Here is a 139,389-nt window from a genome sequence, read left to right on the forward strand (position 1 = left end):
CGCACTTGGGGCTCACAGTCTTCATCCCCATTTGACAGATGAGGGGACTGAGGGGCAGACAAGTGAAGCGACTTGCCCGAAGTCACACGGATGACCAGATGACGGCATTGGAACCCGCGGCCTCTGACTCCCAAGCCCGGGCTCTTTCCACTGAGCCACGCTGCTCTTCTAGACCACAACCTTCCGACTCCCGGGACCCGGGGGCGGGCAGAGACCCCCGGTTGCAGAGATAACGGAGGGGCTGCACCCCCCCAATACACGTACACACAACACACACGACACACACCCGCACCCACCACTCATTCCACTCATTCAATCGTATCTATTGAGCGCTTACTGTGGCGTGACTTAGTGGAAAGAGCCCGGGTTTGGGAGTCAGAGGTCGTGGGTTCTCATCCCGGCTCCGCCACTCGTCTGCCGTGTGACCTCGGACAAGCCACTTCTCTTCTTTGGGCCTCAGTCCCCTCCTCTGTAAAACGGGGATGAAGACTGGGAGCCTCATGTGGGACAACCTGATGACCTTGTGTCTACCCCAGCGCTTAGAACAGGGCTTGGCACATTGTAAGCACTTAAACACCATCATTATTTATTTACTCTCTGGACCTCATTTAACTCCTCTGTAAAATGGGGATGAAGACTGGGAGCCCCACGTGGGACAACCTGGTGACCTTGTATCTCCCCCAGCGCTTGGTACATAGTAAGCACTTAACAAATACCGTTACAGAGAAGCAGCGAGGCTCAGTGGAAAGAGCCCGGTCTTGGGAGTCAGAGGTCGCGGGTGCTAATCACGGCTCGGCCGCTTGTCAGCCTGGTGACTTCGGGCAAGTCACTTGGCTTCTCTGGGCCTCAGTTCCCTCATTTGTCAAATGGGGATGAAGACTGGGGGCCCCACATGGGAGAACCCGATGGCCTTGTATCTCCCCCAGCGCTTAGAACAGGGCTTGGCACGTAGTAAGCGCTTAACCAACACCATCACTACTAAGCGCTCGGGAACAGGGCTTAGCACATAGTAAGCACTTAACTAACGCCATTACTACTAAGCCCTTGGGAACAGAGCTTGGCACATAGTAAATACTTAACCAACACCATTACTAGTAAGCGCTTGGAAACAGGGCTTGGTACATAGTGAGAACTTAACCGATACCATCACTACTAAGAGCTTGGAAACGGGGCTTGGCACACAGTAAGCGCTTAACCAATACCATCGCTACTAAGCACATGGAAACAAGGCTTGTCACACAGTAAGCGCTTAACTAATACCATCTCTACTAAGCCCTTGGGAACAGGGCTTGGCACAGAGTAAGCGCTTAACCACTACCATCGTTACTAAGCGCTTGGGAACAGGAACAGGACTTGGCACATAGTAAGCGCTTAACCAATACCATCGCTACTAAGCTCTTGGGAACAGGAACAGGGCTTGGCATATAATAAGCACTTAACTAACACCATCACTACTAAGCGCTTGGGAACAGGGTTTGGCACACAGTAGGCGCTTAACCAATACCATCACTAGTAAGCGCCTGGAAACAGGATTTGGCACACAGTAAGCGCTTAACCAATACCATCACTACTAAGTGCTTGGGAACAGGGCTTGGCACATAGTAAGCGCTTAACCAATACCATCACTACTAGGTGCTTGGGAACAGGGCTTAGCACATAGTAAGCGCTTAACCAATACCATCACTACTAGGTCCTTAGGAACAGGGCTTGGCACATAGAAAGCACTTAACCAACACCATCACTATTAAATGCTTGGGAACAGGGCTTGGCACACAGTAAGTGCTTAACTAATACCAATGCTACTAAGCACTTGCAAACGAGGCTTGGCACAAAGTTAAGCGCTTAACGAATACCATCGTTACTAAGCACTTGGTAACAAGGCTTGGCACAAAGTAAGCGCTTAACCACTACCACTGCTACTAAGCTGTTGGGAACAGGAACGGGGCTTGGCACATAGTAAGCACTAAACCAACACCATCACTGCTAAGTGATGCTAAGTGAGAAGCAGCGTGGCGCAGTGGAAAGAGCACGGGCTTTGGAGTCAGGGCTCATGAGTTCGAATCCCAGCTCTGCCACTTGTCAGCTGTGTGACTGTGGGCAAGTCACTTAACTTCTCTGTGCCTCAGTTCCCTCATCTGTAAAATGGGGATTAAGACTGTGAGCCCCACGTGGGACAACCTGATTCCCCTGTGTTTACCCCAGCGCTTAGAACAGTGCTCTGCACATAGTAAGCGCTTAACAAATACCAACATTATTATTATTATTATTAAGTGCTTGGAAACAGGGTTTGGTACACAGTAAGCGCTTAACCAACACCATCACTACTAACCGCTCGGAAACTGGGTTTGGCACACAGTAAGCGCTTAACCAACACCATCACTACTAAGCCCTTGGGAACAGGGCTTGGCACACAGTAAGCGCTTAACCAACACCATCACTAGTAAGCGCTTGGAAACAGGGTTTGGCCCAGAGTAAGCGCTTAACCAACACCATCACTACTAAGCGCTTGGGAACAAGGCTCGGCACAAAGTAAGCGCTTAACCAATACCATCGCTACTAAGCCCTTGGGAACAGGGCTCGACACAAAGTAAGCGCTTAACGAATACCATCGCTACTAAGCCCTTGGGAACAGGGCTCGGCACCTAGTAAGCGCTTAACCGACACCATCACTACTAAGCGCTTGGAAACAGGGCTCGGCACCTAGTAAGCGCTTAACCAATATCATCACTACTGAGCGCTTGGAAACAGGGCTCGGCACAAAGTTAAGCGCTTAACCAATATCATCACTACTGAGCGCTTGGAAACAGGGCTCGGCACAAAGTTAAGCGCTTAACCAATATCGTCACTACTGAGCGCTTGGAAACAGGGCTCGGCACAAAGTAAGCGCTTAACGAATACCATCGCCACTAAGCCCTTGGGAACAGGACTCGGCACATAGTAAGCGCTTAACCAATAACCACCGTCACTAAGCGCTTGAGAACAGGAACAGGGCTCGGCACATAGTAAGCGCTTTACCGACACCATCACTGCTAAGCGCTTGGAAACAGGGTTCGGTACCCAGTAAGCGCTTAACCGACACCATCACTATCAAGTTCATGGAAACAGGGCTTGGCACACGGTAAGCGCTTAACCACCACCACCACCAGCAAGTGCGTGGGAACAGGGCCGGGCACCTAGTAAGCGCTCAACCAGCTCCATCACTCCTGAGCGCTTGGGAACGGGGCCCGGCACCTAGTCAGCGACATGGGTCAGCCGCGGGACTTTGGGGCGAGTCACTTCACCTCTCGGTGACCTCGTCTGTGCAATGGGGATGAAGACCGTGAGCCCCCCGGGGTGGAGCCGACGACCTGGCGTCTCTCCCGGCGCTTAGCACGGCGCTCGGCACCTAGTAAGCGCCGGAGAGCGAGCACCGTTAGGATCGCGGTGGGCGCCCCCCGGTCCCCCCTCCCCGGCCCCGCGCGCTGAGACCCACCGAGGCCCTGGATGCTGAAGCCGTGGGGCGGGCGGAGGGCCCTGGCGGCCCAGCCCCTGCGCACCGCCTCCAGGTGGTCCTCCCGGCCGCGCAGCAGCAGGACGCGCTCGTCCAGCCAGCCCAGGAAGAAGGTGTGGGCCAGCCCGCCCGACACCGCGGGGTTCCACAAGTGCTGCGCGTTGAGCGCCTTGAAGTCGGCGAACACCTCGTAGCCCGAGCGCGGGGGTCCCCGGCCCGACCCCCCGGCCCCCCCGGGCCCCCCGGCCCGGCCCAGCACCAGGGCCAGGGAGTGCGGCGCCAGCTGCAGGGACCGCTCCATGCTCCGCCACCCTGGGCCAAGCGCTCCGGCCGCGGGGGGCCTCGGCCTCCTCGTCCGCGGCCCGAGGGGCGCACGACCCCCCGCCCCCTCCCCGCCCCCTCGGCCCGGCGGGAGGACCGCCCCCCCTCCCCATCGGCTCCTCGAGACCCTCCCTCCTTTTCCCCGGGGGGCGGGGCCTCGTGGGAACCTCCCCCCCATCAGGTCCTGGAGACCCTCCCTCCTTTCCCCCGGGGGGAGGGGCCCGGTGGGACCCCCCCCCCCCGCCCCCATCAGGTCCTGGAGACCCTCCCCTTTCTCTCCCGGGGGAGGGTCCCGGTGGGAACCCCCTCCATCGGGTCCTGGAGACCCTCCCCTTTCTCCCCCCGGGGGAGGGGCCCGGCGGGAACCACCCCCATCGGGTCCTGGAGACCCTCCCCTTCCTCCTTTTGGGGAGGGGCCTCGTGGGAACCCTCCCCCTCCCTTCAGGTCCTGGAGACCCTCCCTCCTTTTCCCCGGGGGGAGGGGCCCGGTGGGACCCCCCCCATCAGGTCCTGGAGATCCTCCCCTTCCTCCTTTTGGGGAGGGGCCTCTTGGGACCTCCCCCCATCAGGTCCTGGAGACCCTCCCCTTTCTCCCCCGGGGGAGGGGCCTGGCGGGAGATCCTCCTCCCCATCAGATCCTGGAGACTCTCCACTCTTTTCCCGGGGGGAGGGGCCTGTTGGGAGACCACCTCCCCCATCTCTGCCCGGGAGGAGGGCCCTGGTGGGAAACCTCCCCACTCTCCTCCATCAGGCCCTGGCGACCCCCCTACTTTTTCCCGGGGGGGGGGGCCTCGTGGGAACACCCCCATCGGGTCCTGTAGACCCCCCCCCCCTCCCCTGGGGGAGGGGACTGGTGGGAAACTATCATATCTGTTTCCATCTGTTGCCGAATTGCACACTCCAAGCGCTTAGCACAGTGCTCTGCGCATAGTAAGCGCTCAATAAATACTATTGAATGAATGAATGAATGAATGAATGGAGACCCCCCCTTTTCCCGATGGGAGGGGCGAGATAGGGGGAAGGGCCTCGTGGGCGACCCTTCCCCTCCCTCCCCGGGGCGGAGGGACCTCTTGGGCGACCCCCCAACTTTTTCCCCAGGGGGAGGGGCGAGGTAGGGGGTGGGACCTCCTGGGTGACCCCCCCCATCAAGTCCTGGCGACCCTTCCCTTTCTCCCCGGGGGGAGGGGTCTCGTGGGAGACCCCCCCCCCCCTTTTTCCCCAGGGGGAGGGGACGGGGGCTTTTCGCTTTCGTGGCTAGCGGCTCCCTTGGGTGGGTGGCCATCCCAGCTCCCTTCCCGGCCGGGACCTCGTCTCCCCCCAGGTCGAGCGCCCCGGGGGTAGCCACCACTCATGTCCGTTTCTGGAACTTATTTTATTTATATTAATAATAATAATGGCGGTATTCGTTCGGTACTTACTATGTGCCAGGCACTGTACTAAGCGCTGGGGTAGAAGCAAGCCATTCAGGTTGGACACAGTCCGCGTCCCACGTGGGGCTCACATTCTTAATCCCCGTTTGAAAGATGAGGGAACCGAGGCCCAGAGAATAATTATAATAATAATAACAACGTCGGGATTTGTTAAGTGCTTTCTATGTGTCGAGCACTGTTCTAAGCGCTGGGGTAGATAATAATAATAATAATGTTGGTATCTGTTAAGCGCTTACTATGTGCAGAGCACTGTTCTAAGCGCTGGGGGAGATACAGGGTGATCGGGTCGCCCCACGTGAGGCTCACAGTCTCAATCCCCATTTTACAGATGAGGTCACTGAGGCCCAGAGAAGTGAAGTGACTTGCCCACAGTCACTCAGCTGACGAGTGGCGGAGCTGGGATTCGAACCCACGACCCCTGGCTCCTAAGCCCGGGCTCTGTCCACTGAGCCACGCTGCTAGTTGATCAGGTTGTCCCGTGTGGGGCTCGCAGTCTTCATCCCCATTTGACAGATGAGGTCACTGAAAAATGAAGTGACTTGCCCAAGGTCACACAGCTGACAAGCGGAGGAGCTGGGATCAGAACCCGGGCTCTTTCCACTGAGTCACGCCGCTTATCTAGGTGGCGGAGCGGGGATCAGGACCCCCCTTCAGGTGATGCTGACTCCTCCTCTCTCATTCAGTCGCCAGATCCCGTCGGTTCGGCCTTCATAACATTCCTAAAATCCATCCCAACTGTTACCGCGTTAAGGCAATCACTTCTCCTCTCCCGCCTCGATGACCGTATGGGCCTCCTCGCTGACCTCCCCGCCTCCCGTCTCTCCCCGCTCCAGTCCACGCTTCTCTCGGCCGCCCAGATCATTCTACGGAAATGTTCGGGTCATTCATTCAGTCCTATTTATTGGGCGCTTACTGTGTGCAGGGCACTGTACTAAGCGCTTGGAAAATCCATGTTTCCCCACTCCTCAAGGAACTCCAGTGGTTGCCCATCCGCCTCCACATCAAACAGAAACTCCTCACAATCGACTCGCCCCCTCTTACCCTACCTCCTACCTTAGAGAAGCAGCGTGTCTCACTGGAAAGAGCCCGGGCTTGGGAGTCACGGGTCATGGGTTCGAATCCCGGTTCCGCCACTCGTCGGCTCTGTGATTCTGGGCAAGTCACTTCGCTGGGCCTCAGTTCCCTCATCTGGAAAATGGGCATTAAGATTGTGAGCCCCACTTGGGACAACGTGATCACCTTGTACCACCCCTGAGAAGCACGCCGAGAAGCAGCGTGGCTCAGTGGAAAGAGCCCGGGCTTTGGAGTCCGAGGTCATGGGGTTCGAATCCCGGCTCCGCCACTCGTCAGCTGTGTGACTTTGGGCAAGTCACTTCACTTCTCGGTGCCTCAGTGACCTCATCTGTAAAATAGGGATCGAGACTGTGAGCCCCACGTGGGACGACCTGATTCCCCCGTGTCTACCCCAGCGCTTAGAACAGTGCTCGGCACATAGGAAGTGCTTAACAAATACCAACCCCTCCAGTGCTTAGAACAGTGCTTTGCACATAGTAAGCGCTTAACAAATACCATCGTTATTATTATTACCCCATTATTACCTTATTATTACCATGGAAAGATCAAGGGCCTGGGTATCAGAGGTCCTGGGTTCTAATTCCGGCCGCACCACTTACCTGCTGCATGACTCTGGACGAGTCCTTTAATTTCTCTAAGCCTCGGTTTCTTTAACTGAAAAATGAGGATTTAATACCCGTTCTCCTTTCTACTTAGAATCTGAGCCCCATCTGGAACGGGGACCGTGTCCGACCGGATTAACTTGTTTCTACCCCAGCGCTCGGAACGGGGGTCGACAACACCGTAAGCGCTCGACAAACAGCATTGAGAAAAAAAGTGCCAGGGCAACACAGAAGAGTGGGAGACGAGGAAATGAGGGCTTAGTCGGGGAAGATCTCATGGAGGAGATGTGCTTTTATAAGGCTTTGGAGGTGGGGAAAGTGATCGCACGTCGGACGTGAGGGGGGAGGGAGCCCCAGGCCGGAGGCGGGACACGGGCGAGGGGTCGGTGGCGGGTGGGCATTAGAGGAGCAAAGAGTGCGGGCGGGGTTGAGGTGGGAAATGCCTCCCCTCCGCCAGGGTGAGGACGGGGAATCCCTTCCCACAAGAAGCTGTGCCAGGTGGGAACGCGGAGAGGGTCCGGAGGGGTCCGGACGGATCCGCGGACAGATCCGGCTCTACAGATGCCCGCTACTGCTGTCTGTGCCCGGCGGGCACCCCGCAACAGGCCTCTCTGCTCCGCCGCCCCCCAGTAAACACTCAGGAATATGACAAAGTCGAGCGGAGAGGTGCGCTAACCGCGGTGTTGACCTCTGTGGCCGAACGTTAACCGCGCCCCTGGCAAGTCGGCGGTTACGTAACCCGACTCCGGCTCTAACCGCCAACTCCACGGCCCAGGAAACACGTCGTCGAGGGCAAGAACGCGAGGGTAGCCCTCGGCTACCCCACACGGCGACGGGGACCGGGGTCGGGTCGCGCGGGACCGGGAGAGGAGCGGGAAGGGGGAGGCGGGGAACGCCCGCCCCGGCTGTTTCCGCAGTTGGGAGGCGGCGAGGCGGCCGACACAGAGGGTCCGTTGTCTGGAGTCGCCCGGCCAGTCCGGCCGCTCCGCGAGTCGCCACGCGGCGTCCCGCCGTCGCCCAACGCGGGCCGGCCCACACCGCCACGTCGCCCGGCGAGCCCTGGATCGCCAGGACGGACGGACCGGGGGCCGCTGGCCCCCAGGGGCCTGGGTTGACCTCGCTTTCTGCGTCCCATGAATTCAAATAGGATTTTGGTTCCTCCAGGGCGCTTTCATATCTGCGATCAATCAACCAACCCTCTTTCTTTTAATGGTTTCCGTGAAGCGCTTACTATGTGCCAGGCACTGTTCTAAGTGCTGCGGCGGAGGCAAGCCGATCGGGTCGGACACAATCCCTGTGGTACGTGGGGCTCGTCACCTCGACCCCCGTTTTACCGATGAGGTCCCCGAGGCGTGAGGTGACTCGCCCGAGGTCACGCGGCGGATGAGTAGCGGAGCTGGGATTCGAACCCAGGTCCTTCTGGCTCTCGGGCCCAACTTCTACCCGCCAGGCCACGCTGCTTAGTACAGTCCTCTGCACACAGTAAGCGCTCAATAAATACGATTGAATGAATCTGAGTGCCGTGTGCAGAACACTGTACTAAGCGCTTGGGAGAGTACGATGTAACAGAGTTGATAGACACACTCCCATCCCACGCCGAGCTTACAGTCTAGAGGGGGATCCCATTTGATCCTCACCACACAAGCCCTGGGTCGGCAAGTGGGCGGGAGGGAGGGAGAGCAGCCCCTTGGTCCCATTTTACAGATGAGGAAGCTGAGGCCCAAGCTCATGCCACTCATTCATTCAATAGCATCTATCGAGGGCTTACTATGTGCAGAGCACCGTACTAAGCACTTGGAATATACAATTCGACAACAGATAGGGACAATCCCGGCCTAATGACGGGCTCACGGTCTAATCGGGGGAGACGGACGGACAAAAACAAGACAACATAATCACGATAAATAGAATCAAGGGGACGGACACCTCACTGACAAAATAAATAGGGGAATAAAGAGGGCAGAGCTGGGACTTGAACCCCAGTTTTCTGAGCCCACCCTGTGCTCTTTCTGAAGCAGCACGGTCTAATGGATAGAGTGCGGGCCTGCTGATCGGGAGGAGGGACCCGAGTTCTAATCCCACCTCTGCCGCTTTTCGGCTGTGTGACCTTCGGCAAGTTGCTTTGCTTCTCTGGGCCTCAGTTCCCTCATCTGTAAAATGGGAATTGAGCGCGTGCCTCACGTGGAGCGGGGATGGTGTCCGTCCCGAAGACTCCCTGTGTCTACCCCGGCACTTGGGACAGTGCCTGCCCCCTGGTCTCTGTGCCCAGCCCCTGCAGGGCCATGAAGAGCGGGGCGGAGGTTAAATCGTGCCAACAAGCACAGGCCGCTTTATTCATTCACGGCAACGCAGCGGGGCTTCCGTCCCGAGCCCTCCGGAACGCAGTTTCTCATCCTTTCTCTGGGGAGCAAAGTGTAGTCCTGCCTCTCCCCTCCCCCTGACCGCTAAATAACCCCAACTCTGGCACACAGACACGGAAGGGCCAGCCTCATCCCACGCCCCACAGTGCCCCTTCCCCCCTCCCGCACCGCCACCAGTCCCACGCCGGCCTCCCGCCCCCATCCCCCCGGAGAGCCCGGCGTCGGCGGGCGCTGCCTAGAGAGCTGCCGGGGGGAGGCCAGACTGGCTCACGGAAGGCCACGGGATCCAAAAAACCGGGCCCCGCAAGCGGACCGCTGCGTTTGAAATAAAATCAACTGTCCAGGAAACCCACGTGCAGCATTTTAATTTACTGTTAAGTGAAGGAAACTGGGAGGGTTTTCAGGGCACAGTTCTCACTGACATGATTTAGAAGGGATTTTCCAACTGCTGAAACCGCGTCCCGACGCGGACGGGCTGGGGACCCAGGCTTCCGAGGCCGCGGAGCCCCCCGGGGTCGCGGCGGAACCCGCCCCGGACCCGACGTCCGCTGCCGCGGCTTGGACGGCCGCTCGCTGAAATCGCATTTCGCCCCGACGTCTGGTCAGGCGGCCTCCTCCGGTGGACGCCGGGCAGAGGCGGGGCCTTCCCGGGGCCGCTGGCCGTCCTCTAGAGAGCCCGCGGGGCGGCGGACGGGAAGACGGGCCCCGGGCCGGCCGGCGGCGGGGAGCGGGCCGCGGGAGGCCCGGTCCCTAACGGTCCCCGCCCCACCGGCCTCAGGAAACGGGGACCAGCCGGGCCATTGGCGGATTTCTAATTTTATTAGAGAAAAATCTACGTGGGGTGAGATTTTCTAGTCTTTTAAACCCGAGCTCCCTCCCTTTCCCCCTTGCCGGTCGAAAACAGAAGGCTTCTCCTGTGGCAGGCCGGGCCTCAAGGGGATGAGCAGCCCGGCCCCGGTCCGGGCCCGGGCGGCGACGACTCCGGAACGGACCTGGACGGCCCGAGGTCACGCGGCCGCGATCGAGGCGTCGTCCCCCCGTCGGCCCTGCGGCTTTGGGAGGAGCGGGGAGCGGGGGTCAGATGGCGACGGCCGAGCGCCAGCCAAGCCTAGAGATCCACCTTTCCGTTCCCTCCCTCCTCCTCCTCCTCGCCCCCGAGACCGTCAGCGCCTCCAAGGCAGGGATCGCGTCTTCTGTTTCCGTGGCACCGCCCGATGCCCCGCACCCAGACGGAGCCCGCGACAGCGCCCAAGCCCCGGAGGGTGCCCAGCACACACCGCTGTCTCACTGACCGATGGACGGATTTAATAAGCAGCGCGGCCTGGTGGAAAGAGCACGGGCCTGGGAGACAGAGGACCTACGTCCTAACCCCGGCTCCGCCACTTCCACAGATGCTGGGTGCCCTCGGGCAAGTCGCTGCGCTTCTCTGGGCCTCAGTTCCCTCGTCTGTCAAACGGGGATTAAGATCGTGAGCCCCACGCGGGACGCGGACTCCGCCCTACCTGATTATTTTGTATCTACCCCAGCGCTCAGTACGGTGCCTGGCCGGGGTTTACTGGAAGCCTGGAGTGCTAGGCGCGGGCCCGAGCCCTTGGGAGTGTGCTTCGGAAGCAAGACGCACACGCTCCGTCTGTGGAGGGAGGGCCTGCCACTCCAACGGGGATGTTCCTCCTAATATTCGGGAAGGTTCCACGGCCTCGCTGCCTCCCTGCTTAAGGGCACCGGCAACCCCGGGAGCCCCGGCCAGGAGTTTGGGGACGGGGGAGGGGATGGGGGGCAGAAGGGAAAGGGGGAAAAGGGGAAGGGAAAGGGGAAAGGGAGAAGAAGGGAAAGGGAGGAGGGGAAGGGAGAAGGGGAAGGGCAGAAGGGAAAGGGGAAGGAGAAAAGGGAAGGGGAGAAGGGAAAAGGGGAGGGGAGAAGGGAAAGGGGCAGGGAAGAAGGGGGAAAGGGGCAGGGGAGAAGGGAATGGGGCAGGGGAGAAGGGAATGGGGAAGGGCAGAAGGGAAAGGGGGGGAGGGGAGAAGGGGAAGGGGTGAAGAGAAAGGGGGAGGGGAGAAGGGAAAGAGTAAGGGGAGAAGGAAAAGGAGGAGGGCAGACGGGAAAGGGGAAGGGCGGAAGGGAAGGGGAAGGGAAGTAGGGAAAGGGGAAGGCGGGAAGGAGAGAAGGGAAAGGGGCAGGGGAGAAGGGAAAGGGGGAGGGCAGAAGGGAAAGGGGGAGGGCAGAAGGGAAAGGGGGAGGGCAGAAGAAGCTAGGAGGGGAGGAGAGGAGAGGGCAGAGGCGGAGAGGAGGCCGGGTTCGGGGCAGCACCGACCTTGATGAAGACGAAAGTGGGGATGAGGCGCCTGAGCAGCTGTTGGGGGAAGGCGGCGGGGCAGCGGGGCAGGCTGACGCGCAGGGCCGGCAGCTGCTGGTAGCCCGCCATGAGCGGGTAGAAGTTGTAGAGCATTTCCTGCGCCGTGCCGGGGAGGATACGCAACCGGATCTGTGGCACGGAAGGAGGCAGGGCACCGTGAGCGCCCACCGTGAGAGACACGCCCCACGTCCCACCTCCCACCCCAGAGACGCATAACCCCCTACTCCTGCTCCGATCCCCGCCCCGGCCCTGGATCCGTGGACAGCCGCTCGACGGCCCGAGGAACCGGACCAACGCTTCCCCTATCCCCATCTGGGGGTGCCCCCAGAGCGACAGCCGTGGGGCCGGCAGCACCCCGGATACAAGGGAAGCAGCACGGCCTGGCGGCTCACACCCGTCTGCCGTGTGTGACCTTGGTCAAGTCACTTCACTTCTCTGGACCTCAGTTCCCTCATCTGTAAAAGAGGGACGAAAACTGCCAGTCCCATGTGGGACAGGGACCGTGTCCAACCCCAGGGCTTAGGACAGTGCCTGACACATAGGAAGGGCTTCACAGATACCATCATCATCATCATCATCATCATCATCATCAGGGGCCCTACTCTGTGAGGAGGGGGCCGTACCCTTCAGGGGCTGGGAGTCTGTTTCCAAACTGTACATTCCAAATGCTTAGTACAGTGCTCTGCACATAGTAAGTGCTCAATAAATACTATTAAATGAATGAGAATAATAATAATAATAATGTTGGTATTTGTTAAGCGCTTACTATGTGCAGAGCACCGTTCTAAGCGCTGGGGGAGATACAGGGTCAACAGGTTGCCCCACGTGAGGCTCACACAATCCCCATTTTACAGATGAGGTAACCGAGGCACAGAGAAGTGAAGTGACTCGCCCGCAGTCACCCAGCTGACAAGTGGCAGAGCCGGGAGTCGAACTCATGACCTCTGACTCCGAAGCCCAGGCTCTTTCCACTGAGCCACGCCGCTTCCCATGAGGGAGGGCAGGGCCGCGCTGCAGACGCGTACTCCACGGATCGGCCGCGCCCGCTTCGGTCCAGAACCGGTTGGCTCCGGCCCACCACGGCGAGCTCCGGGCCGCCGCCGCCATCGCTGCAGGGAGCGAGGTCCCCCGCGAGCCTGGTCTTCGTCACCCACCCGAGCACACGCCGACCCCATCTGTCCCGCCCCCGCCCTCGCCCTCGCCCCCGGGGCCGCGTCGTCTCTGCCTTCCCCATCGAGGCCTGTAGCACGGGGAAGGGCCGGGGCAGCCCCAACGAGGAGGTCGGGAGGTCCCCTGACCCCCAGTCGCCAGCGGAACGGCACCGGCAAGACAGAGGGGCAACCCCGGAGTAACTCCAGAGAAGCAGCGGGGCACGGTGGAGACAGCCCGGGCCCGGGAGGCAGGAGGTCGTGGGTGCTAATCCCGGCTCCACCCCTTGTCCGTGGTGTGACCTCGGGCAAGTCACTTCACTTCTCTGGGCCTCAGTTCCCTCATCTGGAAAATGGGGATCGAGACTGTGAGTCCCACGCGGGACGGGGACGGTGTCCCAACCCATTTGCCTGCACCCACCCCGGTGCTCAATACAGTGCTTCTTTCAGTCATATTTTTCGAGCGCTTAACTACGTGCACGGCACTGTACTAAGCGCTTAACTCCGTGCTTGACAACTTAACTATGTGCTTGGGCACCTAGTAAGCGCTTAACGAATACCACAATTATCATCATCATTATCACCACCAGCGTGAACAAGGAGAGAGGACTATCCCTGGCGGGGAGGCTCTGAACCCCGGCCGCCAGCAGACCAGTGGGTGCCCGACCGGGGCTTCCCGGGGGCCTAGCAGCCGGAACCGAGCACTTACGATGGGGAAAGGAGGAAAGGGGAGGGGAGGGGCCACGGTACCTGCTTAAGGCCCGAGAACATGAAGGCATCGCTCGGCTCCACGGAGATTTCCACGTCCTGCACCAGGCTGGTCTGGTTCTGCAGGTGATACTTCACCGGCAACGACTCCCGCACCCGCCCGAAAGGAGGCAGATCTTGATGGAGGGGGAGAGGAGGAAGGATCACGGTGTTTTGCTGGTAACGGGGCAGGATGAGTCTGCATCCCACATCTCTGCTCCCCCCGGCCCACGACTCCCCCACCTCACGCTCTCTGTTCCTCCCCGGGGATGTAACGGTATTAATACCCGGCCGGCTCTCGGCCTTCCACCCGCTTCCTGGCTCACGCTGTTCCCGTCCCGGGACCGGCCCCTCCGCCCCCCTCCAACAGATTTCCCCCCGCCCTCCCCGGCACTCCCACGCTCTCCACATTCAAGACTTCCTCAAATTCCTCCTCCTCCAAGGACCCTTCCCCAGCGGATCGAGAGGCAGCGTGGCCCGGTGGCGAGGGCACGTGCCTGGGAGCCCAGAGGACCTGGGTTCTTCTCCCGACTCTGCCGGGTGACCTTGCACGAGTCACTCTGCTCTCCCGGGTCTCGGTTTCCTCCCTCCCCTCAGACCCCCATTCCCCAAACGCGACAACGGTGAAGAGACGTACGATCAAGCGTACAATCAACTGGCTCTTCTATCCGGGAGCATTTCCAAGCCCTCCTCCTCCCTCGGAGAGTAAGCTCACTGCGGGGAGGGAATGTGGCTTGTGCCTCCGCTCTCCTTTCCCAGTCACTGGCTCCGGTATTTACTGAGCGCTTACTGTGTGCGGAGCACTGTACCAAGCGCTTGGACGAGTACAACAGAGCGGGAAGACACGTTCCCTGCCCACGCGCGGCCTTGCCCGCCCGCAGCCCTGCCCGCCGGTTACCTGCGTTCACGTGGAGGGGGATGTTCTCCACAACCACGTGGGGCAGGGTGATGGCGGTGCTGACCACGGGGACCCTCTCCAAGGCCGAGCTCCTGGCGGAGACAGGAGGCGGTTAGTGAAGCGGCGAGGCTCGGTGGAAAGAGCTCGGGCTTGGGAGTCAGAGGTCCCGGGTTCTAATCCCGGCTCCGCCACTTGCCAGCCGGGTGACTCTGGGCAAGTCGCTTCACTTCGCTGGGCCTCAGTGACCTCATCTGTCAAGTGGGGATTAAGACGGTGAGCTCCACGGGGGACAACCTGATTAGCCTGTACCTACCCCAGTGCTTAGAATAGGGCTTGGCACAGAGTAAGCGGTTAACAAATACCATCGTTATTGTGAGGCAGCGTGGCTCAGTGGAAAAGAGCCCGGGCTGGGAAGTCAGAGGACGTGTTTTCTAATCCCAGCTCCGCCACTTGTCAGGTGTGGGACCTTGAGCAAGTCACTTCTCTTCTCTGGGCCTCGGTTCCCTCATCTCTAAAATGGGGATGAAGACTGTGAGCCCCACGGGGGACAACCTGATTAGCCTGTATCTACCCCAGCGCTTAGAACAGTACTTGGCATATCGTAAGTGCTTAACAAAGATGGCAATTACTATTAGTATTAGTATTACTCTGTGCCAATCACCGTACCAAGCGCTGGGGTGGATAGAGAAGCAGTGTGGCGCAGTGGAAAGAGCACGGGCTTTGGAGTCAGGGCTCATGAGTTCGAATCCCAGCTCTGCCACTTGTCAGCTGTGTGACTGTGGGCAAGTCACTTAACTTCTCTGTGCCTCAGTTCCCTCATCTGTAAAATGGGGATTAAGACTGTGAGCCCCACGTGGGACAACCTGATTCCCCTGTGTTTACCCCAGTGCTTAGAACAGTGCTCTGCACATAGTAAGCGCTTAACAAATACCAACATTATTATTATTATTATATAAGCAGATCAGGTTGGACACACACGGTTCCTGTCCCACGTGGGGCTAACAGTCTCAATCTCCATTTTACAGATGAGGGAACTGAGGCCCAGAGAAGTGAAGTGACTTGTCCAAGGTCACAGGGCAGACAAGTGGCGGAGGCGGGATTAGAACCCACGACCTCCTGACTCCCAGACCCGGGCTCCATCCGCTATGCCACGCTGCTTTCCTCTAGGGCAGACCGCCTGCTAGGACAGACCGGCGACAGCCATTTCCTCTGACACGGTGAGCGCACTTCGCTCCCCTGGCTCACGAGCGAGTCGCTCTGAGAGACGTGGCCGGCGGCTGATCTTTCGTTCCCTTGAGCTCGGGGTCGAGTCCTGGCCCCGCTGAGCGGCTCGGGCCGCGGGACCCCGCTCAGCTCTCCGGCTCCCCTCGGGGCGCCCTCGTGACCCCATCAGTTGGGTCAACTAAGCCCTCGTCCTGCCGGAAGGTCGGCAAATCCGAGGACTCCCGCTGGACGGGAAGCTCCTCGAGGGCCTCTAACTCTGTTGGGAGTCGCCCAAGCGCTCTGCACATACCGACGGATCGAGTGGCCGTCCGAGACACGGGCCGAGTCAGGTCTCCCAGACAACGGACACGGGTTCTGCCCAAGAGCCGGCTCCCCCGGGAGCGAGGGGGCCGACGCGCCTCGCTGGGCTCCGAATTCCAGCCAGGAATTTTTCGCTTCCCCTAGAGGAAGCTAGAGTCTCCAGGTCTAGCAATCCTGGCCGCACGTTCCCCCTCCACAATGTTCCAGTTTCTGGGAAGTGTGGCTCTGGGCCCGGATGCCTCAGTTCCCGCCAGGTGGGTTGGCATTTAGGGAGCCGGTCAGAGGAGGGACAACGGGATGTGGGTGTCACCGAGCTGGCGAGCGGAATGACGCTTGGGGTCACGTGGACGGACACACACAGACGCACACACGCGCGCGGGGCCCGGGCGGGGCCGAGGAAGCGGCCGTTACCTCCTCCACGAGATGACGTACTGGCCCGTGGCCACCCCTCCGTCAGGGTTGCCGGGCGGCGGACACCGAAGGCAGAAACACTCGCTGGCACTCTCGCCGGTCTGAAGGAGAACTGGGAGCCGGAGCCGGGGGGCCGGTCAGGACCCGCCGGGCGGCCCTCCCGGGGACCACCCCGGTCCACCCGCCAACCCGAGCTTCACCCTGGCCCCTCTGGCGCCCGGGGGAGGCGGGCGAGGTCACGGTGAGGCAGGCTGGGCTCCGGGGGCCGGGCTCATCGACCCCGCGGGGGTCTCCCGCCGGCGGGCGGCGGGCCCACGTCACGTCCGAACCCGTCTCGGCTGGGGACCCGCGGGACCCGCCGCGAGCGCCGAGTGAAGCTTCGGCGCTCTCGCCCGGGTCCCACCGAGGGGCTGCCCGTGAGCCTCGACCCAGAGCCCCCCGCCCCCCCGAGCCCACCCGCCCCCGGCCGGAGGGCGTGCGGCCTCACCCTTCTCCACGTGTGACTCCAGCTGATCCACCGGGGTCATGGCCGCCGCCAGCTGCAGCTGGCTGGACTCGACGGTCAGGGCCCACGGGGAGGCACTCAGGATGTCCGTCATGAGCAGAAAGGGGATGTCGGCGTAGACCCGCTCCAGGTGCTCAAACTGCCGGCCGGGAGAGACGGGGGACGGGGAGCGGTCAGGGCTCGGGCCGGCCGCTCCCGAGGGTCTTGGCGGCCGTGGCGGGCTGGGGGGGCGGGGGGAACGGACGACGATGACGACTCACCTTTGTGGAGACAAATTTAACCGCCACGTCGAACGGGAACACCGTTTCTATTGTCACAGTCTCGTCCTGGGAGAGGGAACCAAGAGGGTGACCTCCATTGAGCTCCCGCCCGATTTTCAACGGAGAGACGTTCCTCCCGAGCACCCACTGTGCCCGGGGCTACTGTCCTGAGTACCTACTGGATGCAGGGGGCCGTCCTGAGCACCCACTACTAATAACGATAATCAAAATGGCATTTTTTTAAGCACTCACTACGTGGCAGGCACCGTTCTAAGCGCTGGGGTAGATACAAGCAAGTCAAGTTGGACACGGTCCCTGACCCACTCGAGGCTCACGATCTTCATCCCCATTTCACAGCTAACTGAGGCACAGAGAAGTGAACTGACTTACCCGAAGCCACAGAGCAGATAAGTGGCGGAGCCAGGATTAGAACCCAGGTCCTCCTGCCTCCCAGGTCACTAGGCCAAACTGTCACCGTGCCCAGGGCTCCTGCCCCGAAGGCCTACTGACTACAGGGCGCCGTACGGAGCGGTCACTGTGCTCAGGCTACTGTCCCGAGGGCCTACTGAGTACTGGACACTGTACTGAGCGCCTGCTACGCCCAGGATACTGTCCCGAGGGCCTACTGAGTACAGGGTGCTGTACCGAGCACCCACCACGCTCAGGTTATTGCTTCAAGAGTCGACCGCTCAGAGGGCTGGGTCCTGGCAACCGACAAGGCGTCTAAGTATCTGTGTCAGAGGCAATAAACATTTTTAATAACAGGGGGAGAAATGAGGTCCTCGCACCCGCTGCCATTTTCCCCCGGCTGGCTCAGGGCCCGGCCTGCCCACACCAGGCACCCCAGGAACCTTTCAAATATTCAACAAGCTGGGAGGGCTTCTGTTACTGGCCTCGGACAGGGGTACAAAAAGGGGATGGAAAAGCTGCACTGGCTCAAACGTTGGGATTTCTTGGACGCGAATCCGCTAGCTGCTCCTGTGTCGGTCCTTCCCGATAAACCGCAGGCTCCTTGTGGGCAGAAACGATCTTCTGTTTGTGTCACCCCTGTACATTCCCAAGCCCCCGGCCAGCCTTCTGAAGGAAGCAGGTGCCGCACGATGGCTAGGGGCAACGATCACGGTTAAGAAGCCATTCCACTGAGTTGGCACACCGTGGGCAGGGAACGGTTCTACCAACACTGTCGTACTGCACTCTCCCAACCACTTAGTATAGTCCTCTCCGCCTAGTAAGTGCTCAGTAAATACCACTGCTGACTGATGACGATAATCAGGAAAGCACTAGCTGGGCGGTTGTTTCTGTACACGTGTTCAGAGGATCCCGCAACCTGCTCAGGTTTCTCCACCACCTTCCTTCCTGCCAGCCTCAGGCCCAGTAGGGTCCTGCGACCCTAGGAGGGAAATAATAGTAATGACAAGAGTAATCTTGGTATCTGTTAAGCGCTTACTAAGGGCCAGGCACCGTACTAAGTCCTGGGGTGGATTGGAGCAATTCAGGTTGGACACAGTCCCTGCCCCACGTGGGGCTCACGGTCTCAATCCTCATTTTACAGATGAGGGAACTGAGGCACGGAGAAGCAAAGTGACTTGTTCAAGATAATCCAGCCGACAAGGGGAGGACCGGGGATTAGAACCCACGACCTTCTGACTCCCAGGCCCGTGCTCTACCCACTAGGTCATGCCGCTTCTGTGTGGGCTGCTGCGGGGCTGGATAAAAACGTGGCTCCGCCTCCCGGCCCCTCACCGGGCGCACGGCGTGAGGGCACAGGCTGCAGCTCGGGCTCTCCTGGGGCTGGAGGAGGGTTGTGGGGAAGCAAAGCCCAGCCCGGGGGCATCCCGCGGAGGCCTGGGAGGGCGGGGGGCAGAGGTCCGGCGGGGCCGGACTCCCAGGGGGCGGCTCTGAAGAACAGGGTCGTGTCCCCGTGTCCCCGGAGCCCAGATCCGGCCGGTGTCCACCTCCTGGGTCTGCTCACTGTGACGGCTGTAGAAGGCGGCCCTCCCTCAGTCCTCTAGACTGTAAGCTCGTTGTGGGCAGGGCATACGACTGATCTACTCCCTCCACACCCCTTACGCTCACGCGGAACCGACGACAGAGACTGACAGGTGACGGGTCTTACCCGGTGACACTTGCACATGATCTCTCTGCCCTCCACGGCCACGTCGATCAGGTAGGAGACGGACACCAGGAACATCCTCGAGCCCACCGTCCCACAGCGGACGAACAGCGTCTTCTCCAGCTGCAGAGAGCGAGAGGGCGAGGTCGACGACGGCGGCCGGACCCCGCCCGGGCTGAGGGGACGGACGCCCGCGACCCCCAAATATGCCGCTCGGCCCCGTGGGCAGCGCTCCCCGATCTCGTAGAACCGAGGTCGTTCGGGGAGGGACGGATGGCGGCCGGCACCCCCCAACCCCTACGTGCCCCCTACACACACGCCACCCGTCCCCCCAAAGGCCTTCCTCGTGCGGCTCTGTGACGTTGTTGTGCCCGGTCCGCCCCAGGTAGTCACTCAACGGCCACCTCTCGGAAAGCGGAAGCTCAACGCTGACTTTCTAGCTCTCCGACGGGAGGTCAAACCCGATCGGGAAGGGCTTTAGGAGCCGTGACCCTCAACTCACTCATTTCTTACCTTCCAGGCCTGGCATTTTCAGCTCTCAGGGGAAAGTTACAAGGGCTCCTTAAGGCTTTTGATCGTCATCAACGTTAACTGGTTTGGGATAGCCGAAGCAGGGTCATCCATACGGAGAATAATAGCTGTGGTATTTGTTAAAGCGCTCACTCTGTGTAAAGCGCCGTACTAAGCGCCGGGGTTAGATACAAGATATTCAGGTCCCACCTGGGGCTCACGGTCTAAGTAGGAGGGAGAAGAGGTACTGAATCCCCGTTTTGCAGTTGGATTCAGAGAGGCTGAAGTGACTTGCCCAAGGTCACAGAGCGGATAAGCGGCTGAGCTGGGATTAGAACCGAGACTGTCTGATTTCCAGGCCCGGGCTCTTTTCACTTGGCCACGCTGTTTCTCACAGAACATGGGAAATCTTCTTCCTGGCCTAACCCTGTGGTCTGATGAGCTCAGGACCGTGTCTCTATCAGGGACAACAGGACGCAGGGAGGAACTATGTACTGGTTACCCTCCCGGACCACCCCTCCGCCATGGTCAGCGATGGCCCATCCCATACCCCGACTCTCCCCTAGTGATCTAGACTGTGGTCCACCCTACACCCCTGACTCTCCCTCCGGTTACTAAACACTGACCATCCGTCAGCCCTCTTTCCTAACGTAAACCCTGGCAGCGGGCACTTCGCGCAAGAGATCTGGCGCCAATCTATCGTGTCTTTCACACGAAGCTGCCACAGCTCACCTGTTCCCCTGGCTGAAGAGCTCCAACAGGAATGTCAGGAAGCAAAGCAGGGTAGGAATCGTCACACATCTCCGTCCCGCAGAGGGACACGTGAGTTTTCTGAGTCAGATTGGCATCCTGCCCTAAAAAGAGAGCGATGGTTTGCTTAAAAAAGAGAAAAAAAAAGGGGGGGGGGGGGAGGAACCCGTGACACCGCCTCCGTGACCAACTGGCAGAGCCGAGGGCAGGGGGTGGCAGGAGCCAGACTGGGCCGGAACCCCCAGCAGGGCTAGCGGTGAAGCTGAGGCTTCGGAACAACCACGTCCACCACTTCTTTGCCCAGAGAGTCAAAGGTGGTGGCTTTTGTGGACTCCGGAAAATGGTTTGGGGCTTCACCGGGAACTGGTCTCATCACACCGACAGGAGCTTCAAAACGTTAAAGAAACAAAAATATCGTGTGATTGGACTGCCACGGGGTTACGTCGGCGCTCGGTACGAGGCTCGGTACACTCTGAGAGCTTAAGCAGTCTCTTAACGAAGCACATCTAAATCCAGGAGGCCTCTCTGGATTAACATTTTTTCCTTCCAGATAGTAATAATAATAATAATGGGACTTGTTAAGAGAAGCAGCATGGCTTAGTGGAAAGAGCACAGACTTGGGAGTCAGAGGTCCTGGGTTCTAATCCCGGCTCCGCTACGTCTCAGCTGTGTGACTATGGGTAAGTCATTTAACTTCTCTTGGCCTCGGTGACCTCATCTGTAAAATGGGGATTAAGACTGTGAGCCCCACATAGGACAATCTGATTAGGTTGTATCTACCTCAGTAGTTAGAACAGGGCTTGGTACATAAGAAGTGCTTAATATCATCGTTATTACTCTTATTATTATTAAGCGCTTACTATGTGCCAAGGACTGTTCTAAGCACTGGGGTAGATACAGGCTAATCAGGTTGGACCCAGTCCCACACGAGGCTCACACTCTTATCCCCATTTTACAGATGAGGTAACTGAGAAACAAGACGTTAAGTGACTTGCCCAAGGACAGGCAGCCGACACGTGGTGGAGCCAGGATTAGAACTCGGGTTTTTCTGACTCCCAGGCCCGAGCTCTCTCCACGAGGCCTAGCTGCTTCTCGGATGGCAGACGGCACCCTCTCTCTCCCCAACGGCGCCTCAGTACTCGGGCGCTCGCACACACCCACAGACCTTCAGTACAGAGCGGCTCCCAGACCCTACCGTTTCAGCCCTCAAAGGTCTGTCCACTGCTTCTTTATCTTCCCCTCCCTGAGAATGATCAGCGTCTGTCTCCCAGACTAGACCGTAAGCTCCTGGCGGGCAAGGGATGGGGTCTAACAACTCGAGGGTACTCTCTCACGTGCTTCAACGTGGCGCTCCGCACCCAGTTGACACAAACTGATCGACTGGCCCAGGAGTGAGATAAAAATCGTGTTTTGCCTCCGAGGTAGAAGAGATGACCAATGCTCGGAGAGCCCAAGAGGCAGAGGAGCAGACTCTCGTCTGGGGAAGGACGGCGAACCGACGAGACTCCCTCTCTACCTGGTTTTAAGCCAGCGGTCAGCTTCACGTCCCGGATGGGCGTCGTCTCCCGTGACTGGATCACCACGGCCAGACAGTACATTTCGTTAGTGAGAGCCGGAGGCTCGTGGCGGAGCTGGATGGACACGTTTGGAACTCGGGAGATGATCCTGGAAAACGAAGAGCGTCTCCCTCACTCTCTCTCTCTCTCTCTCTCTCTCTCTCTCTCTCATCTCAGATTGGGTAACCGAGGCAAGGTTTTCCTTAAAAAAGAACAGGTCTCTAGAGTTTGACGTCGTGTGGCTGTCACTGACTGAAATGAGCTCTCAGGCTGTGGGGCATTTCACGGACAGGCTCGCCCCAGCTCCGCGTCAGCCAGCTGGATCTGGACACGTCCTGACTTCCATCATCCCCGACTCTCCCCCAGGGACCCAGAACGGACCATTCAACGCCCCCCTTACAATGAGCTCACAGTCTAGAGGGAAGGAGACAGACAGTGATATAAGCCCTCCGTTTCTAATTCTTCCCCGAGCCACACAGCAGCAGCTCCAGTGGTAGCCCCAGAAGGGCCAGCTTAGCCGTTATTCATTTTTCCCTCAGTGACCCAGGACGGACCATCCAACTCCCTTTACTCTCCCCTCTCCCTTCCCAACTCTACCCCAAGTGACCCAGCACAGACCATACAACACCCTTGATACTCCCGTCTCCATCTCTGTCCCTCCTCCCAGTGACCCAGCACGGACCACCCAACACTCTGACTCTCCCCTCTCCTTTCCCGACTCTCCCCCGGTGATAGAGCACGTACCCAACACCCTCCCGACTCTCCATCCGTGACTCTCCGCCAGTGACTCGGCTCGGACCCTCCGACGCCCCTGACCCCCCTCCTCCAACCCTGCCGGCGCGGACCCACCGAACACCCCTGCCTCTCCCCTCTCCACCCCCGCCTCTCCCTCAGTGACCCAGCACGGACCCCCGCAATCCCATAATGGCTCATAAAGGATGTCACGCGCCCGGAGTCGGCTTTACGTCCACCGTAGGCCACGGCCACCCCTCCCCCGGCTCCCAGCGCGGCCACGACGCGGCCGCCCACACACTCAAACCTGCCTGCGAGAGAGAGCAGCCCCGGGGCCCCGGGAAGCCCGGCCCGAGGCCGCGCGGGAGGCGTCCCCGTGGCCAGGGAGACTCACATGGTGCTGGCCTGGATGGCGACGCTGTCCCAGTGCACCTCGCCCTCCGCCAGCTTGGGCCGCCGCCTGAAAGACCGCGCCGCCTGCAACGCTTCCTGAGCCGACGCGGCGTCTCCCCCTCCGCCTTGCCAGGTGAGAACCACACACCTCCCCGTGTCGCTGCCCAGCACCAGGTCCACCGACGCCATCTGCAAAACCGAGCGGCCCCGCCTCAGCCGGGCGAGGACGGCCCCCGACTTCCCTCCCTAGGCCTTGGTCACTTGGTCAATCGTATTTATTGAGCGCTTACCGAGTGCAGAGCATTGAACAAAGCGCTTGGTTAGTGCCATATAACTCAGCGCCTCCTCTCCTCTTCTCCCACTACCTTCTGCTTCACCCTGACTTGCTCTCTTTGTTCTTTCCCCTGCCCAGCCCCACAGCACTTACATCCATATCTGTAATATATTCATTTAACGCCTGTCTCCCCCATTCTAGACTGTAAGCTCATTGTGGGCAAGGAATGAGTCTGTTTATTGTTGTATCGAACTCTCCCAAGCACTCTGTACAGTGCTCTGCACTAAGTGCTCAATGAACAGTAGACACATTCCCTTCTCGCAATGAATTGACAATCCGTTGCGGGGGCAAACATTAATATAAATAAGTAAATTAAAGACACGGATACAAGTGCTTTGGGGCTGGGAAGGGGGATGGATAAAGGGAGCAAGTCAGGGTGATGCAGAAAGGAGCGGGAGAAGAGAAAAGGAGGGTTTAGTCAGGGAAGGCCTCTTGGAGGGATGAGTCTTCTTTAAGGCTTTGAAAGGGGAGAGAGTATATGTCTTTCACGTTTGAGGCAGGAGAGAGTTTCAGGCCAGAGGCAGGACATGCGTGAGAGGTATAAGTGACCTTCTGACTCCCAGGCCCGTGCTCTATCCACTGTGCCACGCTGCTTATCCAGAGACAGTCACCCACAGAGACAGAGAGGCAGAGAGCTAGCGAGAGCGACAGTCACTGAACGGTAGGGTGGGGACTGATCTGTGGCTGGGACAGCTCCCTCCAACCTCATCCCACGGGGTCAACAGAGTGTGAGTGAGGGGCTATGGGGACCTGGACCCCAAGGCTTCCTTTCCTCTCTCATCACACGCAATAGGGAGACAATTCCTACTCAAGGCATCAGGAAATTCCTGAAAGGCTGGAAAATGATCCAGTTGAATTGTCTCTCATTTAAATCACCTTTCCGTGCCATCCACTTCCTGCTTTAAGAGCAGGCAGTATTGAAGTTTTAAAAACCACAACCCCACGACCCTTGTTTACATGGCATTAAGCCCTTACTATGTGCTAAGTCCCTGTCGGGGCCCTGAAAGAGTCTGGGGGAGGGGCCGGGATGGCTCCCAAAACCGCCCCAGTTCCGGGGATGGTTTCGGGCAAGGGGCACCCTGAAGGTTAGGCTGGTTCTGGAGAACGCACCACAGCAGGCCCAGGTACCCCTAACCACCCCAAGGCGGGCCCAAGATCAGAAGAGTTCTGGGGAACCCACCCCATCACCCTCACCCTGGGGACTGAACAGGTCCCCAAGGCTTGGGGACCCCGGGCCCGAGGTTAGGAGAGTTCTGGGGAACCCACCCTCACTCTGGGTGTCCTTCGTGCGTGGTGACAACGTGACCCTACAAGGGGCCAGAGATCCGGGGGCTCATCCAGGCTGCTCGGCGCCACGACGGGGCGCCACCGGACCGGCCGGGAACCCTATCCCAACGCCTCAGGGGGCGAGGACGGGGGCGGGAGGGGGCCTGAGGAGAGGAGGACCCCAGTGGCTGAAAATTGGGAAAGCTGACGAACCTCGATCTTCTTTCCCACATCCTCGGTCTTGGCCACGAATTTAAAAGTAAACTTCCTGGTTTTTCCCGGAACGAGGCACATTGTCCCCTGGGTCGAGTTTTCCAAAACATCGCTGGCCCGATAAGCCTCTTCCACCACGCAGAACTGGTTGTATTCCTGCAAGAAGTGGGAGAAAAGGCCCCCGTGACTCCTTCGGGTACGGCAGTCCCAGCCCGGCTGTGAACGTTCTGCACGGGGCCGGTCCCCCGGGGGGATCCCAAAGCACCTTCCACACCATCTTTAGGGGCAGGCACTGAGGTCCTCCTTGTCATCGGCGTTGGTTGGGGGGGGGAGGAGGGTGGAATCAATCAGTGGTATTTGTCGAGCACTTACCGTGCGCAGAGCACTGTACTAAGCGCTTGGGACGTACAATATAACAAAACAGAGTTGGCAGACACGTTTCTGCTCACAATCTAGAGGACGAGCCAGAAAAGCTACAGTGCGATCAGCAGCCTCTCGACGAATCCATCAGCACTTTAGGTTCTGTTGTAGGGTGGTCAAAAGTTGGAATTCAAATGCCTTCACCATCATCATCAAAAATAATAATAACGGTGGTATTTGTTAAGCGCTTACTATGTGCAAAGCACTGTTCTAAGCGCTGGGGGGTTACAGGCTCATCAGGATGCCCCACGTGGGGCTCACAGTTTTAATCCCCATTTTACAGATGAGGCAACTGGGGCACAGTGAAGTGACTTGCCCACAGTCACACAGCTGGCAAGCAGCAGAGCCGGGATTAGAACCCATGACCTCTGACTCCCAAGCCCGCGCTCTTTCCACTGAGCCACGCCGCTTCTAATGGTATCTACTGAGTGCTTACTGTGTGCAGAGCACTGTACTAAGCACTTGGGACAGTGCAATCCAACAGAGGTGGTACAACGTGTTCTTTGCCCACAACAAGCTTGCAGTCCAGAGGGGGAGACAGGAATTAATGTAAATGAATAATTGATAGATTTGTACCTAAGTGCCGGGCGGCTGAGGACGGGGAGATAGCAAACGCCCAAAGGTCCCAGTTCCAAGCGCATAAAAAATACGGAAGGGAGAGGGAGCCGGGGGAAAGAGGGCTTCATCGGGAAAGGCCCCTCAAGAACAAGCAAGGACCGTGAGCCCCACGCAGGACAGGGACCGTAGTCCAACCCGATCAACTCGGACCTACCCCGGCCCTGAGAACGGTGCTTGACACACGGTAAGCGCTTAACAGATACCGTACTACTATTAAAAAAAAAAAAAAAAAAAAGTCAATTCTATCAGTGCCCTTTCTCCGTCCAAGCAAAGGGAACTAGCTGAACTGACTTCTGGCTGGTGACGGACGATTTTTCAACTCTGATGTTTGGACATGTCGAGCCACGACGGTTTCGTGCTTGCCCCGTGATTCTGGATCATTACCTTGGTCCTGACAAGTCTCAACCCCACCTGTGCCATCTCCGCTTTAAGGCGGGTGGCAAGGAGAGGGGGGGCGGGCAGGAGCACCCCTAGGTTTTGAGGCTCTCACAGACCCCTCTTTTATCAGTTTCAGGTCGGGGCCTGCTTCGAAGGCTCTCGGCCCCGGGGCCGATTCCCGCTCAGGACTGCGTACAAGCCTGATGGTTACTTGGATGCAAGCGCACGTCAGCTCAGCCTAAATTACAGAGAGAAAAATAATTCCACCTCGAACCGACTCACAGTTTTTGTTTCCTAAGGCGCCTGACTACTCTTAGTGCCGAGGCTAGGGTAGATCAGTTGTATATTCCCAAGCGCTCAGTACAGTGTTCTGCGCACAGCAAGCGCTCGATAAATACGACTGAAAGAACGAACGAGTCGGCGGCAAGGGCAGGGTAAGTAGTATCATTCCCATTTCTGCAGGTGGGGAGAATGAGGCCTCGAAGAGTTCGGCCACTCACCCCAGGTCACGGGGCAGAGATCGAGCTGGGACTGGAACCCGGGTCTCCCGACTCCCAGCCCCGGCCCCTTCCCGCTTCTGCGCCCGTGAGACTGAGGAGTCCGGCGACGCACGGGGAATCAGTCCGCCAAACCGGAAAACCCCCTCTTCTCCCTCCCCAGCATCCAGGCGGCTAACCCGCCGTCCACGGAGGTTTACCTGGTTGTTAAAGCTGACCCCAAGCTTAGAAAACCGGACGGGGCGGGGGCAATCGGCCTTCAGGAAGACGGCGAGCTGAACGGGAACATCCACGTGGAAGCTGGGGGCGAGGAACTTGGCTTTGCACTGCACTAGAAACCCGAACGAGAAGGTCGCGTCAGACAAGGCGGCGGGCTGTGCTGCCTGCTCTGCTCCCCACGGTCCCAGACTCCCGGGGTCCGATGAACTGATCGAGACAGACGAGCCGACGTGTAGGCCCGTCCTCTCCGGACAGAGTGGTCCTTTTAGACTGTAAGCTCGCCGTGGGCAGGGAACCTATCGACTCCGTTACACCGCACCCTCCCAAGTACTCTGCACCCATAGTACACACTCAGTACCGTTGATCGATTAGACTTTGAGCTCGTCGTTGGGCGGGGATTGTCTATCCGTTGCCGAACTGTCCATTCCAAGCGCTCAGTCCAGTGCTCTGCACATAGTAAGCGCTCAATAAATACTACTGGATGAATCGACTGGATCTGGCTAGTCCGTAAGTTGAGGGCAGGGACGGCGACTAACCTGCTGCCCTCTCCCAAGCCCCGAGACCGGCGCTCTGCACACGGTAGGGGCGCAACTTTTCCCCGAATGGCTGACGTGTGGGCAACGGAGGTGCGCCGGTTGCCAGTCAGGTAGACGAAGGACCACCAACCTCAAACCCCAAGGGGCGAGGGAGGTTCTGAGTTGAACACGGCGACGGTCGACCAGGGATGCTGCCCCATCACAACAGGAAGCTTGGGCACTCGCCCAAAGGCTTAATATAGTGCTCTGCACATAGTAGGCGCTCAATAAAAACCACCGATTGAGTCCTTGGGGTCTGCTTCGGGGGCGGGGAGGGGGATATCCACCTGCTACTCTCACATCTTTTCTAACAATTTCAACTACATCTACAAACCGGCCTAAATTACGGACCCGACATGCTGGTTTGATTAGAGCAGAACAGCGAAAAGTCAGCAGTGTTCACTCACAGTGCAAGTGTAAATGGTCTAGGGGAGGTCTGAGGGTCCATGCTCTAAGAAATGCTCACCATCATAATGGTCATCAGCACGGCTTAGAGGAAAGGGCACAGGCCTGGGAGTCGGAGGACTGGGTCCTAACCCCGGCTCTGCCACCTGCTTGCTGTGTGAACTTGAGCAAGTCTCTTCACTTCTCGGTGCCTCAGTCCTCCTGTTCTCCCTCCTGCTTCGACCCACGCTGGGACACGAACTGTATTCAACCTAATTCACTCGTATCTACCCAGAACTTAGAAGTCTTTGACACACACTGTGAGCTTAACAAATACCACAAAACAAAAAAGTCATCGTCATCTGTATTTATTGAGCATTTACTATGTGCAGAGCACTGGCTCCTCTCTGTTTTAACTGCACCGTCTCCACCTGGCACCAACCATCTCTAGACTGTAAGTTCCACAATAATGCTAATAATAATAATGCTGATGATGGTATTGGTTAAGCGCATCCATGTGGGCAGGGAACACGTCTACCAACTCTGCTATACTGTCCACTCTGCAGCGCTTAGCGGAATGCTCTGCACGCAGTAAGTACTCAATAAATACGAACGATGGACTGATTGAACTCCGAAAGCCGGAGTCCCACTGAGAAGCCGCGCCGAGCCCGGGGGGAGGCTGCTGTCCTTCAATGCTGTCACGGCGTTGGCTGTGCGCCAACGTGGAAACGGGAGGAAGAGTGTGAAGACCTGCTCGCCGGGACGTCAGAGAGCCCGGCTTGCCTCCAGTGCCTCTTCCGGGATTTCTCCCCCCGGCAAGGGGCGGGGGGCTGCTCCGGTTAGAGTCCATCTCGTCTATCTCGTCGCTGACCCCTCGCCCACGTCCTCCCTCTGGCTCGGGACGCACTCCCTCTTCACATCCGACAGATAATCACTCCCCACCTCCTTCAAATCCTTATTGAAGGTACACCTCCTCCATGAGGCCTTCCTTGACCAGGTCCTCATTTCCCCTTTCCCCACCCACCTTCTGCGTCGCCCTTCCACTCGGATCTGTACCCTTTAGTCACACCCTCCCCCCCGCCGAGCCCCACAGCACTTATGCCCATATCCGCAATTTATTTCTTTATAGTACTGTCTCCCGCTCTAGACTGTAAACTCTTTGGGGGCGGGGAATGAATGAGTGAATGAATGATGGAATCTGTTACGTGCAATGTGCCGAGCAACGTGCTGAGCGCTGGGGGAGATACAAGGTGATCAGGTCGTCGCCCGTGGGGCTCCCAGTCTTCATCGCCCTTTTACAGATGAGGGGACTGAGGCGCAGAGAAGTGAAGTGACTCGCCCAAAGTCACACAGCTGACAAGTGGCGGGTGCTGGGATTAGAAGCCTCGCCCTCTGACTCCCAAGCCCGGGCTCTTGCCGCTAGGCCACGCGGCTTCTCAATGTGTCTACCAACTGTGCCGTAGGTACCCTCCCACGCACTTAGAGCTCAGCGTTCCGCGCACAGGAAGCGTTCGCTCAATGGGACCGACTGACCGAGTGGGGGTCCGACGGCCGGATACTTACCGAAGGGGACAAAGTCCTGCACTCCGATGGAGAAAACGTTGCTGCCCGCCAGCGACACCCGGTCCGACCACAGCTTCTGAGCGGCGGCCACGGCCAGGGCATCGCAGTCCGGTTCCGGATCGGGACTCTCGTTCTGCACCGACACAACATCGAACAGCCCGGTCCGACGGGGCGGGGAGAGGACGCGGGGGAGGCATTTCCAACGCACGGCTTCCAACTCACCATCAGAACGCTGATCAGGTTCTTTTCGATCCGAGACTTCTGGTCATCTTTTAGTGTGGAAGCTAAGGGGAAGCCGGAAAAAAACAACGACCAATCAGCGGTACTGACTGAGCGCCTCTTGCGGGGGCGGGAGAGGGGGAGGCTCCATCCTCGGTGCCCGGGAGAACACGATAGTAGCAAGACACCCGACCCCCTGCCCTCCGGGAGCTAATAACGAGACCCAAGAGGCGGCAGACGGACAGAAACGACCGGAAAATCCTCAAGTGAGCGCACGTCCCGGGGGTCACCTCGGCCGAGCAGTTCGAGGGAGTAGGTGACGTAGTCCTTCAGCTGGGCCATGAGGTAGGAGCACTTGAGCGCCGTGGTCAGTATGGACGTGAGCAGAGTCCACCACGCCTCGCTCCGATAGTCGCACATCACGTAGTCCAGCAGCCTGTGGGACGGAGAGGACGGAGCGCCGGGGGAGGGGAGAGGCGGCGGGGGCCGCGGGGCTCAGTACGGTGCCCCGCACGCGGTGAGCGCTCAATAAATATGACACGACTGACCGACTCCGCCAGGGAGCTCGGGGACACCCGCCGTGAATCCCATCGCTCAACACGGTCCCCCCGGAGACTCAGACGCGGGATTCTGCCAAAAGGGGAAGCCGTCGCCGACTGTATCTCTGACAGCCCGCGTATTGGACGCCTGTGCTCTGGGGCGGGCTGGCCGGCGGGAGCCTTCTAAACCTGGGCCGACCTACGGAGGACTGACCCAGGAGACTCAAGAGCGTCCTCTCCTCCGAGGCCGCCGCTGACCGGGAGAGCCGGGCTGCCTCATCACATCCTAAAGCCCGGAAGGACACGGACGGGGCCAGAGCCCAACCACTTTTACCGCTCGGAGCGTGGGGATCCCTCCACCCGGTGGGCTTCGCCCGGGGAATTCCGACTCTGGCGGAAGGCAAGCTACCGAGACCCCGGAGCTCCGATTCCCCAGCCTGTCCCAACGCCCTCCGCGAGGACACTTACTTCAAGGCCTTCGTGTAGTCTTTGGTATAATAGTATTCTTCTCCCATCTGCACCACTGTAAAGACGGAAGGTGGTCGAAGGACAACAGTTAAAATTCATCTGCAAAGACTGGGAAGCTTTGGGCCGCTGACACTTGGTCAGTCAGTCCATCGTATCTGTTGAGTGCTTACTGTGTGCAGAGCAATGTGCTAAGCGCTCGGGAGAGTACAATATAACCATAAACAGACGCATTCCCTGCCCCAAATGAGCTTACAGTTGCGGGGGAGACGGACATTATCACAAGTAAATTACAGACACAGAGAAAAGTGCTGCGGGGCTGTAAATCACTTACTTAAATGACTCTTCATTCTCGGACATTTATACTTCTTAAACTGGGCAACGGCATTGCTCAGAAGAGCGATGATTATTTCCTGTGAAAGCCGGGGAGGGGGAGCGTGGTCACGCGCGTCGGAGCCCGGCCCCGGGGCCCCGCCACGGTACCCGAGCGCTTTCTGAGGCCGGACTTACCGAGTGAATGACGTTTCTTTCCTTCAGCTGCAAGGCAAGAATGCCAACCTTTTCTTTCTCGGGGTCGGAGAGGTCAAAACCTGCGTAAGACAGAGTGCAATCCATGGGAAATTCGTTTTCGCTCGGGACCTAAGAGGAAACGGAAGACATCTCCCGCCGGGAACTACCGCAAACCCCTCGGAGCCGCGTGTGGGTAACGGAATGGGGCTTCAGCCCTACACAAAAGCCTGCTGCATTCTTGACCCCCAGCTCCCCCCCAAACACAGCAGGCGGGTCTGAGCACACTCCATTCCACCTTCTGTTTGGAAGAGAACACTCCTAGACCCAACGTTCTTTAATTAAAGCAGCCCCGTCGGAAGGCTCTTACCGGATACCCCCACGTTGGCCTTAGAATACAGTCTAGACCTAGAAACGCCCCGGGGACAAATGCTTGAAAAGTCAGAATCCCCACTTTCTACCCCCACTCAGTCTCCGCTCCCGATTTCCGACGGACGGAATGTGGGTTTTCTCTCTGGTTCTGGCCGGAATGCCGGCAGGGACCTAGGGAATGTTGGCCCCACGAGGGGAGCCGGTTGGGACGCAGCGTGTGCCGCGGGGTGGGAAGAGGCGGATTGTGAGTAGAGACCCTGCGAGGGGGTGGGTTTTCCTTAACTTGCAGTCCTGTAAGAGCTTACTACAGTGCCCGGTACACAGTAAGTGCTTAACAAATACCACAGTTAACACCCCGTGGAGAACTGGATGGAGCCGCGATAACGGTAATAATAATAATAATAATGGTATTTGTGAAGCACTTACTACGGGCCAAACACTTCTAAGCGTTGGGGTAGACACAAGCTACTCGGGTTGTCCCATGTGGGGCTCACAGTCTTAATCCTCATTTTGCAGATGCACAGAGAAGTGAACTGATTCTCTTCCCCTCTTCAAAACCCTACTTAAACCTCACCTCCTCCGAGAGGCCTTCCCAGACCGAGCTCCCCTTCTCCCTCCACTCCCTCTACCGCCCCCCCTTCACCTCTCCGCAGCTTAACCCTCTTTTCCCCCCATCTCCCCCTGCTCCTCCCCCTCTCCCTTCCCATCCCCTCGGCACCGTGCTCGTCCGCTCGACTGTATATATCTTCGTCCCCCTATTTATTTTGTTAATGACATGTACATCGCCTCGATTCTATTTAGTCGTCATTGTTTTCACGAGACGTCCTTCCCCTCGACTCTAATTATCGCCATCCTTCTCGTCCGCCCGTCTCCCCCGATCGGACCGTGAGCCCGTCGGACGGCGGGGACCGTCTCCATCTGTCGCCGACTCGTTCATTCCGAGCGCTTGGTCCAGTGCTCTGCACATAGTAAGCGCTCAATAAATACTATTGAATGAAGTGACTTGCCCGAGGTCACACAGAGGACAAGTGGTAGAGCCGGGTTTAGAGCCCATAGTCTTCTGACTCTCAGGCCCGGGCTCTTTCCACTGGGCCATGTTGCCTTCCCCCAGTGCCTTGGGGCTAGATAAATGCTCGGTGTTTACCCGGAGCATTTTTCGTGAATGGCATTTCTTAGGCATGTACTATGTGCTAGGCACTGTACCTAGCACTGGGATAGAGACAAACTAATCGGTTTGGACACAGTCCAGGTCCCACCCAGAGCTCAGTCTTCATCCCCATTTTACAGAGGAAGGAACCGAGGCCCAGAGAAGCGGAGACTTGCCCAGGCTCACACCGCAGACGAGTGGCAGAGCCGGGATTAGAACCCAGGTCCTTCTGACTCCCGGGCCCGGGCTCTCTCCACCAGACCACGCCGCTTCTCATGAAGCACTTTCACACGGAGGTTGAAGTACAGGACTGAATGAGCTGCCAGAGTCGTCAGTGAACTGAATACTCCTCCGGGCAGGTGCCCGATGTAAACTGGGCCGTATGAAATTTAGTTTTGACGGAAGACCGCCAAATGAGCTTTTTCTCCCATCGCTATCGCTAAAGAGAACAACAGTTAGAGTCACCACCTACGCTGACTTCATTACTTCATTTTCTTTAGCACGGCTAAGTACTTCCCTCATCTCTCGGGCTATAAATCTGCTTTTACGTGTCCCCCCCTACTCAGAAAAGACAGCCAACCTAATGGAATCATCATTTCGGGCAGGACTGTGAAACCAGGAACTCAAAAGCTCGTTTGAGAAACCTGAATTTAATCCCTCCTTTCTCCTCATTCACGTCCAAAGCCCGCCGACAGCCCGCGGTCGGGCCAAGGGCCTGCCTGCTCAAAAGCAGGTCCACCTGAAGAGTCGGCAAAGAAGAAAGAGAATTTACTCAGAACTCCTTGCCGCCAGGGTCTCTGTCCATAAAAATCCAGCAGTCCGGTTTGCGTTTCCAGGGGATCGGGACTGGGATACGCCACAGAAGGCTGTAAACGGAGGAGAAACATCGGCTCAGAGATGAGGTTCTCGTTTCACGTCACTGATGAGTTTTTTCTTCTGGAAAAACATTCTCGGGAAAACCCAACCGGTCAAGTGACCCTAATCTCTCCCTCAGGCCCCACAGCCCCAAGAAAGAGTTCGGGAGACGGCCGAACGCCAGGTGAACGACACCCGTGTCACCGGGCAGCCCAGACGTGTTCCAGCCCAGCTCGCAGCCCGTTTCCGCTTCGCTGCGCCCCGATCTCGTCTATCTCGCTGTCGACCTCTGGCTCACGTCCTTCCTGTGGCCTGGAACTCCCCCTCCTCAAATCCGACAATTCCTCTCTCCCGCTGAAGGCCCATCTCCTCCAAGAGGCCTTCCCAAACGAAGCCCCACTTGTCGCATCTCCCACCCCCTTCTGCGTCGTCTGACTTGCTCTCTTTGCTCCCACTCTCCACGAGCCGCACGGCATTTATGTATATGTATCTGCAATTTTATGTATTTTTGTATTGATGTATGTCTCTCCTCTTCTAGACTGTGAGCTTGTTGGGGACAGGGAATGTCACTGTTTATTGTTGAATTGTACTTACCCAAGCGCCTAGTACAGTGCTCCGCACACAGTACGCGCTTAATCAATACTGAATGAACGACTGAATGATGCAGAGTGCCGACGGTGAGCGTGCTGGGATGGCCGTCATTGCTGGCAAGTTCTTTTTTTTTTTTTTTAAATGGCATTTAAGCGCTTACTATGTGTCAAACATTGTCCTAATAACAATAATAATGATTACGGTGCTTCTTAAGCACTATGAGCCAAATACTGTTCTAAGGGCTGGGGTAGACACAAGTTAATCAGGATACACATTAATAATAATAATAATGTTGGTATTTGTTAAGCGCTTACTATGGGCCGAGCACTGTTCTAAGCGCTGGGGTAGACATAGGGGAATCAGGTCGTCCCACGTGGGGCTCACAGTCTTCATCCCCATTTGACAGATGAGGGAACTGAGGCACAGAGAAGTTAAGTGACTCGCCCACAGTCACACAGCCGACAAGTGGCAGGCAAGCAACATTAATCAGGTTGGACACAGTCCCTGTCCTGCATGGGGCTCGCAGTCTTAATTCCTATTTTACAGAAGAGGGAACTGAGGCCCAGACAAGTGACTTGCTCAAGGTCACACAGCAGACATGTGGGGGAGACGGGATCAGAACCCAGGTCCTTTTGACTCCCAGGCCCGGGCTCGATCCGCTAAGCCTTGCTGCTTCTAAGCGTCGGGGTGGGTACAGGTTATTTAGGTTCGGGCACAGTCCCCGTCCCGCGTGGGGCTCAGAGTCTAACTAGGAAGGAGACCAGGTATTTAATCCCCATTTGGCAGCAGAGGAAACTGAGGCGGTTCTGGGACCTTCGAAAATGCCACTCCTCAAAAAATCAGTCGACCATCGCTCCCGAGTCGCCAAAATCGCCAGGAAGCCCGGGGTGAACGGGAGAGGTGGGGTTTTTAACCAATCGCAACCGATTCCCGAATGCTACCGACGTAGTCGGCCCCGGCCGGGCAGGGCACCGCGGACCCCCGCCACCCCCAGTGAGAAGTGAATGCCGGCGTTCGGCCGGACGGACCTGGTGGTGACAGAGGGTGCCGGCCAGCTGCTTGCGTTCCTGCGCGTAATAGGCCGCCTGCTGATAATAGAAGCCAGGGTTCTGCGTCTGGATGGCCGTCAGGCCCAGCTTGATGGCCTCGTCAAAGAGGTCTCCGAAGGCTTGGAACCTGCCAGGACAAAGGGAGGACCAGCGGGATCTCACTCCTCATCCCCCTCCCCCCGTGACCTATTCCGTCAGGTTGGAGATCCCGCCGTTGAGCCCGGGCCCGGATCAGGACGGGAAACGCCCGGGATCAGGACGTGGGAACTGGTTAAAGACGGAGTCGCTGTGGAGCTGGGTCCCGGGGGGATTTTGGGACCCTCGTCTCCAGGCCGCCTGCCGGGGCCCGAGAGCAAAAACAAGCGCGGCCGAAGCGGGGACTGTCCAGTTAATTCTTTACGGCATTTGTTAAGCGCTTACTGTGTGTCAAATGCTGTTCCAAGCACTGGGGTAGGTAGGCGTTAACTAGGTCGGACCCCGTCCCCGTCCCGCACGGGGTTCACGGTCTAAGCAGGAAGGGGAACGGGCATCCCCATTTTACTGCTGAGGACACTGAGGCACAGAGGAGTTAAGTGAACCCGCCCAAGGTCACCCCAGCAAGCAATTGGCAGAGCCAGAATTAAAACCCAAGTCCTCCCGACTCCCAGGCCCATACGCTCTCCCCACTAGGCCACACCGCTTCTCCAATTTCTGGCTTTCAGTAGGCAACGGTAAGCGTCGGGGCTGTGCACGACAGCAGACGAAACCCCACCTGGGCCAGACTCGAGCTCGGGGCCAACCTCGCCGTCCAGGCCCGGTGGGACCGTCCAGGCCCGGCGTCCCCAGGACGGCTGGCGACCCCGCTCCCTCCGTCCCGTTCCCGTCGCACCCTCCGCCGCCCGGGGGCCGCCTTCCGGATGGGGAAAGGTAAAGACGCACTGTTTGGACATCCAGGCGGCGTGCTCAAAGGCCAACTCGGCACTTCCGATTTTTTTCTTGCACAGGTCTACGTGCTTCCTGAACTGCGCGATGGCGTCCAGCGGAGTGTTGTGCTGAAAGCACAGGCGACAGATCTGCCGACAGCAAGAGCCGGTCAATCTCCCGTCAAGCGAGACCGCCCGCCCATCCGACCAAGCGCCTTCCCTCATGGGCCACGGCTGAGCCAAGCCGCCCAAGGGCGGAACGGATGGGACACAGCCTGCCTGGAGGGGCGGCAGGGTGAGGAAGGCTCCCTTCTGCATCGCCCTGACTTGTTCCCTTTAATAATAATGTTGGCATTTGTTAAGCGCTTACTATGTGCAGAGCACTGTTCTAAGCGCTGGGGTAGATACAGGGTCATCAGATTGACCCATGTGAGGCTCACAAGTCTTAATCCCCATTTTCCAGATGAGGGAACTGAGGCCCAGAGAAGTGAAGTGACTCGCCCACAGTCACACAGCAGACAAGTGGCAGAGCAGGGATTCGAACCCATGACCTCTGACTCCCAAGCCCGGGCTCTTGCCACTGAGCCACGCTGCTTCTCTATTCATCCCCTCTCCTACCCTGTCACTGTACATATCTGTCACTTATATTGTGTGCCTCCCCCTCTAGACTGTAAGCTCTCTGTGGGCAGGGAATGTATTTGTTTATTGTTGTACTCAGTTCAACAAGCTCTGCACACAGTAAGCGCTCAGTAAATAGGATTGACTGATTGGCTGTGTGTGTGGTGGGGGACGGCCTGCCTGCCCAGTCAGGGGATAGACTAGGCAACTTCTTAAGGACCTTTCCAGTCTCAGTATTAAGAACAAATCCTTTGAGAGGAAAAACAAAAACCTGAGGTTGGAGCAGCCAAGGCCCAACAATCCAAGATTGGAAAGGAGGGACTAAAGACACCCACGGGTGGACGGACTTGGCCGAGAACCGTGAGGTGTGATGGGGGCGAGGGGCCGGAGGGACCCCCCCCCCCCCCCGGAGAGACCGGCTAATCGACGGAGCCACGTTCGCGTCGGGCTGGAGCAGAAGGCTTCCGTGGGATAAGGCCTGGTTGTGAACACTGTGGTAGGAACCCTGGGGGCGGCGGGGAGAGAGGAGGCGGGACGTGTTTTATAGAAAGCCGCGAACCAGGTTATGGCGTCCGGGGACGCCACAGGAAAACGGGGAGAGCAGGGGCCTCAACGCTGGGAAGCACCGGCCCGAGAGCCCAGGATTCCCATCGGCGCTGCCCGGGCGAAGGGATAGAGCAGCGGCAGGGCGGCGGCCTGGCCTCCACCCTCCCCGCCACGCCCTGCCCACCAACACCACTGCATCCTCTTCGATTTGAAAGCTGACCCTCACGTGACACGCGGAGGGTCTGATCGGGCGCGTTCTCCCTCCGGCCTCACCCAAAACCGCTTTAAAAACACCCCCGGCTTTCTGATGCCCCACTGAAGCCTGGCGCCCTCACCTTGTAATTGATGTACCCGGCCAAGGTCTTGATTTCCAGCATGTTGGTTTCATGGGCCCTGAGCTCATGGATGAGGTTGTAGGCGGCCCGGTAGTTCCTATGGGGAACGGCGGAGAGTTCAAACCAGTCAGAACGCAATAGGAGAGACAATGATTTTGAGGGAAAAGCCGGAGAGGAAGTCGGCAAGCAGCAGCTGACGCCGACCGAGTGCTCCTCTGGTTTAACGTGTAAACAGTTTGTTGATTCTGCATTTCTGATTTTGCTACACTGGGCCTGTTTATTGATAATAGAATAAAAATAGTGCTTTTTTACGCACTGACAAAAAAACCCACAAAACAGCACACTAAAAAAGACAACCCCCCCCCCCCACAGGTTCAGAGGATTTTGATTCAGCAATCACTGCCAAGAAATTGGCGGAAAAGAAGAAGTGAAAACAGAGAGAGAATAAGTGACGATAAAGCCCGAGGAAATGCTAAAGCTACCGCCTTGGAGAATACTAACTGGACGCTTCTCCGTCCACCCCACGGAGGCCAGGGAAACGCCCGGAAACACGGAGGAAGCGGCTGAGTGATCAGGTTGGGGCCCTGGGGAATCTGATTCGATTCCCTGTGAATTTAAAGGCTAGTACTGATCACTCGGACAAAACAAATGCGAGCAACTCGTAAGCCCGTTATGGGAACGGGACAGGTCTGTTAATTCTTCCAAGCGCTTAGTACAATGCTCTGCACATAGTAAGAGCTCCATAAATACCACTGATGGATTTCCCCCCAGCCTGCGATCGACCGGATACCCAAACCGGAGCTTCTGACGCCTAACGCCGCCATCCTTAGCCACTGTGTGACTCCAGATGTTCAAAAGAAACGGGATCCAAACGGACTCAAGTTTGGATCTAAAGGAGAAGCAGCATGGCCTAGTGAATAGAGCACGGCTCCGGGAATGGCAAGGACCTGGGTTCTAATCCCAGCTCTGCCACGTGTCTGTTCTGTGACCTCGGGCAAGTCACTTGGCTTCTCTGGGCCTCAGTTACCTCGTCTGTAAAATGGGGATCAAGACTGTGAGCTCCTTGAGGGACAGGGACCGTGTCCAACCTGATTAACTTGTATTTACTCCAGTGTTTAGTACCGTGCTAAGTGCTTACACATACCATAAAATAAATACTTTGGAATGAGGGGCATTCTAGTGGGGATCAGAACCGCCCTTGCATAAATAATAATAATAATAATGATAATAACGTTGGTATTTGTTAAGAGCTTACTAGGTGCAGAGCTAGGTGCAGAGCACTGTCCTAAGCGCTGGGGTAGATACAGGGTAATCAGGTGGTCCCGCATGAGGCTCACAGTTAATCCCCATTTTCCAGATGAGGGAACTGAGGCCCAGAGAAGTGAAGTGACTCGCCCACAGTCACACAGCTGACAAGTGGCAGAGCTGCGATTTGAACCCATGACCTCTGACTCCAAAGCCCGGGCTCTTTCCACTGAGCCACGCTGCTTCTCAGCGACAGCGATAAGAACCACAGCGATAACGGTAACAGCGATAGCGATAACAACCGCAGGGTCCCGGGGTGAGAGGGCTGCTGGCAAGGCTGGCGGAGGGAGCGTACTTTAGAGCATTCTGGGAATCTTGCTTCAGTTCGCTGAAGAAGGCAATTTTGAACTGATGTCTGACGAATAAGAGCTGAAAAACAAAATCAACACGTCATCCATTCATTCAATCGTATATACCGAGCGCTTACTGTGCGCAGAGCACTGTACTAAGCGCTTGGAATGTACAGTTCGGCAACGGATAGAGACGACCCCTGCCCGACGACGGGCCCACAGTCTAAAAGAGCTAAAGGGTCACGACCGAGCTGTCAGAAACCACACCTCCACAGGTGGTCTGCGAGGAAGGGGGGGGGGTCACAGAACAAGGAGCCCGATATCGGGGAGGGGCCGGGGAAGGTTCGGGTCATTCCTCCACATACAGAGACCCGGGGGTCCGAGCTGAAAAAGTCGAGCCGGAAGTGGAGGGGTTTCAGTCCCCTGGAAGTCGAGAATCGGCCGCCAGAGCCCATCTCACGGCATCTCCCCGGGAGGGTAGGGTGCACGGCGCCTCGCGGAACGCTCCCGGGAGTCAGAAGGACCCGGGTTCTAGTCCCGGCTCCGCCACCTGTCCGCCGTGCGACCCCGGACAAGTCACTTCTCTGTGGCTCGGCAATCTCATCTGTACGATGGGAACTACGACCGGGAGCCCCACGTGGGACACGGACCGTGTCCGACCTGATTACTCTGTATCTCCCCCAGCGTTTAAAACAGCACGTAGTAAACGCCTGACACCGTCAGAAAAATGCTCGTTACCTGGTGGGTGGTTTTGTTCAAGAATTCTTTATGCGACTTCACCCTCCGAATCTCGGTGTAGTAATACGTCTGGGCGTGCTCATAAAAGGCGTTTTCCAATCTGCAGGAGAAACGTGCCCACAGCTCAGGGGATAGGATTCCGATCCCCCGGAGCGTGAAAGCCAACCGGGGCGGTCGGCTAACGGCACCGCTCGGTTGGGGCACGCCCCGAAGCACGTTCCGGAAAGTCGGCCGGGAGGGAGGAGAGGGGCCTCCATCCCGAGGACGCGGGAGCTCGTGCGCGGGGGTGGTAGACCCAGCCCGTCCTGCTCTTCACACGCATTCAGGTACCCGTCCGTAATTTATTTCTATTAATGTCTGTCTCCCCCTCCAGACCGTAAGCCCCTGGCGGGCAGGAGACGCGTCCGCCGGCTCCGCTACATTTTACTCCCCCGACTGCTCAGTACAGTGCTCTACGCGCGCTAAGCGCTCGATCGATACCCCCGATTGATGGAATCGGACTGGGCTACTCCAACGTGCCGGGATCGTGGGCCGAACTTACGTCACCTCCGGGTCTGCTGGGGACCGACGCGGAAGGGCCCGCAAGCCGCCTACCTGGTACTCCAGCCGACGAGGTGGGCGGTGCGAGGTGTGACCGCACCCCCTCCCGGAACGACCCCCCGAGCCGCCTACCTTATAATGTAACCGACGAGGTGATCCGTGTGAGGCAGGACGAACAGCGACTTTCCGGACAGTTCGCAGGCATTGCACAGAGCCGCTGCCCTTTCCGAGGCGATGACGTCTTCCCCTGATGGGAGAGAGGGAGAGAGGGAAAAAAGGAGAGAGGGAAAAAGGGAGAGAGGGAGAGAGAGAAAGAGGGAAAAAGGGAGAGAGGAAGAGTGGGAAAAAGGGAAAGAGGGAGAGAGGGAAATAGGGAAAAAGGGAGAGAGGAAGAGTGGGAAAAAGGGAAAGAGAGAGAGAGAGAAATAGGAAGAGAGGGAGAGAGGGAAAAAGGGAAAGAGGGGAAAAAAGGGAGAGAGGAAGAGTGGGAAAAAGGTAAAGAGAGTGAGAGGGAAAAAGGAAGAGAGAGAGGGAAAAAGGAAGAGAGAGAGGGAAAAAGGGAGAGAGGAAGAGTGAGGGAAAGAGGGAGAGAAGGAAATGACTGTCGGTAACCGGGCAATATGACGCTCGGCCTCTCAGGCACCCCCAGAGACGCGGAACATATTTGGAACAGAGACGGACAGAGAACAAACGGAACGGAGGCACGGGTACATATCTGGGTTGGAAATCCACTGGGCATTCGAGGATTATTCACATTCAAGTCCGTCTCCGCCTCTCGGCTGTAAACTCATTGTGGGCGGGGAACGTGTCTGCAAATTCCGCTGTGTTGTGCTCTCCCAAGTGCTCAGCAATAATGATGATGATAATAACTTTGGTATTGGTTAAGTGTACCATGTACCAGGCACTGTACTAAGCGCTGGTGTGGATAAAAAGCAAATGGGAATTGGACACAGTCCCTGTTCCACGTGGGGCTCACAGTCTGAATCCCCATTTTACAGATGAGGTAACTGAGGCACAGAGAAGTTAAGTGATTGCCCAAAGTCACACAGCTGACAAGTGGCAGAGCTGGGATTACAGCCCATGATCTGACTCGGTGCTCTGTGCACAGTACAGTGCTCTGCACACGGTAAACGGTCAATAAATAAAACTGCAGCGTAGCTCAATGGGAAGAACCCAAGCTCGGGAGTCAGAGGTCATGGGTTCGAATCCCGGCTCTGCCACTTATCAGCTGTGGGACTGTGGGCAAGTCACTTCGCTTCTCTGTGCCTGTTTCCTCATCTGTAAAATGGGGATTCAGACTGTGAGCCCCACGTGGGACAACCTGATCACCTTGTATCCTTCCTAGTGCTTAGAACAGTGCTCGGCACATAGTAAGCGCTTAACAAATAGCGTCATTATTATTAACTGACAGGCTTCCACCTCTGCTGCTTGCATTTGACGTCTGAACCTCAGTTTTCCTTTTACTTCCTCGTTGCTCTATCCTCACAGAGCTTCTTCTCACCCCAGAGCCCGTCCCTTTGCCGACCGCCGGTTGCCACCCGGTCACCGCACCGGAGCTCTCGCCTATCGGCTCTAGCCTCAACCCCACCTACCCCCCCAAGTCCCCTTCCCCGACGCCCCGCACTCCGGAAATCCACCTGGGCCTCAGGCTTTCCGTCGGCTGCCTCCCCTGTACCCTGGAGAAGATGCCTTTTGTTGTCCGTCTCCCCCGTTTAGCCCGTGAGCCCGTCGTTGGGCAGGGATGGTCTCTTCCTGTTGCCGAATTATTCATTCCAAGCGCTTAGTCCAGCGCTCCGCACATAGTAAGCGCTCGAGAAACAAGACTGAATGAACGCATGGAGCCGTCGAGGCCCTTTAGACTGTGAGCTCACTGCGGACAGGGAATGTGTCTGTTATATCGTACTTTCCCAGCCCCTTGGCACAGTGCTCTGGCCACAGTAAGTGCTCAATAAATACGACCGGCTGACGGGGAATCGTTTTCAAACCTCAGACTCGGGCCGGGGTGCAACGGGGCTCAGAGGCGAACGACCGTGGCTTCCCCCAACCGGGAGGAGTAGTCGCTGACGAGGCTCGACGCCCCCAGCTTCGGGGATCCCAAAGCTAGCGCCGGGGACTGGTGCGGGAGCGGCTTTGGGAAGTCGGGCTTGGGCAACGCCCGCGTCGGACCGGCTCGTCTCACCTGGGGGCAGGGGGGTCTTCTTCTGGATCAGAACCACGGCGACTTTGGTGTTTCTTCCTTGCAAACTTTGCCTGCGGTTTTGGGGGGGGGATTGGAGAGAACATTTAGTCTCAAATTCACCTCCTGAGTTTATTCATTCATTGATTCCATAGTTCATTCATTCATTCAATAGTATTTATTGAGCGCTTACTATGTGCAGAGCACTGGACTAAGCGCTTGGGACGAACAAGTCGGCAACAGATAGAGACCGTCCCCGCCGTTCGACGGGCTCACGGTCTAATCGGGGGAGACGGACAGACGAGAACAATGGCGATAAATAGAGTCAAGGGGAAGGACATCTCGTAAAAACCATGGCAACTGAATAGAATCGAGGCGATGTACAATTCATTAACAAAATAAATAGGGTAACGAGAATATATACAGTTGAGCGGACGAGTATTTAGTGAGCCCTTACTATGTGCAGAGCACTGGACTAAGCGCCTGGAATGTACAATTCGGCAACAGAAAGAGACAATCCCTGCCCAATGACGGGCTCCCGGTCTAATCGGGGGAGACGGACGGGCAAAAACAAGACAACATAATCACGATAAATAGAATCAAGGGGATGATCATTAACAAAATAAATAGGGCAATAAAAATATATCCAAAGGAGCACAGTGCTGAGGGGAGGGGAAGGAGCTGAGGGAAAGGGAGCTTAGCTGAGGGAAGGTGAAGGGGGGAAGGAGGGGGGAACAGAAGGCGGCGGGGGAGCAGAGGGAAAAGGGGAAGCTCAGAAGGATTGTAATTGTTACAATCTCCTGCCCACAAGAAGCTTCCCTCTAAAGAAACATCATACTCTCTCAAGCGCTTTGTACAGCGTCCTGCACATAGTAAGAGCTCAATGAATAGGTCTGACTGAATGATTGACGGAGGAGCCACCCCGGTGACTCGGTAAAGGAATCCAGGGCTGGGTGGTCTGAGGGGAACAACCCTCATTCGGGTTTTCCTTTTCGGTTTGCTATTTTTTAAACATCGTATTTGATAAGCGCCGGCTTTGTTCTAAGCCCTGGGGTAGATACAAAGTAATCAGGTCGGACAGTCCGTGTCCTTCATGGGGCTCCACGGTTTTATCCCCCATTTTACAAATAACGTAACTGAGGCACAGAGAAGTGAGGTGACTCCAAGAAGCCTTCCTCTCTTCTCCCACTCCCTCCTGCGTCGCTCCGCTCATTCATCCTCTCTCCCATCCCCACAGCACACCCGATTATCTCGTCTAGTGCTCAGTACGGTGCCTGGCGCGTTATAAGCACTTAACACACACCACAATTATTCCTATTATAATTTATTATATTCATTATTTTATAGATTTATTAACGTAGGGTCACGTCCATCTCCTCCTCTAGACCGCGAGCTCGTTGTGGGCAGGGAATGTGTCTCTTTGTCGCCGTGTCGTTCTCTCCCAAGCGCTCAGTGCAGCGGTCTGCACGCAGTAAGCGCTCGATAAATACGACTGAATGACGGAATGAACTTGCCGGGGGGACCCAGCCGACAAGTGGCGTAGCCAGGTCCTTCTGGCTCCCAGGCCCGGGCTCCACCCGCTGGACCACGCTACCCCTCGGGTCCTTTCAGAGGCCAAACTGGGGCCTGTTTCACCCTACGGAGCCCCCCGCCTGGGGCAGATGAGGCCCGAGAGCCCCTCGCTTCCCACCTCGGGCTGTGGAGACCGAACCCCAGGCCCGTTCCGGGGTCCCCAGATCCCCTCCTCCAGCCTCGTGGCCCCCTGACTCCGACGAGCCCCCGGGGTCCGTCTACTGGCTTGTTGGCGTTTCTCCTCTCTGGCCGGTCTCGTGGGCTCGCCCCCCGCGACCCAGATTGGAAACGTGGGATTCCCTGGCTTGGGGGGCTCTTCCTCTGCACGTTCTTCCTCAGCCGCGTCCGGCGGGTGACTGCCGGCCGGCGGCCGGTCGCGGGCGGGAGCCCCGGGCCCTACCTGACGATCTCCACCCTGGTGGCGCATTCGGACTGCTTTTCTTTCCACTGAGGCTCGTCCCAGTCCAGCTCGTAGAAGACCACCACGAGGGCCGGCACCAGGTTCAGGTGTTTGTTCATCCAGCTGGTCTTCAGGATCCCCTTGGGGATGTACCACTCGTAGGAGGTCCTCTGAGCAGACCGGGGCGGGGGGGGGGGGCAAGGAAAACGTCGTCAACGGACACCCTGACGCCGCCCGGCGAACACGAACATCAAAAGGTGTCTCTTCCCACGGAGGGTGACCCAGATAATAATAATAATAATGGCATTTGTTAAGCACTTACTGTGTGCTAGGCCAAGAGGCCAGTGGCAAGAGCCCGCGCTCGGGAGACAGAGGTCACGGGTTCGAATCCCGGCTCCGCCATTCATTCATTCAATAGTACTGAGCGGTAACTATGTGCAGAGCAGTGTACTAAGCGCTTGGAACGTACGATTCGGCAACAGATAGAGACAATCCCTGTCCAACTGTGTGACTTGGGGCAAGTCACTTAACTTCCCTGGGCCTCATCTGAGGTAAATGGGGATGAAGACTGTGAGCCCCACGTGAGACAGCCTCGTTTCCCTGTATCTATCCCAGTGCTTAGAGCAGTGCCTGGCACATAGTAAGCACTTGAATATTATTATTATTATTATTATTAAGCACTGGGGGGGATACGAGCAAATCGGGTTAGACCCAGCCCTGTCCCACCTGGGGCTCAAACTCTTAATCCCAACTTTCCAGATAAGGTCACTGAGGCCCAGAAGGTATTTGCCCAAGGCCACACAGCAGACAAGTGGCGGAGCCGGGATTAGAACTCACGGTCTTCTGGCTCCCAGGCCCGTGTTCTATCCACTGCTACTTTTCCTTGGAATCAATCGATTTCCAGTATTAATCGAGGAGCAGGGTAGCCTAGTGGAAAGAGCACGGGCCTGGGAGTCAGAGGACGTAGCCCGGTGCAATGTTCAGCCCAGGTGCTGTATTTTTATTTTAATCTCCACAATATTTGATAAGCGCTATGTGTCCAACAGTCTTTCATTCAAATAGCATTTATCGAGCACTTACTATGTGCAGAGCACTGTACTAAGCGCTTGGAACGAACAATTTGGCAACAGAGACCAATCCTGGCCGATGACGGGCTCACACTCTTCTGAGCACCGGGGGAGATACGAGCTAATGAGGTTGGATACAATCTCTGTTCCACTTGGGGCTCACAGTCTGAGTAGGAGGGAAAACACATTTTGAATCCCCATTTTGCAGCAGAGGAAACCGAGGCACAGAAAGGGGAGGTGCCTTGCCCAAGACCAACGCGCAGCAGGCAAGTGGGGGAGCCGGAATTAGGCCAGGGCTCTTTCCACCAGTCCACGCGGCTTCCCCGGTCGTACCCTACCCCCGATCTTGCCCTAAGCCCATCCCCGCATCTGAGGAGGTTGAAACCCCGTTAATTAGACTCCAGCCTCCTCGAGGGCAGGGTCCGTATCTTCTAAATAGCGGACTCTCCCCAGCGCTTAGCCCAGCACTCTGAGCGCAGCAGGCGCTCGCTGACAGCCCTGCTCGATGGGGAATCGGGGAGAGAGGGGGACGCTCAGCGGGGAGGTCTCCAAAGGACGCGTCGGGGGCCCCTCCGGTTATAACCGCCCGGCCGACGGGACCCGGTGACGTTGCGGGCCATGACAGAAGCTGGGCCTCCTCAAGAAAGGGGCGGTGCGGCCCGGTGGAAAGAGCAAGGGGCCGCGAGTCCAGAGACGCCGGCTCGGCTCCCAACTCCAGCAGCGGCCGGCGGCTCCGTGACCTCGAGAAAAATCACTGAACCCCTCCGAGCCCGTCTTCTCGGCCGCAAAACGGGGATGAGATCACGGCCTAGCGGAAATAACAACAGCGCTTACTACGTACCAAGCACTGCCCTAAATGCTGGGGGGATACAAGGTCGTCAGGTTGTCCCCCGGAGGGGGCAACGGTGCTTGGCACATAGTAAGCGCTTAAGAAACACCGTCGTCATTAACAGGCACGCTCCCCGTCCACGACGAGCTAACGGGTGTCCCAGGGAACTCACAGTCTGAAGAGGGAGCACTGACCCCATTTGACAGATGAGGTCCCTGAGGCACCGAGAAGTGAAGTGACCCGCCCAAAGTCACCCAGCTGACAAGTGGCGGAGCCGGGATTAGAACCCACGACCTCTGGCTCCTTCCACTGAGCCACGCCGCTTCTCTCAAAGGGCACAGTCCTGGGAGTCAGAGGACCTGGGTTCTAAGCCCGGCTCTGCCACCTGCCTGCTGCGTGGCCTTGGGCAAATCCCTCGATTTCTCTGTGCCTCGGTGACCTCCTCTGCAAAACGGGGATTCAAAACCAGTGCTCCCTCTTCAGACTGCGAGTTCCCTCTGACACCTGACAGCTCGTGGTGGGCAGGGAATCTATCTGTTGATAATGATGGCATTTGTCCAGCGCTTACCATGCGCCAAGCACTGTTCCAACCACTGGGGTAGATCCAAGGTCATCAGGTTGTCCCACGTGGGGCTCACAGTCTTCATCCCCATTTGACAGATGAGGTCGCTGAGGCGCAGAGACGTGAAATGACCTGCCCAAAGTCACGGAGCTGACGAGTGGCGGAACTGGGATTAGAACCCACGACCTCTGACTCCTAAAGCCCGGGCTCTTTCCACTGAGCCACTCTGTCTGTTGTGCTGTACTCTCCCGTGTGCTCAGTACGGTGCTTTGCACACAGTAAGCACTCGGTAAATACAACTGAATGATCTCGTATATAGCCCGGAGCTTACTTCAGTTCTTGGCACTTAGTGAGTGCTTAACAAATACCACCAATATTATTATTATTATTATTATTATTATTTGGGGGCCCCGCGTGGGAACAGGACCGTAATCGACATCTTAACTTCGCACCGATCCCAGGGCTTAAGTCCACAGCAAGCATTTAAACTGCCAAACATCCTATCATCCTCAATGTGTCCGAGATATTGTACCCACCCAAGGGCTCAGTATAATAACGACGACGATATTTGCTGGGTGCCAAGCACCGTACTAGGCGCCGGGGTAGATACGAGGGCATCGGGTTGTCCCACGTGGGGCTCACAGGCTTCAGCCCCATTTTACAGAGGGGGGAACTGAGGCCCAGAGGTGCCGGGATTAGAACCCACGACCTCTGACTCCCAGACCCGGGCTCTTGCCCCTAGGCCATGCCGCTTCTCTGCCCAGAGCGGAGCACGGCGTCGTTCTCTGCACACGGCAGGTGGTCGATAAATACGCCCGACTGATTATTTAATAAATCCCGGCGCTCACAGCGTGGCTCAGTGGAAAGAGCCCGGGCTTTGGAGTCAGAGGTCATGAGTTCGAATCCCAGCTCTGCCGCTCGTCAGCTGTGTGACTGTGGGCGAGTCACTTCACTTCTCTGGGCCTCAGTTTCCTCACCTGTAAAATGGGGATGAAGACTGTGAGCCCCACGTGGGACGACCCGATTCCCCCCCGTGTCTACCCCAGCGCTTAGAACGGTGCTCTGCACATAGGAAGCGCTTAACAAATGCCAACATATTAAGTTTTAGGGCAGAGAGGAGAATACCTTGGGTCTGCACTTGGGGTACTCGTGGTCGCCGGGGAGCACCTTGAAGGAAATGGGAACGCGGTCGGCGCGCCGGTTAGCACAGAAGGCATCCCAGACTGCCCGGTGGACGGCGTTGTAGATCACGTCCAGGCCCGTCAGGGTGACGAAGGCCATCGGCCGGCAGCATAATTCCACCGGGAAGTCCCACTGGGCGGGGCTCATGGCGGCCGCTTCTCGCACCTGGAACCGGAGAGGGCACCGTTAATAATGTTGGTATTTGTTAAGCGCTCACGATGTGCAGAGCACTGTTCCAAGCGCTGGGGTCATCAGGTTGTCCCACGTGAGGCTCTCGGTTTTCACCCCCATTTTACAGAGGAGGTCACTGAGGCCCGGAGAAGAATAATGTTGGTATCTGTTAAGCGCTCGCTATGTGCAGAGCACTGTTCTAAGCGCTGGGGGAGATCCAGGGTGATCAGATCGTCCCACGTGAGGGTCACAGTTAATCCCCATTTGACAGATGAGGTCGCTGAGGCCCAGAGAAGTGAAGCGACTTGCCCTCAGTCCCGCGGCTGACAAGTGGCAGAGCCGGGATTCGAACCCCCGACCTCCGACTCCCAAGCCCGGGCTCTTGCCACTGAGCCACGCCGCTTCTCATTAACCGCACCCAACCTCGGGGCGCGCCCTCCCCGCCCCGAAGCCCCTTCCGCCTAAGCGGGAGGATTCCCTCCGTTCAGAAACTGACCAAGTACTGAATTCTCCCGGCACCTACCGCGATAGCGATAATACGGGTTGGGCTATCGCTTAAGCGCTTACTACGGGCCAGCCACCGTGCTAAGCGCTGGGGGGGGACCCAAGGAAGAAATCCGGTTGGACGCAGTCCCGGTCCCGCCGGGGCCTCACGGTCTTCATCCCCATTTTACAGATGAGGGGACCGAGGTCCAGAAGTGAAGCGGTCTGCCCCGGGTCACGCAGCCGGACCCGTGGCGGGGCCGGGATCAGAACCCATGACCTGCCGACCGCCAGGCCCGTGCTCCAGCCGCTGCGCCAGGCCGCCTCTCTACAAGTAACCCGAGCCGCTATCGAGGGATCGAGCGGGGAGCAGGAGGAAAAGGAGATCTTCGGTCATTCAAATGTTATTTATTCATTCAGTCGTATCTACTGAGCGCCGACGGTGTGCGGAACACTGGTCTAAGCGCTTGGAATGGACAATTGGGCCACAGACAGAGACCGTCCCTGCCCAACGACGGGCTCGCGGTCTAAACGGGGGAGACGGCAAAGCAGAACAGAACGAGTCTTCAGAGATTCTTGCCGGACCCAAACGTCCAATGGGTTGGCTATACCGTTGTATTGTACTGTTCCGAGCACTCAGTACAGCGCTCTGCACAAAGTACACGCTCAATAAACATGGCTGAATGAATAATAAGAAGAACGTTGGTATTTAAGCGCTTACTATGTGCCGAGCACTGTCCTAAGCGCTGGGGGGAGATCCAGGATCACCAGGTTGTCCCTCGTGAGGCTCCCGCTCTTCATCCCCATTTTACAGATGAGGGAACTGAGGCCCAGAGAAGGGAAGTGACTTGCTCACAGTCTCACAGCTGACACGTGGCAGGGCCGGGATACGTACGACTAATAATAATACTATTAATCAGGGTGGCGGAGGGGCCCCGTCAGTACCGTGCTTTGCACCCAGCAAGCGCTCAATCAATACGATTAATAAGAACAATAATCCTAAGGGTGGTGGAGGGGCCCCGTCAGGACCGGGCTTTGCGCCCAGTGAGTGCTCAGTAAATAAGATTAATAATATCCACACGAATGAGGGTGGTGGAGGGGCCCTGTCAGTGCAGTGCTCTGCGCCCACTAAGTGCTCAATAAATACGATTATTAATAGCGATACTTATCAGGGTGGTGGAGGGGGCCCCGTCAGGACCGTGCTTTGCACCCAGTAAGCTCTCAATCAAATCCGATTAATAATAATCATTAGGTGGAGGAGGGACCCTGTCAGTACAGTGTTTTGCACCCGCTAAGTGCTCAATAAATAAAATAATCCTATCAACAGATATAATAATCTTAAGGGTGGTGGAGGGGCCCGGTCAGTACAGTGTTTTGCACCCGGTAAGCGCTCAATAAATATAATAATCCTAAGGGTGGTGGAGGGGCCGGGTCAGTACAGTGCTCCGCACCCAGTAAGCGCACAATAATACGATCAATAAGAACAATACTAATCAGGGTGGTGGAGGGGCCCTGTCAGCACCTTACCTGGCACCCAGTAAGCGCTCGAAAAATACAATTAACAATAACAATAATGATAAGGTGGTGGAGGGACCCTCTCAGTACAGTGTTTTGCACCCAGTACGCGCTCAATAAATATAATAATTCTAAGGGTGGTGCAGGGGCCCGGTCAGTACAGTGCTCTGCACCCAGTAAGCGCACAATAAATATGATTAATAAGAGCAATACTAATCAGGGTGGTGGAGGGGCCCTGTCAGTACCTAACTTGGCACCCAGTAAACGCTGGATAAATACAATTAATAATAAAAATCAGAAGGTGGTGGAGGGACCCTGTCAGTACAGTGCTCTGCACCCAGTAAGCGCACAATAAATACGATTAATAAGAACAATAACAGCGCCGATAATAGAGAAGCAGCGTGGCTCGGTGGAAAGAGCCCGGGCTGGGGAGTCAGAGGTCGTGGGTTCGAATCCCGGCTCTGCCACTTGTCAGCTGGGGGACTGGGGGCGAGTCACCTCAGAAGCAGCGTGGCTCAGTGGAAAGAGCCCGGGCTTTGGAGTCAGAGGTCACGGGTTCAAATCCCGGCTCGGCCACTTGCCAGCTGTGTGACTGTGGGCAAGTCACTTCACTTCTCTGGGCCTCAGTTCCCTCATCTGTAAAATGGGGATGAAGACTGGGAGCCCCACGTGGGACAACCCGATTCCCCTGTGTCTACCCCAGCGCTTAGAACGGTGCTCGGCACATAGTAAGCGCTTAGCAAATACCAACATTATTATTATTATTACTTCACTTCTCTGGGCCTCAGTGACCTCATCTGCAAAATGGGGACGAAGCCTGGGAGCCTCACGTGGGACAACCTGATCACCTTGTATCCTCCCCAGGTGCTTAGAACGGTGCTCGGCACATAGTAAGCGCTTAACAAATACCGTCATTATGATTAAGGGTGGGGGGGGTGGGGGGGGGGGCGCGCCGGGTCCTCACCTGCCGCCGCCGCTGCCCCGGAAGCGGCCGGCCGGATGGACGGGAAGACGGACGGCGCCCTCCGCCAATGGGCGGCGCCGTGGGGCGGGGAGGGGGCGGGACTTCCGGACCGGAGGGATGGGGAGGGCGCGTCGGGAGGGGGGCGGGTCACGTGGGAGGGGAGGGAGCGTCGGAGGGGGCGGGTCACGTGGGAGGGGGAGAGAGCGCGCGCGAGCCGGGAGGGGGGGGTCACGTGAGAGGGGAGGGATCGGGTCACGTGGGAGGGGAGGGAGCGCGCCGGGGGGGCGGATCACGTGGGAGGGGAGGGAGAGAGGCAGAGAGAGAGCGCGCCGGAGGGGGCGCGTCACGTGGGAGGGGAGAGAGAGCCGGGATGGGGGTAGTCTAATCCCCCGATTGGACCGTAAACCCGTCAAACGGCAGGGACCGTCTCTCTCTGTTGCCGACTTGTCCATTCCAAGCGTTTAGTCCAGTGCTCTGCACGTAGTAAGCGCTCAATAAATACTACTGAATGAATGAATGAATGGGTGGGTCACGTGGGAGGGGAGCGCCGGAGGGGGCGGGTCACCTGAGTGGGGAAGGAGCGCCGGGAGGGGGCGGGTCACGTGAGAGGAGAGAGAGCGCGCGCCGGGAGGGGGCGGGGCACGTGAGAGGAGAGAGATCGCGCGCCGGGAGGGGGCGGGGCACGTGGGAGGGGAGGAATGGCCGGGAGGGGACGGGTCGCGTGGCAGGGGAGAGAGCGCGCGCCGGGAGGAGGCGGGTCACGTGAGAGGGGAGAGAGCGCGCCGGGAGGGGGCGGGTCACGTGGGAGGGGAGAGAGCGCGCCGGGAGGGGGCGGGTCACGTGGGAGGGGAGGGAGCGCGCGCCGGGAGGGGGCGGGTCACGTGAGAGGGGAGAGAGCGCGCCGGGAGGGGGCGGGTCACGTGGGAGGGGAGAGAGCGCGCCGGGAGGGGGCGGGTCACGTGGGAGGGGAGAGAGCGCGCCGGGAGGGGGCGGGTCACGTGGGAGGGGAGGGAGCGCGCGCCGGGAGGGGGCGGGTCGCGTGGCAGGGGAGAGAGAGCGCGCCGGGAGGAGGCGGGTCACGTGAGAGGGGAGAGAGCGCGCCGGGAGGGGGCGGGTCACGTGGGAGGGGAGGGGAGGGCGCGCGTGCACGGCCGCTGGGAGGAGGAGGAGGAGGAGGCGGTGAAGGCGACGGCGACGGCGACGCGGGGCCCGGAGGGCGGGAGGCGGGGCGGAGGCTCCTTCCCCGCGCCGCCATGAGCGCCAACGAGGACCAGGAGGTGAGCGACCCCCCTCCGCATTGGTGAAGCGCTCACTGTGCGCCCGGCCCTGCTCCGCTCAGCGGGGGGGGGGGGGGGGGCCCGGGGGGCTCGCGGGCTTCAGACCCATTGGACAGCTGGGGTGACTGAGGCCCAGCTAAGCTCAAGAACAATAACAGTGATGATGATGGTATATGGTATTGTCCTAAGCGCTGGGGGAGATCGAAGGTCATCGGGTGGTCCCCCGTGGGGCGCCCAGTCTTCATCCCCATTTGACAGATGAGGTCACTGAGGCCCGGAGAAGGGACGCGACTTGGCCAAGGTCACCCAGCAGACGGGGGGCGGGGGCGGGATTAGAACCCACGACCTCTGACTCCCCAGCCCGGGCTCTTGCCACTGAGCCACATTAACCCCGTAATCATCATCATCATCATCATGATCATCATCATCATGATCATCATCATGTTGGTATTTCTTAAATGCTTACTCTGTGCCAAGCACTGCGCCAAGCGCTGGGGGAGACCCACGGTCATCAGGGCGTCGGACTCCCGCTCTTCATCGTGGCTCACTGCTTAACAAATACCAACGTTATTATTATTATTATGTGGGTTGAATGAGAGAAAAGTCAACGATAATGCCAAGGTAACGGGAAGGACAAGTTCCCTGCTCAGAACAAGCTTAATAATGTATAATAATAACGTATAAAGTAATAATAGCTTAGAGTCTAGAGGGAAATCCCGCAGGTTTAAACGGTTGCGTGTGGCCTGTTGACTTTCCGGATCTGTCTCGGTGGTCACCTTTGGATCATAACCATAGGATCCCAACATTACCGTTATTATTATTATTATAACCTCTTCCGGGTCCCACCGGAGAAACAGGAATCCAAGGCCCAGAAACGTTCCTCCTCACCGTCCCGCAGTAAATTCAGGATAGAAGTTTTTGACTTTTCCACCCCCCGCTTCCCTCTCTAGGCCAGATCGTCTTTTTGATTCATTTCACTTGCCTCTTTCAGATGGAGCTGGAAGCATTGCGTTCCATTTACGAAGGAGACGAAAGCTTCAGAGAGTTGAGCCCCGTTTCATTTCAGTATCGGGTAAGACGGTTCCGATCACCCACGGGGGCCCCGGCTACTCTACGTTCCCGTGGTCTTTGCCGAAACGCGGATTTACCTTTTACAGATTCAGCTCCCCGTTTCTGTGTAATGCGGGGAGTGGGCGGGGGGCTCACTCTTCAACAGCATTCAGTTCGAAATGTAACTCCAGTCGTGTTTGCTTCCATTCATCCGTTCAGTGGGAGGAAATGGGAGTCGGGCCGTTTTTTTGCCCCCTTGCAGGTGGTTTACTTTCCTGGATAAAAGTTTTTATAGCCGGCGTCACTCTGACAAGACGTGCGAGGTTTTATTTGTGGACAGTCCTTTCCCTTGTACCTGTGGCCTCTGTCTCATCTGTGCAGCAAGTGTGGCTTAGTGACTAGGGCCTGGGAGGCAGAAGGATCTGGGTTCTAATCCTGGCTCTGCCCCACGTCTGCTGTGTGCCCTTGGGCGAGTCACTTCTCTGGACCCGCGTCCCCTCATCTGGAAAATGATGGGGTTAAGAGTGTGCGACCCGTGTGTGGGACAGGAACTCTGTCCAACCTGATCGATTAATTACCTTCGATTAGACCGTGCGCCCGTCAAACGGCAGGGACCGTCTCTAGCTGTTGCCGACCTTGTTCGTTCCAAGCGCTTAGTACCGTGCTCTGCACATAGTCAGCGCTCAATAAATACTACTGAATGAACCTTCTATCCACCCCAGTGCTTAGAACGGGGCGTGGCCCGTGGTGAGCGCTTAACAAGTATCGTGATTATTAATTATTATTGTTAGGCTGGGGGGATGAAGGGCCGCTGGTCAGCAAGATTCCCTCCCCCGCAGCCCTCGGCTCGGGCCGGGTTGTACCCAGCACCCGCTGTGGCGCGGTGGATGTCCGATCTAGAGCACCCCGTTCGGTCAGGCCTCCTGAGGATGGACGGTCCGGACCTGAGCTAGATGCCCCGCTAGTGGACGGGCCAAGCTGGCCTTGGTCTGAGTGCCAGAGCTCGGAGCCGGACGCCAAGAGGAAGGTTCCCCCCCTCGGTCGTGTCGAGAGTCCAGAGGGCAGCCTGGTTCGCTGAGCCGCGGGGACCCTTCCCTTCGTCAGCCCTCGGTTTGCTTTACCGGTTGGAAGGCCCTTTATTTTTTTTTTTAAATGGTGTTTATTAAATGCTTACTACGCGCCAGGCACCCTATTAAGCGCTGGGATCCGTACTTTGTTCTTCTGCTGGGATGGTTCTCCTACAAAACCGTTCAGTCCGTGTTTCCCCACCCCTCAAGAGCTCCCCTTGGTCGCCTAATCCATTAGGCTGTAAGCCCGTCAATGGGCAGGGATTGTCTCTATCTGTTGCCGAATTGTCCATTCCAAGCGCTTAGTACAGTGCTCTGCCCAGAGTAAGCGCTCAATAAATACTTTTGAACGAATAAATAATAACGATATTTGGAAAGCGCTTCCTATGAGCTCAAGTTCTAAGAGCTGAGCACTGTTCTAGGCACAAGATAATCAGACTGCACGCAGTCCCTGTCCCACGTGGGGCTCGCGGTCTTAATTCCCGTTGTACAGATGAGGGAACTGAGGCCCAGAGAAGTGACTTGCGTAAGGTCACACGGCAGAGGAGTGGCGGAGCAGGGATTAGAACCCAGGTCCTTCTGACTGCCAGGCCCGGGATCTATCCACCAGACCGTGCTGCTGCCTTCCTAAGCAAGGGAGTTTTGGGGTTCGGGAGGTTCCCACGCATGGGGGATACATCGTTCTAACAGCGAGGTGACAGGTGAAGCTTTTGGCTCCTTCAGGGATCCTTCCAGCCTCTTGTCTTTCCAATTTAGAATGGCGCGGTTCTATCGCCCGTTGGAAATGAGCGTCAGAAATCTCCAACATTTCCTTCCGACTCTTCTCCTTCAGGTGGGAGAAAATGGCGATCCAAAAGCTTTCCTGATAGAAGTGTCCTGGACGGAAACGTACCCCCAGACCGCTCCGGTCATATCGATGAATGCTTTTTTCAACAACACCATGTGAGTAGTGTTTCTGTTCACCTTCACTTTAACGGGGGTCTCTCTCCCGCCTTCAGTTTTCGGTGACTGGGTCCTCTCTTCCCCTCCTCCCTTCCAACTGCAATTCTTGGCTTCGCCCGAGCGACCCTTCGGCCTGAACCTTGCCGGTGACCCTCCCTCCTCAACCCTACCCTGCTTAGAGAAGCAGCGTGGCTCAGTGGAAAGAGCCCGGGCTTTGGAGTCAGAGGTCAAGGGTTCGAATGCTGACTCTGCCACTTGTCGGCTGTGGGACTGTGGGCAGGTCACTTCACTGGGCCTCAGTTATCTCATCTGTAAAATGGGGATTAACCGTGAGCCTCACGTGGGACAACCCGATGACCCTGTATCTCCCCCAGCGCTTAGAACAGTGCTCTGCACATAGTAAGCGCTTAACAAATACCAACGTTATTATTAGAGAAGCAGCGTGGCCTACTGGCTGGAGCCCGGGCCTGGGAGTCAGAAGGTCACCGGTTCTAATCCCCGCCCCACCGCTTGTCTGCCGAGTGACCCCGGGCGAGTCACTTCGCCTCTCTGTGCCTCAGTTACCTCTTCTGTAAAATGGGGATTAGGACCGATGTGGGACAAGGCTTGTGTCTAGCTCCGTTTGCTCGTATTCCCCCCTCCCGGCGGTTGGTACGGTGCCTGGCACGTATTAAGTGCTTAGCAGATACCCCGGTGAGGATTATTAACTATCCCCGTTAAGAAAACCGGTCACGACGGTTTTGTCCTGGGAGAATCCCTCGCGTGGCAGGACTTAACCCAGCGTCCGACCCCGCTTCGCCCCGTATCCCGGCGGAAGCGCGTTGTGGAGAGGGGCGTCTTCCTGGGTCCCGCTCCCCAGAGCGTCCAAGGAAAACCCCACAGTGTTCCAGAAGAAGCGACGGTACGGGACGCGGCCCGTGCCCTCCGTTCATTCACCCTCTAGGCGAGGCCACTCCTTGAGGCCCGGGCCGGCGTCTCTTCTGCTTCCTGCCCCTCGGACTCGTCGGGCAGGGCTCGCTCAAACCGTTCATTCATTCGATAGTATGTATTGAGCGCTTACTTTTATGTGCAGAGCACTGTACTGCCATCTCCTTGTGTTCCAGCTCCTCTGCCGTGAAGCAGAGCATATTGGCTAAACTGCAGGAAGAAGTCGAAGTGAATCTCGGCACAGCTATGACCTACACCCTCTTTGAATACGCCAAGGATAATAAGGAACGGTTCATGGAGAACCATCATCCCTTCAGCTCTGCGGTGAGCGGTCGAGGGGGAGGGGGGCTTAAGACTCCGGCCTGTTGAATGACCACCTCACCTCTGTGCCTCAGTTTCCTCATCGGAGCCCCACGGGGGGCAGGGACCGTCTCCAGCCCGCGGCGCGGCTTAGTGGAAAGAGCCCGGGCTTGGGAGTCGGCGGTCGGGGGGTTCTGATCCCGACCCCGCCACCCGACAGCTGGGTGGCTTTGGGCGTGTCACTTGGCTTCTCCGTGCCTCAGTTCCCTCATCCGGAAAATGGGGCTCGAGACTGTGAGCCCCAAGTGGGGCAACCTGATCACCTTGAGCAGGTCACTTCTCTGGGCCTCGGTGACCTCATCTGTCAAATGGGGATTAAGACCGTGAGCCCCACGTGGGAAAACCCGATTGCCTTGTATCTACCCCAGCGCTCAGAACAGCGCTTAACCAATGCCATCATTATTATGATTATTATTATTATCTTGTATCGACCCTGGCGACCGTGTCCAACCCGATTATCTCATATCAACCCCAGCGCTTAGTGCGGGGCCTGGCACCTGGTAGGCGCTTAATACCACGATTATTATTGTTATAGTGAGCGCTCAACAAAGACCACATCATTATTATTATTATTATTATTATTACTATTATTCCGTACACACCAGCCAGAAAAGTCCAGGGGCTCCAGGCAGGCGATGAGTTTAGCCCGTTGGTTGGCTGCGGCGCTGGGTTTGTTTCCGTTTTAGAAGATGCGGCTCTCGATAGGGCTCCGTCCACACGTGGCCCGTTGAATCGGGGGCTCCGAAGCGGCCACCTCTCGGTGACCGACGCTTGTTCCCTCTGGCCCTTCTAGACGTCGATAAGCAATAGCAACTCAGCCGAGACACCTAATACAGCCCCATCAAGTAAGAAGAAAGACAAAAAGGAACAGCTTTCCAAAACGCAGAAACGCAAGCTGGCGGACAAAACAGGTTCGTGCGGGGAGGGCGTCGCGCCTGTTCTGGCCCCGGGCGTCGGTGGATACGTGTGCGTGAGCTTGGCGGGCGGCTGTGCGGGAGACAGCGTTGGAGCCGTAGGGGTTTTGGTTTGCCTTCCAAATTCCCCGCGGGCTCCTCCCCGAGAAGCCGCGTGGCCCGGGAGAAAGAGCACGGGGCCTGGGTTCCGATCCCCGTTCTGCCACTTGCCTGCCCGGTGACCTTGGCACATCCCTGGCCCGGTTTCCTCCTCTGGGAAATCAAGATTCGGTACCTGGGTTCCCCCTTCTTTTAGGCCCCGAGCCCAGTGTGGGACCGGGACCGTCCGAGCCGACGATATCTCGTGTCAACGCCACCGCTCGGTACAGTGCTTGACACGCATTAAGTATTTCACAGATGCTACTGTATTGTGGAGCAGCTCATAAAGTACACCAGACACACACCAGAAAATATGTACGTACTTATTTATAGCTCTATTTATCGTTTAGACTGTGAGCCTGTCACGGGGCAGGGACGGTCTCTATCTGTTGCCAGATTGTCCATTCCAAGCGCTTGGTCCAGTGCTCTGCACATAGTAAGCGCTCAGTAAATACTACTGAATGAAATACGACTGAATGAAAAGGACCTGGCCACCAACCCCGACTCTGCCACTTGTCTGCTGGGGGACCCTGGACGAGTCACTTCCCTTCTCTGTGCCTCAGTTCCCTCATCGGGAACAAGGGGATTAAGACGGTGAACCCCAGGTGGAACGGAGCTGTGTCCAACCCGATTTTGTCGTACCTACCCCGGCCTTTAGAACAGTGCTTAGCACATAGTAAACTGAACAACGGCAACGAGGACGGGGCCCACCGGGCTTGGAGGGGACGGCTCCCGCGCCGAGCTCTGGAGGGAAAACTAAGTTTCTGCCTTCTCGTTGCGTAGATCACCGAGGGGAACTTCCTCGAGGATGGAATTGGGTCGACGTGGTCAAGGTAACGTACGGACCTCCCGGGTGGCCCCAAAGTATGTCCGTCCTTTCGATTCTGCACTTGGTGTCGTAGAGGATCTCACTTACCCCTGCCTTTTTCTTTTTTTGGCGTTGCTTCCTAAAATCTCGGACCGGGCACGGGCGTTGGGTGCTTCTCTGATGACGTTCAGCACGTGAGTATTTGCCCCGGGGGTTTTCTGGTTCTTCGATGGCAAGGGAAAAAAATCCACAGCAGTAAGAGTCCCCTCTTTCCCTACTAAGCGCTCTTGGAAGACGATCCTTTGAGAAGCGGCGTGGCCCAGTGGGTAGAGCCCAGGCCTGGCGGTCAGAAGGACCTGGGGTCTCATCCCCGCTCCGCCACTTGTCTCCTGCGTGACCTTGGGCAAGTCGCTTCACTTCTCCGGGGCTCAGTGTGCTCATCTGTAAAATGGGGGACCGGGACGGCATCCAACCTGATGGGCTTGTATCGACGCCAGCGTTTAGCGCAGTGCCTGGCGCGAGTGTTATGGGTTTACGTCGCGGGGGCGCGGATGAGTCTGGTACCCGGTCAAGCCGGGGTCTCTGTGACTCACACTCCCCTCCCCAGGCTCACGTGTGATTTGCCCAAGGCCACACAGACACATGGCAGAGATGGAACTAGAACCCGGCACGGCCTAATGGAAGGAGCTCGGGCCTGGGAGTCAGAAGGTCACGAGTTCTCATCCCCGCTCCCCCACTTGTCTGCCGCGTGACCTCGGTCAAGACGCTTCTCTGTGCCTCAGTTACCTCCTCTGTAAAAACAAGGATTAAGACGGTGAGCCCCACGTGGGACAGCAACCCGATTTGCTTGTATCCACCCCAGCACTTAATAAAGTGCCTGGCACATAGCAAGCGCTTCAGAGATACCACAATTAGTAAGGGGCGGAACCGGGATTAGACTCCCAGGCCCGGGTTCTTTCCGTTAAGGCCGTGCCGCCTTGAGCGTAACAGTCTCCTGAACGCGGTGTCTGGAGAAAGTTCTCAGCCAGGGCTGCAGCTCACGCGAGGCCGGTTTGGCCGTCCGGGCCGCACGAGCATCCCCAGCCCATTCTGGGTGTCGTGCATCCGAAGCGCCCCGGTAGCCTTTTCCTCTTTTGGCAGAAAAGATCTCCTAGGTTCGGGGTTGGAGTTTCTTTTTCTTCGCCTTCCCATCGAATCTTTAAGAATTCCCCGCGACGGAAGGCGATCCGAACCGGCTCCGGCCGTCCGGGCTCCCCGTCGGTGTGCCGAGACCGAGGTGCCCCCGCGGAGAGGACGGCATCCTGGGGCGAAACCGTTTTCTCTCTCCCCTCTTGCAGCTGAGCAGAACCGGCTCTAAGGATGACGACTGAGGAGCGGACCGAGGTCCGAGGAGGACGTCGGGAAACGGAGGTCGACACCTACCTCCCGGGCCCCTCTCCTCCCACCGGAGCGGCGTCTCAGAGGACACGGGCGTTGGGGAGATTCCCGGGCGGTCGGCCCTCGGGGGCACGGGCTCGGGCCCACGCTCGCCGGCCCGACGCCCCTCCCAGGAGGCCGGTGGGCCCCGCGGGCCGTCCGGAAGAGACGAAAGTCCACGCCGGTATCCGCGGCGTCCATCTCTCCGTCTCCCCCCCCCCGGGGCGGGTGGGGCTCTTCTTCCTCTAAAAGGACTAAAAAGCCGGTTCGTCTCCCTCGAGTACTTTTTGGCAAATGCGCATCCCACCCCGAGCCAAACCCGGTCCACGCGAAGGCTCCGGTCGCCCCCCCCGCCCCTTACGGTTCCTTCCCCCGGCGCCCGGTGCGAAGATGGCGACGGGGGGCCCAGGGCGGCCGTCCCCCTCCGCTTCCCGGGTGTGTCTCGGACCGGGGCGAGACCCCGCTTCCGTCCTGGCGGTCGGGGCCGGAGGAGACGGACGACCGGTAGCGAGGGAGCCCGTCGGACTCGCCGAAACCCTCCCTCCGCCGCATCTGCGCTCAGAGGGCACCGGATGCCTTAATGTCCTTTCATTTTCTAGCGGTAGATTTGGATTTTAATAAATTCCTATTTATCGGCCGGACGGGTGTGGCTGTCTGGGGCCCGTCGGAACCGGCCCCCGCCGCGGCGGACGGTCGGAGTTAGGCGAAGAGGCCGGTCCGCGGCTCCGGGTCGGCAGAGGGAGGGAGGGCCGGCGCTCCGCTCGCCCCCCCCCCCCCGTGCCGAGAAGGAGACCGGGGCCCGCTCGGAGGGACACGGGCCTGGGCCAGAGAGGGCCGCGGCGGCCCGTCCCCGACGACGGGTGCCGTCCCTTACCTCGGAGGCTGTGCCGTCCCACATCCGGCCGGGCAGGTCTCGGGTGCGAGACGCCCGTCCCGTCGTCGTCCTCGGGTGCTCTCAGAGGGAAGGGAGGCAGAGGGCCCTAGAGGCTGTCACGGACCAGGGGGAGGCTGGTCCGGCAGACCCCGGAAAGCTGCCGCGGGGCCGCGTTCTGGACGCCGCCGGCCCCCGCCCCCTGCGCGGAAAGAGGCGGCTCCCCTTGGCAGGTCCCCTTCAGCCCGGGGAAGCCCCTCCCTCGCACCTGAGACCAGGCACCACCCTGGAGAAGAGGGGTGGGCCCGTGGCTTCCGCTTCCGGGACTGAAAGGCCGAGGCGCAGGAGCTGGTGGGTGGAAACGCCCCCCGCCCCGCCCGGCCGAAGGGCCGAAGCATCCGTCTCCGGCCACCTGGGTCCAGCACCCCCTCTGCCCACGGGACGGGAGGGGGGCCTCCCGCCACCACCCCGTGCCCGCCGGCCCGTCGCCGCAAGGAGCCCGCTGCTCCCGTGCGCTCGCCGTGGGCGGGGACCGTGTCTGTCGTCAGACCGTACTCTACCGGCCGCTTAGTACGGTGCTGCGCACACGGTAAGCGCCCAGTAGGTACAACCGAATAACTGACCCAGAGGTCCAAATAGCAGAGCGACTCCGGGCCCGGCGGCCCCCTCAGATGCGGCGTGGTGGACGGGGCCCGGGCCCGGGCGGCGGAAGATCGTGGGTTCTAACCCCAGTTCCGCCACTTGCTTGCTGCGTCACCTGGGGCGAGTCACTTCACTGTGCCTCCGTTTCCTCATCTGTAAAATAGGGATGGAGACTATTTGCCGATCTGTACATTTCGAGCGTTCAGTACGGTGCTCTGCACATAGGAAGCGCTCGATAAATACTGTTGAATGAATGGAGACTGAGAGCCCCACGTGGGACGGGGACTGTGTCCAACCTGATTGGCGCGTTAGCCATCCCAGTACAGTGCCCAGCACACGGTAAGCACTTAAATAATCTAATAATAATAATGACGATAAACGGTTGAGGAGCCCCAGATCCCGCTCCAATAACAACGTTGGTATTTGTTAAGCGCTCACTATGTGCCGAGCACCGTTCTGAGCGCTGGGGTAGACGCAGGGGGATCAGGTGGTCCCCCGTGGGGCTCCCAGTCTTCATCCCCATTTGACAGATGAGGTGACTGAGGCAGCGAGAAGTGAAGTGGCTTGCCCAAAGTCACACAGCTGACAAATGGCCGAGCGGGGATTCGAACCCACGACCTCCGACTCCAAAGCCCGTGCTCTTTCCACTGAGCCACGCTGCTCCGTCCGACCCGTAATAATGTCGGTACTTGTTAAGCGCTCACTATGTGCCGAGCACCGTTCTGAGCGCTGGGGTAGACCCAGGGGAATGAGGTTGTCCCCCGTGGGGCTCCCAGTCTCCATCCCCATTTGACAGATGAGGGAACTGAGGCCCGGAGAAGTGAAGTGACTTGCCCCCAGTCAGCTGACAAGTGGCAGAGCCGGGATGCGAACCCATGACCTCTGAGTCCCAAGCCCGGGCTCTTGCCACTGAGCCACGCCGCTCCCAACGGACACATCTACGGCTCACCACAGCGTGACAGCGGGGGGGGGGGGCGCAGGCTCTGCCCTCAGTTTAGCCACGGAGAGAGCCATACCGAAGGAATCTACAGACAGGAGGAAGGAGGGGAAAAGGAATAGAGGCATCAGTCAGCGCATAAGTAACGGGGGACGGAAGACGGGTAATGTGGGAACTGATGTTCCCCCGAGTTATGGGAACACGGCCTCGGGAGGGAGGTGGTCTTGGTATCTCTTGAGTACTCGCGGAGTGCCGAGCGCTGGAGTAGCCGTGAGATCGAGGTAGTGAGGTCGGACACGGTCCCTGTCCCACCTGAGACTCCCGGTCTAAGCGGCAGGGGAGTAGGAGCGAATCGTTTTATAGAAGAGGAAACTGAGGCACGACCTGGGCTGAGCTGGCACAGATATTAGCTGGGGGAGTTGAAACGGATGGGGGCAGGCTTCCTGGGGGGGACTGTAACTTCCGAAGGGCTTCGATGATGACCGTGACTCCTCAGATTCGAAATGGGAGGGAGTTCCAGGCCAGGGAGGAGAAAGCCAAAAGTCAGGAAGCAGGAACGGCCATCCTGGGGGGGGGGGGTGGGCTAGAGGAGAACCAAGGACAAGCTGGGGTGGAGCGGGGGGAGACGAGAGGGAGAGGGCCGAGGAGCGAGGGCCGTCCACCTGCCGGGCGGGGAGCGCCGGCCTGGGGCGGGAAGGGACGGGCAGCGGGCAGCCGTTGGAGGATTTGGAGGAGCGGGGCCGTGTGTCCGACGACATTCTGGAAAAGCGATCCGGGGAGCCGCGGCGGGCTCCCCCGCCAAGCAGCCCTTCCCCAGCCGAGTCCTCGTTTTCCCCGCCTCCTCCCTCTCCCTCCGGCGTCACCCTCGCGCTCGGATCTTGCACCCTTTATCCGCCCCTCCCTCGGCCCCGCGGCACTCCCGTCATTACAGTGGAAAGAGCGTGGGCTTCGGAGTCAGAGGCCATGGGTTCGACTCCCGGCTCTGCCCCTTGTCGGCCGTGGGACCGTGGGCGAGTCGCTTCGCTTCTCTGGGCCTCGGTGACCTCATCTGGAAAACGGGGATTAACTGTGAGCCTCACGGGGGACAACCCGATGACCCTGTATCTCCCCCCAGCGCTTAGCACAGTGCTCTGCACCTAGTAAGCGCTTAATAAACGCCAACATCATTATTAGCCGTGATTGATTTTAACGTCCGTCCCTGCCCTGGACCTGGAAGCTCCTTACGGGCAGGGAAGGTGTCCACCGGCTGTTACCCGGTCCCCTCCCAAGGGCTCTGCGCACGGTAGGCGCTCGCTGAATACCACCCACTGAGGCAGCGGAGAAGAGTAGGAACCGGAGAAGGGAGAGGCTGGAAGCGGGGAGCTCGACGCGGGCGTCGCCCCGGGGGGGGACGACGAAGGGCCTGGACCGGGGAGGCCACTGGGATGGAGGAGAAGGGGTGGAGAGGCCGGCCGGGTCCGGCGGCCGGAGGCCGGAAGAGAAGCGGTCGGGGATGGAGCGCGGGAGGAAGGTGGAGGGAAAGCCTCGGGGGAGGAGGCGATTTAGGAAGGAAGACGGGAGGTTAGGCCGGTACATCCGAGGACGGACGTCCCGGAGGCGGGAGGAGGCGGGAGACCGCAGAGAAGGACCGAGGCAGGACTCACCTTTAGGGAGCGGGGTGCCGAGGACCCGCGTTCTAATCCCGGCTCTGCCCGCCGGGGGACGTCGGGGAAGGCGCTTCGCCTTTTCTGCGCCTGCGTTTCCTCAGCCGTCCAACGGGAACGACCCAACACCCGTCCTCCCTCCTACTTAGACCGTAAGACCCCCCCCCCCCCCGCGGGGCGGGGAACGTGTCCAACCTGATTATTTTGTATCCACCCCGGTGCTTGGAAGAGAGCCGGCGCCTAACCGACACCACGGTTATTAGCGGTGAGAATCGGGGGGAGAGAGAGCAAGAAGGAGAGGACGGTGTCAGGGAAACCGAGGCTGGTTCAGGCCACCGACGGCCAGTACCGGATGCGGGTCTCTTCCCCCTCACCCCGCCATCGGCCCCCTCCCCGCCTTCTCCCCTGCTCTTTTACGCCCACCTGCAGCCCCTCCGGCCCTTCGTAAGTTTCCTCTCCGTAAGATTCATTCATTCGATGGTATTTACCGAGCGCTCGCCGTGTGCAGAGCGCTGTCCTGAGCGCCCGGGAGCGTACGCCACAACCATAAACACGTTCCCTACCCACAGCGAGCTGACAGTCTAGAGACCCCCCGAGGGCCCGGGAGCCACCAGGACGGCGACCGCGTCCCGATCGATCGTTTTCTATCTCCCCCGCCGCGGGGAGATATTATTTCACCATAATCGTCATCTGAAACACACTCCACCCCCGTGGAACCTCTCATCGCCCACCTTGATTTCTCCCCCCATCACTCATTCATTCCATCGCATTTATTGAGGGCTTACGGTGTGCGGAGCACCGTACTCGGCGCTTGGGAGAGGACAATACAGCAATGATACAGCCATCTCCAACAATCCACGGTATCCACTGAACAGTTACTGGGGGCACGGCGCTGTACTAAGCGCTTGGGAGAGTCGGTAAACACGGGGCCCCGCCGTGAAAGCGCCTTTCGTCGAGGAAACGAAAGGACTCGAAGCCGGAAGCCGAAGGAAGTGGAAGGTTGAGGAGTGCTTCAGGCACTGAGGTGCTCTCCCAAAGGTGGGAAAGCAGGTATCTATCGAGCAATCAATTAATCTGCGCTATCTATTGGGTGCTTAGTCCGTGCAGAGCACTGTAGTAAGGACTTGGGAGTACACGATCAAGAAGACGCCATCCCTGCCCTCGAGGAGTTGACCATCTAGCAGGAAGCGACTTCCACACAGGTATCTATCGATCCATCAATCAATCTACACTATTGGGTGCTTAGTCCGTGTAGAGCACTGTAGTAAGGACTTGGGAGTACACGATCAAGAAGACGCCATCCCTGCCCTCGAGAAGTTGACCATCTAGCAGGAAGCGACTTCCACACAGGCATCGATCAATCAATTAATCTATGCTATTTACTGGGTGCTTAATCTGTGCAGAGCCTGGAAGTACACAATCAAGAAGACGCCATCCCTGCCCTGGAGAAGTTGACCATCTAGCAGGAAGCGACTTCCCCACAGGCATCTATCGATCAATTAATCTACGCTATCTATTGGGCGCTTAGTCTGTGCAGAGCACTGGACTAAGGATTTGGGAGTACACGATCAACAAGACGCCATCCCTGCCCTGGAGAAGTTGACCATCTAGCAGGAAGCGGCTTCCCCACAGGCATCTATCGATCAATCAATTAATCTACGCTATCTATTGGGCGCTTAGTCTGTGCAGAGCACTGGACTAAGGATTTGGGAGTACACGATCAACGAGACGCCATCCCTGCCCTGGAGAAGTTGACCATCTAGCAGGAAGCGACTTGCACACAGGTATCGATCGATCCATCAATCCACGCTATTGGGTGCTTAGTCTGTGCAGAGCACTGTAGTAAGGACTTGGGAGTACACGATCAACGAGACGCCATCCCTGCCCTCGAGAAGTTGACCATGTAGCAGGAGGCGGCCTCCCCAAGCCCTTGGGTGACTGCCAACCTCCCCGGTAATCGGGTTCCCGTCTCCTACTTCCTCCTGGGCTAATTTACTTGAGGTCCTTCTCCCAGCTAGACTGTCAACTCCCTGGGGGCAAGGATCACGACAAATACTTATTCCCCGCAAGGCCACGGGGAGCCTTCCTCCTCCAGAAGTTCCGACAATTCCTCTCCCCCTCTCCACAGCCTTGTCGGGGGCCCGTCTCCTCCGAGAGGCCTTCCCTGACTGCGCCCTCCTTTCTTCTTCTCCCGCTCCCTTCTGCCTGGCCCTGCCCGGCTCCCTGGATTCATCCCCCCTCCCAGGTCCACGGCACTTAGGTACGGATCTGTCACTTATTCCTATTAACGTCCGTGTCCCCCTCTAGACTGTAAGCTCATCGAGGGCGGAGAATCCACCGGGTTTATTGTTGCAGCGGACTCTCCCAGCGCTCCGCGCACAGTAAGCGCTCCATAAAACACGACCGATTCCGGACCGAAAGGACCGGACGAGCTGGCTCTGGTTGACCCCGTCGCAAACCTCAGCAAATCGCTCTAGGGGGGCACGGGTCGGCCTCGAGGAGCGATCCTCCGGTCGGCGCCTGACGTCTCTTGCGGGAAATGCAGCGGCTCCCGCGTAGACAGCTCGTCGTGTTAAGAGCACAGAGGACACGTGGCGGAGATTCGCACCCACCTCAGCGTCCACGGCTGTGCAGGCCGGTTTGGGCGGACCTGACGCTGGAGGGCCACGGGCCCCCCCGGGGACGTTCGAGAGGCTTTCTGGACCAGAAATGCGACGGAAGCGGCCCGGCGGAGAGGGCACGGGGCCGGGAGTCAGAGGACCTGGGTTCTGATCCCGGCTCCGCCGCTTGTCTGCTCTGCGCCCTTGAGCGAATCATCTCTATGCCTCAGTTCCCTCAGCTGAAAAACGGGGATTAAAACAGTGACGCCCATGTGGGACGGGAACTCCGCCTAATCAGATCTCCCAGCGCTTGGAGCGGTGCCTGGAACGCAGTAGGTGCTTAACAAATACCATCATGATTACGATTATCGAGATGGACGGAAAGGTCTGGGCTTGAAGCACGACTGAGATTTTGCCGTCAGACACTGGTGTCGGTCTCCCATTTGGACTCCACTCCTTCAGGTCACAGCTTCGGGTCTCTCCGCCCCGTTGAGAGGGGCAGCTCCTTTCTTTCCCCACCGTTTCACACAGCACCCTGCACCCAGGGGGAGCTCAATAAATAGCATTACACCGCGGGCAGGGGATGCGTCCGCTGATTCTGCGGCGTTGGTTCTCCCCCAGCGTCCGGTCCGACGCTCGGCACAGAGTCGAGTGCCCGAAAAATACGATCGATCCATCCCAGCCTAGCAGGGGTAAAGGCTTGGGAGGGGGCGAAAGCAAGCAGGGGGACACAGTCCCTGTCCCCAAGGGGCTCCCATTCTACGGAGGAGGCAGCGAGGAAAAACCTTTCCCAATAAAAATAATCACGGTACCCGTTCAGTGCTTCACTCGATCGTATTTATTGAGCGCTTACCGTGCGCAGAGCTTAACCTAGGCCACACACCGTTCTCGGCGCCGGGGCGGATAGGAACTCGTCGGGTCGGGCACGGTCCCCGTCCCACACGGGGCTCGGGCTCTCGAGGCTCATTTTACGGATGGGGCGACCGAGGCCCAGAGGTCAAGCGGCTTGTCCGAGGTCACTCGGCGGAGCCGGAATTAGAACCCGGGGCCTCCTGACTCCCGGGCCCCCGGCCACGCCGCTCCTCGACGGGTCGACAGTCCCCGGTAGCCTCATCCTCCTCCTCCTCCTGCGGCTCCGCTTTCAGCGGAGGGAGGTGAAGGCGAGGTGGCGGGGGGGGGGGGGGGGGGTGGACGCCGCCGCCGCCGCCGCCCGGACGCGCCGGACGTTTCGCGCCCCTCAGGGGCGCCGGTCGGGTCCCGCCTCGCCGGGCGCCCTCCGTCGCAAATGACGGGCGCACGCCAAGTACCGCGACTTTTAATACTCCGGGCATGCCGGCGCTTAGAAAGTTATTGCATAGCCTTCTGCGCTCCTCCTGAAACGTCCTCGCGGGCGGCGGGGAGGAGTCTACTGTGAAAGACGAGGGGGGCCCCTGAAAGCGTTCACTACCTGGATCGCCGGTCCTTCCGCGTCTTGTCGGTGCTCCTGTCCATGGTCTTCTCGCTGTCGCCCCGGCAGCGGGGGCAGTACCAGCGGCCCTTGGGCTTGTAGGTGAGGGCCACGCAGGAGAAGTGGAACCACTCGATGGGGCACTGGTCGTTGTCGCAGCCGATCATCTCCCCGTAGGACACCTGGTTGCACAGGCAGTAGGTGGGCTCGTTGGGGTCGATGGCCAACTCCACGGGGGAGGCCTCGCGCTCCGGCCGGGCCCGGGCCCGCTTCTTCTTCTTGGCCGAGCGGGACCGCCGCTCCCGGGACGGGGGCGGCGGGGGCGGCGGGGGCCCGCCGTCGGCCTCGTCGTCCGGCCCGTCGGCCGGCCGGGCCGGCTCTCCGGGCCGCTGGCGGCGGGGCCGGCGCGAGGCCCGCTCGGGCTGGCCGGGCTCGGGCCCGGCCCGGTCGGCGGGGTCCCGGAGGCGCTGGGAGTGGGCCTCCATCTGCCGGGCCCGGTTCTCCACCAGCTCCAGCATCTGCGTGACGATCTGGATCTTCTCGTCGCCCAGCTCCTGGCTGTTGATGAGCGCGCGCTGCAGGTGCTGCTGCAGCCGCTTCTTCTGGCCCGCCTCGCTCTCCTTCTTGTACCTCTCGTACACGTCGTCCATCTCCTTCAGGGCTTCTGAAAAACCCGGGCGGGCGCCGGACGTCAGCCCCGACCCTCCCGTCCCTCCGCCACGCTTCCCCGCTCGCCGCTTCCTCCGGGGCCCGTCGGGATCTCCTCCCCGTCTCACCGAGGAGGAGGAACCCGAGGCCCCGGGGAGGTCGAGGCACCACCCCCATCTCCCGGGGCCCGGCCCCCGTCGCCCCTCCAGCCGGCGAGGCCTCGGGCGCGACCGCGACGAGCCGACGCCCGGCGAGGAGACCGGGACGGGGTCTGTGTCCGCCTCGGGGCCCGGTGGGCTCACCAGGCCCAGCGGATTCGCACGGGCCTCCGTCACTTCGGCTTCCCAAATGGCCAAGTCGTGGATGATGACGACGACGACGATGATAACTGTGGGGTCTGCTAAGTGCCGGGCAGACACGTGCCGGGCACCGGACTAAGTACCGAGGTGGGTACGGGCAAATGAATAATAATCATGTTGGTATTTCTTAAGCGCTTAATGGGGTTGGACACGGTCCCCGTCCCACGTGGGGCTCACTGTCTCAATCCCCGTTTTACGGAGGAGGTAACGGAGGCACGGAAAATATTATGATGATAATAATGATGTTGGTGTTTGTTAAGCGTTTCCACTGTTCTAAGCGCCGGGGGGGGGGGGGAGATCCAGGGTCATCAGGTCGTCCCACGTGAGGCTCACAGTCTTCACCCCCATTTTACAGATGAGGGAACGGAGGCGCAGAGAAGTGAAGTGGCTTGCCCCAGGTCACCCAGCGGACAGGTGGTGGAGGCGGGCTTCGAACCCACGACCTCTGCCTCCCAAGCCCGGGCTCTTTCCACTGAGCCACGCCGCTTCTCCTAGCGCAACACTTAGCGCAGAGTCCAAGCGGGGTCACGATTACGCTTCCTCTGCTCCCCGAGAGGTTGGTGGGAAGCCGGGGGGGGGTCTCCGGAGAGGTTTCTCCAATCGCAGGTCCACCTCATCGACGGCATCTCTCGAACACAGAGCACTTGCGAACAAGCCGGGGGTGCCGGAGACGCTGCTTTTCCGCGAGACCTGGGGCAGGTCACTTCACTTCTCTGGGCCTCAGTGACCTCATCTGGAAAATGGGGAGGACGACCGCGAGCCTCACGCGGGACAACCTGGATCTCCCCCGGCGCTTAGAACAGCGCTCCGCACATAGTAAGTGCTTAACAAATACCAACGTTATCATCATTATTATTATTATTAAAATGGGATGAAGACTGCGAGCCCAGACTGCTTAACCAGGCCCATCATTATTATTATGGCTAACGGCCATGGGTTCAAATCCTGGCTCCGCCCCCCGTCAGCTGCGTGACTTTGGGCAAGTGACGTCACCGCTCTGGGCCTCAGGGGCCTCATCTGTCAAATGGGGGCGAAGCCCGTCAGTATCCTCCCCGGCAATTAGCGCACAGGAGAGGTTTATCAAAGGCCTTAATTATTATTAATTAATGCTAATAAGGAGGACGTCGAGAGGCTGCGGGGGGAGGGGCGGCCCCTCAGCTGAGGGGAGGGGGGAGGGGCCCAACCGCCTCCGGCCAGTCAGAACCGGAAGTGACGCGAGCCCCCCGTTTCCCCCCCGCGGACTGCGGACGCGCGACCTTGGCCCCGCCCCCCCCCCGCGCGGCCGACTGCGCAGGCGCGCCCCGCCTCCCTCCCCCAGAGCGGCCGACTGCGCAGGCGCGCCCGCCTCCCCCAGCGCGGTCGACTGCGCAGGCGCGCCCGCCTCCCCCCAGCGCGGCCGACTGCGCAGGCGCGTCCGCCTCCCCCAGCGCGGCCGACTGCGCAGGCGCGACCGCCCTCCCCCCCCCCCAGCGCGGCCGACTGCGCAGGCGCGCCCGCCACGGGGCCTCCCCCGCCCCTCCCCCGCCCCTCCCGCAGGGCGGCCCGGGGGGTTCTCCCTCCCCGCCCCCCCGCACCTTGGTACTTGGTGTCGATCTCCCGCAGCGCCGACACGTTCCGCTGCATGTCCAGCGGCAGCGACTCCACGCACTCCAGGTAGTCCTGCACGTAGACCGACAGCAGCCGGCCCCGCTCCCCGGCCAGGAGCCCCGCCGCCGCCGCCGACAGCAGCGGAGGAGGGGGAGGAGGGAGAGGAGGAGGAGGAGGAGCGGGCGGCGGCCCCGGCTGCTGCTGCTGCTGCAGCGGCTGCTGCTGCCCCAACATCCTGCCCCGGGCCCCGCCGGCAACGGCCACCGGGGGGCGCCGGGGCCCGGGGCGGAGCGACGCTGCGGGCGCCCCCGTCCGAGGAGCCGCGCCCGCCCCCTCCGGACTCGCTGCCGCCCGCCCCGCCCCCCCGCTCCGGCCCGGCGCCCCTTCTGCGCCTGCGCGGGGCCGGCCCGGAAAGCTGCGGGCCCCGCCCCCGACGCCCCGGCCGGGGGTTCGCATTCTCCCGCCTTCCGCCGCCCCAACCGCTCATTGGTCCGCCCGGGCCCCGCCCCCTCATTGGGCCGCCCGAGCTCCGACCCCTCATTGGTCCGCTCGAGTTCCGCCTTCTCATTGGTCCGGCTGAGCCCCGCCTTCTCATTGGTCCGCTCGAACCCCGTCTGCTCATTGGTCCGCCAGAGCCCCCCTTCCCATTGGTCCGCCCGAGCCCCGCCTTCTCATTGGTCCGCCCGAGCCCCGCCTTCTCATTGGTCCGCCCGAGCCCCGCCCCCGAGCGCTCGGGACACGCCCCCTTTTAAAGGGACAGCGCCGCCACCCGGCCTCCCTTCCCCTCGATAACTATAATCATAATGGTATTTCTTATTAATAATAATGATGGCCCTTCTTAAGCTCTTGCTTTGTGCCGACCACTGTTCTAAGCGCTGGGGTGGGTACAAGGGAATCAGGTTGTCCCACGTGGGGCTCACAGTCTTCATCCCCATTTGACAGATGAGGGAACTGAGGCCCAGAGAAGGGAATAATGATAACATTGATGTGGGTATTTGTTAAGCGCTTACTATGTGCCGAGCCCTGTTCTAAGCGCTGGGGGAGACACAAGGGAATCAGGTTGTCCCACGTGGGGCTCCCAGTCTTCATCCCCATTTTCCAGATGAGGTCACTGAGGCCCAGAGAAGTGACGTGACTCGCCCACAGTCACACAGCAGACAGGTGGCGGAGACAGGATTCGAACCCATGACCTCTGGCTCCCAAGCCCTGGCTCTTTCCACTGAGCCTCGCTGCTTCTCTATGATAAAAACCATGATGGTATTTCTTATTCATAATAATGTTGGTATTTGTTAAGCGCTTACTATGTGCAGAGCACTGCTCTAAGCGCTGGGGGAGATACAAGGTGATCAGGTTGTCCCACGTGAGTCTCACAGTCTTCAACCCCATTTTCCAGATGATGGAACTGAGGCCCAGAGAAGTGAAGTGACGTGCCCACAGTCACACAGCTGACAAGGGGCAGAGTCGGAATTAGAACTCACATCCTCGGACTCGCAAGCCCGGGCTCTCTCCACTGAGCCACGCTGCTTCGTGGAAAGAGCCCGGGCTTGGTAGTCGAGGATGTGAATATTTCAATACTGTTTATTGAGCACCTACTTTGTGCAGAGCACTGTACTAAGCGCTTGTTCCCAGCCCGGCTCCACCACACGTCTGCTGTGTGACCTTGGACAAGCCGCTTCACTTCTCTGGGCCTCAGTGACCTCATCTGTCAAATGGGGATGAAAACTGTGAGCTCCACGGGGTTTGTATCTATCCCAGCGCTTAGGACAGCGTTTGGCACCTGGTAAGCGCTTAACAAATGTCGTAATTATTCATAAATACAATGGATTGATGAAATGGGAGGGGGGATTCCCGGAAAGGACCCTGGCGGAGTTGAATTGAAGGGAAAGCGGAAAAGACTCCCGGTCCTGCGGGTGATGTACAATGGGGTCGGTGCAGAGAATTGTTAAGCGCCTACTGTGTGCCAGGGGCTGTACTAAGCGCCGGGGTAGATACAGATTTATGAGGTTGGGCACAGCCCCTGTCCCACACCGGTCTCCCGCTCTCAATCCCCATCACTTCTCGGTGCCTCAGTTCCCTCATCTGTCAAATGGGGATGAAGACCGCGCGCCCCACGTGGGACAACCTGATTCCCCCGTGTCTACCCCAGCGCTTAGAACAGTGCTCGGCACATAGTAAGCGCTTAACAAATACCAACATTATTATTTTCCAGATGAGGTCACTGAGGCCCAGAGACGTGAAGGGCCTGGCCTAAGGTCACACAGCAGGCAGGTGGAGGAGCCGGGATTAGAACGCAGGGTGGCTCAGTGGCTAGGGAGTCAGAGGTCGTGGGTTCTCGTCCCGGCTCTGCCCCCTGTCAGCTGGGTGACCTTGGGCAAGTCACTTCACTTCTCTGGGCCTCAGTGACCTCATCTGGAAAATGGGGATGAAGCCTGGGAGCCTCACGGGGGACGACCCGATGACCCCGGATCTCCCCCAGCGCTTAGAACGGTGCTCTGCACATAGGAAGCGCTTAACAGATACCCACATTATTATAAATACATGATTATTAACAGATGTCATCACCAGGAGAGAGGCGTTAGAAGCGGGGGGGGGGTGAAGGGGCGGGGACTACAACTCCCGGCATCCCCCGCTGCCCTGAGAGAGTAGGGGACTACCTTTCCCGGCAGGCCTCGCGGCCCCCCTCGACAGTCGCTCCCGTCATGCAGTGCGCGCGCCTCGGCCTGCCCTCCCGCCCGCATCCCTGGGGCCGCCGGAGCGCGGACGTACGGGCGTGCGCGCGCGTGCCCGAGACCCCCGGGGCCGCCGGAGCGCGGACGTACGGGCGTGCGCGCCCTCCTCTTCTCCCTCCCCGCCCCCTTTGTATCCGCGCGCGCTCTCCCGCTCATTCATTCATTCATTCTTCATTCATTCGTTCGTTCATTCGTCCATCCATCCATTATTCATTCATTCATTATTCATCCATCATTCATCCATCATTCATTCATTATTCATTCATCCATTCATTATTCATTCATCCATCCAGCATTCATCCATTATTCATTCATCCATTCATTATTCATCCATCCATTATTCATTCATCCATTCATTATTCACCCACCATTATTCATTCATCCATTCATTATTCATTCATCCATTATTCATCCATTCATTCATTATTCATTCATTCATTCACCCATCCATTCATTATTCATTCATCAATCCATCATTCATTCATCATCCATCCATCATTCATTCATCATTCATTTGTCACTCATCATTCATTCATTCATTCATTCATTCATTCAAAAGCAGGGGTGTGACCTAGTCCAGGGGTGACCCGCCGTCACCTTCCCTTCCATCTTATTTCCCAGAGCAGCTTTCGGCCTCTGGAAGTCGTGCTGACACCTCGTCGCTCTTAATAATAATACGAACAATAAAAATAATGATAATAATGGTATTCGTTAAGCGCTTCCTATGTGCCAAGCACTGTTTTAAGCGCTGGGGAAACAAGATCATCAGGTTGTCCCCCTTGGGGCTCGCCGTCTTCCTCCCCATTTTAATAATGTTTGTATCTGTTAAGTGCTTCCTATGTGTCCAGCCCCGTCCATTCATTCCATAGTATTTATTGAGCGCTTACTATGTGCAGAGCACTGTACTAAGCGCTTGGGATGGACAGATCGGTAACAGAGACGGTCCCTGCCCTCCGACGGGCTTACGGTCTGATCGGGGGAGACGGACGGACGAGAACGATAGCAAAAGTATGTCTGAGAAGCTAAAAGAGTCGTTGGCTAAAATAGGCACAACTGGGCCAGCAGTTTGAAACGCTTACCGGCCTGTTCCCCCGGCTAGGGGTTGGGTGAGTCCAGTGGTGAAAGGGCAAGGTGTTTAACTTCCCTTAGACTGTTTCCACTTCGTTCGGGGTGTAGTCCGGGATAATAATAATAATAATAATAAATGTCGGTATTTGTTAAGCGCTTACTATGTGCCGAGCACCGTTCTAAGCGCTGGGGGGAGATCCAGGGGAATCAGGTCGCCCCATGTGAGGCTCACAGTTAATCCTCATTTTACAGATGAGGTCACTGGGGCACAGAGAAGCGAAGCGACCCGCCCACAGTCCCACAGCTGACGAGCGGCAGAGCCGGGAGTCGAACTCACGACCTCCGACTCCCAAGCCCGGGCTCTTTCCACGGAGCCACGCTGCTTCTCAGGATGACATCGTGCCCTTCTAAGCGCCGGGGTGGATACAAGGTCATCAGGTTGTCCCCAGGGAGGCTCACTGTCTTCATCCCCATTTTAATAACGTTGGTATCCGTTAAGCGCTTGCTACGCGCCGAGCACCGTTCTAAGCGCTGGGGGAGATCCGGGGTCCTCGGGTCGTCCCACGGGAGGCTCCCCGTCTTCATCCCCGTTTTACGGACGAGGTCACCGAGGCACCGAGAAGTCACCCAGCCGACAAGAAGGCGGAGCCGGGATGCGAACCCACGACCTCTGACGCCCAAGCCCGGGCTCTGCCCGCCGAGCCGCGCTGCTTCTCATTTTACAGATGAGCCCCGGAGAGGTGACTTGGCCAAGGTCACCCAGCTGCCAAGTGGCGGAGGCAGGGTTCGAACCCACGACCTCTGACTCCCAAGCCCGGGCTCTTGCCACTGAGCCCCGCTGCTCCCCAGTACAACACAGATAAGATTGAATCCAGTGCCTTCCCTGACTAGGCCCCGCTTTTCCTCATCTCCCGCTCCCTTCTGCGTCGCCGGGACTCGCTCCCTTCGCTCTTCCCCGACTGCCAGCCCCACAGCGCTTACGGACGTATTTGTCAGCGGGGCTCCGTGGAAAGAGGCCGGGCTTGGGAGTCAGAGGTCACGGGTTCGAATCCCCGCTCCGCCGCTAGTCAGCTGTGTGACCTTGGGCAAGTCACTTCGCTTCCCTGGGCCTCAGTTCCCTCATCTGTCAAATGGGGATTAAAACTGTGAGCCCCACCTTGTATTCCCCCCCCCCCCCCGCCCCGACCCGCGCTTAGAATAGGGCTTTACCCAAAGTAAGCGCTTAAATACCACAATTTCTTTTGGTCATTTTATTTATTTGTACTGATGTCTGGTTATCGGTACTGATGTCTGTCTCACCCCACCAGACCGTGAGCTCGTTGGGCGCAGGGACTGTTGTGTTGTACTCTCCCACGTGCGTAGTAATAATAATAATAATAATAATAATAATAATGTTGGTATTTGTTAAGCGCTTACTATGTGCAGAGCACTGATCTAAGCGCTGGGGGAGATACAGGGGAATCAGCTTGTCCCACGTGGGGCTCACGGTCTTCATCCCCATTTTACAGACGAGGTCACTGAGGCCCAGAGAAGTTAAGTGACTTGCCCACAGTCACCCAGCTGACAAGTGGCGGAGCCGGGATTCAAACTCATGACCTCTGTACAGTGCCCTGCACCCAGTAAGCCGAAAGATCGCGGGTTTAGGAGTCAGAGGTCACGGGTTCTAATCCCGGCTCCACCCCCCCCGTCAGCTGTGTGACTTTGGGCGAGTCACTTCGCTGCTCTGGGCCTCAGTTCCCTCATCTGGAAAATGGGGATGGAGACCGTGAGCCCCACGTGGGACGACCCGATGACCCCGCCTCTCCCCCAGCGCTTAGAACGGTGCTCTGCACATAGGAAGCACTTAAATACCAACATTATTATTATTCTTATTACCATTAGAGAAGCAGCGTGGCTCAGTGGAAAGAGGAGGGGCTTTGGAGTCAGAGGCCATGAGTTCGAATCCCGGCTCTGCCACTTGTCAGCTGGGTGACTGTGGGCGAGTCACTTCGCTTCTCTGGGCCTCAGTTCCCTCATCTGGAAAATGGGGATGGAGACCGTGAGCCCCACGTGGGACGACCCGATGACCCCGCCTCTCCCCCAGCGCTTAGAACGGTGCTCTGCACATAGCAAGCACTTAAATACCAACATTATTATTATTCTTATTACCATTAGAGAAGCAGCGTGGCTCAGTGCAAAGAGCAGGGGCTTTGGAGTCAGAGGTCCTGGGTTCGGATCCCGGCTCTGCCACTTGTCAGCTGTGGGACCGTGGGCGAGTCACTTCGCTTCTCTGGACCTCAGTGACCTCGTCTGTCAAATGGGGATGAAGACCGGGAGCCTCCCGTGGGACGACCCGATGACCCTGGATCTGCCCCAGCGCTTAGAACGGTGCTCTGCACAGAGTGAGCGCTTAACGGATACCGACATTATTAATCCCGGCTCCGCCGCCTGCCTGCCGGGTGACCTTGGGCGAGTCACCTCACTTCTCCGGGCCTCAGTTTCCTCATCTGTAAAATGGGGATTGAGACAGGGAGCCCCACGGGGGACAGGGCCTGTGTCCGCCCCAATTTGCTCGTATTGGCTGCAGCGCGGTGTCCGGCCCGTGGTAAGCGCTTAACAGATGCCGTAATGATTATCATTATTTTACCCGTCAAGCGCGCTATCCATTCGATTGTATTTATTGAGCGGTTACTGTGTGCAGAGCACCGTAGTAAGCGCTTGGCAAGTACAATTCCGCGATAAAGAGAGACGATCGCCGCCCACGACGGGCTCAGAGACGGGGCGGGGAGACGGCCCACCCCGGGCTGGGCCCGGCGCGGGGGGAGGAAGCCGCTCTCCCCTGTGTCGGCTCTGTTTCTGCAGCGGCGGGGCCGCGACGTAGGAGACGTTCCCGGGGTGCGGATGACCCGGAAACACCGTCGAAGGAAAATCCTCTCTCCCTCAAGCAAGTGCACGGAACTTGCGCGTTAGGGGACGGACCGCCTGCGGCCTAGGGAGATGGCGCTAACGTGGCACGACGGGGCGGAGGGCGGCCGGCCCTGCCACCCCGGGGTCGCCCGGGAGACCCAGGTCGGTCGATCGATCGATCGATCGATCCATCGACGGCATTTACTGAGCGCTCACTAGGCGCAGGGCGCCGTTCTAAGCACTTGGGAGCGTGCAAGGGACTAGGCCTTCCGTCCCCTCGCCGCCCTCGCTATTCTCCTACTCCAACCCAACCCGCCCACCTGGCGCCCCGGATGCCGATCTCTCCCCGTACCCCGATCCCGTCCTTCTCTCCGCCGACCTCTGGCCGGGAACGGCCTCCCCCTATCCTATCCGTTCGTCCGGTAGTATTTCTTGAGCGCTTACGATGCGCAGAGCACTGCACTGAGCGCTCCGCATCCGACAGGCGATGCCTCTCCCTTCCTTCCAAGCCTCGCTAAAGGCCCGTCTCCTCCGAGAGGCCTTCCCCGACTAAGCCCTCCTCTCTTCTCCCCCTCCCTTCGGCGCCTCCCTGACTTGATAATGCTGGTATAATATTATTAACGTGTTGATAATGTTAACAATAAGCGCCGGGGGAGAGACAGGGTCACCGGGTCGAACCACGGGAGGCTCACAGTTAATCCCCATTTTACAGATGAGGTCACTGAGGCCCAGAGAAGTGAAGCGACTTGTTCTCCTCCTTCATCTCCCCTCCTAAATCCCACAGAATTTATGCCCCTCTCTCTCTCATTTTATTTATGCTTATTAACGTCTGTCTCCTCCTCTAGACCGTAAACTCGTTCGTGTCTCTTCTACCGTCAGGCTGCGCTTCACCCCGGCGCTTAGAACAGCGGTCTGCACACGGTAAGCGCTCAGTAGACTAGCGGCGTGGCACAGTGGACAGAGCACGGCCTTGGGAGAGGTCACGGGTTCTAATCCCGGCTCGGGGCCCTTTGTCGGCTGTGTGACTTTGGGCAAGTCGCTTCACTTCTCCGGGCCTCAGTTCCCTCATCCGGAAAATGGGGATGAAGACCGAGAGCCCCACGGGGGACAGCCTCATTACTCTGTACCCTCCCCCCGCCCCCCCCCCAGTGCTTAGAACAGTGCTCGGCACAGAGGAAGCGCTTAACAGATGCCATCATCATCATCATCATCAGCTATTAATACGATTGAATGAATAAAAACAGGAACGTTCCCTGCCCCTAACAAGCTTATGTCACCAGAATGGAACAGCTCGTGGGGTGATGGGGCAGGGACGGTCTCTATCTGTTGCCCGACTGTCCATCCCGAGCGCTTAGTCCAGTGCTCTGCACAGAGTCAGCGCTCAATAAATACCACCGAATGAACGAGGGGATAAACGAGGGCGTCGGCGTTTCTCGCCGGGCTTCCTCAAGCCGGGGACGGCGCGTTTCTTCGGTCGTATCTGTTGAGAGCTCGGGGCCGGTGCGTTCGTTCAGTCGTATTCACGGAGCGCCTCCCGTGTGCGCGAAGCACCGTACTGAGCGCCGGGGAGGGCACGCTCCATCAGCAGTGCACCGCGACCACGAGCCGCCCCCGTCCTGCGCTCCCGCTGATTCTAGGCAGCGGGCTTCGCCCGCAAAGCCACGGATTCGGGGCCGCTCGCTTTCCCCATTCCGGGCCGCGCGCTTTGGCGGACTCGGAAACACGGCGCGAGGAGGGGAAGGGGAAGGTCTCCGATGTGGTGAGGTGTCCGCTCGGGGCTTAATCGGCGTGGCTCGGGGGAAAGGGCCCGGGCTTGGGAGTCAGAGGTCAGGGGTTCGGATCCCGGCTCCTCCACCTGTCAGCTGGGGTGACTGTGGGCGAGTCGCCTCGCTTCTCTGGGCCTCGGTTCCCTCGTCTGTAAAATGGGGATTATCGGGGAGCCTCACGTGGGCCCACCTGACGACCCTGTATCTCCCCCGGCGCTTAGAACGGTGCTCGGCACATAGTGAGCGCTTAATAAATACCAACCTTTTTTTTTTTTTTTTAAATCGTCCCCCGGCTTCCTCCGACGCCGAGCCGCCCTCGCAAGCGTCACGGGCGACGGAGGCAGCGTGGCCCGGTGGAAGGAGCCCGGACCCGGGAGCCAGAGGACCCGAGTCCTCACCCCGGCTCTGCCCCTCTGGCCGCTGGCCGGGCAACCTCGGGCAAGTCACGTCGCTTCCTTCCGTCACCCCATCTGTAAGATCTGGCTCGGTGAAAAGGGCGTGGGCTGCGGAATCCGAGGTCACGGGTTCGACTCCCCGCTCTGCCGCTTGGCCGCCGTGGGACGGTGGGCCAGTCGCTTCACTTCCCTGGGCCTCAGTTCCCCCATCTGGAAAATGGGGATTATCTGTGAGCCTCACGTGGGACAAACTGATGACCCCGGATCTGCCCCAGCGCTTAGAACAGGGCTCGGCACAGAGTAAGCGCTTAACGCGTACCAACGTCATTATTATTATTATTGTTATTAAAAAGGGAATCGAGACGGGGGCCCCCGGCCTCCGTAGCGTCGATCGGCACCGGTCCTCGGTACGGCGCCCGGCACAGAGCGAGCGCTTTCAACAGCGGGGCTCAGTGGAAGGAGCCGGGGCTTGGGAGTCGGAGGTCATGGGTTCGGATCCCGGCTCCGCCACTCGTCAGCTGCGTGACTGTGGGCGAGTCACTTCTTCACTCCTCTGGGCCTCAGTCCCCTCATCTGTCAAATGGGGATGAAGACTGGGAGCCAGCCTCCCGTGGGACGACCCGATGACCCCGGATCTCCCCCAGCGCTTAGAACGGTGCTCGGCACATAGGAAGCGCTTAACAGATACCAACATTATCAACACATACCCCGAAACAACAGAAGAAGGGGCGGGATGCGATCCTGGAGGGGGAGAACGCGGGGCCCCTTCTCCGTCTCGCCGATGGCCTGCCCCCCAAAGTCACACGGGCGATCTTCTTTCTCACTCTGCCCCGCGGCACCTAAGGGCTTTACTTACCGTGTGTGCCCCCGTCCTTCGGCTCGTGGTGGGCGGGGAACCCGCCTACCGCCGTCCGGTCCTCCCCCAAGCCCTTAGAACAGCGCCCTGCGCACGGTCGGCGCTCAATAAACGCGACCGACTGGGTACCGGCCGGCCTCCCGCTAATAATAAGGCTTTTCTAGCATTATTAGAGAGGGGACCACCCGCTGCCGGGGGCCACGATCTACGGGAAACGGGGGAAGAGCCTGGGCGCGCGGGGGGCCCGCCCCGCCGATCTGAACCGTCGTACCTGCCGAGCGCCGACCCTCCGGGACCCCGCTCGGGACAACCGAGCCGGCGACGAGAAGGGAGCGCCCCGAGGGCACGGTAGGCGGGGTCTCGCTCGCTCGACGCCCCGTCGGCCGGCGGCGGCGGACGGGGTACGGCCGGGCCGCCCCGGGGGACGGGAGCCGTAAACGGTAAGCGGCCGTTAAGCCGTAAGATCACGGCACCCGCCGAGCGCCCGCCGCCGCGTGCCGGGCCTCGGAGACGCGGGCGCCCGGGCCGGTCCCCGGCGGGGATCACGTTCCCCTCGGCGGGGCGGATGCGAAAGAACGAAACCGACCCACGGCTCCTTGAAAAGGTAAAACAGCTCCGAGCGTTTAATAGCTGAACAGACCCGGGTCTTTGACCGCGGCAGTCACAAAATAGGCTTACTGTAGAAATCCGCGTTTATTTAGGAAAAAAAAAACAAAAAAAAAAACCAAAAAAAACCCCGCCCGAAACGAAAGCGGAGACAACCCGACCGGCGTCCGCCGCCTCTCCCCTCGAAACGGGAGCCGGTCCGCCCGGGGGCCGAAGGCTCGACGGCCGGGGCGAGGGCGGGAGAACGTCAAAGGCCCCCGACTCTCTCGCGGGTTTAAAAACCGCGTAGGGCTCTCGGTGAGAACGGTCCCGCCGGCCGGCTCCCCCGCCGGTCTCGGCCCCGGACGCCCGGGGGGCCCCCCGCCGCGCCCCGTCCCCGGCCCCCGGCCCTCAGGGCAGCTCCTGCGGGTGGGCGAGGGCCGGGGGGAGGGCGCCGGGCCGCGCCTCCTCGTCCAGGAGCACCAGGTCCTCGATCTCGCCGCCCCGGTACTTGCGCTTGCAGATGCGGACGACCACCTTCTTCTTGAGGAAGAGCTTGAGGGCCTCGCGCGAGGCCACGGCGCGGGCGTTCTCGCGGCTCTTGCCGCAGCCCGTGCCCAGGTAGACCGACTTGCAGCGCAGCTCGCACACCACGCTCTCCTGCGAGCTCTTGCTCTGCGGCAGGTCGGCCAGCTCCTTCAGGGGGACGAAGGCCACGTCCAGCGTGGCCTTCAGCGCCTCCACGGCCGCGGCGAGGAGCTCGCCGTGGTTGACGGCGGCGCTGAAGCCGCCGGCGGCCACCAGCTTCCAGGCCACGGTCTTGTAGAGCCGGTTGAAGAAGGGCTGCTTCTGCTTCACGTCCTCGTGCGTCAGCCTGCGGGAGAGGCGGGCGGCCCCCTCGCCGGCGGCGCTCCTGGCCGGGGCCGCGGGGCCGGGGGGCTGCGGGGCCGGCGGGCGGGGGGGGCCCGGCCGGGGGCCGGCGGGCGGGGGCGGCCCGGGCCTGGGGGCCGGCGGCGCCGCCGCCGCGGGGACGCCGCCCTTGGACGCCAGGAGGGAGGCGGCGCCGGGCGGCGAGCCCGCGGCCGGCGCCCCGCTCCGCCCGCTCAGGAGCAGGGAGGCGGCGGGGGAGCCGCCGCGGGGCGCCGGGGGGCCCCCGGACGGGGCCGGCCCCCCGGCCCCCGCCGCGGGAGCCCGCCGGCCTCGGCCGGGAGCCGGGACGCCTCCTCCGGCCTCGCTCCGGGGGCCTCCGGGGCGGGGCCGGGCCCGGGCCCGGGGTCCGGCGGGGGCGGCTCCGCGTCCGAGGCGTCCGGGGAGCCCAGCAGCGGCACCCGCACCTCGGCCGGGCCCGGCGGTTCGCCCGGCGGGGGCGGCGGGGGCTCGGCCGCGTCCGGGCTCTTCTCGGCAGCGGCGGGGGCGGGCCGGCCCGCGTCCTCCCGGCCGGTCCCGCCGGGGGGCTCCCCGCCGGGGCCGGCGAGCCCCCCCGCGCCGCCGCCCCGCTCCTCTCCGCTCCGTCGGGGCGCCCGGGGGCCCCGGCCCGCGGGGCGGGGGCGTCCGTCCCTCCGGCCGGGGGGTCCCTCCGGCCCTCCGTCGAGGCTCGCTTCCTGCAGGGCTCCTCTAGCCCTTCTGGAAAGGGAGAAGAAAACCGCGGACGGGTGTCTGCCTCGTCTCCTCCGGCCCCGCGCCGGCCGGCGGTCCGCGCGCGGCGCGCTCCGGGTCCGCCGGCGGGGAGCTTAGCTCTCCGGAGGGGACCGTCGACCCCCCCCCCGCCGGGGGAACGTCTCCCCTTCGGGCCGCCCCCCGCCCCCCCGGGCGCCGGGGCCTCCGACGCGCCGTCCGGACGAGGCCCCGGGAATCTTACGGCTCTAAGCTCCCGGGCGGGCGCGCGTCTACGTCTGCTAACCGTGGCTACTCGATAGCTCTCTTTTCTTCACCTTGGCGACCGGCTCGTCTCGGGGGGCGCGGATCGGGGCGTCCGTCACTCGGATGCCTTCGGCCATCGTCAGTATTTTATCCATGACGCTCTGCGGGTACCTGGAGGGGAGGGAGAACGGCGCGGGGGCGTCTCTCCCCGCTCGCTCCGGCCCCGGCGGGGGGACCCGAGACTCGGGCTGGACGGTGGAGGAGGAGGAAGAGGAGGAGGAAGAGGAGGGGGAGGAGACGCCGGGGGGGGGGGGTCGGGGCAGAGGCGGGGAGGGTCGGCGGACGGTAATAATAATAATAATAATGATGTCGGTATCCGTTAAGCGCTTACTATGTGCAGAGCACCGTTCTAAGCGCTGGGGGAGACACGGGGGAATCGGGTCGTCCCACGTGGGGCTCCCGGTCTTCATCCCCATTTGACAGACGAGGTCACTGAGGTCCAGAGAAGCGAAGTGACTCGCCCACAGTCCCACAGCTGACAAGTGGCAGAGCCGGGATCCGAACCCAGGACCTCTGACTCCAAAGCCCGGGCTCTCGCCACTGAGCCACGCCGCTTCTCCGTCCGACCGAACGCTCGCTCACCGTGCCCGTGGCCCTGGACTCCAAGCCGGGGGAGAGGAGCACCATCTATCGTCATTACCTCGGGGACCTCATCTGTCAAACGGGGATTAACCGGGAGCCCCACGTGGGACCACCCGGTGCCCCTGGGTCTCCCCCAGCGCTGAGAACGGTGCCGTGCACCTAGTAAGCGCTTAACAGATACCCACGTCATCAACGTTATCACAAGAGCCCGGGGTCGGGGGTCCGAAGTCGCGGGTTCTGATTCCGGGCCCCGCCACCTGTCTGCTGGGTGACCTCGGGCCAGTCGCCTCCCTTCTCCGGGCCTCAGTTTCCTCCTCTGTCCAATGGGGATGAAGCCCGGGAGCCCCCCCGTGGGACACCCTGATGACCCTGGATCTGCCCCGGCGCTTAGTACGGAGTAGGCGCTGAACCAACGCCGGCGTGAAGGATTGACTCAAAGGGTCGGCGGGGGTTGGTCTTGGGGGGGGGGGGGGGGGGTGAGGACACGGGGGTCAAGGGGGGGGTCAGGACACGGGGGTCAAGGGGGGGTGAGGACATGGGGGTCAGAGGGGGGTCAGCACCCAGGGGTGATGGGGGGTGAGGACACGGGGGTCAAGGGGGGGGTCAGGACATGGGGGTCAAGGGGGGTCAGCACCAAGGGGTGATGGGGGGGTCAGGACACGGGGGTCATGGCACAGGGGTCACGGGGGGTCATCATATGGGGGTCACGGGGGGGTGAGGACATGGGGGTCAGCGGGGGGTCAGCACCAAGGGGTGATGGGGGGTCAGGACACGGGGGTCATGGCACAGGGGTCACAGGGGGTCATCATATGGGGGTCACGGGGGGGTGAGGACACGGGGGTCAGCGGGGGGTCAGCACCCAGGGGTGATGGGGGGGCAGGACACGGGGGTCATGGCACAGGGGTCACAGGGGGTCATCATATGGGGGTCACGGGGGGGTGTCAGGACACGGGGGTCAGCGGGGGGTCAGCACCCAGGGGTGATGGGGGGGCAGGACACGGGGGTCATGGCACAGGGGTCACGGGGGGGTCATCACACGGGGGTCACGGGGGGAGGTGAGGACAAAGGAGTCATAGGGGAGGTGATGGGGGGGTCCCGGGGGGGTGGGGACACAGGAGTCAAGCGGGGGGTCACGGGCGGGTCACGGGGGGGCGGGAGGGCCCGGGGGTCCCGCGGGGGCGGGCGCCCCGGGCCTCACCGGCACCCGAGGAAGACGTGGTTGGCCCAGGCCAGGGAGTAGGAGACGAGGCGCTGCAGGCGCGGCTGGCGGCGGGGCCCGGGGTCGGGGGCGCGGTCGGGGTCGGGGTCGGGGGCGGGGGCGCCGTCCGGGCGCAGCTCCCCGGCGTTGCGGAGGAGGAACAGGCGTCGGTGGCGCCACTGCTTGTCCGTCTCCCCGTCGCCGCGCAGCGCCTCGGCCCAGGAGGCCTCCGCCGCCTCCGCCGCCTCCGCCATGGCCGCCCCCGCGCCGGCGACGGCGCCGCCCGCTTCCGCCCCGCAACCGACGCTTCCGGCCGGGGACGCGGGAACCGGGACGCGGGAACCGGGAGCCCGGGAGCCCGGACGGACGACGAGGGGAGGGGCGGGCCGGGGAGTGACGTCAGAGCGAGGGGGGTGACGGGAGAGGGGGCGGGGCGGAGTGACGTCAGAGGGAGGCGGAGAGACGGGGAGTGGGCGGGGCCTCGGGGAGGGCGGGGCGGAGTGACGTCAGGGGAGGCGGGGCTGGAGAAGGGGGTGGAGTGACGTCGGGGCGGGAGGGACCTCGGAGAGGGCGGGGCCTCGGAGAGGGCGGGGCTGAGTGACGTCAGGGGGCGGGGCCGAGGGCGGGCGGGCCGGGGCTGGTGGGGAGCGGGGGAGTGACGTAAGAGGGAGGCGGGGCGGGCAGAGAGGGAGGGCGGGGGTGACGGCGAAGTGGGCGGGGCCTCGTGGAGGGCGGGGCCGAGTGACGTTAAGGGGGCGTGGCGGAGCCCAGGCAGGGGCGGGGCTGGTGGGGAGCGGGGAGTCACGTAAGAGAAGGGGCGGGGCGGAGTGACGTGGATGGATGGGCGGGGCCGCGGGCGGGAACGAGCGCGGTGACGTTTAGGGGAAGGGCGGGGCTCCGGGCCGGAGTCTGAGGCGACAGGCGGCCCTTCCTTCATTCATTCATTCCTTCATTCATTCATTCATATTTACGGAGCGCTGACTGTGTGCAGAGCACTGGACTACGCGCTCGGAATGGACAGTCGGTACACAGGCCTCGACGCCATCGATAGAAATAAACAGAATTATAGATGATATGCCCATCATCAATAAAGAAATAAATAGAAGGATAAATAATCTATACAAATCGGCACAAGGGCGGAGGGGAGGGGAAGGGGGAAGAGCAGAGAGAGGGAGCCGGGGGGGATGGGGAGGCGGGGAGGGGGCAGAGGGAAAGGGAGGGCGCAGGCCGGGAAGGCCTCCCGGAGGAGGGGAGCTCTCAGGAGGGCTTGGAAGGGGGGAAGACAGGGAGTTTGGCGGAGGTGAGGAGGGAGGGCGTGGCGGGACCGCGGGAGGACGAGGCCCGGGGGTCGACGGCGGGACGGGCGGCGGAGGAGCGGAGCCTGCGGGGTGGCCGGTGGAAAGAGAGAAGGGAGGAGAGGTGGGAAGGGGCCAGGTGACGGAGGGCCTCGAAGCCCAGAGTGTGAAGTTTTTGTTCCGTGCGGAGGTCGATAGGCGACCACTCGAGGTTTCGAAGAAGGGGAGCGACAGGCCCAGGGCCTTTCTGCGGGAAGATGAGCCGGGCGGCCGAGCGAAGGATAGACCGGAGCGGGGCGAGAGAGGAGGAAGGGAGGTCGGAGAGGAGGCCGACACGGCGGTCTAGCCGGGATATGACGAGAGCCCGTAGCGGCGAGGTAGCCGTCCGGGTGGAGAGGAGAGGGCGGATCTCGGCCATAGCTCGTAGAGGCGAGAGCGGGCAGGCCTCGGTGACGGATCGGATGTGCGGGGTGAACGCGAGGGACGACTCAAAGGATGGTCCCGGGCCCGAGAGACGCGAAGGATGGTCGCGCCGTCCACGGTGATAGGCAAGTCCGGGAGAGGACCGGGCTCGGGAGGGAAGACGAGGAGCTCGGTCTTGGCCATGTTGAGTTGTCGGTGGCGGGCCGACATCCAGGTGGGCGGGAGGAGATTTGAGCCTGGAGGGAGGAAGAGAACAGGGGAGGAGATGGAGATTCCTTCAGTAGTATTCATTGAGCGCTTACTCTGTGCAGAGCACTGGACTAAGCGCCTGGGACGAACAGGTCGGCAACAGATAGAGACGGTCCCCGCCCTCTGACGGGCTCACGGTCTGATCGGGGGAGACGGGCGGACGAGAACGATGGCGATGAATGGAGTCGAGGGGAAGAACATCTCGTAAAAACAGTGGCAATGGCAACCAAATAGAATCGAGGCGATGGACATTTCATTAACAAAATAAATAGGGTAATGAAAATACCCTATTTTATAAATGGAGATCCGGGTGTCATCCGTGTGGAGGTGATAGTCGAAGGCGTGGGAGCGAAAGAGATCACCGAGGGAGGGAGTCTAGATGGAGAGCAGAAGGGGACGACCAAGAACTGACCCTTGAGGAACCCCGACAGAGGGTCATCATAGGAGTAAAGTGTGCAGGCCGGGTTATAGTATTACTATTATTACAAAAGTATTATATTAACGTCCGTCTCCCCCTCTAGACTGTAAGCTTGTCGTGGACAGGGAATAATAAAAATAATTGGAACCCATGACCTTCCGACTCCCAGGCCCGTGCCCTATCCACTACGCCGTGCTGCTTCTGTGTCTGCTTATCGTTATATTGTCCTCTCCCAACCGCTTAGCCCGGTGCTCAACTGTATATATTTTCGTTACCCTATTTATTTTGTCAATGAAACGTACATCGCCTCGATTCTATTTAGTTGCCCTTGTTTTTACCAGATGTTCTTCCCCTCGACTCTATCTCTCGCCATCGTTCTCGTCCGTCCGTCTCCCCCGATTAATAATAATAATAATAATAATAATGTTGGTATTTGTTAAGCGCTTACTATGTGCCGAGCACTGTTCTAACCGCTGGGGTAGACACAGGGGAATCAGGTTGTCCCCCGTGGGGCTCACAGTCTTAATCCCCATTTTACAGATGAGGGAACTGAGGCACCGAGAAGTTAAGTGACTTGCCCAAAGTCACACAGCTGACAAGTGGTAGAGCCGGGGTTCGAACCCATGACCTCTGACTCCAAAGCCCGTGCTCTTTCCAGTGAGCCACGCTGCTTCTCAAGATAAATGGCCCGTACGGGGATCGAACCCGCGACCTTGGCGTTATTAGCACCCCGCTCTAACCAACTGAGCTAACCGGCCGATATAATGTTGGTGTTTGTTAAGCGCTTACTATGTGCCGAGCACTGTTCTAAGCGCTGGGGTAGACACAGGGGAATCAGGTTGTCCCACGTGGGGCTCACAGTCTTAATCCCCGTTTTACAGATGAGGGAACTGAGGCACAGAGAAGTGAAGTGACTCGCCCACAGTCACACAGCCGACAAGTGGCAGAGCTGGGATTCGAACTCATGAGCCCTGACTCCCGTGAGCCCGTCAAAGGGCGGGGACCGTCTCTATCTGTCGCCGACTTGTCCGTCCCAAGCGCTTAGTCCGGTGCTCTGCACAGAGTGAGCGCTCAGTAAATACTGTTGAATGAATGACTGAATGCTCCGCAGTCAGCGCGCAATAAATATGATCGAATGAATAACGATGGGTATTGTTTTTATTGTAGTAGGAAAGCAGCGAGGTAAGGAGCCATCCATAATGCGGTATGACGTGCGGGACGGGGAGAAGCCGCCCGTAAAAATAAGGCCGGTGTTTATTCGGCGTTGGCCGGGTGTCAAGCGCCGTGTGAAGCGGCGTGGCTCAGTGGAAAGAGCCCGGGCTTGGGAGTCGGAGGTCATGGGTTCGAATCCCGGCTCCGCCGCTTGTCAGCAGCTGGGTGACTGTGGGCGCGTCACTTCACTTCTCTGGGCCCCAGTTCCCCCGCCTGTAAAATGGGGATGAAGACCGGGAGCCTCCCGTGGGACGACCTGATGACCCCGCATCTCCCCCAGCGCTTAGAACAGTGCTCTGCACCTAGGAAGCGCTTAACAAATACCAACATTATTATCATTATTATTAGCGCTTAACAAATACCAACATTATTATCATTGTTATTACGCAGCGGGATGAATATAAGTTCCGCGTGGCTCAGTGGTAAGAGCCCGGGCTTTGGAGTCAGAGGTCATGGGTTCGAATCCCGGCTCCGCCACTCGTCGGCTGCGGGACTGTGGGCGAGTCACTTCACTTCTCGGTGCCTCAGTGCCCTCATCTGTAAAATGGGGATGAAGACTGCGAGCCCCACGTGGGACGACCCGATTCCCCCGGGGTCTCCCCCAGCGCTTAGAACAGTGCTCGGCACCTAGTAAGCGCTTAACAAATACCAACGTTATTATCGGACGCCATCCCTGTCCCACATGGGGCTCACTGTCTAACGGGGAGGGAGGACAGGTCCATCTGGGTGTCCACCTGTCCGTCACTTTGGTTGGTTGTGTTCGGCCAGGGGCCTGGGCGGAGCGGGGGACCCCGGGAGGGAGGAATGGGGTGAATAGTGAGGGTGGGAGGGAAGGGCAAATACCCCGCCGGGGGGGGGGGGGGGGAATTCATATTATCGAGGATTTGGAAGCAAACTCACCCTCTCCCCGCTCTCCTCCTGTCCCACTTTGCTCTCTCCGGAAAAGGGGACGAAGGGCAGAGGGTTGGGGTTCGGCCAAGGGGGTGCGGGCCGGGGGAGATGAGGACTGCCACTGGAGGGGCTTCTAATATGGGAAGCAGCGTGGCTCAGCGGAAAGAACCCGGACTTGGGAGTCAGAGGTCACGGGTTCTAATCCCGACTCTGCCACTTGCCAGCTGGGTGACTTTGGGCAAGTCACTTAACCACTCTCTGTGCCTCAGTTACCTCATCTGGAAAATGGGGATTAAAACTGTGAGCCCCCCCGTGGGGCAACCTGATCACCTTGTGTCCCCCAGTGCTTAGAACAGTGCTTTGCACAGAGTAAGCACTTAAATACTACCATTTATTTGGAGAAGCAGCGTGGCTCTGTGGAAAGAGCCCGGGCTTTGGAGTCAGAGGTCATGGGTTCAAATCCCAGCTCTGCCACTTGTCGGCTGTGTGACCGTGGGCGAGTCACTTCACTGCTCTGTGCCTCAGTGACCTCATCTGTAAAATGGGGATGAAGACCGTGAGCCTCCCGTGGGACCACCTGATGACCCTGGATCTCCCCCAGCGCTTAGAACGGTGCTCTGCACATAGTAAGCGCTTAACAAATACCAACATTATTAATAATAATAATGATTATTATTCTTGTTAAGCGCTTTCTATGTGCCCGACACCGTACTAAGCTCTGGGGTGGGTACAAGCAGCAGCGAGAAGCAGCGTGGCTCAGTGGAAAGAGCCCGGGCTTGGGAGTCAGAGGTCATGGGTTCGAAACCCGGCTCCGCCACTCGTCAGCTGTGTGACTGTAGGCGAGTCACTTCACTTCTCTGGGCTTCAGTGACCTCGTCTGTAAAATGGGGATGAAGACTGGGAGACTCCCGTGGGACAACCCGGTTACCCTGTATCTACCCCAGCGCTCTGCACACAGTAAGCGCTTAATAAATACCAAGATTATTATTATTACAAGCAAAACGGGTTGGACGCAGTCCCTGTCCCAGGTGGGGCTCACGGTCTCAATGCCCTTTTTACAGATGAGGTCACTGAGGCCCAGAGAAATGAATCGATTTGCTCAAGGTCACACAGCGGACGAGTGGGGAGGCGGGATTAGAACCCTTGACCTTCTGACTCCCAGGCTGGGGCTCTAGCCACCGAGCCACACTGCTTGACTCCACCGATACTCCAGCTCCGGACCTGGGGGCGAACCACAGTCTCCTCGGGGAGGGGAATGACGATAACAATAACGATAATAACAGTAGTTATTGGTGCTTGTTAAGCTCTTACTATTCGCCAAACCCTGTCCTGGAGAAGCAGCGTGACTCAGTGGCAAGAGCCCGGGCTTGGGAGTCGGAGGTCGTGGGTTCGAATCCCAGCTCTGCCCCTCGTCAGCTGTGTGACTGTGGGCGAGTCACTTCACTTCCCTGGGCCTCAGTTCCCTCATCTGGAAAATGAGGATTAACTGTGAGCCTCACGTGGGACCACCTGATGACCCTGTATCGGCCCCAGCGCTTACAACAGTGCTCGGCACATAGTAAGCGCTTAACAAATACCGACATTATTATTGTTCTTATTGTTACCAAGCGCTGGGGTAGATTTAAGGTAATCAGATCCCACATGGGGCTCACAGTCTAAGCGGGAGGGAGGACAGTTATTGAACCCCCATTTTGCGGATGAGGGAGCTGAAGCGTGGAGAAGTGAAATGACTTGTCCGGGGTCACACAGCAGACAAGTGGCAGAGCTGGGATTCGAACCCAGGTCCAAGCTTTATCCGCTACGCGGCTTGGGACCACCCAGGGCGACGAGTGAGAGGGGCGCTGGGCTCTGGATGGGGGCCACAGGGTCCAGGCCTTTAATCTTCCTGCCCCAGCCTCACCTCGCTCCCATCTCCCCGCCTCAGCTCCCCGCTCCCACCTCAAACTACTTCCAATCCCTGCTTCCCTGCTGCTGGCTCAAGATTCATTCAATAGTATTTATGGAGCGCTTCCTATGGGCACAGCACTGGACTAAGCGCTTGGAATGGACAATTTGGCAACAGATCGAGACCGTCCCTGCCCTCTGACGGGCTTTCGGTCTAATCGGGGGAGACGGACGACAAAACAAAACCATTCTAGAATGTCCAGCCCTCAACTAGATGGATCCCGGCTCTGCCGCTTGTCTGCTGTGTGACTGTGGGCGAGTCACTTCACTTCTCTGGGCCTCAGTTCCCTCATCTGTCAAATGGGGATAAAGACTGGGAGCCTCACGTGGGACAACCTCATAACCCTTAGAACAGTGCTGTGCACATAGTAAGCACTTAACAAATACCAACATTATTATTATTATTATTATTATTGTTATTATTATTATTAACTGTCTCTTCAAGGGGACAGGAGTCTTCAGCATCCCACAGAAGCTGGTGCCTCGGAAGCCAGTGAAAACCTTCATTTATTCATTCAGTCGTACTTATTGAGCGCTTACTGTGTGCAGAGCACTGTACTAAGCGCTTGGAGTGTACAATTCGGCCACAGATAGAGACCGTCCCTGCACAACAAGGGGTTCACAGTCTAGAAGGGGGAGACAGACAACAAAACAAAACAAAACAAGTAGAGGGCATCAATACCATCAAACTAGGTCAATAGAATTATATATGTTTCAATATAAATAAATAATGTTGGTATCTGTTAAGCGCTTCCTATGTGCAGAGCACTGTTCTAAGCGCTGGGGGAGATGCGGGGTCATCAGGTTGTCCCACGTGAGGCTCACAAGTCTTAATCCCCATTTTACAGATGAGGGAACTGAGGCCCAGAGAAGTGAAGTGACTCGCTCACAGTCCCACAGCTGACAAGTGGCAGACCCGGAATTCGAACCCATGACCTCTGACACCCAAGCCTGGGCTCTTTCCACTGAGCCTCGCTGCTTCTCCTACTATAGATAGACACACATCATTAATAAAATAAATAGAATTATATATATATATATATATATAAAATAGATAAAATTATCTATATATATATATACACCCACAAGTGCTGCGGGGCGGGGAAGGGAGTAGAGCACGGGGAGGGAGCCGGGGCGATGGGGAGGGGAAGAGGAGCAAAACAGCAAAACGAGTCAACAGACGTCGATAGCATCACTGTAAATAAATAGAATTAGAGATCTATACACATCATTAATAAATGAATAGAATTATAAATAATATACACAAATCTGCACAAGGGCTGAGGGGAGGGGAAGGGGGTAGAGCAGAGGGAGGGAGAAGGGGGAAGGGGAGGAAGGGCAGAGAAAAAAGAAGGGGCTCAGTGTGGGAGGGCCTCCTGGAGGAGGTGGGCTCTCACTATGACTTTGATGGGGGAAGAGAGCTAGTTTGGCGGATGTGAGGAGGGAGGGCAGTCATTCAATCGGATTTATTGAGTGCTAACCGGGTGGAGAGCACTGTCCTAAGCGCTGGGGTGAGTACAGTCGATCAGACCGTGCGCCCGTCAGACGGCAGGGCCCGTCTCTATCTGTTGCCGACTTGTTCGTTCCGAGCGCTTAGTCCGGTGCTCTGCACCTAGTAAGCGCTCAAGAAATACGACTGAATGAATACAGTATGACAGTGGCATTCCTCTGCCCACGGTGAGCTTCCAGCGTCGAGGGGCCGGAGTGGCGGGCCCGGGGAAGGCCGGGCCAACCAAGACTCCCCTCGGATCATGGGTGAGGCGGCTCTGGACCCTGAGCTCCTTGTGGGCAGGGAAGGTGTCCGCCGACTCTGTTAGCGAAGCAGCGTGGCTCGGTGGAAAAAAGGGCCTGGGAGTCAGAGGTCATGGGTTCGAATCCCGGCTCTGCCACCTGTCAGCTGGGAGATTTTGGGCAAGTCACTGAGCCTCAGTTCCCTCAACTGTAAAATGGGGATTGAGACTGTGGTGAGGCCCACGTGGGACATCCTGATCACCTTGTATCCCATCCCCCCGTGCTTAGAACATAGTAAGCACTTAGCAAATGCCATTATTATTATTATCGTTATTATTATTATTCTCCTCCCCCTCCCCCTTCATCGACCCCCCCCCCCCATATTCTGTCCTCAAAGGGGAGAATCAGCAAAGGCGTGGGACCCAGTGTTGGGAGGGGGGTGGAGGGAAGGAGGGGGAAGAGGAGGGAAGAGGGGGAGGAAGGAAAGGAGAGGAGGGGGAGAAAAAGTGGGGAGAAGACAGGGGAAGGTGGAAGGGGAAGAAGTGAAAGGAGGGGGAATAGGAGGGAGAAGAAGGAGGGGAAAGAAAAAAGAAAGGGAAAATGGAGAAGGGAGAGGGAGCAGGGGGTAATAATAATGATAATGATGGCATTTGTTAAGCGCTTACTATGTGTCAGGCCCTGTAATAATAATAATGATAATGATGGTATTTGTTAAGCGCTCACTAGGTGCAGAGCACTGTTCTAAGCGCTGGAATAGCTACAGGGTGATCAAGTTGTCCAACATGAGGCTTACAGTCTTCATCCCCATTTTACAGATGAGGGAACTAAGACACAGAGAAGTGAAGTGACTTGCCCAGAGTCACCCAGCTGACAAGTGGCAGGGCCAGGATTCGAACCCAAGACCTCCGCCTCCCAAGCCCGGGCTCTCCCCACTGAGCCACGTGCTTCTCGTAAGCTCGGGGTGGCTACAAGGAAATCGAGTTGGGTACAGTCCCCGTCCCACGTGGGGCTCACAGTCTCAATCCCCATTTTACAGATGAGGGAACTGAGGCCTAGAGAAGTGATGTGACTTGCCCAGGGTGACACGGCGGACAAGTGGCGGAGCCGGGATTAGAACCCATGACCTTCTGACTTCCAGGCCCAGGCTCTACACCATAAGAGAAGGGAAGGGAGGGAGGAAAAAGGGGATGGAGCTATAACCTCTAGACCGTAACCTCATTGTGGACAGGGACGGTGTCTACTCACTCTGTTATAGTGTACTCTCCCGACCGCTTAGTACAGTGCTCTGCACCCAGTATGCGCTCAATGAATATGATGGTTTGCTGGAAGGGTTAGAAGAGGAGAAAAGAGAATGGAGAAGAGGCAGGGGAGGGCGTGGGAGGAAGGGATGGGGAAAGAAGAGGAGAAGGAGGAGGGGAAGAGGAAGCGAAGGGAGAAGGGCGAGGAGGAGTGGGGAAAGGGGAGGGAAGAAGTGGAAGGGGGGATTGAGGAAGGGGAGGAAGAGGAGAAGAAAGAGGGAGGAAGGGGAAAGAAAGGAGGAAGAGGAGGAGGAAGGGGAAGGGAGGAAGGTGGGGAAGAAGAGAAGGAAAGGGAAGGAGGAGGGGAGGGAGGAGGAAGGAGAAAGGGGAGGAGGGGGAAGAGGAGGAAGGAGAGGGGAGAAAATGGGGGAAAAGAGAAGGGGCGGGAAGAGGGGGAGCTGGGAAGAGGAGCGAGGGGGAGGAGAAGAAGAGGAAGAAAGGGAGGGAGGGGGTCAGGAAGTGGAGGAGGGAGAAGGGGGAAGGAGTAATGGTAATAATAATAATAATAATAGTGATAGTATTTGTAAAGTGCTTACTATGTGCCAGGCACTGTACTAAGCGCTGAATAGAAAGAAGGGGAGGGGGAAAAGACAGGGTGAGGGGTCGCTATTCCTGGCCAAGGCCCTTACTGTGTGCCAGGCACTGTACTAAGCGCTGAGCAGGAAGAAGGGGAGGGGGAAAGGAAAGGCTGAGGATTGTAACCGGCCCCTCGCTCATCACTGAGCCCCATTGTCGCGGGGACAGAAAACCTTGGAGAAAAGTCCAGGGAGCGTTAAGCGCAAGGGCCGGTCGGGTGGCCATGGTAAAGCCAAGGAAGGAAGGAAGGAGGGAAGGAGGGAAGGAAGGAAGGAAAGGAAAGGAGAAGGGAAGGAAGGAGGGAAGGAAGAAGGGAAGGAGGGAGGGAGGGAAGGAGGGAAAGGAGGGAGGGAAGGAGGGAAAGGAGGGAGGGAAGGAAGGAAGGAAGGAAGGGAGGAAGGGAGGGAGGGAGGAAGGGAGGAAGGGAGGGAGGAAGGAAGGAAGGAAGGAAGGAAGGAAGGAAGGAAGGAAGGAAGGAAGGAAGGAAGGAAGGAAGGAAGGAAGGAAGGAAGGAGGGAGGGAGGGAGGGAGAGGAGGGAAAGGAGGGAGGGAAGGAGGGAGGAAAGAGGGAGGCTCCCCACTGATCCCAGGCAGGGCTGGGATTTGGGGGCCCCCGGACTCCAACAGGGAAGTTCCCTGTTGGAGTCTCCCCAGAGCCCCCTGTATCGAGTGATATTATTTACAATAATAATAATAATAATGATAGTATTTGTTCAGCGCTTACTATGCGCCAAGCACTGTTCTAAGCGTTGGAGTAGATACAAGGTGATCGGGTTATCCCACGTGGGGCTCACAGTCTTCATCTCCGTTTTACAGATGAGGGAACTGAGGCCCAGAGGAGTGAAGTGACTTGTCCAAGGTCACACTGGTGACAAGGGGCGGAGCCGGGATTAGAACCCATGGCCTCCGGCTCCCGAGCCCCGGCTCTTTCCACTGAGCCTTGCTGCTTTGAGCGCTTAGTGTGCAGAGCGCTGTGCGGAGCGCTTGGGAGAATATACTATGACACAGTGGCTAGACAAGTTCCCTGTCTCCCAAGCGCTCAGTACAGTGTTCTGCACACAATAAGTGGTGGATGAATATGCCTGTTGGATGCGTGTGCTTAGGGGTGGTCGTGAAAGGGTAGGGGGCCGTGTGTGTGCGCTTGTGTGTGCACGGAAATGTAGGTGAAAACGTAGAGAAGCAGCGTGGCTCGGTGGCAAGAGCCCGGGCTTGGGAGTCGGAGGTCAGGGGTTCGAATCCCAGCTCCGCCACTTGTCAGCTGTGTGACGGTGGGCAAGTCACTTCACTTCTCTGGGCCTCAGTGACCTCATCCGTAAAATGGGGGTGAAGACCGTGAGCCTCACGGGGGACAAGCTGATGACCCTGTATCTACCCCTGCGCTTAGAACAGTGCTCGGCACATAGTAAGCGCTTAACGAACACCAACATTAGTATTATTCTTAAGTGTGTGTACAGGCCTGGGAGTCAGAAGGGCCCGGTTCTACTCTGCTGCTTCTCTGCTGGGTGACCTTTCATTCAATAGTATTTATTGAGCGCTTACTATGTGCAGCAGCGTGGCTCAGTGGAAAGAGCCCGGGCTTTGGAGTCAGAGGTCATGGGTTCGAATCCCGGCTCGGCCACTTGCCAGCTGTGTGACGGTGGGCGAGTCACTTCACTTCTCGGTGACCTCAGTGACCTCATCTGTAAAATGGGGATGAAGACCGGGAGCCCCACGTGGGACGACCTGATTCCCCTGTGTCTACCCCAGCGCTGAGAACGGTGCTCGGCACATAGTAAGCGCTTAACGAATACCAACATTATCATGTGCAGACCCTGGTGAAGTCACTTCACTTCTCTGGGCCTCATCAGCAAAATGGGGACGAAGACTGTGCGCCCCATGTGGGACAGGGACCGTGTCCATCCTGATCTGCTTCCATCTACCTCGGGGCTTAGTACAGCGGCGGGCACCTAGTAAGCGCCTAACAAATGCCGTGACTATTATTATTACGCCCCGGCTCGGTTGGCGGTTTTCCCAGTGACCGTACCACCGTCCCCCGCCCCGGGCCGGGGCCTGTGGAGGGGCCTTCTGCCAGCCCGGGCCCTCCTGGCCCCGCGGCCCGGTTGATGCTGCCCCGAATGAACGCGGAGGCGCTTTCCTAATAAAGGAAATTAAACACAAACCTGATCGGTCCGAATAATGAACAAATCGAGGATTAAGCAGAGATTTCCGGGCTGTGGTTGGAGCGAAGCCAAGGGTTTAACAATGGGCTGCCTGAGGCTTGTCTGTCCGGTTGGCGGGTCCCAGAGATGGGGGGCGGGGGGGGGGGTCATGCCAGGCCGGAGGCCGGGGCGGGATTCATTCATTCATTCATTCCTTCGATCGTCTTTATTACTACTGTTATTATTGCTAAGAGTAATAATTGTGGTATTTATTAAGCGCTTACCGTGTCCCAGGCACTGTACTAACCGCTCAGGTGAATTCGAGCAGAATAGAGAATAGAGAAGCAGCCTGGCTCAGTGGAAAGAGCCCGGGCTTTGGAGTCAGAGGTCATGAGTTTGAATCCCGGCTCTGCCACTCGTCAGCTGTGTGACTGCGGGCGAGTCACTTCACCTCTCTGTGCCGCCTCAGTGACCTCATCTGTGAAATGGGGATGAAGACTGTGAGCCCCACGTGGGACAACCTGATTCCCCTGCGTCTACCCCAGCGCTTAGAACAGTGCTCTGCACATAGTAAGCGCTTAACAAATACCAACATCATTATTATTACGAGCAAATAGCGTTGGACACGGTCCCTGTCCCACGTGGGGCTCACGGTCTCAATCCCCATTTTACAGATGAGGTCACTGAGGCGGCCCAGAGGAGCGAAGTCACTCGCCCAAGGTCACACAGCAGACCCGTGGCCGAGGTGGGATTATTGAGCGTTTACCGTGAGCGAAGCACCGTGCTAAGCGCTCGGGAGAGTGCAATATGACAACAGACACATTCCCTGCACACAACGAGCTCACGGTCTAGAGGGGAGACACATTACTATAAATAACTACTATACTATACTAAATACTCTACTATACGAAATACTATAAATACATTACTATAAATAAATGACAGATAGATACAGCGCTGTGGGGCCGGGAGGGAGGATGAATGAAGGGAGCGAGTCGGGAGGACGCAGAAGGGAGTGGGAGAAGAGGAGGGGAGGGCGTAGTCGGGGAAGGCCGCTCGGAGGTGATGGGCCTTCGATAAGGCTTTGAACGGGGGGAGAGAGGAATTATCCGTCTGACACGAGGAGAGAGGGCGTCCAGGCCAGGGGCAGGATGTGGGCGAGAGGCTGGCGGCGAGATGGATGAGATGGAGGCACCGTGAGGAGGTTGGCAGTAGCCAAGGGTGCGGGCTGGGTTGCAGTAAGAGAGTAGCCAGGTGAGGTTATAATAATAATAATAACGTTGGTATTTGTTCAGCGCTCACTATGTGCCGAGCACTGTTCTAAGCGCTGGGGGAGATACAGGGTCATCAGGTTGTCCCACCTGGGGCTCACAGTTAATCCCCATTTTCCAGATGAGGTCACTGAGGCCCAGAGAAGTGAAGTGACTTGCCCACAGTCGCCCAGCTGACAAGTGGCAGAGCCGGGATTCGAACTCATGACCTCGGACACCCAAGCCCGGGCTGTAGGGGGCCAGGTGACGGACGGCTTTATTCATGCATTAGTGCTTATTGAGCGCTTACTATGTGCAGAGCACTGTACTAAGCGCTTGGAACGGACAAATCGGCAACAAATAATAAACAAAGCCGGTGGTGAGGAGTTTGGGTTGGATGCGGAGGTGGATGGGCAACCACTGGAGGTTCTCAGCTGGGTGACTTTGGGCAAGTCACTTCACTTCTCTGGCCCTCAGGGACCTCATCTGTCAAATGGGGATGAAGACCGGGAGCCCCACGGGGGACGACCTCATCCCCTTGTATCCTCCCCAGTGCTGCGAACAGTGCTTGGCACCTAGTAAGTGCTCAAGAAATACCATCATTATTATTATTATCATTACTATTAAGAGGTGGGAGGTGCCGGGGCAGGCTGAAGGGCACTGAGGCAGTGGGGGTTCACTGGGGATTGGGGGGGGGGGGGGAGCGGCTGACTGGCTGATCGACTCACTGACTGCCAAACTAGCACGCTCCCCCCCTTCCAAGCCCTACTGAGAGGTCCCCTCCTCCAGGAGGCCTTCCCGGACTGAGCCTCCCTTTCCCCCTGCTCCTCCTCCCCTGCCCATCGCCCCAACTCCCTCTGCTCTACAGCACCTGTGTATATTTGGACGTATTTATTATTCTGTTAGTTTTATTAATGATGTGCATAGATCTATAATTCTATTTATTTATATTGATGCTCTTGATGCCTGTTTACTCGTTCTGATGTTGGGGAGCGTGGCTCAGTGGAAAGAGCACGGGCTTTGGAGTCAGAGGTCATGGGTTCGAATCCCGGCTCTGCCACTTGGCAGCTGTGTGACTATGGGCAAGTCACTTAACTTCTCTGTGCCTCAGTTCCCTCATCTGTAAAATGGGGATGAAGACTGTGAGCCCCACGTGGGACAACCTGATTCCCCTGTGTCTCCCGCAGCGCTTAGAACAGTGCTCTGCACAAAGTAAGCGCTTAACAAATACCAACATTATTATTCTAGACCGGGAGCCCGTTGTTGGGTAGGGATTGTCTCTATCTGTTGCCGAATTGTACTTTCCAAGCGCTTAGTACGGTGCTCTGCACACGGTGAGCGCCCGAATTGTCCATTCCAAGTGCTTAGTACAGTGCTCTGCACATAGTAAGCGCTCAATAAATACTATTGAATGAATGAATACGACTGACTGACCGACTGACTGAATGAATGGACTGGCTGACCTGACTGCCTGACGGACTGATTGCCTGGCCGGCCGACCGATTTTGATTGACTGGCTGACTGACGGCTGAGTGACCGATCGACTGGCCGACGGACTGACGGACTGACAGACAGATTAGCTGACTGATTGACTCTGACTGACTACTGACCCATCGACTGGCTGCCTGGGGAACCGACGGACAGACTTGCTGACTGATTGGCTTTGACTGACGGACTGACTGGCTGACTACTGACCGGGTGACCGACCGACCGGCCGACCGACCGTCTGACAGACTGATGGACTGACGGACAGACTGCCCGCCCGACTGACCGACTGGCTACTGCCTGAGTGACCGACTGGCCGACTGGCCGACCGTCGGACGGCCTGACCGACGGCCCGGCGGCTCTCCCTCCCGCTGCCGTCGTGAGAAGGGGAATCTCGCTCGGAGGGAAGCGCCTCCCCATCGCGCCGTTCCTCCGGCCGTCCGGGGGGCGCACGGAGCCGTCCCACCCTGTGGGCCCGGAACGGCGACACACTGGGACGACCTGATTCCCTTGTATCTCCCCCAGCGCTTGGCATATAGTAAGCGCTTAACAAATACCAACATTAATATTATTATTATTGTTCTCTGGCCTCAGTTACCTCCTCTGTAAAATGGGGGGTTAAGACCGGAAGCCCTACGGGGGACAGAGACTGTGCCCAACTTGATTTGCTTGTATCCACCCCAGTGCTTAGTACGGGGCCTGGCACGTAGTAAGCGCTTAACAAATACTCTCTGCCACTTGTCAGCTGTGTGACTGTGGGCAAGTCACTTAACTTCTCTGGGCCTCGGTGACCTCGTCTGTAAAATGGGGATTAAGACGGTGAGCCCCGCGTGGGACAACCCGATTCCCTGGTGTCCTGGTGTCTACCCCAGCGCTTAGAACAGTGCCCTGCACATAGTAAGCGCTTAACAAAAGCTTACATTATTATTATTATTATTACTCTGTGAAGGGGCAGAGGCGGGGGAGAGAGGAGAGGGGCAGGGAGGGAGAGGGAGGAAGGAGAAAAGTGACTGGGGGAGTGGGGAAAGAGAGAGAGAGAGAGAAAAAAGAAGGTACAATTTTGCGCTCTTGCCTACCCCCTCCCCTCCAGTGCCCCGCCGCTGCCATTCAGCTGGAGCGGGCACATGGGGCAGGGCGGGCAGCACAGGAGGGGTGATGTTGGACGCGCCAGGACAGTCGGTGCCCCGGCCAGAAATGGCTTTGGTGTTAGGTGGGGACAACCACCGCATCACAATGTGTCTTTCACTGTGACATTTCCTGGATAGCCGGAGCCAATTTTCGGCGGCCCCAGAGGCGGCGGGGCTGAGAGGTCTGCCCGGGAGTTACGGGCACAACCCCGGGGTTGGCCAGGGGGGCAAAGGTTTGCTCGGGAGCTCTGGGCACCGTCCAGGGGCGGGGTGGGGGAGGGCAGAGAGGTCTGCCCAGGACTTGCGCACACGGACCTGCGGTGCTGGGGGAGCAGAGAGATCTGCCCAGGAGTTGTGGGCGCAGCCCCGGATGCGGGGAGCCCAGAGATGTGCCCGGGGCCTGCGGGTAGGGGCTACCAGACAGCCCGCATGGCGGGAAGAGGAAGCGGGCCCGCAGGCCGCAGAGGGCGGGTGGCCGAGGAGCGGGTGCGTTGGCCGGGGCAGAGAGGAGCCCTGCCTCCGCTGCCAGGCTCCAGGTGGGCAAGACTCTTGGCAAGACTCAGGAGAGTCTTTGGACACCCAGTACGGCCCCCTGCACCCAGTGAACGCTCAGTCCAGCTCCGCACCGTGTAGGCGCCCGGTACGGCGCTCTGCGGCTAGTCGGTTCCCAGTTCAGCTCTGTATAAACAATGTTGGTACTGGGTAAGCGCTTACTAGGTGCCGAGCACTGTTCTAAGCGCTGGGGGAGAGACAGGGTCATCAGGTTGTCCCACGTGGGGCTCACCATCTAAATGCCCAATTTACAGATGAGGTAACTGGGGCCCAGAGAAGTGAAGTGACTGGTCCACGGTCACCCAGCTGACTAGTGGCAGAGCGGGGATTCGAACCCATGACCTCCGACTCCCAGGCCCGGGCTCTTCCCACCGAGCCACGCTGCTGCTTCTATAAAGTAGGCGCCCAGTACGGCGCTCCGCACGCAGTCGACACCCAGCGCGGCTCTCACGGACGGTCCCACGGACCTAGTTCCGCTCTGCACAGAGCGGGCTCCCGGGACGGTGCTCTGCACACCGCCGACCCCCAGCACAGTGCTCTTCGCACGACGGACACGCGGCACGCCGCCCTGCGCCCGGCGATTTGGCCCCGAGCCTCCAAATCCTGCGATCGTCCTCCGAAGAGAGGTCAAGCCTCAAGTTGCACTGCAGCTTCGACGGTGGATCTGCCCCAGGGCAGGGGCAGAGATCCCAGGTGGAGAAAGGCGCTGAGCTGGAACCTCGAAGGTGGGCGCGTCGTGAGCTCGCTCCCCTCCTCTCGAGTTCCCTAATAATAATCATAATTGCCATATCGTTTAAGCGCCTACTACGGGCCGGGCACCGTACTAAGCGCCGGGGTGGATCCAAGCCAGTCGGGTTGGACACGGTCATTCATTCAATATTCATTGAAGAGTATTTCTTGAGCGCTTACTATGTGCAGAGCACTGGACTAAGCGCTTGGAATGAACAAGTCGGGCAACAGATAGAGACGGTCCCTGCCGTTTGACGGGCGCACGGTCTCATCGGGGGAGACGGACGGACGAGAACAACGTGGGTCTTAAACTCCGCTTTACGGATGAGGTAACTGAGGGCCGGAGAAGTGAAATGACTTGCCCGAAGTCACACAACAGGCGAGCGGTGGTGCCGGAATTAGAACCCAGGTCCTCCTGACCCCCCAGGCCGGTGCTCTATCCGCTAGGCTCCAGACCTTCATAGCATTCAGCCAGGTTCACGGCCCCCCTCCTAAAGCGTATCAATTCCTTGTATCCACCTCGGTGCTTAATACAGTGCCTGGCACATAGTAAGCGCTTAACGAATACTTTTATTATTATTACCGTTATCACCCTTTGCCTTCTTGGGTCTCCCCTGGGGGTCCCCGAGAGCATCAGCCCTGGACCACAGTGACCCTCTTGTCGTGGTATTTGTTAAGGGCTTATTATGTGCCAAGCACTCATCTAAGCACTGGGACAGATAAAGCCAATCGGGTTGGCCGCCGTTCCCGTCCCACGAGGGGCTCGCAGTCCAAGTGCGAATCCCCATTTTTCAGTGGAGGAAACTGAGGCACTGAGAGGTTAAGTGACCGGGCCAACGACAGACGGCAGGCAAGTGGCGGAGCCGGGATTAGAACCCGGGTCCTCTGGCTCCCGGGGCCGTGCCCTATCCGCTAGACCACACTGTCTTTCGATCTAGAGAAGCAGCGCGGCTCCGTGGAAGGAGCCCGGGCTTGGGAGTCGGAGGTCGTGGGTTCGAATCCCGGCTCCGCCACCTGTCAGCTGTGCGACCGTGGGCAAGTCACTTCACTTCTCTGGGCCTCGGTGACCTCATCTCTCTAATGGGGATGAAGACTGTGAGCCTCACGGGGGACAACCCGATGACCCTGTATCTCCCCCAGCGCTTAGAACAGTGCTCTGCACATATAGTAAGCGCTTAACAAATATCAACATTGTTATTATTATCTCGACCATAACGTCGCCGCTGCAGCGGCTCCCAGACACGTCCGTCCCTTGGCCTCAGAGCCCCCGCTGCTGGGTACGGGAAGACGCGGGGAGGGAGTGTGGATGGCTCAGCGCGAACCATCTCCACTACAGAAAGCACAAACTCAACCCCCCGTCCGGCCGGGGCGAAGACGCACTCTTGTCCTTCTCGCCCCTGGCGTCCGAGTGAGGCTTACCCGGGAGGCCAGAGGGTGAAGAAGGCCCTCGGCTGCATTTCGGGGGGCACGGTGGGCCAGTGTAACCAACGAATTAATCAGGGGACTATACTAAGCGCACTTGAGAGTCTCCAGGGGAAGGTGCGGGCTCCCTGCCTCCCAGGAGCTCAGAATCGCATGTCGTGGAGAAGCAGCGTCGCCTAACGGGTAGGGCCCAGGCCCGGGCGTCAGAAGGACCCGGGTCCTAATCCCGGCTCTGCCGCTCGTCTCCCGCGTGACCTTGGACAAGTCACTTCCCTGGGCCTCGGTCACCTCATCTGTCAAGTGGGGAGTGAGGCTGTGAGCCCCACGGGGGACGTGGATGGGGTGATCAGCTTGTATCTGCCCCAGCGTTTAGTACGGTTTCCTCGACCTGCAAGTGGGCATTCAGTACCTATTTTCCTTCCTCCTTAGACTGTGAGCCCCTTGTGGGCAGGGATCGGGTCCGACCTGATTACTTTGTATCTACCCCAGAGCTAAGAACAGAACTTGACACACATAGTAAGCGCTGAACAAATATCAGAATCATATTATTCATTCATTCAATAGTATTTATTGAGCGCTTACGACGTGCAGAGCACTGGACTAAGCGCTTGGAATGGACGATTCGGCAACAGATAGAGACCCCCCCCCCCCCCCCCCGGCCCGTCGACGGGCTCGCGGTCTAATGGGGGGAGACGGACGGACAAAAACAAGACAACTTAATGACGATAAATAGAATCAAGGGGACGGACACCTCATTAACAAAAATAAATAGGGAAATAAAAATATACGCAAATAAGCACAGTGCTGAGGGGAGGGGGAGGGGGAGGAGCAGAGGGAAAAGGGGAAGCTCCTCTTGGAGGAGGTGAGCTCTCAGTAGGGCTTTGAAGAGGGGAAGGGAGTAGGCCTTTTCTGTCCCAGGCACTTAGTACAGTGCCTGGCACATAGTAAGCACTTAACAAATTCCAGAGGGGAAAAAAGGTCAAACGTGCCCCATGCCGAGCACTCGGAGTTCTCCAGGGAGGGGTTTTTCTTTCCAAACAGCAGCCTCCCCTTCCTCCTCCTCCTCCTCCTCCCCTCCTCCTCCTCCTCCTCTTCCCCTCTTCCCCGTTGAGGGGTTTTCCTCCCAGGGGGGTTTCCTTACATGAATCTTTCTAAATCTCATCTCATGTAACTCTGCCCCATTCACCCAACAGCTCTTGGGCAATTTTAATCTCCTTTCGTCCCTCCCGCCCTCTCTCCCTCTCACTGTCTCCCTCCCTTTCTCTCTCTGTTTCTTGTTCTCTCTCTCTCTCGCCCGCGCTCTGCCTCTCTCTCTGACTCCGTGTTTTTCTCTCCAGCAGATTAGCTTTTCCTCGGGCTCTTCGGGGAGGAGGTCGGAAGGTGCGGGCCCTGGTCGAGGTGAACCCACGTTTCCCCCGACTCCCCAGGAGCTTGGGCACGCACTGCACGTCTGAACGACGGGTCCAGTGGGTTGGCATTGTTCATAATAATAATGATAACGTCGGTATTTGTTAAGCGCTTACTATGTGCAGAGCACTGTTCTAAGCGCTGGGGGAGATACAGGGTCATCAGATTGTTGTGGGGCTCCCAGTCTTCATCCCCATTTGACAGATGAGGTCACTGAGGCCCAGAGAAGCGAAGTGACTCGCCCACAGTCACCCAGCTGACAAGGGGCAGAGCCGGGATTAGAACCCATGACCTCTGACTCCCAAGCCCGGGCTCCTTCCACTGAGCCAGGCTGTTTCTCGACTTATCTAATATCAAACCCGATGCATGCGGTAGGCACGAGCTCACGAGCGACAGACTGTAATGATTTAACAAATACCAGCACCGTCATCATCGTGTTTATGATTATTATTCTGGTCCCCTCTGTCCGCACCCACCCGGTACAATGTTCGGTGCACGAACGGCTCCGCGCTGCGAGCACGCTCCAATTCCCCGCGTTTGTGCTCGAGGCCCAGAAATACAAGTCCTCCGAGCCCCTGCTCCTGGAAACTCGCCCCCGTCCCATTCTGCTCTCCCACCCGCTGTGCTGCCGGGAGGAGGCGGCCGGGAATTTAGCTTGAACGGAGCCCGCCCCACACACCCGCCGCCCCTTCTTGGTTCTCTCAATCAACCAGTGCAATTTATTAATAACAATGGTAATGATCCTCATATTTGTTAAGCGCTTACTGTGTGCCGGGCACTAAGCGCTGGGATGGATAAAAGCAAATCCAGTGGACACAGTCCCTGTCCCACGTGGGGCTCACGGTCTCAATCCCCATTTTCCAGATGAGGGAACTGAGGCCCAGAGAAGTGAAGTGACTTGCCCAAAGTCACACAGCAGAGAAGTGGCGGAGCAGGGATTAGAACCCGTGACCTTCTGACCCCCAGGCCCTATCCACTACGCCAGGCTGCTTCCGTAAGCGCTCAGTAAATACGATAGAACGAATGAATGAATTCGTTAAAATGCTTACTGTGTGCCGGGCACTGTACTAAGCGCTGGGATGGATAAAAGCAAATCCGGTGGACACATCCGTGTCCCACGTGGGGCTCACGGTCTCAATCCCCATTTTACAGATGAGGGAACTGAGGCCCAGAGAAGTGAAGTGACTTGGCCAGGGTCACCCAGCCGACAAGTGGCGGAGCCGGGATTAGAATCCACGACCTTCTGACGCCCAGACCTGTGCTCTAACCACTAGACCACACTGCTTCCTTTATTTATGTATCGAGAGCTTATGCACCCCATCCCATCTGGGGTGCAATTGGTTTTTTTCCCCGCTAGACTGTAAGCTCTTTATGGGTAGGGAACGCGCCCACTGATTCGGCTGTACTGTACTCCCCCAGTCACTTAGTTCAGTGATAAGAGAAGCAGCGTGGCTCGGTGGAAAGGGCCCGGCCTTGGGAGTCCGAGGTCATGGGTTCGAATCCCGGCTCTGCCACTTGTCAGCTGTGGGACTGTGGGCGAGTCCCCTCTCTGTGCCTCAGTGACCTCATCTGGAAAATGGGGATGAAGACTGCGAGCCTCACGTGGGACAACCTGATTACCCTACCCCAGCGCTTGGAACGGTGCTCGGCACATAGTAAGCGCTTAACAAATACCGACATCGTTATTATTATAAAGGGAGCGAGTCAGGGCGACGCGGGAGTGGGAGAAAAAGAAGGGAGGGTTTAGTCAAGGAAGGCCTCTTGGAGGAGATGGGCCTTCAATAAGGCTTGGGTGCGGGGGGAGAGTGACTGCCGGCCACGAGCCACGAGGAGGGAGGGTGTTGCCGCGGGAGGAGCCGTGAGGGAGCGAGTCGGCCGTCGGGGCCGGGAACGCTCCGCTGCCCGGGTGGCAAGAGGTGGCAGGAGGCCCCTCGCCCACCGCTGGAACGGCCGCTCGCCGCTTCGGGGCTTGCGGCCCCCGCCTGCCCGGGACCCGAGCTGCTCCACCCCGGCCCACGCCAGCAGACACGCCCAGGCCTTCCCGGCCGGGAAGCAGCGTGGCTCAGCGGAAAGAGCCCGGGCTTGGCGGTCAGAGGTCATGGGTTCGAATCCCGCATAGCTGGGTGACTGTGGGCAAGTCACTTACCTTCTCTGGGCCTCGGTTACCCCATCTGGAAAATGGGGATTAAGCCTGTGAGCCCCACGTGGGACAACCTGATGACCCTGTAATAATAATAATAACGTTGGTATCTGTTAGGTGCTTACTGTGCGCAGGGCACTGTTCTAAGCGCTGGGTTAGACACAGGGGAAGTTGTGACTTGTATCCTCCCCAGCGCTTTGAACAGTGCTTTGCCCACAGTGAGCGCTTAACAAATGCCATTATTATCATTATTACTATTAGGAGAGCTGTCCTTCAGTGGAAGTTGACCCTTCCCCTGGGGAGATTCCATCCAGGGGTGTGAATGTCGCACTGGCAATCAATCCGTAGAATTCACTAAAAGCCTAGTCCGTGCCCGGCACTGCCCTGGGCACCAACCGTGACCTGGTGGAGAGAGCAGGGGTCTGGGAGTCAGAAGGACCTGGGTTCTAATTCCGGCTCTGCCGCTCGTCTGCTGTGACAACCTACCCGTTGTTGGGTAGGGATTGTCTCCATTTGTTGCCGAACTGTACTTTCCCAACGTTTAGTACAGTGCTCTGCACAGATAAACACGATTGAATGAAGGAATGAACTTTATTTCTCTGGGCCTCAGTTACCTCATCTGTAAAACGGGGATGAAGACTGTGAGCCCCGGGTGGGACCGTGTCCAACCTGATTTGCCTGTATCTACTCCAGCGCTCGCAACAGTGCCTGGCACGGAGTAAGCGCTTAATAAATACCATTATTATGATCATGATCATTCGACTAGAGCTAGTAGACGTGATTTGCCCTCATGGCGCTTACGGTCTGGTGAGAATCCTTCGCACTCTCACACTCTGTGTCCATGAAAATACAGTTTGGGCCCCTTCTCTGACACCCTGCCTTCCTCATGATCACTGCTCGGTCATCAGCGGTGAATCACTCGATCGCATTTTATTGAGGGTTTACTGTGGACAGAGCACTGTGCTAAACGTTTGGGAGAGTATGTTATAACAGAGTTGATAGGGACAATCTAATAATAACGGTATCTGTTAAGCGCTTACTATGTGCCAAGCACTGTTCCAAGCACTGGGGATGATACAAGGTGATCAGATTGTCCCATGTGGGGCTCACAGTCTTCTCTAATAATAATAATAATAGTTAGGGTATTTGTTAAGCACTTCGTATGTGTCAGGCACTGTTCTAAGCGCTGGGGTGGATACAAGCGAAACGGATTGGACACAGTCCCTGTCCCACAAGGGGCTCACAGTCTCAATCCCCATTTTACAGATGAGGTCACCGAGGCACAGAGAAATGGAGCGAATTAATACTAATAATAATGATGGCATTGGTTAAGCGCTTACTAGGTGCCAAGCACTGTTCTAAGCGCTGGGGGAGATAGAAGGTTACCGGATTGTCCCACGTGGGGCTCTCCGTCTTAATCCCCATTTTACAGATGAGGTCACTGAGGCCCAGAGAAGCGAAGCGACCTGGCCGAGATGACGCAGCGGACGTGGCGGAGCCGGGATTGGAACCCAGGCCAGTGGTCCGTCCGCTACGTCCCCACCACCAGCCGGACAGGGGCCGATGTTGCGTCAGCAGTCAGGGAGAGAGTCTGCACTGAACCAGCGACGTTCTCTGGTCCGGTGTCCCCAGCGTCCGGCGGTCCACACCCCAGGAGAGCAGGTAGGGAGAACGGGTGGGCCCGAATACCTTTCCCTTAGGCCGCACCGCCCCTCCGAGGGTCCCGCTGGCCCGCCGCCACCCCGTCGGCCGGACCTCGCCCCCCGGAACCGGTCCGGAGGGGCCCGCCCGGCCGGAGCCCGCCGGGTCGCACGTCCGGCCAAGCCCTCCCGCAGCGCACACCTGATTCCGGGAGAAACAATATCTTAATCCGCCGCCCAAAGGCGGCGGAAAGGGCAGCCGGGCCGTTCCCCCCGGCCCGGGCCAACATCAGACCCACGGCAGGTCGACGAGGTGTCACCGGGCGAGCGGCGGGAAACCCGTCCCTCTGGGGCCGGGGGGGGAATCAGTGACCCGCTGACCTCTCGGCCCTGCCCCGGAGCTTCCCGGGGCAGGCCTGGGTTCCCCGGCCGAGCCACGCGAGCGGACACCCGCGAGGACCTTTTCCGACGCCGGCAATGCCGCGTCGCCAGTCCAGGGAACGCCGAGGAGCTCACGGGACACGTGCCTGGGTTTGGGGAGGGCGGGGGGGCCGGTACACTCAGTGCATTCTTTACTCAGTGTATGATATTTCCTCCTGACCTTTGCACCGTTCCCTCCGTGTCCTTGTTCTTCCTCCTGCTTAGTTCAGTGCTTTGCACCCGGTAATGATAATAATAATAGTTGTGGCATTTGTTAAGCGCTTACTATGTGCCCAGCACTGTTCTAAGAGCCGGGGTACATACGGGGTCATCAGGTTGTCCCACGTGGGGCTCCCAGTCTTCACCTCCATTTTACAGAGGAGGGGACTGAGGGTCCAGAGAAGTGAAGTGACCTAAATACAATTGACTGATGGATTGACCAGGGCTTCTCCAGTGGAACTGAGAAGCAGGGTCACTTAGTGGGTAGAGCCCAGGCCCGGAAGTCAGCTCTGGCCACCTGTCTGCTGTGAGACTCTGCACGAGTCACTTCACTTCTCTGTGCCTCAGTTCCTTCATCTGCAAAATGGGGATTAAGACCGTGAGCCCCACGTGGGACAGGGACTGTGTCCAATCCGACTAGCTTGTATCCACCCCGGCGTTAATGTGCCGGGAGCAGAGCGATACTATTTCAAAAAGCCAAACCAAAAAAAAAAAGCAAGAGAAGCCCAGGCCCTCGATCCAGCGTCCCTTCGCCCCAACGTCCCCGAGGCCGCCCGGTTGACCATACGAGAACCCCATCGGCCCCAGCTCCTTTCCGAGGCCCACGGGGACCCGGAGACCCTGTCCCAGCCCCCCGCCGCCACCGAACCCCCTCGGGGACGCGAGGGGGACGAGGGGGACGAGGGGGACGTGGTCCCGGCTTGGAGCGAGGCCTTGTCTTGCACAGCGATCTCAGATTCAGCTACTACAATGAAGGCCTGTTGCCCGGGGAGCCTGCTCCTTATCGCCACTTAAAATCTAATTAATCCCTATCGAAGCACAAAGATTTCTGTTGTCTTTTAGGGTGAGGGGTCACAGAGAGCCCTTTGTTCCCCAGGGCGGGAAGCCCCAGGCGGAGTAGGGGGGAGAGATAGAATTTTACCCAGAAAGTTGCAAGGTAACGGGATCAAATCCTTATCGGAAAACCGAACCGGTGGTTTTAGCCGCCCCTTTAGCCGGAGTCCCCGGCCTTTCCGTGAAACTTTAGCTTCGGGGAGAACAAAAAAAAAGGCAGTTCAGGGGCCCCGGAGGGTTCCCGGACCGAGCTTATATCAGGGGCCCCGGCGTCGCCCGGCCCGCGTTGGCCTGCCCGCCGCCACAGGGCAGGCCCCATGGCCTCCGGGCCGGGCCGGGCCATGCAGTCGTCCGGCCTGGGGGTCTCGGTGCTGGGCTGGGTCCTGGCCTGCCTGACCACCTACCTGCCCCGCTGGAAGGACCTCAACCTGGACCTGAACGAGCTGGAGCACTGGACCGAGGGGCTGTGGCAGGCCTGCGTCAGCCAGGAGGAGGGCGGCGCGGTCCAGTGCAAGGACCTGGACTCCTTCCTGGCCCTGCCGGCCGAGCTGCGGGTGGCCAGGGTCCTCATGGTCCTGTCCCACGGGCTGGGCCTGTTGGGCCTGCTGGCCGCCGGGGCCGGCCTGGACTGCCTCAAGGTGGCCGCCGGGCGGAGGGGTCTCAAGCGTCGGCTGCTGGCCCTCGGGGGAGCCCTGGTCTGGGGCTCGGGGGTCGCCGTCCTGGTGCCCGTGTCCTGGGTGGCCCGACAGATGGTCCGCGACTTCTGGGACCCCGCGGTGCCCGACATCGTGCCCCGCTGGGAGTTCGGCGAGGCGCTCTTCCTGGGCTGGTTCTCCGGCTTCGCCCTGCTCCTGGGGGGGGCCCTGCTGGGCGGCGCGGCCTGCACGGCCTCGACCCCCGCGACCCCCGGCCGCCAGGCGGGGGGCGACGTCTTGGACGCCTGCCAGCCCCTGGAGATGGAAGGGCAGGCCGCGAAGCCTCGGCTTTTATCCCGGGACAGCTGGGTCGTGGGGCCCCCTCTGTGACGCGCCCAGGACTTGGGGGGCTGGGGGAGGGTCAGGCCGGGGCGGGGAAGGCCCCGTGGCCACTCACCCGGATCCGAGGTCACGAAATCCGAGCATCCCGCAGCCTCCCGTTGGGGAATCAGTGTGCGGTTCTTCCCGCCGGGGGAAGCCCGGGCCACCTCTGGACCCGACGGAGATTTGGGGGCGAACACAGCTCTCTCTCTGGCCTCTGACCGAATGGACGGGGGGTGGGGGGGGCCACGATATGAGCCACGCTCCCATCCAACCCCGGTCGCCGGCCCAGACTTTCCGCCCGCGGCCAGAAACCGGCCTTTCTACAAAACCAGCCTGGCCGGGAAGCGGGAGACCACCTCCGTGCCCGCTGTCCATCCTTCTGGACGCCATCCCAACGCTAGTGAACACCGAGGACCGGGCAGCACGGACTTGGGCACCGAGCGTCGAGGACCAGGCCGGCGAAGACCGAGGTGGAAAGACCTGGGCACTGGGCGTCACGCTCATTTGGAGTGAGGGCGTCCCGGGGGCTTGGCAGCGTCCGCCTTGGCCAGGAATTACGGCCGAATGCCGAAACGTTGGGCTCGGGGGAACTTTCTCGGGCCTGGAGGGAGGCCGAAGAAGCCAGAATCCGGGGGAGACACCTTGACCGCAACGTTAGAGCAACTGCATCTCGCAGACTCCTTTGTTTCGAGAGCAGTGCTTCCTCTGAGACTGGGGTCGGGGGACCGGAGCTGGAAGACCACGAAGCCAGGTGGACCGGGTTGGGGGGTGCAGAGGAGCTGCGAGATGAGGAGATCAGAGGGTTTGGGAGCTGGGGGGGTCAGTAGAGTGCTTAGTACGGTGCCTTGCACACGGTAAGCGCTCAATAAATCCGACCGAACGAAGAGAAGCTGGAGGGGCAGAGGAAATGGGGGTCGGAGGGGCTGGGAGATGACGGGATCGGAGGGTTTGGGAGCTGGGGAGGGGCGGTCAGTACAGTATTGGGCCAATCCGATTACCTTGTCTCTACCCCAGCGCTTAGAACAGTGCTTGGCACATAGTAAGCGGTTAACAAACACCATCGTTATTAAAATTATTTGTACAGTGCTCTGCACGTGGTAAGCGCTCAGTAAATGCGATCGAATTGGATGAAGAGAAGCGGGAAGCCAGAGGGGCAGAGGGAACGGGAAGATCCCGAGAAGCAGAGTGGCTTAGCGGAAAGCGACCCGGGTTTGGGAGTCAGAGGTCACGTGTTCTAATCCCCACACCGCCACTTATCAGCTGTGTGACTTTGGGCCGGTCACTTCACTTCATTGTGCCTCAATTACCTCATCTGTAAAATGGGAATTAAGACTGTGACCCTTACGGGGGACAATCTGATGACGCTGTATCTACTCCAGGGCTTAGAACAGTGCTTGGCACATAGTAAGTGCTTAACAAATGGCTTCATATTATTATTAGAAGGGCAGAAGAAATGGGGGTCAGAGGGGCTGGGGATCGGGGGGGTGGGGATGGTGAGGGTTATGGCCGGGGAGATTGGGGGGCGGGTGTTTGCCCTGACAATTGGAACGAGGGGGACTGGGAGTCGAGATGGGCGAGACCCTGTCCCCTCTTCCCTCCCTTTTCCTTCCCCCTTTCCCTCACACTCCCTCTCTTCCCTCTGCCCCCCCACCCCCCCCCCGTGCCCGACCAAGCTGTCGGAGCAGCAGGAGATGAAGGTGCCGCTTCTTGAGAAGCAGGGTGGCTTAATGGCAAGGGCCCGGGCTTGGGAGTCAGAGGACGTGGGTTCTAATCCCGCCTCCGCCACTCATCTGCTGGGTGACCTTGGGCAAGCCGCTTCACTTCTCTGGGCCTCGGTGATCATTCATTCATTCAATCGTATTTACTGAGCGTTTCCTGTGTGCAGAGCGCTGTACTAAGAGCTTGGAAAGGACAATACAACAAATAAAGAGAGAAAATCCCGGCACACGTTGCAGATAGTAATAACTCTGGTATTTGTTAAGTGCTTACTATGCGTCGGGCACTGTACTAAGCGCTGGGGTGGATACAAGCAAATGGGGCTCACATTCTGGCTGATTACTTGTGTTGTTTTGCTGTCTGTCACCCCCTACTAGACTGTGAGCCCGTCGTGGGGCAGGGATGGTCTCTATCTGTTGCCGAATTGTACATTCCAAGCGCTCAGTCCAGTGCTCCGCACACAGTAAGGGCTCAATAAATGCGATTGAATGAAGGAATGAAATTCTTAATCCCCATTCGACAGAGGAGGCCACTGAGGCCCAGAGAAGTGAAGTGACTCCCCCAAGGTCACACAGCAGAGAAGAGGTGGAGCCTGGATTAGAAAAAAATCATAATAATGGTATTTGTTAAGCGCTTACTATGCGCCAGGCACTGTGCTCAGCACCGTGAGCCCATTGCGGGCAGGGATTGTCTCTCTTTGTGGCTGAATTGTACTTCCCAAGTGCTTAAGACAGTGCTCTGCACGCAGTAAGCGCTCCGTAAATTCGATCGAATGAATGAATAAGCAAACTGGGTTGGACAGAGTCCCCGTCCCACGTGGAGCTCCCAGTCTCAGTCAGACTCCCGGGTCTGTGTTCTATCCGCTTAATAAATGCCATCATTATTATTAGTCTCGAAAGCGCTGGCTCGGGCCCACGGGCTCTGGCGTCCACAGGCGCGTCCCGAGAGCCATCGTGGGTAATTTCCATGACAGGTACAACAGTGTCAACAAGAGGATGGGCCTCCCTCCCTCCTTCTCTTCTTCCCTCCTTCCCTCCCAGCCGGTCACCCGCAAATACCACGAGGGCGCACGGCGAGAGGGCGGCACTCGTGGCAAGACAGGAGGCCTCCCCTCGGCCGGTCCCGGCTGACCCCATGGCCTCCGGGCCGGGCCATGCAGTCGTCCGGCCTGGGGGTCTCGGTGCTGGGCTGGGTCCTGGCCTGCCTGACCACCTACCTGCCCCGCTGGAAGGACCTCAACCTGGACCTGAACGAGCTGGAGCACTGGACCGAGGGGCTGTGGCAGGCCTGCGTCAGCCAGGAGGAGGGCGGCGCGGTCCAGTGCAAGGACCTGGACTCCTTCCTGGCCCTGCCGGCCGAGCTGCGGGTGGCCAGGGTCCTCATGGTCCTGTCCCACGGGCTGGGCCTGTTGGGCCTGCTGGCCGCCGGGGCCGGCCTGGACTGCCTCAAGGTGGCCGCCGGGCGGAGGGGTCTCAAGCGTCGGCTGCTGGCCCTCGGGGGAGCCCTGGTCTGGGGCTCGGGGGTCGCCGTCCTGGTGCCCGTGTCCTGGGTGGCCCGACAGATGGTCCGCGACTTCTGGGACCCCGCGGTGCCCGACATCGTGCCCCGCTGGGAGTTCGGCGAGGCGCTCTTCCTGGGCTGGTTCTCCGGCTTCGCCCTGCTCCTGGGGGGGACGCTGCTGGGCGGCGCGGCCTGCACGGCCTCGACCCCCGCGACCCCCGGACGCCTGGCCGAGGACGACGTCCTGGATGCCTGCCGGCCCCTGGAGATGGACAGCCCCAGCCGGAAGGTCTAGCCCAGATCCAGGAGTCCCAATCCCCGGCGCCCCCGGACAAGCGTCAGGACCCGACTGACCATCCGCCCCCGACCTCCGGGATCCACTGTGACCTCCCCCGACCCCAGGGTCGGTCACCCCGGCCCATCTCCGGGGACTGCAGCTGGAGCCACCCACGACCACCGGGCCTCCTCCTCTGGGACCCGTCTGTCTGTCTGATGCTTGGAGGACCGCTCCGGCCCCGAGAGCTGCCGGACAGGCCGACCGCTCCACCTGTCCCGGAATCCCCTTCCCTTTACGGAGGGAGGAAGAGGGGTGAGGGAGAGGGAAAGAGGACGCTTCAGGCAGGGAGTGGGGCACAGAGGGGGAAAAAGAGAGAGAGAGAAGGAAAGAGAGGGAGGGAATGAGGGAGGGAGAGTAAAAAGAGGACCTAGAGAGAGGGAGTGGAAGAGAGAGAAGGAAAGAGAGGGAGGGAGAGAAAAAAGGACGCTAGAGAGAAGAAATGGGGGGGGGAGGGAAAGGGAGGGAAAGAAAAAAGGATGCTAGAGAGAGGGAAAGAGGGATGGAGAGAAAAAAGAGGACCTAGAGAGAGGGAGGGAGAGAATAAAAGGATGCTAGAAAGAGGGAAAGAGAGGGATGGAGAGAAAAAAGAGGACCTAGAGAGAGGGAGTGAGAGAGGGTGAAGGAAAGAGAGAGAGGGAGAGAAAAAAGGACCTAGAGAGAGCGAGGGAGAGAGGGAGGGAGAGAATAAAAGGTTGCTAGAGAGAGGGAAAGAGGGAGGGCGAGAAAAAAGAGGACCTAGACAGAGGGAGGGAGAGAGGGTGAAGGAGAGAGAGGGAGAGAAAAAAAGAGGACCTAGAGAGAGAGAGGGGGAGAGGAAGGGAGAGAATAAAAGGATGCTAGAGAGAGGGAAAGCGAGGGAGGGAGAGAAAAAAGAGGACCGAGAAATAGGGAGTGAGAGAGAAGGAAAGACAGGGAGGGAGAGAAAAAAGACGCTAGCGAGATGGAGTGGGAGAGAGAGAGGGGAAAGAGAGGGAGGGAGAGAAAAAGGACGGGAGAGAGAGGGAGTGAGAGAGAGAGGGAAAGAGGGAGGTAAAGGAATGGAGGGAAGAGGGAGAGAGAGGTATGAGAGGAGGGAGAGAGGGAGGGAGAGATGGAGGAATACAGAGAGGTAGAGAGGAGGGAAAAAGGGGGAGAGAGAAATGGAGGGAGAGAGAGAGAGATGGAGAGAGACAGAGTGGGAAAGGGAGGGAGGCTGTCCCAGGTGAGGGCCCGTGCCGCAAGCCGGAGGAGAGTGGTCGGGGCCGGTCAGGTGAAGGCGGGGGTCCCAACTACCAACTCGGTCCACCTTCACTTCCAGCCTTCCCCCTGCCTCCCCGCTCCCCACCCCAGGGGACAGCCCGGGCCTCGGAGGCAGAAGGACCTGGGTTCTAATCCCGACTCCGCCTCTAGTCTGCTGTGGGACCTCGGGCAAATCACTTCACTTCTCTGGGCCTCAGTTCCCTCATCGGGAAAACGGGGATTGAGACTCTGAGCCCCTTGTGGGACAGGGACCGTGTCCCACCCGATTTGCTAATACCCAGCGCTTAATACAGTGCCCGGCACCCAGTAGGCGCTTAATAAACACCACAATTATTATTATTATTACTCCGTCTTCTCAGCCCAAGACCTGTGCACCGCAACCTGCTCCCTGCCCTGCCCGGCCTTCACTGCAAACAGCTCCTCACTGCACACTGGACCCTCACTGCACGTCGGAGAGAGAAGTCAAGGCAGATTGGGCGAGGGTCTCCTCGGAGACCCCTATTTCCCGGACAAACACGCGGGGAGGGGGCGGAGGGGGCATGCGTCTGTTATATCGTTCTATTGTCCTCTCCCAAGCGCTTAGTACAGTGCTCTGCACACAGGAAGCGCTCAATAAATACGATTGACCGGCCGACCGACCTTGCGGCCCACCGGGGGCCAGAGGACACGGTGAGAAGGATACTGAGAAGCGGCTTGGGGTAGTGGCTAGAGCATAGGCCTAACTTCTCTGTGCCTCAGTTACCTCACCTGTAAAATGGGGATTAACTGTGAGCCCCACGTGGGACCACCTAATAATAATAATAATGTTGGTATCTGTTAAGCGCTTACTATGTGCCGAGCACTGTTCTAAGCGCTGGGGTAGACATAGGGGAATCAGGTCGTCCCACGTGGGGCTCACAGTCTTCATCCCCATTTTACAGATGAGGGAACTGAGGCACAGAGAGGTTAAGTGACTCGCCCACAGTCACACAGCCGACAAGTGGCAGAGCTGGGATTCGAACCCATGAGCCCTGACTCCAAAGCCCGTGCTCTTTCCACTGAGCCACGCACCTGATGACCCTGTATCTACCCCAGCGCTTAGAACAGTGCTCTGCACCTAGTAAGCGCTTAACAAATACCAACATAATAATGATAATAGGCCTGGCAGTCACAAGGTCATGGGTTCTAATCCCGACTCCGCCGCTTGACTGCCGTGTGACCTTGGGCGAGTTACTTCATTTCCCTGGGCCTCAGTTCCCTCATCTGTAAAATGGGGATCAAGAGACTGTGAGCCTCACGTGGGACAGGGACTCCGTTCAACACGATTTACTAGTATACGTCCCCAACGCTTAGTACGGCGTAGTAATAATAATAATAATGTTGGTATTTGTTAAGCGCTTCCTATGTGCAGAGCACTGTTCTAAGCGCTGGGGGAGATACAAGGTCATCGGGTCGTCCCACCTGAGGCTCACTGTTAATCCCCATTTTACAGATGAGGTATCTGAGGCACAGAGAAGTGAAGTGACTTGCCCACAGTCACACAGCTAAGTGGCAGAGCGGGGATTCGAACCCATGACCTCTGACTCCGAAGCCCGTGCTCTTTCCACTGAGCCACGCTGCTAGTACATAGTAAGCGCTTAACAAATACCATTATTATTATTAAAAGGGACAGATAAAATACCAGAAAAGGGCGGTTTTGTTAAAAAAAGGCATTTCCCCCTCCATATCAAACACACAACTCATACACAAATGCCATAATAATAATTATTATTAAAAGGGACAGATAAAATACCAGAGAAGGACGGGTTTGTTAAAAAAAGGCATTTCCCTCCCCCATCTCAAACGCACACACACATCTCAAACACCATAATTACTGTTATTATCATTATTATTATTGAAAGGGACAGATAAAATACCAGAGAAGGACGCGTTGGTTAAAATAAAGGCAACCCCCCCATCGTAAACACACAGAAAGTGCAGAGACAAAGGGGATGGGTGAACTTGTGGGGTGGATAGGTGGGCTTTTCCTCTGCCTGAGGAATAGTCCCCCCACCCGGATCCTCTCAAGAGGATTTGGGGTGGGGGTGTGTGATCCTGTCAGACAAAGGGATCTCAAAAAGATTCAATTTGATTCCTCCCTGGAGTCTTCTCAATTTCGTCCATTTGACCAAAAAAAAAAAAAAATGTCAATCTCATCCTGGTAATCCCGAGAGGCTGATGGACAAATGGAACGTGATCTTCGTGGAAACGAGATCGAAGCGTCTCATCCCATCCGTCGCCAACCCTATTCGATCAGTCGATCGATCTATGCGCTTGGGAGAGTGCGATACAACAGAGTCGGTAGGCAACAGAAGGAGCGCGGCTTGGTGGGTACAGTCAGAAGGACCTGGGTTCATTCATTCATTCAATAGTATTTATTGAGCGCTTCCTATGTGCAGAGCACTGGACTAAGCGCTTGGAATGGACAAATCGGTAACAGATAGAGAAAGTCCCTGCCCTCTGACGGGCTTACGGTCTAATCGGGGGAGACGGACAAGAACAATAGCAATAAATAGAATCAAGGGTTCCAATTCTGGTCCCGCCACAAGTCTGCTGTATGACTGTGGTCAAGTCACTTCATCTCTCGGGGCCTCAGTTCCCTCTGCTGTAAAATGGGGATTGAGATTGTGAACCCCATGCAGGACCAGGGACTGGGTCGCACCCGGTTAGTTTGCTCTATCCCAGCGTTTAGAGCATATTGACTTGGCTCCTCGTAAGCGCTTAACAAGTACCATAATAATCATTATTATGAGAAGCAGCGGGATGTAGTGGCTAGAGCACGGGCCTGGGAGCCAGAAGGTCATGGGCTCCTGATCCTCACTCCTCCACATGTCTGCTGGGTGACCTTAGGCAAGTCAGTTCACTTCTCTGTGCCTCAGTGACCTCATCTGTAACTTGGGGATAAAGACTGTGAGCGCTCTGCGGGACACGTACTCTGTCCACCCAGTTTGCTTGTATCACCCCAGACCTTAGTATAGTGCTTGGCACATAGTAAGCATTTAATAAATACCGCAATTATTATTATTAGGCACCGTTCCCTGCCCACAAGGAGCTTACAGTCTAGGGGGAGCTTAAATGCAAATGGAATCGGGGGGGGGCTCAACTGCTGCCCTGCATCTCCTCCATCCTGGGGTTGTGTCCTTGTGCTAACATAAAATTAGCAGGGTGGCCACGGGTCAGCCACCTGGAGAGTCTGCAAAGAGCCTGCAGAGGCCATGGGTGGCTTCCCGTGGGGAAAAGGCATTAGCCCAAGCCGCTTGGGGGGTCCAACCGACAAATGGGCCCGCTCTGTCCACCCCTCCTGCCTTCGATGATCCGCGGACCCTTTCCAACAGAGAAACCAACTCGCCTTTCACTCGGCAGGGATTTCCAGCGTTTGCCAGAGAGGCCTCGCCGACGGTCGGGACGGAACTTCATCCAACGGACATAATTAAGAGGAGAAATAAATAAATGCGGATGGCCGGACTCCTGGCTGTGACTCGACTCTTCATTTCATTGAGCAACATTAAATAAAACACGTTAGGCCTTTATTTTTCACATTGGCCCTTGGGCCTCAGGTGAGGGCTTTGGGGGTCTACTTTGTTGACACCCAGAGGGAGGATGCGGGTGGGAAGGGCTTGGGAAGGGGGTGGTCCTGCTGTGCGGGGGTCTCCGGGACCTCCCTTTCTGGGTCCAGAATAATAATAGTAACAATAATGGTATTTGTTAAGCACTTACTATGTGCCAAGCACAGTTCTAAGCGCTGGGTAGATACAAGGTCATCAGGTTGTCCCACGTGGGACTCACAGTTTTAATCCCCATTTGACAGATGAGGTAACTGAGGCCCAGAGAATTTAAGTGATTTGCCCAAAGTCACCCAGCAGACAAGTGGCGGAGCCGGAATTAGAACCCACGACCTCTGACTCCCAAGCCCGGGCTCTTTCCAGTAAACCAGGCTGCTTCTCAACAGCCTCCGCCTGGGCCTCGCCGAGTCGTGTGAAGCGGGGTTGGGCCTGGAGGTCTGTGGGGAGTGGGCCTCTCTAGGGACGAGAGGAGGCAGCATCTCTCCCCTTTCCTTCCCAGCGCTTAGAACAGTGCTTTGCACGTAGTAAGCGCTTAACAAAGGCCATCATCATTATTATTACTCCCCCCTTTCCTATTCCCCCATTCCGGTCTCCCATCCTGGCCGGTCATCCCAACCCACCCCCTTCTCCCCACTCCTCCTTCTGACTGCAAAATGGGAATGTGGACAGGCAGTGCGTCTATTTTATGTTCTGTTAATAGTTAGAGTACTTGCTAAGAGAAGCCGCGTGGCTCAGTAGAAAAAGCCCGAGCTTGGGAGTCAGAAGTCATGGGTTCTAATCCCGCCTCTGCCGCTTGTCAGCTGTGTGACTTCGGGCAAGTCACTTAACTTCTCTGGACCTCATCTGTAAAATGGGGATTAAGGCTGTGAGCCCCACGTGGGGCTACCTGATCACCTTGTATTCCCGCCCCAGCGCTTAGAACAGTGCTCTGCCCATAGTAAGCGCTTAACAAATACTATCATTAATATTATTAAGCGCTTACTATGGGCCAAGCACTGTTCTAAGAGCTGGGGTAGATAGAAGCTAATCAGGTAAGCCACAGTCCTTGTCTGTGAGCACGATGTTGGGCAGGGATCGTCTCCGTTGCTGAATTGTGCTTTCCAAGTGCTTAGTACAGTGCTCTGCACACAGTAGGCGCTCCATAAATACGACGGAATGAATGGGCGGCGGGGAGACAGATATCAGCACAAATAAATAAAATGACAGATCTGGACATGTGGTGTGGAGCTGGGAGTCGGGAGAAGAGCAAAGGGTGATGTGGAAGGGAGCGGGAGAGGAGGAAAAGATGAGGAAAAGCTTTGGGATTGGGAAGGGGGCTGGCCAACGACGGGAAAGAGCCCGGGCTTGGGAGTCACAGGATGTGGGTTCTAATCCTGCCTCCGCCACTTGTCTGCTGTGGGAACTTGTGCAGGTCATCCTACTTCTCTGGGCCTCAGTTACCTCCCCACAGTACTTGTGTACATATTTATTATTCTATCACTTGTACTAATGATGTGTATATATCTATACTTTTATTTATTTATATCGATGCCACTGATGTCTACTTGTTTTGATGTCTGTCTCCCCGCTTCTAGATTGTGAGCCCACTGTGGGCAGGGATTGCCTCTCTTTGTTGCCGAATTGTACTTTCCAAGCGCTTAAGTAAGCGCTCAATAAATACGACAATGAATTAGTCTGTAAAGTGGGGATTAAGAACTGTGAGCCCCATGTGGGACAACCTGATGACCTTATATCTACCCCAGCTTTTAGAATGATGCTTGGCACATAGTAAGTGCTTAACAAATATCATCATTATGATTATGATTATAGAAGCAGCGTGGCTCAGTGGAAAGAGCACGGGCTTGGGAGTCAGGACCCATGAGTTCGAATCCCGGCTCTGCCACTTGTCAGCTGTGTGACTGTGGGCGAGTCACTTAACTTCTCTGTGCCTCAGTTGCCTCATCTGTAAAATGGGGATTAAGACTGTGAGCCCCATGTGGGACAACCTGATTCCCCTGTGTCTACCCCAGCGCTCCGAACAGTGCTTGGCACATAGTAAGCGCTTAACAAATACCAACATTATTATTATTATTAGTGTTAAACTCCCAGATAACACAGTTTGGAGGAGAGGAGAGGAAGGGAGAAGGAAGAAGCAAAGGAGAGAAGAGACAAAAGGGGGAAAAGGTGAGAAAGGGGAGAGGGCTTGGGAGTGATGGAGGTGGGAATGGGAGTGTTGGAGGTGATAATAAGGGTATTTGTTAAGCGCGTTTACTACGTGTCAAGCACCGTTTAAGGGCCCGAGGTGGATAGAGCTAATTATGTTGGGGACCTTTCCTGTCCGAAATAGAGTTCACAGTCTTAATCCCCATTTTACAGATGAGGATACTGAGGCACAGAGAAGCAAGGTGACCTGCCCAAGGTCACCCAGCAGACGTGTGGCAGAGCCAGGATTAAAACCCAGGACTGCCCGTTGGAGGTGGACGGGAAGGAGACCAGGTAGCCCCGACTCACCTGAACGACCACAGCGGCAGCGGCTCTCTGCAATCAGTCAATCGTACTTATTGAGCGCTTACTAATCAGAGCACTGTATTAAGCGCTTGGGAAAGAACAATACAACAATAAAAAGTGACAATCCCTGCCCACAACGAGCTCACAGTCTAGAGGCGGGGCATAATTCATTCATTCAATCGTATTTACTGAGCGCTTACTGTGTGCAGAGCACTGGACTAAGGGCCCGGAATGTACAACTGGGCAACAGATAAAGACAGTCCCTGCCCAACAACGGGCTCACAGTCTAAAAGGGTGGGACAGATAACGGCATTTGTTAAGCGCTTACTAGGTGCCGGGCACTGTACTAAGCGCTGGGGTGGATACAAGCAAATCCGGTTGGACCCAGTCCCCTGTCCCACATGGGGCTCGCAGTGTCAATCCCCATTTTTCAGAGGAGGTTACTGAGGCCCAGAGAAGTGAAGTGACTTGCCCAAGGTCACACAGCAGACAAGCGGCGAAGCGTGAAATAGAACCCATGACCTTCTGACTCTTAGGCCCTTGCTCTATCCACTACACCACGTTCTTCTTCCTCCTCCTCCTCCTCCTCCTCCTCCTCCAGAATTCAGGATCTAGTGGGAAATGAGGCTGTAAACTCTTTGTGGGCAGGGAATGTGTCCGTTTCTTGTTCTGTTGGACTCTTTCAAATACTTAGTACAGTATTCTGCACTCAGGCTGGTGACGGTGGGGCATGGGAGGGGCTGATAATAGTTAGGGTACTTTTCTGTACCTCCGTTTCCCCATCTGTAAAATGGGGATTCATTACCCGTTCTTCCTCCCACTTATTCATTCATTCATTCCATCATATTTATTAAGCGCTTACTTAATACAGGAGCACTGTACTAACTGCTTGGGGAAGTACAATACAGTACATACAATATGTACTGTATATACAATATAGTATATACAGTACAATAAATACAATACAGAAACAGTGACATTCCCTGCCCACAACGAGCTCACAGTCTGGGCGGGGAGATTTATCAATACAAATAAATAAAATTACAGATATATACACTTAGAATGTGAGCCCTAAGTGGCTCTTCCAGTTGTCTGCTGTGTAACCTCGGTCAAGTCATTTCACTTCTCTGGGTGGGACAGAGACTGTGTTCAACCTGATTACCTTGTACCTACCCTAGCGCTTAGAACAGTGTTTGGCACATAGTAAGCGCTTAACCAATATCCTTATTATTATTGATATTATCTGTAAAATGGGGATTAAACACCTGTGTCCCTCCTATGTAAACTGTGCGGTCTGTGTGGAGCCCGGGCTATGTCCAAACTAATGATCTTGTATCTACCCCAGCACTTAACACAGTGCTTGGCACTTAGGAAGCGCTTAACAAGCATTACCACTGTTATTAAGTATTTGTTAAGGGTTTACTATGTGCCAAGCAGTGAACTAAGGATTGGGGTAGATACAAGATCATTAGACTGGATGTACATGGAGCTCACAGACAGCATATTTTACAGATGAGGAAACTGAGGCCCGGAGAAGTGAAATGGTTTGCCCCAGCTCATATAGCAGGCAAGTAGCAGAGCCGGGATTAGAACCCAGGTCCTCGGATTCCCAGACCCGAACGCTCTCCGCTAGGCCTCACTGCTTCTCTCTGTAGTAACTTTATTTTCTTCGTAGGGGGAAGAAAGTCCTCTTCCTCTCCCTTTGCACTGGGAAATGACAAAGCTGCCCCGGGAAACTCAGGAGAACACCCGAATCCTTTATTTATGGCGGGTGATTCTCAAAGTGTCAACCGCAAATAGCGCTATTTTTCAAAATCCGAGGTAATTGGGCGAGGGGGCGGTGGTGGTGTATTTCTTTAGTGCCTCAAAAGGTGTTAAATTTCTACTTTGCAGCTTTTGGAGGGGGCCCTCAGAGAGCAGCAGAGTCAGTTTGCGGCCTGGTTTCTTTTAACACACCAGCTGATGATCACAAAACCCAATAAACTAACAAGTGCCCCTCGAGGATTGTCGGAGAAATCAGGGGAGGGGGAGGCTCTTGGAGCCTCAAGCAGCCAAGACACCTCAGCTAGGCAACCTCTTCTCCAACACAACCGATCATCTCCTAAGAAATTAGACCCAGCTGCCGTTCTAGTGACAACAAGGAAGCGGGGTGGCCCAGTGGAAAGAGCGGGGCCTAGGAGGAGGAGGAGGGGGATGTAAATTCGAATCCGGGTGCCCCCATGTACCTGTTGCGTGACCTTGGGCAAGTCGTTTAATTCCTCTCGTGCCTCAGTTCCCTCATCTGCAAACTGGGCATTCAATACCTGTTCTTCCTCTTAGACTGAGGCCCAAGTGGGACTTCGTTCATTCAGTAGCATTTATTGAGCGCTTACTATGTGCAGAGCACTGGACTAAGCGCTTGGGATGAACAGGTCGGCAACAGATAGAGACGGTCTCCGCCGTTTGACGGGTTTACGGTCTAATTGGGGGAGACGGACAGACGAGAACCGTGGCGATAAATAGAGTCGAGGGGAAGAACGTGTCGTAAAAACAGTGGCAACTAAATAGAATCAAGGAGATGTACATTTCATTAACAAAATAAATAAGATAATGAAAATATATACAGTTGAGCAGACGAGTACAGTGCTGAGGGGATGAGAAGGGAGGGGGGAGGAGCAGAGGGACTTGATTAGGTGGTATCTAACCCAGCGCTTAGAACAGTGCTTGGAACACAGTCACAGCTATGTTCAGCACTAATTGTGTACGACGTACAATCCTCTAAGCGCTGGGGGAGACACAAGGTGATGAGTCTGTTTGTTGTTACATTGCACTCTCCCAAGCGCTTAGTACAGTGCTCTGCACATAAAGTGAACATTCCAAGCGCTTAGTAGAGTGCTCTGCACATAGCACATAGTGCTCTGCACGATTAGACCGTAAGCCCGTCAAAGGGCAGGGACCGTCTCTATCTGTTACCGATTTGTACATTTCAAGCGCTTAGTACAGTGGTCTGCACATAGTAAGCGCTCAATAAATACTATTGAATGAATGAATAGTAAGCGCTCAATAAATACTATTGAATGAATTAGATGGACTCAGTCCCTGTCCCACATAGGGCTCACAGTCTCCACCCCCATTTTACAGATGAGGGAAACTGAGGCCCAGAAAAGTGACTTGCCCAAGGTCATAGAGCAGGCAAATGGCACAGCCGGGATTAGAACCCACGACCTCTCGATTCCCGGGTCTTGCTGTATCCACCACACTATGCTGCAACTCTGTGCCTTGGCTCCTGCAGCTCCTTATGCGTGCGGGGCCGAGGGGTAGAAAGCTCTGACCAGCTCGGTGGTCAGTCTACGGCCAGGCCAGCTCCATTTTTGCGTTGGGCCCGCTGCAGGCCGGACTCCTGGGACCAAAAATTCCCGTCCCCGTCCCAGGATGACACCGATTCCGGGACAGGAAGGGAAGGGAAAGGGAGGGAGGCACCTGGGCCTAGCCTGGCTTCGAGATAACCCCCGGGGACCCTGTCCCTGCAGGCCCCAGTCTCCACATCAATCAATCAATGGTATTTATCGAGCGCTTATCGATGATGATGGTGATGTAGGTATTTGTTAAGCGCTTACTATGGGCCGGACACTGTTCTAAGCGCTGGGGGAGATACAGGGTAATCCGGTTGTCCCACGTGGGGCTCACAGTCTTCATCCCCATTTTACAGATGAGGTCACTGAGGCACCGAGAATAATAATAATAATAATAATGTTGGTATTTGTTAAGCGCTTACTATGTGCAGAGCACTGTTCTAAGCGCTGGAGGAGATACAGGGTAGTCAGTTTGTCCCACGTGAGGCTCACAGTTAATCCCCATTTTACAGATGAGGTCACTGAGGCACAGAGAAGTGAAGTGACTTGCCCACAGTCACACAGCTGACAAGTGGCAGAGCCGGAATTCGAACCCACGACCCCGACTCCCAAGCCTGGGCTCTTTCCACTGAGCGACGCTGCTTGTCTAAAAATAATAATAATGTTGGTATTTGTTAAGCGCTTACTATGTGCAGAGCACTGTTCTAAGCGCTGGGGCAGATACAGGGTCATCAGGTTGTCCCAAGTGAGGCTCACAGTCTTCATCCCCATTTTCCAGATGAGGGAACTGAGGCACAGAGAAGTCAAGTGACCTCCCCAAAGTCACCCTGACAGGTGGAGGAGCTGGGATTCGAACCCATGACCTCTGACTCCTAAGCCCGTGCCACGCTGCTTATTGTGTGCAGGACACTGCACTGGGCGCTTAGGAGAGTCCAACAGAGGAATCTAAGAGACACCGACATTTCCCGCCCCCCACGAGCTTTGGGAGAGGGATCACTTGCCCTTCCAGGACAGGCCCCCTCTTCCCTTTTTCTCACAGTCTTTCTCTTTATTACTATTATTATTTTCATTATTATTATGATTTCCATGGTCCTCCCTGCTCGACGGAGAGGACGGCTGGGTCCGGCAGATGTCGCCATCGGCCCGCAGATGGGCCTAAGACAGGCTCCTGGCACATTTTCCTCCGGCCAGCGACCACAGTCCCCCTCCCACCGTCCACCACCCCCTTTATCCCCTGGTTTTCCTTCTTGATCCTTCTCCTGAAGCCCCCCCCCCCACCTCCCACCATCCTCCATCCTCCCTTAACACTGGTTTTCCTTCTTGATCCTTCTCCTGAACCCCCCCCCCCCCCCCCCCACCATCCTCCATCCTCCCTTAATCCTGGTTTTCCTTCTTGATCCTTCTCCTGAACCCCCGCCCCCCCCTCCACGTCCCACCATCCTCCATCCTCCCTTAATCCTGGTTTTCCTTCTTGATCTTTCTCCTGAACCCGCCCCCACCCCCCCCAACCTCCCACCATCCTCCATCCCCCCTTAACTCTGGTTTTCCTTCTTGATCCTTCTCCTGAACCTCCCACCATCTTCCATCCCCCCCTTAACCCTGGTTTTCCTTCTTGATCCTTCTCTGAACCACCTCCCCGACCCCCACCTTCCACCATCCCCCATCCTCCCTTAACCCTGGTTTTCCTTCTTGATCCTTCTCCTGAACCACCCCCCCCGACCCTCCCACCATCTTCCCCCCCCCTTAACCCTGGTTTTCCTTCTTGATCTTTCTCCTGAACCCGCCCCCACCCGCCCCCCCCCCCCAACCTCCCACCATCCTCCATCCCCCTTTAACTCTGGTTTTCCTTCTTGATCCTTCTCCTGAACCTCCCACCATCTTCCATCCCCCCTTAACCCTGGTTTTCCTTCTTGATCCTTCTCTGAACCACCTCCCCGACCCCCACCTCCCACCATCCTCCATCCCCCTTAACCCTGGTTTTCCTTCTTGATCCTTCTCCTGAACCACCACCCCCCTCCCACAGTCCACCACCACCTTTAACCCCTGGTTGAATAATAATAATAATATTTGTATTTGTTAAGCGTTTAGTAGGTGTTGAGCACTGTTCTAAGCGCTGGGGTAGATGCAGGGTTATCCTGAACCACCACCCTTAACCCCTGGTTGAATAATAATAATAATGTTGGTATCTGTTAAGCACTTACTAGGTGCCGAGCACCGTTCTAAGCGCCGGGGGAGATACAGGGTCATCCGCTTGTCCGGCTTGAGGCTCACAGTCTTCATCCCCATTTTACAAATGAGCTGAGGCATCGAGAAGTCAAGTGACTTGCCCAAAGTCACCCAGCTGACAGGTGGCAGAACAGGGATTAGAACCCATGATCTCTGACTCCTAAACGCGTGCTTTTCCCACTGAGCCACGCTGCCTCTCTACCTTCTTGATCCTTCTCCAGGCCCACAATCCCCCTCTCACAAACCACTTAATTAATTAATTCATTATGGTCTTTAATTATGGTATCGGTTGAGCGCTTACTATGTGCCAGGCCCTTCCACCCTTAACCCCCGGTTTACCTTCTTGATCCTTCTCCTGGAGCACAACCCCCCTCCCACAGTCCTCCACCACCACCTTTAACCCCTGGTTTACCTTCTTGATCCTTCTCCAGGCCCACAATCCCCTTAATTAATTAATTAATTCATTCATTCATTACGGTATTGTCACCATCCACCACCACCCTTAACCCTGGTTTACCATCTTGATCCAGCGTGGCTCAGTGGAAAGAGCATGGGTTTGAATCCTGGCTCTGTCACTTGCCAGCTGTGTGACTGTGGGCAAGTCACTTCACTGGGCCTCAGTTACCTCATCTGTAAAATGGGGATGAAGACCGTGAGCCTCACGTGGGACAACCTGATTGCCCAGTATCTACCCCAGTGCTTAGAACAGTGCTCGGCACATACTAAGCACTTAACAAATACCAACATTACTATTATTATTATTGTCCTGAACCACCACCCCCCTCCCCCAATCCACCCCCCCCTTAACCCCTGGTTTACCTTCTTGATCCTTCCCCCAGCCCACAATCCCCCTCCCACAAACCACTTAATTAATTCATTATGGTCTTTAATTATGGCATTGGTTAAGCGCTTACTATGCGCCAGGCCCAGTAGTTTTACTATGTGCCAGGCCAGGCACGTCCACCCTTAAACCCTGGCTTACCTTCTTGACCTTCTCCGGGCCCACAATCCCCCTCCCACAAACCACTTAATTAATTAATGCGCTTAGTACAGTGCTCTGCACATAGTAAGTGCTCAATAAATACTATTGAATGAATGAATTAATTATGGTCTTTAATTATGGTATCGATTAAGCGCTTACTATGTGCCAGGCCCTTCCACCTTTAACCCCTGGTTTCCCTTCTTGATCCTTCTCCAGGCCCCCGATGTCCCTCCCCCAATCCACCAGCACCATTAACCCTTGGTTTACCTTCTCCAGAACCACAATGCCCCCTCCCACAATCCACCTCCACCATTAACTTTCATTCAATCGTATTTATTAAGCGCTTCCCATGTGCAGACCACTGTACTAGGCGCTTGGGAAAGAACAACAGAGGAACAACAGAGAAGCAGCGTGGCTCGGCGGAAAGAGCCCGGGCAGGGGAGTCAGAGGTCATGGGTTCGAATCCCGACTCTGCCACTTGTCAGCTGTGTGACTGTGGGGAAGTCACTTCACTTCTCTGGGCCTCAGTGACCTCATCTGGAAAATGGGGATGAAGACTGGTGACCCTCATGTGGGACAACCTGATGACCTTGTATCTACCCCAGCGCTTAGAACAGTGCTTGGCACATTGTAAGAGCTTAACAAGTGCCATTATTATTGAAATACGATTGATTGGTGGGCAGTAACACACTTAAACCTTTACCATTTTAGCACTTATTAGTATTTTACCTCAGTCCTGTGTGGGACAGAAGAGAATAGGCTGGCAAGTGAAACAGCATCACATCTCCACATCAATCAATGGTATTTATTGAGCACTTACTGTGTGCAGAGCACTGTATTAAGCACTGGGAGAGTACGTTCCCTGCCCCCAAGGAGCTTACAGTCTAGAGGAGCAGTGTGGCTTAGTGGATAGAGCACAGGTTTGGGAGTCAGAAGGACCTGGATTCTAAGCGCTTAGTACAGTCTGACCACAGTAAGTGCTCAATTAATAGGACTGAATGAATGACACATGTCTACTGTGTGACCTTGAGCAAATCACTTCTCTGGGCCTCAGTTCCCTAATCTGTAAAATGGGATGAAGAATATGAGCCTCATGTGGGACAGGGATTGTGTCCAACCTGATTAACTTATTATTAACAACAGTAATAATAATAATGATAATATTTGTTAAGCGCTTACAATGTGCCAAGCACTGTTTTAAGAGCTGGGGTAGAAACAACGTTATCAGGTTGTCCCACGTGGGGCTCACAATCTTCATCCCCATTTTACAGATGAGGGAACTGAGGCCCAGAGAAGTGAAGTGACTTGCCCAAGGTCACACAGCAGACAAGTGAACGGCTGGGGATTAGAACGCACATCCTCTGACTCCCAAATCCGTGCTCTTTCCACTAAGCCACGCTGCTTTTCCGTTATATAGTTATTATTATACTCTCATTATATATATATCATTATCATGGTATTGCTTGTCAGCTGTGTGACTTTGGGCAAGTCACTTCACTTCTCTGTGCCTCAGTTACTTCATCTGTAAAATGGGGATTTTTTGGGTATTTCTTAAGTGCTTACTATGGGCCGAGCACTGTTCAAAGCCCTGGGATAGAAGACTGTGAGCCCCATGTGGGACAAACTGATTACCTTGTACCCCGCCCCTCCACACCAGGGCTTAGAACAGTGCTTGGCACATAGTAAGCGCCTAACAAATGCCATTATTATTATTATTATTAATAAGCGCTTACTATATGCCAATCACTGTTCTAAGCGCTGGGGTAAATTCAAAGTAATCAGGTTGTCCCACGTGGGACCGTGCATCGACTTCATACTTCTACAAGATACTGTTTGTACCTACTTCAGTGCTTAGAACAGGGGTTGGCACATAGTAAGCACTTAAGAAGTACAATTATTATTTATTATTTTTAGACCGATTCTTCCCAGGGTTGTGTTACAACCAGGATCGAATCGGGCTGTGGGATGATCAGTCCCAGGTTTTCCATGATGTTCGGTCTGAATCGTATAATGGAAAGAACGATAGATTTAAGACTGTGACCCCCATGGGGGACGGAGACTGCGTCCAACCTGATTAACTCAATATCCACCCCAGTGATTAGAAAAGTGCTTGACCTAGAGACAGCATTGAACCAATGTCATCATCATCATCAAAATAATAATATTTTCAAAACTTAATTTGGTAGCTGGTACCTTTCCATTCCAAAAAAAAAGGCGGGGGGGAATAAGCAAAGCTTCTGAAGGGGAATAAGCAAAGCTACTGAATGTCTCCATTCCAATTCTTGTAGGTAGGACCGTTATCTCAAGGGCCCTCATGGAAACCAGACCAACGGGTGAACACAAAAGGGAGAGGGATGTCATTAAAAAAAAAAAAATCTCAAAATTGTTCAAACACTAATATCTAAATGTCAATAGGCATCCTGGGATATTCTGGAAAAATTATGAGTTGGTGTGAATTGGAAGCAGCTGAGAATGGAGTTTTAATTGGCTCCTCCTCCACCCCCTCCCCCAGAAATTTCAATACATTTAAGAACACCTCCAGGAAATCCCAGTTTAATCATTTCTAGCATTTATATTCGTAAATCTCATCTGCATGTTCGTGTCCTCTGGGTCTTCTGTTTATCTGTGTGTCTCCCTCAGTGTGTCCAACCCGATTATCTTGCATCTATCCCAGTGCTTATTACAGTACTTGGCACATAGTAAGTGCTTAACATATCACAATTATTATTGGAAACTCCTTAAGGCCAAGAATCACATTGTCTCTCTGCTGCCTCCCCACTAACCCGCGATTTATTTTTTTAATGGTATTTCTTTGTCAGAAGGACCTGGGTTCTAATCCCGGCTCTGCCACTTGTCTGTGTGACCTTGGGCAAGTCACTTCACTTCTCTGGGCTTCAGTTCCCTTGTCTGTAAAATGGGGATTGAGACTGTGAGCCCCATGTGGGGCAGGGGCTGCGTCCAAACCTGATTAGCTTGCATCTTACCCCACTGCTTAATATAGTGCGTGGCGCATGGTAAATGCTTAAAAATTCCATTTAAAAAATGGGAAATGGCAGCTTTTTGATCTATTCCAAGAGGCCTTCCCAGACTAAGCCCCACTTTTCCTCACCTCCCATTCCCTTTGGTGCCACCCTGACTCGCTCCCTTTGCTCTTCCCCTGACTCCCAACCTTAAAGCACTTATGCATATATCTGTTATTGATTTATTTATATTGATCTCTGTCTCCCCGCTCTAGACTGCAAGCTTAATTGTGGGCAGGGAATGCATCTGTTTTATTGTTATATAATAATAATAATAATAATAATGATGATGATATTTAAAGTGCTTACTGTGTGCCATGCACTGTTCTGAGCGCTGGGGTAGATATAAGATAATCAGGTTGTCCGACGTGGGGCTCACAGTCTTCATCCCCATTTTCCAGATGAGGTAACTGAGGCCCAGAGAATAATAATAATGATGATGGTATTTGTTAAGTGCTTACTATGTGCAAAACACTGTTATAAGCACTGGGGGGGATTACAAGGTGAGCAGGTTGTCCCTCATGGGGCTCACAGTCTTCATCCCCATTTTACAGATGAGGTAACTGAGGCACAGGAAGTGAAGTGACTTGTCCAAAGTCACACAGCTGACAATCAGCAGAGTCGGGATTAGAACCCATGACCTCTGACTCCCAAGACCGGGCTCTTGCCACTGAGCCTCGCTGCTTTTGCCTTAAAGTCACACAGCTGACAAGTGATGGAGGCAAAATTAGAACCCACAACCTCTGACTTCCAAGCCCATGCTCTTTCCACTAAGAGAAGCAGCGTGGCTCAGTGGAAAGAGCCGGGGCTTGGGAGTCGGAGTCGTGGCTTCTAATCCCAGCTCCGACACTTGCAGCTGTGTGACTTTGGGCAAGTCACTTAACTTCTCTGTGCCTCAGTTACCTCATCTGTAAAATGGGGATGAAGACTGTGAGCCCCCATGTGGGACAGCCTGATGACCTTGCATCTCCCCTGGCACTTAGAACAGAGCTTGGCACATAGTAAGCGCTTAACAAATACCAACATTATTATTATTATTACACGTCTGCTGTGTGACCTTTGGCAAATCACTTCACTTCTCTGTGCCTCAGTTACCTCATCTGTAAAATGGGGATTAAATCCTACTCCCTCCTACTTAAAATGTGAGCCCCATGTGGGACAGGGAGTGTGTTCAAATTGATTAACCAGTATCTAACCCTGTGCTTGACACCTAGTTAGAGCTTAACAAGCACCTTAAATGAATAAAAAAACACACTTTAGAAATCCTTCCACATCCTCCCCCTGGCCTGGAAGTCCCTCCCCCTGCATCTATGCCAGACCCCCACTCTTCTTACTTTCAGAGCCTTTTTTAAGGTCACACCTAATAATAATAATAATGTTGGTATTTATTAAGCGCTTACTATGTGCAGAGCAGCACTGTTCTAAACGCTGGGGTAGACACAGGGGAATCAGGTTGTCCCACGTGGGGCTCACAGTTAATCCCCATTTTACAGATGAGGTCACTGAGGCCCAGAGAAGTGAAGTGACTTGCCCACAGTCACACAGCTAAGTGGCAGAGGCAGGATTCGAACCCACGACCTCTGACTCCAAAGCCCGGGCTCTTTCCACTGAGCCACGCTGCTTCTCTATCCACTGAGCCACACCTCCAAGAGGCCTTCCCTCATTAAGCCCTTTTTCCCCCCTGGCTATGTCGTCTTTGAAATTGGATCTATGACCTCTGGACATCTGATATTCTCCCCACCCTCAACCCCACAGCACTTTTGCACATATCTATAAATTACATATTAGAAATTATTTATTCCTATTAATGCCTGCCTCCCCCTGTAGACTGTAAACTCGTTACGGGCAGGGAATGTCTCTGTTAATTCTGCTGCATTGTACTCTCCCACCAGTCTAGTACCTGCTCTGCACATGGTAAACGCTCAATAAATACCATAAGTATCCACGTCATCTTCCCTTTTTAAAAAAGGAGGGAGAATTTTAAAAGTCATGGGCTGTCCCGTTCAGCACTGCGGGGTTGAGCAAAATTCACAGAACAGTAAAATGCAGAGTTTTCATCAATACTTCCTCTCCAACCAGCCCTGAAATGCCTGACTATTGCACTAGTGGAAGTCTTTTTCTGTTCCATTTCCTGATAATAGAATCCCCACAATCACTAACTCTTTAACTATTTAAAACGAAGCCTATGCTTAACTGGCTTAAGAAGCAGCTGTGATCTAGATAAGGAAAATCAGATCATTTTATTTCACTTTCTATTTGCTTTTCCCTGACCACTTCTCTTTCTTGATAACCTCTAGACCGTGAGCTCTTCAGGATCAGGGAATATGGCTGTTTATTGCTATATTGTAATAATAATGTGGGTATTTGTTAAACGCTTACTATGTTCTAAGCGCTGGGGTAGATACAGGCTAATCAGGTTGTCCCACGTGAGGCTCACAGTCTTAATTCCCATTTTACAGATGAGGTAACTGAGGCACAGAGAAGTTAAGTGACTTGTCCACCGTCACACAGCTGACAAGTGGCAGAGCTGGGATTCGAACCCATGACCTCTGACTCCCAAGCCCGGGTTCTTTCCACTGAGCCACTGCACTCTCCCAAGCGCTTAGTACAGTGCTCTTAACACCGTAAGCGCTCGAGAAATACGACTGAATGAATGACGGTACTGTCATGAAGACTGTGAGCCCCACGTGGGACAGCCTGATTCCCCTATGTCTACCCCAGCGCTTAGAACAGTGCTCGGCACATAGTAAGCGCTTAACAAATACCAACATTATTAGGCGCTGGGGTGGATACAAGATAATCGGTTTAGGCACGGTTCCTGTCCCACATAGGGTTCACGGTCTCAATCCTCATTTTACAGATGATTCACGGGGATATTAGGTGACATGCCCAAGGTCACACAGCAGATTAGTGGTGGAGTGGGATTAGAACCCATGACCTTTAATAAAGGCCACTGATTGATCGATTGGAATATCTCCCCAGGAGTCACTGCTCTCTGCCAACCACTGACATTTGCCCTAAACAAGCCATTGCCCATCTGGTCCAGCCGGGCAGGGCAAGGGGTAGGTCGAGGCGGGGGACAGGGTGGTTTTGGGGAGAGGGAGAAGGGGGTTTTGAAGACATGGAGGCGGGGGAATGGGGGTTTTGAGGAGATGCGGGCGGGGGATTTTAGGGGATGGGGCCTGGATTTTTATTCATTTATTAATACATTCAGTCATATTTATTGAGTGCTTACTGTGTGCCAAGCACTGTACCAAACACTAGGGAGAGCAGAGTAGAACAATAAACAGATACATTCCCTGTCCAGAAGGAGCTTACAGTCTAGAGACAGACATTAATATGAATAAACAAATACATAAATAAATAAATTACAGAGGAATTACAGATGAGGATGGGATCTGTGAGGAGATGGGAATGGGGGGCGGTTTGAAGAGGTGGGGAAGGGGGGTTTGGGGAGATGGAGTCCGGGCCCAGACCCCCGGGTGGACACCCCGAGCCCTGCCCACCTGGCAGGGCCATGAATCCAGCTGGTCTCCTGGCTGGGGTGATGGATGTAAGACACTTTCCCTTGGTAACCGTGGGTGTCTCTGGGCAGGGGCAGGGGCACCTCGGGGTGGTCGGTGGGGGCCTGGAGGGGGGTCCTGCTCCATAGGAGACCCCGGGCCCTCGGACACTGGGCTCCAGGCCGCCCGCCGCACACTCAGACTTGCGCCGGACACTGGGAGCCGGGGCTGGCCACTCAGGAAACCCAGCTCCGCTAAGGACCGGTCAAGGCCACCAAGTCTGCACGGGGACAACGGACGACACCCTCTGCTCCGCTGCCTCCTCTGCCTCAACCTCTTTTTCCTCCTCCTCCTCCTCCTGCTTCTCCTCCTCCTCCTCTTCTCCTCTTCCTCCTCCTTTTCCAACTCCTTTCTTCTTCCTTCTCCTCCTTTTCCACCTCTTCCTCCTCCTTCCTCCTCTTCCTCCTCCTACTTCTCCTCCTCTTCCTTCTTCTCTTTTTTCACCTCCTCCTCCTCCTATCCTACCTCTTCCTCCTTCTTCTTCCGCCTCTTCTTTCTCTTCCTCCTCCTCCTCCTTTTCCTCCTCCTCCTCGTCCTCTTTCTCTTCCTCCTTCTCCTTTTTCACCTCCTCCTCCTATCCTACCTCTTCCTCCTTTTTCTTCCTCCTCTTCTTTCTCTTCTTCCTCCTCCTTTTCCTTCTCCTCCTGGTCCTCTTTCTCTTCCTCCTCCTCTTCCTCCTGCTTCTTCACTTCCTCCTCCTTCTCCCCTTCTCCTCATTTTCCACCTCCTCCTCCTTCTCCTTTTCCTCCTCCTCCGCCTTCTTCCTTCTTCTCCTCCTCTTCCTTCTTCTCCTTTTCCATCTCCCCTTCCTTCTTCCTTCTCCTTTTCCACCTCCTCCTCCTTTCCCACCTCTTCCTCCTTCCTCTTCCTCCCCTTCTTTCTCTTCCTCCTCCTCCTGCAACCGCTGCTAGGGCGGCTGCTGCTGCTCCCCACGACCCCGCAGACCCCACCCCAAATCCCCTCCCTCTGGGATACAAGAATATCGGATTAGACACAATCCTTGTCCCACATGGGGTGGGGTGTGTCACAGTCTCAATCCCCATTTTACAGATGCGGGAACTGAGGCCCAGAGAAGCGAAGTGACTTACCCAAGGCCACACAGCACAGAAGTGGTGGAGCCGCGATTAGAATACTACTACTACTAATGGTATTTGTTAAGAGCCAGTCACTGTACTAAGCGCTGGGGTAGCTACAAGCAAATGGGTTTGGATACAGTCCCATTCCCATGTAGGGCCCACAGTCTTCATCCAGATTTTACAGACGAGGTGGCCGAGGCACAGAGAAGTAAAGCGACTTGTCCAAGGTCACACAGCAGACAAGTGGCGGAGCCGGGGCTAGAATTCAAGACCTTCTGACACCCAGGCCCCGGCTCTGCCCACTAGCCGGGGTGCTGCTCTAACGTGCTCGGCATGTTCCCACCCGCAATCTCCCGACGAGATTTTCATAAATTGGATAAATCACTTCTCTTCTCTGGGCCTCAGTTTCCTTACCTGCAAATTGGGGATTAGGAGTGTGAGCCTCATGTGGAGCAGGGACTGTGTCCAACGGATTGAACTTGTACCTACCCCAGCACTTTGAACACTGCTTGGCACATAGTGAGCGTTTAACATATACCTCAATTATTATTATTATTATTGTTATCATTAGCCTGTAGCTTGACACGCCCCTCTCTCATTTGCATTAGCTTGACTTGCCCCTCAATTCAATTCAATTCAATTCAATTCAATTCAATCGTATTTATGGAGCACTTACTGTGTGCAGAGCACTGTACTAAGCGCTTGGAAAGTACCATTCGGCAACAAAGAGAGACAATCCCTGCCCACAATGGGCTCACAGTCTAGAAAGGGGGAGACAGACAGCAAAACCAGTAAATAGGCCTCAGTACCATCATTATAAATAAATACAATTATAGATAATAATATTGGTATTTGTTAAGCGCTTACTACGTGCAAAGCACCGTTCTAAGCGCTAGATATATACACGTCGTTAATAAAAATAAATAGAATTATAATTATAAATACATACATCTATACTCAGGTGCTGTGGGGCGGGGACCCCCTCATTTAAATAGGATCAGAGGGAAAAATCCTGCCCCTTTCCTTCCCCGTCCCCCTCCCCCTTTCTGCACCCACTTTCCTCCCCACCCTCCTCCCTCTTAACCCTTCCAGCCCCGGGGGGCCGGAGAGGGGGACCCTGCAGCGGTCGAGTGAAGCAGACAAGGAGTCGGGCCTAAATTCTCATTCATTCATTCCATCGTATTTAATTATCTATGTATTTACTTATATTAATGTCTGTCTCCCCCTCTAGACTGTGAGCTCATTGTGGGCAGGAAATAGGTTTGAAGTTATATTGGATTCTCCCAAGCGCTCGGTACAGTGTTTTGCACCCAGTAAGCGCTCAATAAATACAATTATTAATAACAATAATAATAATAACAGAATGGATTGATAAGCATTTTCCTGGTTCGTAACAAATTTACAGTGTGAGCCGTTGCTGGGTAGGGATTGTCTCTGTTGCCGAATTGTACTTTTCAAGCGCTTAGTACAGTACTCTGCACACTGTAAGCGCTCAGTAAATATGATTGAATGAATGGAATGAATAAATGAGAGGGCCTCAAAGGACCTGGTTGATTAATTGATTACCTGATTCTCACTCTCACGCCTGAGCTCTTTCTACCGTAACACTCAAAACAAGCAAGTTGGTTGATTCCCCTTTTTTTAAAATGGAATTTGTTAAGTGCTTACGCTGTGCCAGGCACTGTACTAAGCGCTGGGGTAGTCATAAGATAATCAGGTCGGACACAGTCCCTGCCCTATGTAGGGCTCACACTCTTAATCCCCATTTTGTTTATTTATTCATTCATTCATTCAATCGTATTTATTGAGCGTTACCGTGTGCAGAGCACTGTACTAAGCGCTTGGAAAGTACAATTCAGCAACAAATAGAGACACTCCCTACCCAACAATGGGCTTGCAGTCTAGAAGCGGGGAGACAGTCAACAAAACAAAACAAATAAACAGGCATAAATATAAATAAATCGAATTATAGATATATACACATCATTAATAAAATAAATAAAATAATAAATATGTACATATATATACACAAGTGCTGGGGGGTGGGGGGGGCAGGGGGGGCAGAAGGAGGGAGTAGGGGCCACGGGGAGGGAAAGAGGAGTAGAGGAAAAGGGGGGGAGGGAACTGAGGCACAGAGAAGTGAAAGGACTTGCCTAAGGTCACATAGCACATATACAGCAGCGGCAGGATTAGAACCCAGGTCTTCTGACTCCCAAGCTCGTGGTCCTTTTCCTAGGCCACGCTGCATCTCACTCCACCGCCCCCCGCCTTGTGATGCTGAAGGTTGGCCCGGCTCAGAGCGGGCCTCAGCAGTGCACCAGGGTGAAATTGAGCGCTTAGTACAGTGCTCTGCACGTAGTAAGCGCTCAATAAATACTACTGAATGCATGAAACACCCACTGCCTCCTGGGTGGCTTTCAGACCTCACACGCCGCTTGGAGGGGCTGAATTTTCAAAAGGCAGCACAGTTTGGTCAGTCGAGGGACTTGGCTGAACGCTTACAGCGTGCAGAGCACTGTTCTAGGCGCTTGGGAGAGTCCGCTGCAACAGGGATGGTAGACAAATTCCCAAATGCGGGGGGAGTGAGAGAGATGAGTCGAGGATGGCTTCCAGATGACCTTGGGTCATTTTTCAGCAGGTAAAAGCATTGCTCGCGCTCTCCGCGACTTTCCAGTGGAGCTACCGAAGGGGAAGTCGATCGGTTCTTCCT

General features: G+C 57.0%; 6 protein-coding genes and 1 non-coding gene across 7 annotated transcripts; 3 read left to right on the forward strand and 4 right to left on the reverse strand.

Moving 5' to 3' along the window:
• Window positions 1–9,618: 9,618 nt before the first annotated feature.
• Window positions 9,619–51,607, reverse strand: TRAPPC11 (trafficking protein particle complex subunit 11). Its single transcript, XM_029076830.2, has 30 exons — window positions 51,584–51,607; window positions 48,394–48,615; window positions 44,811–44,980; window positions 42,842–42,912; window positions 40,795–40,909; window positions 40,123–40,222; window positions 39,390–39,463; window positions 37,790–37,886; window positions 36,307–36,440; window positions 35,368–35,515; window positions 33,666–33,759; window positions 31,378–31,457; window positions 31,202–31,280; window positions 30,871–30,925; window positions 30,154–30,299; window positions 29,867–29,928; window positions 29,645–29,777; window positions 27,104–27,234; window positions 24,991–25,146; window positions 23,179–23,366; window positions 22,013–22,161; window positions 20,479–20,600; window positions 19,240–19,359; window positions 17,124–17,189; window positions 16,846–17,002; window positions 16,359–16,470; window positions 14,424–14,515; window positions 13,529–13,662; window positions 11,589–11,759; window positions 9,619–10,329 (listed from the first exon to the last, which is right to left on the reverse strand). The coding sequence occupies exons 2-30, from the start codon at window positions 48,595–48,597 to the stop codon at window positions 10,285–10,287; spliced, it is 3,405 nt and encodes a 1,134-aa protein (XP_028932663.1). The 5' UTR covers window positions 48,598–48,615; window positions 51,584–51,607; the 3' UTR covers window positions 9,619–10,284.
• A 1,153-nt stretch (window positions 51,608–52,760) lies between these two features.
• On the forward strand, window positions 52,761–61,120 carry RWDD4 (RWD domain containing 4). Its single transcript, XM_029076326.2, has 8 exons — window positions 52,761–52,860; window positions 53,852–53,932; window positions 55,810–55,919; window positions 57,023–57,170; window positions 58,000–58,117; window positions 59,042–59,091; window positions 59,258–59,260; window positions 60,404–61,120. The coding sequence occupies exons 1-8, from the start codon at window positions 52,837–52,839 to the stop codon at window positions 60,434–60,436; spliced, it is 567 nt and encodes a 188-aa protein (XP_028932159.1). The 5' UTR covers window positions 52,761–52,836; the 3' UTR covers window positions 60,437–61,120.
• A 7,354-nt stretch (window positions 61,121–68,474) lies between these two features.
• On the reverse strand, window positions 68,475–74,554 carry ING2 (inhibitor of growth family member 2). The gene is made up of 4 exons (XM_039913809.1): window positions 74,543–74,554; window positions 71,598–71,830; window positions 71,204–71,382; window positions 68,475–69,286 (listed from the first exon to the last, which is right to left on the reverse strand). The coding sequence occupies exons 1-4, from the start codon at window positions 74,552–74,554 to the stop codon at window positions 68,619–68,621; spliced, it is 1,092 nt and encodes a 363-aa protein (XP_039769743.1). The 3' UTR covers window positions 68,475–68,618.
• A 6,955-nt stretch (window positions 74,555–81,509) lies between these two features.
• On the reverse strand, window positions 81,510–85,569 carry LOC114815623 (CDKN2A interacting protein). The gene is made up of 5 exons (XM_029077070.2): window positions 85,202–85,569; window positions 83,402–83,532; window positions 82,988–83,124; window positions 82,701–82,895; window positions 81,510–82,440 (listed from the first exon to the last, which is right to left on the reverse strand). Exons 1-5 carry the CDS (start codon window positions 85,453–85,455, stop codon window positions 81,913–81,915), a joined length of 1,245 nt encoding a protein of 414 aa, XP_028932903.1. The 5' UTR covers window positions 85,456–85,569; the 3' UTR covers window positions 81,510–81,912.
• Window positions 85,570–88,270: 2,701 nt separating this feature from the next.
• Window positions 88,271–88,344, reverse strand: TRNAI-AAU. The gene has a single exon. It is a non-coding gene; the product is annotated as a tRNA-Ile (tRNA).
• Window positions 88,345–110,942: 22,598 nt separating this feature from the next.
• LOC114815625 (putative claudin-24) lies at window positions 110,943–111,626 on the forward strand. The gene has a single exon (XM_029077071.1). The coding sequence runs from the start codon at window positions 110,943–110,945 to the stop codon at window positions 111,624–111,626; it is 684 nt and encodes a 227-aa protein (XP_028932904.1).
• A 2,863-nt stretch (window positions 111,627–114,489) lies between these two features.
• LOC100083510 (claudin-22-like) lies at window positions 114,490–115,131 on the forward strand. Its single transcript, XM_007660507.2, has one exon. It carries the CDS (start codon window positions 114,490–114,492, stop codon window positions 115,129–115,131), a length of 642 nt encoding a protein of 213 aa, XP_007658697.2.
• The last annotated feature ends 24,258 nt before the right edge of the window (window positions 115,132–139,389 follow it).

Source organism: Ornithorhynchus anatinus, chromosome 12, assembly GCF_004115215.2.
Source record: "Ornithorhynchus anatinus isolate Pmale09 chromosome 12, mOrnAna1.pri.v4, whole genome shotgun sequence".
Lineage (NCBI taxonomy): Eukaryota > Metazoa > Chordata > Mammalia > Monotremata > Ornithorhynchidae > Ornithorhynchus > Ornithorhynchus anatinus.

Excerpts from the sequence above, each read along its gene's own strand:
- TRAPPC11 (XM_029076830.2), bottom strand. The coding sequence starts at position 48,597 with ATGAGCCCCGCCCAGTGGGACTTCCCGGTGGAATTATGCTGCCGGCCG. Across the intron at positions 36,441-37,789 it reads CCGGGTACATCAATTACAAG|ATCTGTCGCCTGTGCTTTCA; the intron begins GTGAGGGCGCCA and ends TGCTGTCGGCAG. Across the intron at positions 16,471-16,845 it reads GGAGTCACACGTGGAGAAGG|TTCTCCTTCAGACCGGCGAG; the intron begins GTGAGGCCGCAC and ends TCCGGCTCCCAG.
- RWDD4 (XM_029076326.2), top strand. The coding sequence starts at position 52,837 with ATGAGCGCCAACGAGGACCAGGAG. Across the intron at positions 52,861-53,851 it reads GCGCCAACGAGGACCAGGAG|ATGGAGCTGGAAGCATTGCG; the intron begins GTGAGCGACCCC and ends TGCCTCTTTCAG. Across the intron at positions 55,920-57,022 it reads GCTTTTTTCAACAACACCAT|CTCCTCTGCCGTGAAGCAGA; the intron begins GTGAGTAGTGTT and ends CTTGTGTTCCAG.
- ING2 (XM_039913809.1), bottom strand. Across the intron at positions 71,383-71,597 it reads CCCGCGCAGGCGCAGAAGGG|TCCTCTCCCTCCTCCCCCTC; the intron begins GCGCCGGGCCGG and ends TCCTCCTCCTCC. Across the intron at positions 69,287-71,203 it reads GATCGACACCAAGTACCAAG|AAGCCCTGAAGGAGATGGAC; the intron begins GTGCGGGGGGGC and ends CGGGTTTTTCAG.
- LOC114815623 (XM_029077070.2), bottom strand. The coding sequence starts at position 85,455 with ATGGCGGAGGCGGCGGAGGCGGCGGAGGCCTCCTGGGCCGAGGCGCTG. Across the intron at positions 82,896-82,987 it reads CGGAGAGGAGCGGGGCGGCG|AGCCCGGACGCGGCCGAGCC; the intron begins GCGCGGGGGGGC and ends GCTGCCGAGAAG. Across the intron at positions 82,441-82,700 it reads CGTCCCGGCTCCCGGCCGAG|CCCCCCGGCCCCGCGGCCCC; the intron begins GCCGGCGGGCTC and ends CCGGCCCCGCAG.
- LOC114815625 (XM_029077071.1), top strand. The coding sequence starts at position 110,943 with ATGCAGTCGTCCGGCCTGGGGGTCTCGGTGCTGGGCTGGGTCCTGGCC.
- LOC100083510 (XM_007660507.2), top strand. The coding sequence starts at position 114,490 with ATGCAGTCGTCCGGCCTGGGGGTCTCGGTGCTGGGCTGGGTCCTGGCC.